At 43.8% G+C, this 113,094-nt stretch overlaps 1 protein-coding gene across 1 annotated transcript; it reads right to left on the reverse strand.

The window, feature by feature from the left end:
- Nucleotides 1–1,332: 1,332 nt before the first annotated feature.
- Nucleotides 1,333–70,825, reverse strand: LOC141152708 (N-acylethanolamine-hydrolyzing acid amidase-like). Its single transcript, XM_073637305.1, has 11 exons — nt 70,567–70,825; nt 67,626–67,793; nt 20,847–20,973; nt 16,780–16,870; nt 13,806–13,882; nt 12,432–12,604; nt 12,231–12,293; nt 8,579–8,645; nt 6,200–6,228; nt 5,719–5,794; nt 1,333–4,525 (listed from the first exon to the last, which is right to left on the reverse strand). The coding sequence occupies exons 1-10, from the start codon at nt 70,737–70,739 to the stop codon at nt 5,719–5,721; spliced, it is 1,044 nt and encodes a 347-aa protein (XP_073493406.1). The 5' UTR covers nt 70,740–70,825; the 3' UTR covers nt 1,333–4,525.
- Nucleotides 70,826–113,094: the final 42,269 nt, after the last annotated feature.

The following is a 113,094-nucleotide window of genomic DNA, read 5'->3' on the forward strand; positions in this document are numbered from 1 at the left end:
CTACACTCATCCCATTTCCGGGGGACAGATCAACGGTACTCCCACCAGATAGATGTGCAGGTACGACAGCGTCTGTCCCTGGCTGGAGTGGGAGGGGGGGAGGAACATCCCAGTAGTGTAGGGGCATATAGGGGAGGGGCTCTGGGCATAGAGGTAGGAGCCCATTGGGTGCTAGTCACCTGGGCTCACACATAGAGGGAGTATATATGGTGGGCACCATCTAGAGACAGAGTCAGTGAGTTCTGAGGGAGAGTTCAGCCAGAGAGGGCTGACAGGGAGCTGTGGCTCCAGCTGGGCCCAGCTCCAGGGCCAGGCCTGAAGCAGAGAGAAGGAGGAAGAAAGGCCCAGAGACGCAGGACAAGAGGGAACCCTGAGATCCCACAAGTGGACGGGTGAAGGGTTGGCAGAAAAGGGTACCGGATCCCAAACTGACGGAGGCAAAACATCCTTAACCAGGAACCGGAGGTCGTGGTCAAGTTTTGCCACGACCCTCACCACATTCACCAGGAAGGTACACCACGAGTAGGGTCAGGAAAGCCATAAAAGGTTTTACCATTGGGAGGCCCAAGGGAACCGGACAAAGGTGGATCCCTGGTGGGGACGGCCAGAGAGAGAGAGAGGGGAGCTCAGGACCACGCTCCGGAATTGCCTGGGGGTTAGCCGAGTCCCGCACCTGGTGGACGCAGCACGGCTCGGGTGGTCACTCCCGGCCGAAGTGACTGAAGTAACACCTGTGAGTAAAAACCCTGAAACTGCATTATACGTTTCTGACTCTCCTTGCTGCACCATCACTACCTCCATCATCCACATCTGCTGCCCTGAGGCCATACCCCTCCCGTTGGGGGTTATACCATCTACGCTGCACAATCATACCACCGGCCTCAGCGGTCTGCCCTGCAGCGGCAGCTCCTTCGCTGCATTCAACGGGTGGCGTAGTCGTACAACATCTACCGCTAATACATCGCCGCTCAGTTTGACTCCCTGGGCACGGACCGGGTCACCGCCACAAGGACTACTACCCCTATCCAGATCCGGCTCCGGGTATCCCCTGAACATGGCCCAGGGGGCGCGTCACATACAATTGCCCCTATGGCATTAACCGTTACTGCAATGCATAAAGATATATCGTAACCAAATGCTTTGCTACTCTTCACTTTGATTGTACGATTATAGTCACAATATCCTGGGTTGTTCAAAAATCCAATAAAAAGCAAAAAAAAAAACCCACAGTTTATTTTATATACTATATTCTCAGAACCTAAATGGACAAATCACAAAAAGTGTCTGTCTGCATGCCATGGTTATTGCGAGTAGTAAAAACATGACAAGTAATAAATTACAGCCTTTTATTTTTTTACACAAGTAAAATGTCTTAGCCACAATGTTATCATTGGCTTACCACCTTAAAGTAAAACATGTCACTGCATAGTCTTAACTAAGATTTTAGGCCACAACATCTTTAGGAAAGGCCCTTTTAGTGGTTGAAGACAAGTTCACTTGAAGAATAAAGAAATATTAGTGATTGTCATATACTGACTGTCTCTAATGGCTCGCTCACACAATCGTGTAACATGGCCCCCAGTGCTATCCAATGTTTTATTGCCGACCAGTGCTTTTTTTTCTTATGCTGATTTGGCATGAGAAAACAAACGCAGCATACTGTGAGTGCATCCGAGAATCGGAGTGTACACACCCATACAAGTCTATGTGTGCGTGTGAAACATCGGACTGCACTCGGATGACATCTGAGTACAGTCTGAAATCCGTGGACGGAGACAATGGAAAAGATGAAGAAATTAAGTTCTCCGTCTTCTCTGCACCTGTTGTACGATTCTCTCAAGCGAGAGAGTTGGATCACACTAAGGTGACACTCGGATCAAACTCTGACAGAGTATGCCTAATTTTCTCGCATATGAGAATCGACGGCCATGTGACCGCAGCCTTAATGTTACAAAAAGGTGTTAAAATATATTTTCATAAGCATATTTAAAAAATAAAATGTCATGTTGCATTAAATTAAAATTCACATATTATTCAGAACAAGCAGACAAAATACATAGTATCATTTATTTTTAAAGCACCATTAATTCCATGGTGCTGTACATGTGAAAAGGGTTACATACATGAAATAAATTAAACACACTAAGGCCACAGACACAATATATAATTTCTCAGAAAATAAAGAAAAAAGATCCCTCCATAACTGTACATATAAACCTATAGAGACTATGAAGGAGCATATGATCAACAGTCTTTCAATATAGAATAATTTTATTAAAAATACAAAATACCAAAATTGATAAAAGGACAATCAGTTGCCAGTTGTCAATAAAATCAAACACATTGTACAGACAGAATACAGAAAACAAAAGCAGTAACCCTGTAAACAATAAATATGTTGTGGCAGACAGAATTATATAGGTCATATGTATTAGCAATATTTAAACATATATGCACATACCTTTTGGCCAATACTAATCGAAGAACATGCCAAAACCATATGAACTGAAACATGCATGTCCTGTAGATAATAAGATTATCACTCTAGTACTTCCCAAATAAATTCATGAATGCGTGACCCCAATGTTGCCATATAGGTTAACATGCAATAAAGCTATAATAGATCAATATCTCAATGAATGACTATGACTTGTGGCCATATTGGAGGAGGATGGAGAGCTACTTCACACCTCGACGCACGTTTCACCGCCGCCTGCGGTTTCATCAGGAAGTTCATTATAGCTGGTATTATACACTGTGTTCCAAATTATTATGCAAATAATATTTTCTCAGATTTTCCCAAATTATCTAAGGTTGAAAACTCTGCTGTGCATAATAATTTGGAACATGCATTTTGAGTGCAGTTTGAGTTTTTTATTTTTTAAAAAATATACTGTTATCATAGGCAGTTTGTACAAAAACCTTTCAATTGTACTCTAATAGTTATTTGACTGGAAAATTACAATGACTGCAATTCATATTGGTAATTTTGGAAAATCTGAGAAAATATTATTTGCATAATAATTTGGAACACAGTGTATAGTGTGATCTATTAAAGTAATTGCTATACCTGTAATGCAGGCAACTGCAACTGATTGTCCTTTTATCAATTTTGGTATTTTGTATCTTTAATAAAATTATTCTATATTGAAATACTGTGGATCATATGCTCCTTCATAGTCTATAGGTTTATACACTAAGGCCTTGTTCACACGTTCAGTATTTGGTCAGTATTTTAGATCAGTGTTGTAAGCCAAAATCAGGAGTGGAACAATCAGAGGAAAAGTATAATAGAAACACGTCACCACTTCTGTATTTATCACCCACTCCTGGTTTTGGCTTACAAATACAGGGGTAAAAAAACTCAAATACTGAAAGTGTGAATGTTGCCTAAGGGCTCACTTACCTGAGCGTATAACACGGCCAAGTGGTATTCAATGTTTTATCGGATAGCACTCTGCTCAATGTTATACTATGGAGCAGTGCAGATCTGTGATTTCTTTCATTATGCCGATTCGGCATGTGAAAACAATCGCATCGAGCATCTGATAATCGGATCATGCACCTCCATGCATCAGAGTGCAGTCCGATTACCGCAGACACAGAGAATGGAGAAAGTGAAGAAATTAAGTTCTCCGTCTTCTCCGCACCTGTGCTCCAATAATCTCATGCAAGAGAATTGGATCACACTAAGGTGACACTAGGATCCAACTCTGACAGAGTTTCATCAGAGTGACATTAACATAATCGTCCCAATTCTTTCGCATGAGAGAATCAACAGCCGTGTGATCCCGGCCTTAATCATACTGCTTTCTTAATAAGTACTATTCACCTGGGATCTATGGTCTTAAAAAAATAAAAATAAGATCACTTGTGCATTTACATGTAGCTCCTAAGTCTAAAAATTTAAGATGAAAATTATTATTTTTTTTGTCACCAAATTAAAAACCAAAATTATTATTTATAATTGAAAAAATCTACATTAAAAACCTCGGTAAACTAACAGATGCCATCAATTACAATGGACTGTGGAGTGACTGACTGCAGCACTTACATTCTCCATGCTTTGGTTACCTGTAGCTGTAAGTAAAAGAAACTTACTTTGTACAGTTCTACTTTGTACTTAATAATGACAAGTGGTAAGATCTGTCTATGCAGTAAACCTAATGGCTAGAAAAATTACTTGAGAGTCTTCTGGCCATTTTAGTCAGCATTTAAGACCCTTGTGTTCTAAACGAAAAAAAAAAAGAAAACTTCTATTGACCCAGCCTATGAAAAGCTTTTGATATCTGCACCAAACTGGAAAATCAATGGACATTTTTTCAGTCTGTGTCACATACTTGAAAAAGCAAACAAGAAAACCTTCATTCAACAGGAAGCCCAACATAGTGTACAAAGCATATATTACTTGGACAAAACGCAAATAAATTCACATTAGCGCTGGCATACATGTTCAAACTTTCGAAAATGTGAAAGAAAAGTCAAGTGGCAAATTTCTTCAGAAGTATTAATTTCCAGCTCTTATCTGTAGAAAGATAAAAGGTATAGCAGACAACACATTAAGAATAATGTATGATAAAATACTTCAGTATGCTTGATAATTCAAGTACATGCTACAATAAGTGACTACATTAATTTACAGAAACAGCTTGGTTCCTTCCCCAAGTGAAAAGCATTACCATAATTACATCTTCTTACCAGATGTGCCAACATACAACATAAGACCTACATGAAGTGAGATTCTAAAATGTAAAATTGTTATTGTCAACACACCCTCTAGATAAATACTTCTCTATTCATGAACAGAAGCGTTGCTGCTAATATCACTTTCCCTGCTAACTTGACAGCATGGAGCCTGTCCGGTATCTGGAGTACAGGCTTCAATCACATCTAGTCTTTAAATCAGATCAAAAGTTGGAGCTTCAATTAAACAATACGGATATTTTCAAATATAACCAAGTCGTGCTTCATGTTCGAAGTGTTAGTAGCAAAATAACAGTTAGGCCATGTTCACACATTCAAAATTTGGTCAGTATTTTACATCAGTATTTGTAAGCCGAAACCAGGAGTGGAACAATCAGAGGAAAAGTATAATAGAAACACGTCACCACTTCTGTATTTATCACCCACTCCTGGTTTTGGCTTACAAATACTGATGGAAAATACCGACCAAATACTGAATGTGTGAACGTGGCCTTATGCCATCTTTTGTCATAAATGGCAAAGAACACTTCCCAATCAAGAGACAGGGTGATATATAAGGGTAAGCTCACACAGCGTCCTTTAGATGCTGGTGTACCTGCTGAGATTTTGAAGACGCTTCAGGAAAATGCAGGCAGTGTTTTAACTAAAGTGTCTTCTTTGGTGTTTATTTGGTCGTTTTTGTGGCAATTTCGCCACCAACGTTTTTTTTTTATAACAGTATATATCAGATAGTGAACTCTTTCCAAATGGAAGCTGCCCAAAAAAATGAACAGGTGTATTCTTTTAACTGCTTTAAAACTTTTGAAGTCTAAAGCAGTAGAGAGAAGCTGATAAAGACTGAACATATTGTTGTATTTACATTGCTAGGCATATGTTGATTCTTTTTGGCAATTTTTTCTTATTATCTTTCAGGCAGTAGATGTTCATGTGAAGTCTATGCTCCAGTTTATTAACACGTATAAACCCAACCTTCATGTAAGAGATATTAATAATTGCTAAATACCTAAAACTTACTTAAGCTTCATTTCGGATTCGAGTTGTGTATTTCTCTGGGGTTGCAGCACTCATTACTGTTGTATAGACTGTGTTTCTAAAAATCAAAAAGACACATGAAAAAAAACTTTCCGAAATATAGCAGTCTAAAACGTTTACATGTTCTGCACACTTATAATAGAGGTATTCCACCCTGAACAAGTTATCTCTTATCCACTGTCAAAACGATGGGGATCTCATGGATGAGATCCACTTGGATTAGCAGAACAGGATACTTGTCTCTCCCCCTCTAGCCATTGGCTCCCCCCAGATATAACAGCTGATAGCTGTGGGTAAGAGACGTCACCCCCAACAAGCTGTTAAATGGGCTGGTTACCTTTATTACAATGGAAAATGATGGTGCTATATCAAATGATACAACCAATTATGGTGATACATACAATGGTAATAATTATTTAAATTAAAAATGCTGTTTTTTTTTTTTAAATATTGAAATACATACGAATTCATCACTGGCTTCACAGACAGGACCTATGTTTTGTTGGAAATACAAAGAAATTGTTACAAATCACAGCTTTACTATCTAACTTTCCACACACATTATAAACATTTCAGATCAGGCTACAGATAACCCCAATATTTTGCTCCATTAATGTCTCATTCCCAGTATTCTATAAAGAGGAGACATAATGAGTTGTGAAGTTGGAACCATTACACTGTAGAGCTGTTTTACATCTATGCTCCGATGTACTTTATGTTTCTGCATAATACCTATATAGAGTCAAATAATCTAATTTTATAATTTGCTATAGTATAGGAGAAATAATAAAATGTCATAATAAATAGATTCCTAAATATCTTTATTAAGCAAGAGAAGCTTGTTCCTATCAGGCTAAGTAGCAGCGATCCGGAGTTTGTTGGTCAGCTGGGCAGGATTATAAAGGCATGGACTATGGCTGATAAGGAACAACGCAAAATCCTCGGCTGTTCCACAATCAGTTGCTGATGACGCAGATGTGGTCCTTGCCGCCAAAATCCTTACAGGATCACTGACAAGACTGTGAATGCTCAGGTTTTCTGTGGGCAGTAAAAATGTATATAATTATGTCCTTCCACCCTTCCCGGTTGGTCTCAAGTGGCACACAACCTGTCCTATTTAAATTTTCACAGAGCTCCAGGATGGCAGCAATTTTCATTCACAACAGTGATTACCTCCCTAGATAAAACCTTTTATTTAGCAACAGGAATTTATTCATGATTTCGCCTACTTAGGACAAAATCTGGATTGCATTTAAAGTGTTTTCGGCATGGCTGCTTTTTTTAGGGTCTTTTTAATGCACATCATTTAAAAAAAAAGAAAAACGACCATGCAATTCTGGATGCAGTATTTCAGGCAGTCAGAAGTGAACCCATCAAGAAGACTGAAGTGCATTTCCCATAAGCATTGGTCCTGATTCATCAAAGATATTAAAGGGGTTGTACTAGTCCAAATTGATAAGTCTGCAGTCACTCATACCCCCGGCCAGAGATTGATCAGTGGGCTGCGCCCTCTAGTCGGTCACACCCACTGGACAGCGCCCAAAGTACGGGCTCTGGCCAGGAGTATGTATAATACATACATACCCTCCAGTCCCGGCTCAGAAACCAGCGAATCCCCGCAGTGCACAGTACGTGCGCTGGGGAGATTCAGAAGTCTGCAGTCACACAGAGTGACAGCAGACTTATCGATTTGGACTGGACAACCCCTTTATGTCAGAATTCTGTTGTAAATCCCTTAGAAAACTTACTTTTTTTTTTTTTAATACACAACACAGGATTGTGCATAAAAAAGTGCTACTTTTAGCATTTCCATGCCAGTTTCAGCTAGCTCTGCCAAAATGGGCGGTACTGGGATGGGGTGGGATGGGGCATGCCGATGCCCACCAGCCTAACTCATGACAAGCTGTGGTGTGCCTCATGCCACAAATCTTACTTCAGTCCATCACTGGAGTAAAATTTGTGGCGGCGTGCGTGACACTTTTAAGACACTCCTGATACATTAAGAGGTGAGTACCTCTTAATGAATCAGGAGCATCTGACTCCAACACCCTTCTCATCGAAACCGCTGTGAACACCATTGATCTGGGTGAATCGGGAGCCACTGTGTGTGAAGCCACAACTATCCATTTGCCGCCAGCAACAGAGTATAAAAGTGAGGTTGATATAACTGGAGGCAGAAATGTCATGCAGTGAGAGAAAAAAATAGCCTTTGAATACTATTTTACTTTATTCCACAGCTCAAGTTTATCTAAAACATAGGATAATTTTTCAGTTCTCGGCTTTATCCACATTGTATGTCTTTTTAATTACATAATGTTTCGATTACATCACAATATCTTACCTTATACAGTCCAAATCATTACAGATCTTCAGGAGTGTCTAAAAATGTGTCTGCAAAGTCGTCAAACTTCAGGGTGCAAATGCAAACACTCACTGATCTCACAAATAAAAAAGGGTGTTGTCATGCAAAACCATCTAATGATGATTGGCACTACGATTTCAACTTCATTTTCAATATTGAATGATCTTACATTTTAAGAATCTTTCATAAACTAGACGTGTGCGGCCTTTCTCAATTCACCTGTATTGAGCGAGTCCGAGGACGTGTGACAGAATGTGACCGAGAGTATGCATTTCGCATAATTGCGGTCACATAACCGCTTGGTCTCGCCACCAGTACTGGAGCATCCTCACAGCACATGCTGCATGCAATGTGAGCTTTCAGTGACTGCAGACTTTTGTGATTGAGCTAGCTCAGACAACTCCTTTAAATCTGTTAGAAACAATTAGTTTTGCTTCAAAATATAAATAAAAATATATAAAAACACATGATTTATCCCACCTTGTATAAGGAGTCTGTATTGATGTTTGCCTGTCCAGTAGCATTCAAAGCTTCTATAGCTGGAGACCTGCAAAACACACAAGGAAGGGAACGATTGTTGCTAAGACGGGAGGCAGGATATAAAGTAGATTTGAAAATCTCATAACCTCTTCAGGACTAAGAATATTTGAGACTTCAGGACTAGCATTCTTTTCTGTTATCGCTGCTTTCCAGACCAACTTTTTTGATTCAGTATAGGGGAAAATTTGCTGAACGCTGGGGTCAGACCACTTGACCCTGAGTGATTTAGAGAACGAGACTCTGCAGGGCCCCATTTAAAATGGAGCGGAGTCTGAGCAATGTGTGTTTTTTTCTGCAGTCCGTAGTGTCCGACAGGATAGTAATGATTGTTAACATTTACACAGCGCATGCGCCAAACAAGCATGGGCAATGCAAACGAGAATGGGGAGCAGGTAGGCAGCTAGCAGGAACTGGAGGAGCTCTAAAATGTGTGTATGTACATAGAGTTATCTGGACTACATGGGATTTAGTGGTTGTTAATCCCTCCTCCTCATCTGCTGCTTTATTTTGCAGCATGATGGATTTGTAAATCTCGCTCGGCTCTGTATTCTCATAAGTCGCCAATGCTATCCAATCAGGTAACATTCTGTTTACACTCCTTTCTGTTGGTGGCGATGAGCTCAGTTCATCCCTTGCTATTGAGATGGTGCACACACAAGTGATGAAGTCAGCATTGCGGCATGATGCACACATGGCGCTAATCAAAAGAGAAGCGGTCACAGATTTCTAACGTGGCCAATTGACTGAAGTCCTGCTAATTGATTCCCCCACCTACACTCTCAATATGTATGCATCCAGTCTGTTGTACCTGCGGTAAAGCTGACCATACACCTTAAATTGTAACCATCATTTGAACTTTTATTTCATAAATCAATAGTATCTCAGTAATGGAAAAGTCTGTCTTCACTGAATATGGATTTTACCTCAAAATTGAGAATGAATGATCAGTCCAGGAGGAGAAAGAAGCAGATTTCTCTGATAAGATATATTACAAAGTTGCTTATTTTCATATGTACTATTGATTTCTGAAATAAAAATGAAAACAACAGTTACTCTTTAACCCCTTACCGACATGCTAGTATGTCATATGCCGGCTCCTTGACTTTGACGCAGGCTCACAAGCCAAGCCTGCATCTTTCCCAGCAGATGATGGCTGTGTTGTTCAGCCATCATCTGCCACTCAGCCTCCAGCGGCAGTTAGCCTGTTAAATGTCGTTGTCAATCTTGAAAGCGGCACCTAACACGCATTGTCAGGAGGGCAGGTGATTCCAAGCATCCATCGGCGCGCCTGTGACGTGATTGTGGGGCGCCGATGGTTTGTCATGACAGCCAGGGGTCGGCTGAAGACCCCTTTGCCTATCATAACGGTAGGAAAAAACAACAAGGAGTGATCCAGCATCCAGAAGTCTTCTTTTAAATCAATAATCCTTTATTGGAAAAGTATTTTAAAAATCATATGAAGAAAAGTCACAGCCCCCATGGGAGGAGGTAATCTCCCGGGGCACTGCCGGCTGTTCCGTCACCTGATGTCTGAGTAAGTTGAGCTGACTTTTTTCCTCTCTTGTCATAATGGTACTCCTGTGAAAACCACCCTGTAGCTGGTGGCATTGCTGTATAAAGAACAAGCGATCAGATGATCACAGGTCAAGTCCCTTAAGGGGACTAACAAATACAGTGAAAAAAAATGTTTTAAAAAATGTAAAAAAAAAGTTAAAATCACCACCATTTTCTGCCATTAAAAAGTAAGAAATTTCTGAATTTTGCTTCACCACTTAAATAAAATAAAAACGATACATGTTTGCGTAATCATACTGGTTTTGAGTAGGTCAGTTTTATCGTAAAATGAACACACACAAATAAAACTCCCCCCAAAAAACATTGCGGAATTGAGCTTTTTGCTGCACCTGTAATTTTTTTCCCGCTTTCCAATACATCACATGATAAAAGAAATGGTTTCGTTCAAAAGTACAACTCGATCCACAAAAAAACAAGCCTCTACATGGCTATGTCAACAAAAAAATAAAAAAAAGTTATGGCTCTTGGAATAAGGGGGGAGGGGACACGAAAGCACGAAAATAGAAAATCGCCCGGTTGGGAAGAGGTTAAGAATATCAGTAAGTAGACTATACTATGCTGCAGCATTAAGTAAGAGCAGCATAGTACATGGACAGGTTCGCTCTCTATTAGCCCAAATGGCACACAAAAAATATGGTGCACTTTGTGTAACAGATGACATTTAAAGAAAACAGTAGACTTATAGTTATGAGTCTGGTGCACTCATAAGGGGAATGCTTTTCTTGCCTCTTTCTGCTGTGACTGATGCTTCTGTGAGTCTGCACGTATAAGCGCAATGGTCTATTGGGCAAATAGGGGAGTCAATCTGTCCCCTAAAGGAATTTTCCCACGAACAAAGTACAAATATAAGTTCCACAAATGAATGTGTTTTAAAAAATGTTCCTGTGCTGAGATATTCTTATAAATGTTCCCCTCTTGTATACTGTGTAAGGGCTGTGTCTGACCGTATATAGACTGGACACCAAGGAATCGCAGCTGATTCTTTCTGTGAGGTAAAATATTTGTTGCTTGTATTTAAACATGTTTTACCTCACATAAAGCAGCAGCTGTGATCTCATGCTGTCCTGTCTGTATACTCTTTTGCTTCCTCCCCTGCCCAGGAGATGTGGTATGATCAGACCATGTTCCTGTACGATCAGACACAGCCATTACACAGTACACAGCAGGGGCACATTTATAAGATTATCTCAGCACAGAGACTTTTTTTATTAACACATCCAATTGTGGAACTGATTTTTATTCCAAGATCTACTGGTTAAAATGTACTTTGTTCAGGGGACAACCCCAGGTACAATCCTGTTCTTTTCACTTCCACAGTGAGAGGTGAGCAGAGCAGTTAAAGTCAACTATTGATACCTGTTGGTACTCTTGCATGATTGTCAGGTAACATAAGAATGGGACAAGATCATGAAAGCTGATAAGCCTGGAGAGCATTTATATTTTTTAATGGGCAGGTAGGAATAAGCACTCCAGCATGGCGTGGCTTAGGATGTCTGGTCTAGTTTAACTTTTTCATGTTGAGCTGGACACACAATGTACTAGTGGAAGCAGGCCAGAATAAAACATGTTTTTTTTTTTAATTTGTCTCTACGTTTCAGAGATATCAGAGATATTTTTTTAAGGCCTAGTGGGTGTTATTAGATAGTTGTCACTGGGGGTGCATATTACTTTTCCCTGTATGTGTTGCCCATTCATAAGCAGGCAGGAATACAGCAGAAAAAGAACACATTCCCACAATAGCTTAAATTTCTCAGTAAGTGAGATGAAAGGATACAGCTCTGATCCCCTGGTCTAACCTCCTGCATTATTAGAAAGTGCTGAGAGACTAAAACACAGATGATTCACACCTTTCAGATAAGTTCCCCTGTAGGGAGAGGGGCAGCAGAAGTGCATACAGATGACAATGCAAATGAAAAATCATCCATTTTTACTGGATGAAGATTGGATATTTTTTTATACGCTCGTATGAAAGTAGATCTTTCAAGATTTCCTGTTAATAGAAGAAAAATGAGTGAACCTTCGGTCATCAAAGGGAGGTGGAGTGGTCCAGTGGTCATAATTTGTCTCTACGCGGAACCATCTGCATAAATAAAAGAAAGAGATAATGAAGTGACTCAATATTTTTATCTCATCTCCTCACTGCACACAAGTATGAAAATGAAAAAAACATCTGATGACAAAATGCCAAGAGACAATAGACTTTACTAAAATCACTCACTGTCCATTTAAAGGATCCAAAGGCCAGAGATCAGCAGGCCCATCTCTGTTTCTGGTGATCACCAATCCTTCTTTCGGTTGTGTGCCACCCATGATATAATAGGTCTCAGCAATGATTGGTGTCTTGGAGAGTCGTAGAGCTGCAGCCTCAAAATTATTATCATCATTCAATGCCTTGCATTAAAATAGGAGCAAATAAAAACAGTTAGAAAGCAGTAACTAATATTCTTCAGTCATGAAGTCTCATCTGAGCAACCCCTGCTTATAATAATGCAGCAACGGCTAATCGACGCAATATATGCTTTTCTAAAATTCTGTGCAGCCATTAATTTCCTCTGCAACAATGGCAGCAGCTAGGCAAATAATTTTATGTGGTGTATTTGGAAATTAATAAGATACCATGTAATGAGAGATCATGTTGAGTCCCCCAGAGCAGAAGCTGTTCTTTGCTCTGAGTCACTGAGATGGGTCCAAAGCAGAGTCCACTGCTGTATGACAATCACAAGTCCCAATGTGTGCATTGATTGTTCAGATAGGCCAACTAAGGTTACCCACAGCTTAACCAGTCCATAACAGTAAAGCTGGAGCTACACAGTGACTTTGGCCACAGACACAGATCGAGAGCCCAAAGTTCACCGTCAGCCACTTTGATATTGCAGCACAATGCAGGTGAATGAGGTCACATGCTGACCTACAAGGCACCGTGACAATAAAGTCACAAATGCTACCTGATTCACCTGTATTGTGCTGAGATTTAGTAGTGCCAATGCGGCCTCTAGCCCCAGCCTTGGAGTGTAATCTGCTTAACTGAAAGCAATCACCAGGACTTCCTCATTCAGTAAAGTAGTTTTCCCATACATAAGAGAATAGTTTTTTTGAAGAAAACAAATATTAGAGACAGGGAAATAACCAGTAACCATGGGCCCAAAGCAAAACTAGCATTCCATCAAGACTACCTTCAGCAGCAAGTTTAGAACATGAAAATATTTGGTGCTCCCTAACACATAACTAATGCACATAGAATTGCATCAATATTGGGGAAATGCACACGGTGATGTTATAGTATAGGCATATCTGAGCACTTACACTACATTCTGCAATACCACAGTAGTTACTGAGTGCGATATCTAAATGGTTAAACAGTAGGAATCGGAGCGAGCTCTAGCTCCTTTCGCTGTTGTTGAAGGCAGGTGATGGCTGCATAACAGAGACGGCATCTGCCCAGTATGGAGCAGGATCAGCTCTTGACCCCACTCCAAATAAATGCACCCTGACCGTGACATACAGTTATGGCAGGATGCACGAAAGAGGTAAAGTGGCTATAAAGTAACTGACTGAATTTTAGTGCAGATCAGAAAACACATGGTGTACTTACATCTCTTACTAGCCAGCTGACAGGAGAACTTCTTTTGAAAAAGGCAGAAATTGCGTTTTTCCACCACTCACCTTGCTCTGAGGTAAAAGAATTGCTGACAATTAGCTTTACCGTTATAATAGAAACGTAATAAAATAACACTGTAATAGAGTGTACAGTTATATACATTGCTCAAAAAAATTAAGGGAACATTAAATCAAACATTAGACCTCAATGAGTCAAAGTTTCAAACTGCAATCTTTACTGATATTAATTCTGTGATTTAATGAGAATCTACCATATAATTGGCTTATCCCGACTGTCTGTCTGTCCAGGAAATCCCGCATCGCTGATTGGTCCGGCCGCGGCCAATCACCGACGCGGGATTTCAGAACAAGATGGCGGCCGTTACCGGCTCATCTGCCGCTCCTCGGTCAGCGCCGCTCCCCGGTCCTCCCTTCACACTTGCCGTCGGGAGATCAGCGGCCCTAGCCGCTGATCTCCCAACGGTAGCCGCATGGAGGTCAGCGGCGATGCAGCCGGGAGATGACCGGCGCTAGCGGAAGTACCCGCACAGGCAGTGATGCTCCCCGGTCCTCACTAACACTGTTCGCTGATTGGTCGCGGCCGCTGATTGGCGCGAAATTTAAAACACCGCTGTCCTGATTGGTCGCGGCCGGCATCCACCGCACGCACATACATTGACATAGCGCGCGGTGGATGCTGGGTGTGACACGATGGGGGATAACCCCGCCCACAGCCCGTCATTCACCGTGGTACGTGGAACAGGAGACCCCCGGCTGCAGCCGCAAATAGTCGTGATGTAAGCGGAAGCAAGAGCCGGCTGCAGCCGGGGGAATTACGTGCTGGCTGTGCGTGGTCAGCGATGTTGTCACAAGCAGTATTGACAACATGACGTAATTACAAAATTCATTAGGGGCCCCGGGGGGATACATTGGGGGGTTAATTTAAAGTAGAGCACAACCCATTTAAACACTGCTTCGCTGATTAGTCGCGCCCAGCCGGCCGCATACATATTCTAGAATACCCGATGCGGCCACCATCTAGTATATATATATATATATATATATATATATATATATATATATATATATATATATATATATATGTATATATATATATGTATATATATATATATCTACAGTACAGACCAAAAGTTTGGACACACCTTCTCATTTATAGATTTTAGATTTTTCTGTATTTTCATGACTAAGAAAATTGTACATTCACACTGAAGGCATCAAAACTATGAATTAACACATGTGGAATTATATACTTAACAAAAAAGTGTGAAACAACTGAAAATATGTCTTATATTCTAGGTTCTTCAAAGTAGCCACCTTTTGCTTTGATGACTGCTTTGCACACTCTTGGCATTCTCTTGATGAGCTTCAAGAGGTAGTCAGTGTGAACTTGCTCTCATCGGTGAAGAGAACAGGGCACCAATGGCACACCTGCCAATTCTGGTGTTCTTTGTGAAATGCCAATCAAGCTGCACAGTGCTGCGCTGTAAGTATAGGTCCAACTACAGGATGTCAGGCTACCCTTATAAAGTTTGTTTTTGACTGTTTGGTCAGAAATATGCACACTACTAACCCAAAGGCAGTCATTTTGTAGGGATCAGGCGGCGTTCCTCCTGCCCATACTCACAAAAAGTAACAGATCATCGCCTACTGCTGGATTAATGCCCTTCTCTTGTCCTGTTCACCTTTCTTCATGGAAAGGTCGGTGTCCTGGTATTTGCGCCATGCTCTTGACACTACGATGGGAGACATAGCAAACCTTCACGTGACGGCATGATGTGCCATCATGGAGAAGTAGGACTAACTTTGCAATCTAAATGAACTACAAGTACTGCCTCATGCTACCAGTGATGGCAAGGACACTAGCAAATTGCAAAACTAGAAAATAGTAAATCAGGAAGAATTAGGAAAGTGATTGTCTGTGGCACCCACCTTTAAAACCATTCCATTTTTAGGGCTTGTCTTGCTATTGCCTCTCCAGTGGCCTATTGTCTCTTTCATTTGAAACAAAGCAGGTGAAATTGGTTCATAATCGCTTATACTTCCTAACTGCACAGGTTGATATCCCTGAAGATTAATTGACTTGTAGTTTGTGATGTTTAAAGGGGTAGTCCGGGACTTTTATATTGATTTGGGGGAAGAGGGGTGTGACACCCCACACCCCCACTGATCAGCTGTTCCCAGTATCAACTGGAAATGCTCAGTGGAATAACCTACTGATTCGAAAAGGAGGAGGATGTCTACACCCGGCCATGGCCACAAACAATTGATGGAGCTGTGCAGCTACGCAAATAAGCACTCTGGCCAATACCAGGACAGCTGATCAGTGGGGGTGCCGGATTACGCACCCCCACTGATTATGCATTGATGGCTTTAAGGAGAGGCCATCAATACAAAAGCAATGGACAACCCCTTTAGGTGTTTCCCGGATTTTTTTTACTATTGTATTTATAATTAATTATCATGTTACAGTTTACCCAAAGACATAACATACGTTAAATATATACATTTGTAAATACAATACATCACTTCTCTTGAAATGACAATGAATTATAGTCTGAAGTAAAGTACATAGCTGCATTTACAATTGTGTATCCTCCATAGCTGAAATCTCCCAGGATTACCATAAAGCTACAAAGGGTATGTGACAATAGCAATCACCACCAAAGAAAGAAGTAGCTCTAGTAAAGATTTGTACATAAAGCTGTATCTATGATACAACCACCAAACCAAGCAACGCTGTAACTAGCAAAAATAAACTACACAATAAAATCACCTAAATAATGCACTTTTCAAAACTACTGTTAGTGAATGGAGAGTGATATTTCCCTGTTCACACACCTAGCAAACAATTAGCCATCTTTAACACAACATGTCCGGTATGAACCCGAAATAAAAGATGAAGCCTACAAATATATTTTACAATTCATAAACTTAACAACATACCGTACCTCTTGCATCGCCAGATACCGTAAACCCATAGGGCCTTTGACCAGTCCACAATCCAACATAGCCTAAAAAGGTTGTTCCTGTGTATGCAACCTACCAGAGAAGATATATATAATTTGTTATACTAAAAAAAAAAAACATTTGCAGATATTATTTTCCTTAAAGATGCAAAAATACATAAAACCTACTACAAATAAATTATTAACGTCGTGTTCAGTTTGTATGCAAATTGTCTCTTGAGAGAGGAAGAGGACTAGAACCCTAGTGCCACCTACTGGACATAGCAATCCTAAAAGTCAATATCGACCCTTTAAGGTGCCTTGCCACATGACTTGGGATAAAAGCCAAACCAGATACTCAGCTTGCAGACACGGTGTTTCAGGGTACTGTCCCTCGTTAGTGCAAAGTGTGAGATGTGGTTTGGCTGGGTGAGAGGCGTCTGACCAGTATCCATGGGGGTAAAGTTTCTCCTTGCAGAGAGTGACCAGTCAAACCTGACATGTCAACGCCTCTCACCCAGCCAAACCAGATCTCACACTTTGCACTGACGATGGGCAGTACCCCGAAACACAGTGTCTGCAAATTGAGTATCTGGTTTGGCTTTTATCCCAAATCATGTGGCAAGGCTCGTTAACCCCTTTCTGGCCCAGGGCGTACTAATACGTATCTGTGCCCTGGGCAGCTGACACCCGGTGCTATGTGCTGGGAGCGGTCCCGCACCGTTCCCTGTACATTAACCCCCGAAATGATGCGATCCAAATCAATCGCAGCATTCCGGTGGCAAGAGGAGGTAAGCGCGATACTTACCTTCTCTGCCGGCGTCCCACGGCATCATGACAACATCTGGGTCACCAGGAGGCAGGAAGGTGCTTTGGTCATGCACAGTGCGCGACCAAAGTAACTTCTCCCTGTGCAGCTCTGACAGGCTGCATAGCACAGGGATGGTGCTGCATTCCTGTGTTATACAGCCGATCAGGCTGCAAAAAGTGAAAGTCCCATAGTGGGACAAAGTGTAAAAGTAATAAAAATGTCAGAAAGTGGAAGAAAAAAAAAAAATTTAAAAAATATATATATATATAAAAAAATGAAAAAAATAATCAAAAAAATATATATATATTGTACCCATAAATAAATAATCTTATGAAAAAAAAATAAACCAATAAAAGTACACATATTTGGTATCGCTGCGTCTGGAACGACCTGACCTATAAAACTGTCCCGCTAGTTAACCCCTTTAGTGAACACTGTAAAAAAAATAAATAAAAAACGAAACATAAAACGATGCTTTATCATCATACCGCCAAACAAAAAATGGAATAAAAGGCGATCAAAAAAACGAATGTAAATAGAAATGGTACCACTGAAAACGTCATCTCGTCCCGCAAAAAAACAAGCTGCCATACAGCTCCAAAATAAAAAACTAAAATAAAAAAGTTATAGCTCTCAGAATAAAGAGATGCAAAAACAATTCTTTTTTTCTATAAAATAGTTTTTATTGTGCAAAAGCGCCAAAACATTAAAATAAAATATAAATGTGGTACCGCTGTAAACGTACTGACCCAAAGAATAAAGCTGCCTTATCAATTTTACCACACGCACAACGGCATAAAAAAAAACAACAAAAAAAAAACAACAATTCTTGAATTGTTGTTTTTATTTGTTTATTCTGCCTTCCAAAAATCGGAATAGAAAGCGATCAACAAATGTCATGTGCCCCAAAATGGTACCAATAAAAATGTCAACTTGCCTCTTAAAAAACAAGCCATCACATGACTGTCGACCGAAATATGGAAAAATTATAGCTCTCAAAATATGGCGATGCAAAAACTAGTCTTTGCAAGAAAAAGGGTTTTTTAGTGTGTGACAGCTGTCAATCATAAAAACCCGATATGAATCTGGCATTGCTGTAATTGCACCGACCCGAAGAATAAAGTCGTGTAATCACTCATAACACACGAGGAACGGCGTAAAAAATAATCTTTAGGGTTAGGGTTGGGCTAGGGTTAGGGTTGGGCTAGGGTTAGGGTTGAGCTAGGGTTGGGCTAGGGATAGGGTTGGGCTAGGGGTAGGGTTTGGCTAGGGTTAGGGTTGTGCTAGGGTTAGGGTTAGGGTTGGGCAAGGGATGGGCTAGGGTTAGGGTTGGGCTAAGGTTAGGTTTGGGGTTGTATTAGGGTTGGGATTTTTTCAGAAGTAAAGAAAAAAAAATGACAATGATATGGAGACTAATGCTGAGCGCAAGTGCTCGCTACTTGAGCTTGCATCAGGTGCTCGGGTATGCACTGAGTATAGCGACTGCTCGAGTCTCCGCCCCAAATGTTTTGCAGCTGTTATACAGGCAAAAAAACCTTGCAGGGATTTCCTGCCATGCACGAGCGATCCCCGCATGTTTTTTTTGGGTGTCTAATAACCGTAAAACATGCAGGGCAGGGACTCGAGCATGTTACTTGAGCACCCGCGATACTTGGTGCATACTCGAGTACCCGATGCAAACTCAAATAGCGAGCACTAGCACTCAAGACTAATGACAACTTATTCAATATGTGACCTAATGTTATCAAATTCTGTGTCGTACCTCTGGGTTCAAAATGTTCACTATACGCCTTGATAAAATCCTTGAGGGGTGTACTTTCCAAAATGGAGTCACTTGGGGGGGTTTCCATTATTTAGGCACATCAGGGGCTCCCCAAATGCAACATGGCGTCCGCTAATTATTCAAGCAAATTTTACATTCAAAAAGTCAAATGGCGCTCCTTCCCTTCCGAACCCTGCCGTGCGCCCAAACAGTGGTTTTTCCCCACATATGGGGTATCTGCTTACTCAGGTGAAATTGAACAACAAATTGCATGGTGCAATTTCTCCTGTTACCCTTATGAAAATTCAAAATTGGAAGCTGAAAAACATTTTTGTTGGAAAAATGAACATTTTATTTTTACGGCTCAATGTTATAAACGTCTGTGAAGCACCTGGGGGTTCAGGGTGCTCACCACACATCTAGATAAGTTCCCTGGGGGGTCTAGTTTCCAAAATGGGGTCACTTGTGGGGGGTTTCCACTGTTTAGGCACATCAGGGGCTCCCCAAACACAGCATGGCATCCGCTAATTATCCAAGCAAATTTTACATTCAAAAAGTCAAATGACGCTCCTTCCCTTCCGAACCCTGCCGTGCACCCAAACAGTGTTTTTTCCCCACATATGGGGTATCGGCTTACTCAGAAGAAATTGCACAATAAATTTTGGGGTCCATTTTTTCCTGTTACCCCTGCGAAAATAAAAAAAATGGGGTCTAAATTAACATTTTTGTGAAAAAAGTTAAATGTTATTTTTTTTCTTTCACATTACAAAAATTCCTGTGAAACACCTGAAGGGTTAATAAACTCCTTGAATGTGGTTTGAGCACCTTGAGGGGTGCAGTTTTTAGAATGGTGTCACTTTTGGGTATTTTCTGTCATAAAGGCTCCTCAAAGTCACGTCAAATGTGATGTGGTCTCTAAAAAAATGGTTTTGTAAATTTTGTTGGAAAAATGAGAAATCACTGGTCAACTTTTAACCCTTATAGCTCCCTAATAAAAAAAATTTTGGTTCCAAAATTGTGCTGATGTAAAGTAGACATGTGGGAAATGTTATTTATTAACTATTTTGCATAATACATCTTTCTGATTTAAGGGCATAAAAATTCAAATTTTGAAAATTGTGAAATGTTCAAAATTTTCACCAAATTTCCGACTTTTTCACAAATAAACGCAAGTGATATTGAAGAAATTTTGTCACTATCATGAAGGACAATATGTCACGAAAAAAACAATCTCAGAATGAGCGGGATCTGTTGAAGCGTTCCAGAGGTATTACCTCATAAATTGACAGTGGTCAGAATTGTAAAAATTGGCCCGGTCATTAACAAGCAAACCACCCTCGGGGGTAAAGGGGTTAAAGGATTGATATTGACTCTTCCTCTCTGAAGAGACAATTTGCATACAAACTGAAAACTCTCAGCAAGGAGAAACGTTACCTGTGTTCAGTTTGTCAATGATGACTAGTGGTTTACATGATAGCTATAAGACAATTACTATACCTTCTCATTTTGTATGAAATCCAAATCCATGGTTAGTTTTCTTAATATATCAGGGAAGTTATAATCCAAGTTTCTCCCATGGTAAACATTTCCTTTGTCATCTTGGGCAATAATACTTGTGCAAAACCTGCAAAAGAAGACGTGTATTTTTTAACTCATATTTCAAGACACCACACCAGCTACCCACATGTACGTAGCACCCTGTCTCACTTATTTTGGAGGCAGCCAATTTAATAATGACCATTTACCTTTCTTTTTTTACCTTTCTTTTTTATATTAATTAACTTTTTATAATACATTACATATATTATTCACAGGGCATATGACCCCTGAGCCACTCCCCTGGTAACTGTTTAGGGCAGCCCGGCCACCAGGTGCTTTAGTGACGTACCTTTAAACCGCCTATGGCCACATCATAATCTGTAACAGGAGTGGCACATTTTACAGATTGGTATGTGGTCACCGATGATTTAAACCAATGTACAGGGCTGGTAAGGCACTTGACAATTGGCTGTTTTAGTGGCACTGTAACTTTAAATTTCCCGCTGCATCGGAAGCTGTAATACGCACCCACAGAGCAGCATGCTTTAAGCGTCTTAAGACATGCCACTTACTACCAACCGGAGAAGAGCGCGGGACAGAGAGGAGTGATAGGTCTCTATCTAGAGGTGATGAAAAGCAATGTACAGCAGGAATAGGCTATATCCAGGGGGTCAAAAAGCAATATACTGTGAGGGGCTAAGAGGAGTAATGTTCTCCAGAAGGGGCCCTTATACAGGGAACTGAGGAGTAATGTACTGCAAAATGAGGCTGGGTATAAAGGGGACTGACGGGGAACAATGTTCTGCAGGATAGGGCTGTATACAAGTGACTGAGCAGTGATGAACTGCAGGATGTAATTTTATATGGGGGAGGAGGGGAGTGATTTACTGCAGGAAGAGATTGTATGTAGAGAGGCTTACAGGGAGTGATGTGCAGCATGATGGGGCTGAGGAGAGATGTACTGCTGGATTCTAAACAGGGATTGTGTATAGAAGGGACTGAGAGGAGTAATCTACTGCAGGATAGCTCAGTATATTCAGGGGCCGAGAGGAGTGATGTACTGCAGGAAGGTTCTGTTTACGCAGGGGCTGAGAGGAGAGATGTTCTGCATGAGGCGACTGTATGCAGGGGCTGTGAAGTGATGTATTCCAAGATGGGACTGTGTAACATTGCTAAAAGAGTGATGTTCTGCAGGAGTAGGCTGTAGACAAGGGAATGAGGATTGATGTACTGCAGGATGAATCTGTGTATAGAGGGCGTTGAGGGAAGTGATGTTCTCCTACAGGGTGCTTAGAGAAATGATATACTGCAGGAAGGGGCTGTAGACAGGCGGCTGAGGGAAGTGATGTACTGCAGGATGAGGCTGTGTATAGAAGGCATTGAGGGAAGTGATGTTCTCCTGCAGGGTGCTTAGAAAAATGATATACTGCAGGAAGAAGCTGTAGACAGGCGGCTAAGGGAAGTGATGTACTGCAGGAAGGAGCTGTGTATAGAAGGGTTGAGGTGAATTATGCTTTTAGGCACACACGATGAATTTACTCTTTTTTTAGGTCTGTCATGCGACCTATGTTAGTTTAGTTCTTCTGCTCCTAGGAGATATACAGAGCCTTATCTCTCATATGTGCAAAACTTAACGCCCACGCTGGGGTGACCGTGTGTGGAAGGGGCTCAGAAGCTGATGCGGTTGACGGCGGCTATATTAACCCCTTTATGACGTGTGTCGTAATAGAACGACACACGTCATATCCCCGTTTGGTGCGGTATCCGGCGCTGAGCGATCCACCCGAGGCTGTTAACTAGTTAAATGCCGCTGTTAATCTCTGACAGCGGCATTTAACTTGCGCTTCCGGGAAATGTGTCATTGGCTCCACCCATAGGTGACCCCATCACATGATCGCGGGTCGCCGATGGGTTGACATGACAACCTGGGGTCTGCAGGAGACCCCTGCGGTTGTCATTGCCAGATTGCTATGAGCGCCGCCCAGTGGTCGGTGCTCTTAGCAAGTGAGCATTTCTGCTACACACAGGCGATCTGATTATCGCCTGCGTGTAGCAGAGGGGATCATCAGACAACTGCAGCTTCTAGTCTCCCATAGAGACTATTGAATCCTGCAAAAAGTAAAAAAAAATGTTTTTAAAAATATAAAAAAATATAAAACTTTAAATCACCCCCTTTTGCCCCATTTAAAATAAAACAAAAAAATAAAATCACACATACACATACTGGGTATTGCCACGTTCAGAATCGCCTGATCCATCAATATAAAAAAATAATTAATCCGATCGGTAAACGGCATAACGAGAAAAAAATTCAAACCGTCAGAATTACGTTGTTTTGGTTGCCGCAACATTGCAATAAAATGCAATAACGAGCGAACAAAACATTGGATCTACCCCAAAATGGTATCAATAAAAAAGTCAGCTCGGCGTGCAAAAAATAAGCCCTCACCCAGCCCCAGATTCCGAAAAATTGGGACACTACGGGTCTCGGAAAATGGCGACATTTTCTTTTTTTTTAGCAAACTTTTTTTTCATCACTTAAATAAAAAAGAACCTATACATGTTTGGTATCTATGAACTCGTAATGACCTGGAGAATAATAATGGCAGGTCAGTTTTAGCATTCAGTGAACATGATAAAAAAAAAAAAGAACTGTGGAATTGCACTATTTTTGCAATTTCACCGCACTTGGAATTTTTTTCCGTTTTCCAGTACACGATATGGTAAAACCAGTGATGTCGTTCAAAAGTACAACTTGCCCCGCAATAAATAAGCCCTCAGATGGCTATATTGACAGAAAAATAAAGAAGTTATGGCTCTGGGAAGAAGGAGGAGCAAAAAACGAAAACGCAAAAAGGCCCGGTCATTAAGGGGTTAAATAGCCGGCATCTGTCTCTAACTGCTCTGGCCGTTGCTAAACATTTAAATGCCACAATCAATCTCTGACAGCGGCATTTAAATGATATCACAGCTGATAAGAGCGTGTGCCGGTTCCCATCAGTGCACAGTGACGTGATCACGAGGCGCCGATGGGTTTCTATGACAGCAGAGGAACTTTTGAAGGTCTCCGTTGTTGCCATCTTGGATCTTTGGGGTCATCTGAAGGCAATTGTCTATGCTGTGAAGATACGAGATGTGCAGCATCTGAAACCATGGATACTGGAAGCCTGTGCTCGCATGTCTTCTGCAGTGTTGCTATCAGTGTGTCAAGAGTGGGAGAAGAGGGTTGCATTGACAATCCAACACAATGGGCAGCACTTTGAACACATTTTATAAGTGGTCATAAACTTGTAAAAAACTCATGAAAGAATAAAGTTACGTGAAAACCAAGCACACCATTGTTTTTCTTATGAAATTCTCAATAAGTGTGATGTGTCACATGACCCTCTTCCCACTGAAAAAAACTGGCTGACTTCAAAATGGCCACCATGGTCACCACCCATCTGGAAAAGTTTTCCCCCTCCCATATACTAATGTGCCACAAACAGGAAGTTGATATCACCAACTATTCCCATTTAATTTAGGTGTATTCATATAAATGGCCCACCCTGTATTTACCTCCTGGCGCTGTTTCTGCCTACGAGTGGCGCTATTTGTGGCCGCTCACAGGCAGCACATGACCCCCGGCTGCAGCCAGTTCTGACATCCGCTGACGTCACGACCCCGCCCACAACCCAGCAGCCACAGCGGGGACCCCAGCGCTGAGTCACGCCTCACTTGTTGTGACGTCAGCGGGGGGGTCACGTGCTGCTTGTGAGCGGCCACCGATAGCGCCGCTCACAGGCAGAAACAGCACCAGGAGGTAATTAGAAAGAAGCTTCTATTTATCATTAAAACACATTGGCATATTTTTAAAACTACTGGACAACCCTTTAAGGGTATGTGCACACGATGCAGAAATGCTCAGGATTTTTTCCTGAGCATTTCTGCATCTCCCTGGCAGGAAAAAACGCATGCGGATTGTACATGCGGTTTCCGGCCAGGGACATGCGGAAATGAAGCGGTCTTCACTTTCATTTCCGCATGCGGGTTGACAAGCGCTTCCCAAGCGATTTTAGCATCACTCGGAAAGTGCTTGTCAACTTCACACTATATAAATCCATGCAAACAGCATGGATTTATATAGTGTGTGAATGTCAAAAAATAAATATATACTTTACCCTCTGATGGCCCCCGGTGTCCAGCTTCGCTCGGTCCCGGCTGCCGGCAGTGAAGACTGAAGGACCTGCCGACGTCAGCGTCACGTGACCCGTCACATGACTCTGACGTCAGCGAAGGTCCTTCTTCATTCAACCGCGAAGTGCCGGGAACCAAGCAGGAGAGCTGCGCGGGCCGTCAGAAGGTGAGTATATATATTTTTTTTATTTTATTCTTTTTTTTTTTAATGGTACCTGGGTCTGGATGAGTCTCCTCTCATCCACACCCGGGTACCATCCGCACATTAGACCGCATGGAATGCGCATCAACATATACAGTGATGCGGATTCCATGCGGTCTAATGCAAGTCAATGGCGCCAAAAAAGCAGCGTTTCCGCAAAATTAATTGACATGCTGCGGATTTTTGAGCGCAGCGTTTACGCTGCGGAAAAATCCGCATCATGGGCACAGCACATGCGGATTTCAATTGGGGAACATTGCTGCCCTTCTACCATGCGTTTTTAATGCGTTTCCGCGGCGTTTACGCAACTCAGCCTTAATGTTGAGGTGAGTCAGAGAGAAACATCAGCTGCAATTACTTCAGTAGGCCAGAGGGGCAGCATACATAGAGATTTCCATGCGATCTGCCCTGGGTAATTCACTTTTTGAATTGGCGAACGTCTCTGTAATCTTCTAAATTTTATTTTTGTTTTCCGCAATGCCATTTACTAATTTATTAATTATGACAACTTTGTGTAAAAAGGCTGAAAGTAAATAGACAAATGACAACTTTGTAGTTTAACATGTAAAAAGGTTGAAAGTAAATAGACATGGGTAATTTGAGTTAGTTTTTATTATGTAGAGCACACTTTTCTAGCTTCCGAAACTTATTTGTTTCAGAACTTGGGCTGCTAGTACAATATAAAAAGATCACAGCTCTGTATGCACCCCAAAACAATATTGAAGAAAATATCAGTTCGCCCTGCAAAGAAGAAGCCTTGATAGAGCTCCATTGATTGAAAATTAAACATATTACAGGTCTTGGAAAATGGCGACACAAAACCATTTTAAAAAAATAAAAATAAAAAAAAATGGAAGTTTAGTATTGCTGTAATTGTACTGACGTGAACAATCAGGTTTCCAGGCCACTTTTACTGAACAATAAATGCTGCAAAAACTAAACCCAAGAAATATTGTAGGAATTGCATGTTTTTCACAATTTCACTCCACTTGGAATTGTTTTGTCCGTTAGAGCTCATTAAGATGTCCAATTCTCGAATACAAGTGCTTTTCACAGATACAACTCTTACCTGTGACAGTAAATAGGGCCATTCCTATGTTCGTAATTTTTCGCAGACTGTGTGATCAGCGGAAAATCGCAAAGACATGTCCGGTTTTCATCCAAGGGTTGGATCAAAATTGAAAACATTTTCATGGACTGTCAGAATAGAGGAGGTGGAGAAACTTTTCATTTTTTTCAATTTCTCCACGCACAAGAAAAAGTGATGAAACTCGGACCACACTGTCCTTTTTTCTTGTATGTAGAAAAATTGGATATTTGAATGAGCCTTTACTCAGTACAATAATACAGTGAAGTGAATGGTGTCATTCAAAAATACAACATGGTTTGCAAAATACAAGCCCTTATATGGCTATGTTGACCGAAAAATAAAAAAAAGTTATGGCTTTTGTAAGAAGAGAATGAAAAATTGAAAGCACAAAACAGTGTCTGGTCCTGAAGGGGTTAACCCCTTCACCACCCCAAGGCTGTTTGCAGTAGGCCAAATTTTACAATTCTGACCACTGTCACTTTATGAGGTAATAACTCTGGAACGCTTCAATGGATCCCATCGATTCTGAGAATGTTTTTTCGTGACATATTGTACTTCATGTTAGTGGTAAAATTTCTTCAATATTACTTGCGTTTATTTGGGGGAAAAAAAACTGAAATTTGGCGAATTTTTTTTTGCAATTTTTAAACTTTGAATTCTTATGCCCTTCCTTTTTTCTTCTTCAGTTATAAACGGCTAAAAGTTGACGAGCGATTTCTCATTTTTCCAACAAAATTTACAAAACCATTTTTTTTTAGGGACCACATCCCATTTGAAGTGACTTTGACGAGTCTATAGAAAATACCCAATAGTAAGATAAGATATACTTTATTTTATCCCGGAGGAAATTGCGGTATCACAGCAGCAGAACACAGATCTCGAACATGACACATATAATAACAAAACATTTGGAATGCTTTAGACATTGCTTTTCAGACATTTGTTAAACACCCCCATAGCTGTTGGAACAAACGATCTCCTGTATTTTTCCTTTTTACACCTTAGTTGTATTAGGCGATTGCTGAATGTGCTCTTCTGTTTCGCAAACAGTTCATAAAGCGGGTGTGTGTTGTTGCCCATTATAGCTCTGCACTTCTTCTTAATCCTATCCTCTACCACCTCTTCAAAAGTCCCAAGCTGTAGGCCCACCGTCGCGCTAGCCTTCTTTATAAGTTTGTTGAGCTTGTTGGCGTCAGCAACACGCACACTGTTACCCCAGCAAATTATTGCCGCAAAGGTGGCACTAGCCACAATGGATTGGTAGAACACCTCAAGCATTTTGCCACACACATTAAAAGACCTTAACTTCCTTAGGAAGTACAATCTACTCATCCCCTTCTTGTAGACCTTCTCCATGTGGCACTTCCAGTCTAGCTTGCTATCCAGGTAAACCCCCAAATATTTGAAACTGTCCACCATCTCCACATCCTGACCGTCAATGGTAACAGGTAGGCATACCTTCTTGCACCTTCCATAGCTCATCACCAACTCCCTGGTTTTCTTAACATTTAGTTCTAGATGGTTAGCCTGGCACCATACTACAAAGTCCGCAACCACCCTTCTATATTCCTCTTCGTCCTGGTCCTTCCCAATACCGCCAACTATCACAGAGTCATCCGAGTACTTCTGGAGGTGACAACTGTCTGATTTATACTGAAAGTCAGCTGTGTACAATGTAAAGAGGAATGGCAACAGCACTGTTCCCTGCGGGGCTCCGACACTGCTCAGTACACTATCTGATGTAGCCGTCCCCCACCTAACAAACTGTGGCCTATCCGACAGGTAGTCAATTATCCAATTCACAAGTCCCTCATCCACCGCCATTTTAATCAACTTTCCTCGCAGTAAGAGTGGCTGTAATGTGTTGAACGCACTAGAGAAATCAAAGAACAAAGCACGCACTGTGGTTCCATCATTGTCCAAAAAGGAATGTACTGTTTGTAGCAGAGACGCTACAGCATCGTCCACACCCAGTCCCTGCCGGTACGCAAACTGAAGAGCATCAGTATGCGCCATCACCCTCGGACACAAGTGAGCAAGTACTATTCTCTCCAAGGACTTCATCGCATGCGATGTTAAGGCCACCGGTCTATAGTCCCCCGGGGAAGCCGGGAAGGTAGTCTTGGGAATCGGCACCAGGCAGGAAGTCTTCCATAGCACTGGTACTCTCTTTGATTGTAAGCTCTGGTTAAAGAGATGCTGGAAGACAGTACATAACTCATTTGCACACACTCTGAGGACACGTGGACTGAGACCGTCAGGCCCTGCTGCTTTGCCAATGGCCAGCTTACTAAACTGGTCCCTCACGTCATTTTTGGAGACCGAGAAATGATCTATTTCACCCCCTGTTAATTTAGCTAGTTGTTCCCCGGCCTCCTCCCCCTTCCCTGCTGCTACCGCACCTTTATTGCTGAATCTATTGAAGAACTGATTCATTTCATTAGCCATTGTAAGTCCCCCACCCCCCTGCTCCGACCTTGCCTTAAACCCAGTCACTAGCTTCATTCCAGCCCACACCTCTCTGGAGCTTTTTTGTGCAAATTGATTTTCTAATTTGACTCTGAATGCCTCACGGGCAATCTTAATTTTCCCCTTTAGGTCTCGCTGTATAATACACCATTCTAAAAACTGCACTCCTCAAGGTGCTCAAAACCTCATTGAAGAAGTTTATTAACCCTTCAGGTGCTTCATAGGAATTTTTGGAATGTGGAAAAAAAAATGAACATTTAACTTTTTTTCACAAAAACTTTACTTTAGACCAAATTTTATTTTTGCAAGGGTAACAGGAAAAATTGGACGCCAAAATTAATTTGTTGTGCAATTTCTACTGAGCATGCCGATGTAGGGAAAAAACATTGTTTGGGCGCATGGCAGAGCTTGGAAGGGAAGGAGCTCCATTTGACTTTTTGAATGTAAAATTTGATGGAATAATTAGCGGCCGCCATGTCGTGTTTGGAGAGCCCCTGATGTGCCTAAACAACAGAACCCCCCCCCCACAAGTGACCCAGTTTTGGAAACTAGACCCCTCAAAGAATGTATCTAGATGTGTGGTAAGCACCTTGAACCCCAAGGTGCTTCACAGAAGTTTAGAACATTGAGGTGTGAAAATAAAATAAATAATAATAAAAAAAATCACATTTTTCCCACAAAATTGTTCTTTTAGCCCCAAATGTTGCATTTTCACAAGGGTTACAGGAGAAATTGCACTATACAATTTGTTGTGCAATTCCTTCTGAGTATGTAGATACCCCATATGTGGGGAAAACTAGTGTTTGGGCACACGGCAGTGCTCACACAGGATGGAGTGACGTTTTGGAATGCAGACATTGATGGAATGGTCTGCGGGTGTTATGTTGCGTTTGGAGGGCCCTTTATGTGCATAAATAGTGGAAACCCCCGACCAGTGACCCCGTTTTGGAAACTAGACCCCTCAAGGAATTTATCTAGACATGTGGTGAGCACCTTGAACCCCAAGGTGCTTCACAGCATTTTACAACTTTGACATATGAAAATGAAAAATATATATATTTTTCACCACAAAAATTTTTTTTTAGTCCCAATTTTTTTCAATTTCACAAGGATAGTAGGAGACAATGGACCCCAAAATGTGTTGCGCAATTTCTCCTGAGTACACCGATACCCTATATGTGGTTGAAAACTACTTTTGTGGTACAGTGCAAAGCTCAGAAGGGAAGAAGCGCCATATTGGAGTTCAGATTTTGCTAGAATGGTTTGAGGGTGCTATGTCACATTGGCAGAGCCCCTGAGGTGCCAGAACAACAGAAACCCACCCATATGTGACCTAATTTTACAAACTACACTCCCCAATGAATTAATCTAGGGGTGCAGTGATCATATTGACTCTACGGGAGTGTCACAGAATTTTATACCATTGGGCGGTGAAGAAAAAATAATTAAATTTTTACCACCAAAATTTTGTTTTAGCCCCAGATTTTACATTTTTCACACTGGGAAATGTGTAAAAATGGCACCAAAATGTGTCCCCCAATTTCTGCTGAATGTAGAAATACCCCATGGGTGTCTGTACAGTACTGCTTAGCCACACAGCGAGATTCGGGAGGGACGGAACACTATTTTCCTCCTGGGGTGCAGATTTTTCTAGAATAGTTTGTAGACTCCATATACAAAGCACCTAAGTGCTAGAAGAGCAGAATCCCCCCTCAAGTGACCCCATTTTGGAAATTATACCCCTTTGGGAATTTATCTACAGTTGTAGTGACGAATTTGACTCCATGGGTGTTTTCCAGAAACAAGCAGCAGTGGATGTTGCCGAGTGAAAATTGTAAATTGCCGTTGTAGTGACCAGTACGTTATGACCAGCTCATGCTTCTGGAGACAGGCACCCATAAATTAGGTGGGCTCTCATCGCTACAGAATGCCAAACATATGGACGATAAATGTGGTTTAGGCACATGGAGGCTCAGAAGGGTGGGGGGCATTTGGATTTGGGAGCGCAGAATTCGCTGGATTTCTTTTGGGGGGCGAGGAGCCATTTCCAGAGCCTTTGTGCTACCAGTAACGTGGAAGCCCCTTATATTTTCGATAATGGACCTGAGTGGGGGCTTTTTTTCTGGATTGATTTGAATCTTTTGTTGGGAACATTTTACATAACATTTATCCTGCGCTATATGCTGAGCACTTACATCGGGGTTTCCATCTAAATCTCTGAGTGACATGATTCAGATGAAACTCCCGAGGGATCCATTCACTATGAGGCAACAGAGTTACTCTGGACTCCATCTGGCCTCTGTTCAGAGGTGTCCTTTTTTTCAGAGGTGCACAAAACTGTGGCTGACGGAACTTTTAAATACTCGATAATCAGTAGAAACTATGGCACTCAAAGTGATGAAATGCAAATAGTTTATTTGTAATGATAGAACAAGAATAAGTCAACAAGACCCAAAAAGGAATCAGATCTTTGGTAGGCAGAAAGAACACATCAACAGCAGGTGAAGAATTGGTTTTATTTATTTTTTACACCGTTCCTTGTGCGGTATAAGTGATTAGACGACTTTATTCTTCAGGTCAGTGCATTACAGTGATACCAGATTTATATTTTTTTTTTTGACAGCTGTTATACACAAAAAGACACCTTTTTTTTGCAAAAACTAGTTTTTGCATCACCAAATTTTGAGAGCTATAATTGTTCCATATTTCGACCGACAGAGTCATGTGAGGGCTTGTTTTTTGCAAGATGAGTTGACATTTTTAATGGTCTCATTTTTGGGTACATGACATTTTTTGATCATGTGCCCAGGAGCTGTGGTATGATCAGACTAAGTTCCTGCACGGCGAGACACAGCCATTACACAGTACATAGCAGGGGCACATTTATAAGATTATCTCAGCACAGGAACATTATTTTTAACCCCTTAAGCCCCGCGGGTGGTTTGCACGTTAATGACCGGGCCAATTTTTACAATTCTGACCACTGTCACTTTATGAGGTAATTACTCTCGAACGCTTCAACGGATCCCCCTGATTCTGAGATTGTTTTTTCGTGACATATTGTACTTCATGATTGTGGAAAAATTTCTTCGATATCACTTGCGTTTATTTGTGAAAAAAACGGAAATTTGGCAAAAATTTTGAAAATTTTGCAATTTTCAAAATTTGAATTTTTAAGCCCTGAAATCAGAGCGATATGTCACACAAAAGAGTTAATAAATAACATTTCCCACATGTCTACTTTACATCAGCACAATTTTGGAACCAAAATTTTTTTTTGTTAGGGAGCTATAAGGGTTAAAAGTTGACCAGCGATTTCTCATTTTTCCAACAAAATTTACAAAACCATTTTTTTAGGGACCACATCACATTTGAAGTCACTTTGAGAGGTCTTTATGACAGAAAATACCCAAAAGTGACACCATTCTAAAAACTGCACCCCTCAAGGTGCTCAAAACCACATTCAAGAACTTTATTAACCCTTCAGGTGCTTCACAGGAATTTTTTGAATGTGGAAGAAAAAAATGAACATTTAACTTTTTTCACAAAAATGTTAATTTAGACCCAATTTTTTTTATTTTCGCAGGGGTAACAAGAAAAAATGGACCCCAAAATTTGTTGTGCAATTTCCCCTGGGCACGCAGATACCCAATATTTGGGGAAAAAATACTGTTTGGGCGCACGGCAGGGCTCGGAAGGGAAGGAGCGCTATTTGACTTTTTGATTGTAAAATTTGCTTGAATAATTAGCGGACGCCATGTTGTGTTTGGAGAGCCCATGTGTGCCCAAACTTTGGAGCTCCCCCACAAGTGACCCCATTTTGGAAACTAGACCCCCCAAGGCACCTTTCTAGATGCATAGTGAGCACTTGGAACCCCCAGGTGCTTCACAAATTGATTCGTAACAATGAAAAAGTGAAAAAAAAAAACACTTTTTCATTTTTATGAATCAATTTGTGAAGCACCTGAGGGTTCCAAGTGCTCACAATGCATCTAGATAGGTGCCTTGGGGGGTCTAGTTTCCAAAATGGGGTCACTTGTGGGGGAACTCCAATGTTTGGGCACACAGCGGCTCTCCAAACGCAACATGGTGTCGCTAACAATTTGAGCCGATTTTCCGTTAAATTTGTTAGAGGACACCATGTTGCATTTAGAGAGTCCCTGTGTGCCCAAACATTGGAGCTCCCCCACAAGTGACCCCATTTTGGAAACTAGACCCCCCAAGGCACCTATCTAGATGCATAGTGAGCACTTGGAACCCCCAGGTGCTTCACAAATTGATTCGTAACAATGAAAAAGTGAAAAAAAAAACACTTTTTCATTTGTATGAATCAATTTGTGAAGCACCTGAGGGTTCCAAGTGCTCACTATGCATCTAGATAGGTGCCTTGGGTGGTCTAGTTTCCAAAATGGGGTCACTTGTGGGGGAGCTCCAATATTTGGGCACACAGCGGCTCTCTAAATGCAACATGGTGTCCGCTAACAAATTTAACGCAAAATTGGCTCAAATTGTTAGCGACACCATGTTGCGTTTGGAGAGCTGCTGTGTGCCAAAACATTGGAGCTCCCCCACAAGTGACCCCATTTTGGAAACTAGACCCCCCAAGGCACCTATCTAGATGCATAGTGAGCACTTGGAACCCCCAGGTGCTTCACAAATTGATTCGTAACAATGAAAAAGTGAAAAAAAAAACACTTTTTCATTTTTATGAATCAATTTGTGAAGCACCTGGGGGTTCCAAGTGCTCACAATGCATCTAGATAGGTGCCTTGGGGGGTCTAGTTTCCAAAATGGGGTCACTTGTGGGAGAGCTCCAATGTTTGGGCACACAGGGACTCTCTAAATGCAACATGGTATCCGCTAACAAATTGAATGGAAAATCGGCTCAAATTGTTAGCGGACACCACATTGCGTTTGGAGAGCTTCTCTGTGCCCAAACTTTGGAGCTCCCCCACAAGTGACCCCATTTTGGAAACTAGACCCCCCAAGGAACCTTTCTAGATGCATAGTGAGCACTTGGAACCCCCAGGTGCTTCACAAATTGATTCGTAATAATGAAAAAGTGAAAAAAAAAACACTTTTTCATTTTTACGAATCAATTTGTGAAGCACCTAGGGGTTCCAAGTGCTCACTATGCATCTAGATAGGTGCCTTGGGGGGTCTAGTTTCCAAAATGGGGTCACTTGTGGGGGAGCTCCAATGTTTGGGCACACAGGGACTCTCTAAATGCAACATGGTATCCGCTAACAAATTGAATGGAAAATCGGCTCAAATTGTTAGCGGACGCCACATTGCGTTTGGAGAGCCCCTCTGTGCCCAAACTTTGGAGCTCCCCCACAAGTGACCCCATTTTGGAAACTAGACCCCCCAAGGCACCTTTCTAGATGCATAGTGAGCACTTGGAACCCCCAGGTGCTTCACAAATTGATTCGTAATAATGAAAAAGTGAAAAAAAAAACACTTTTTCATTTTTACGAATTAATTTGTGAAGCACCTAGGGGTTCCAAGTGCTCACTATGCATCTAGATAGGTGCCTTGGGGGGTCTAGTTTCCAAAATGGGGTCACTTGTGGAGGAGCTCCAATGTTTGGGCACACAGGGACTCTCCATATGCAACATGATATCCGCTAACAATTTGAGCCGACAATTTGTTAGCGGATATCATGTTGCATTTGGAGAGTCCCTGTGTCCCCAAACATTGGAGCTCCCCCACAAGTGACCCCATTTTGGAAACTAGACCCCCCAAGGCACCTATCTAGATTCATAGTGAGCACTTGGAACCCCAGGTGCTTCACAAATTGATTCATAAAAATGAAAAAGTGTTTTTTTTTTCACTTTTTCATTTTTACGAATCAATTTGTGAAGCACCTGGGGGTTCCAAGTGCTCACTATGCATCTAGAAAGGTGCCTTGGGGGGTCTAGTTTCCAAAATGGGGTCACTTGTGGGGGAGCTCCAAAGTTTGGGCACAGAGGGGCTCTCCAAACGCAATGTGGTGTCCGCTAACAATTTGAGCCGATTTTCCATTCAATTTGTTAGCGGATACCATGTTGCATTTAGAGAGTCCCTGTGTGCCCAAACATTGGAGCTCCCCCACAAGTGACCCCATTTTGGAAACTAGACCCCCCAAGGCACCTATCTAGATTCATAGTGAGCACTTGGAACCCCAGGTGCTTCACAAATTGATTCATAAAAATGAAAAAGTGTTTTATTTTCACTTTTTCATTTTTACGAATCAATTTGTGAAGCACCTGGGGGTTCTAAGTGCTCACTATGCATCTAGATAGGTACCTTGGGGGGTCTAGTTTCCAAAATGGGGTCAGTTGTGGGGGAGCTCCAATGTTTGGACACACAGGGGCTCTCCAAACGCAACATGGCGTCCGCTAACAATTTGAGCCGATTTTCCATTCAATTTGTTAGCGGACACCATGTCGCGTTTGGAGAGCCCGTGATGTGCCTAAACAGTGGAGCTCCACCACAAGTGTCCCCATTTTGGAAACTATACCCCTCAAAGATTTTATTAAGGTGTATAGTGAACATTTTGAACCCAGAGGTACGGCACATTATTTGTTTACGTTAGGTCATCATATTGAATAAGTTTTCATTATTCTTGAGCGCAAGTGCTCGCTACTTGAGTTTGCATCGGGTACTCAGGTATGCACCATGTACAGCGTGTGCTCGAGTAACATGCTCGAGTCCCTGCTCCGCATGTTTCACGGTTATTAGACACCCAAAAAAAAACATGCGGGGATCGCTCGTGCATGGCAGGCAATCCCCGTAAAGTTTTTTGGCCGCGAAGCATATGGGGCAGAGACTCGAGCATGTCACTCAAATACCCACGATACTAAATGCATACCAGAGCACCCGATGCAAACTCAAGTAGCGAGCACTTGCTCTCAACACTAGTCGCCATATCGTCATCTTTTTTTCTTACTTTTGAAAAAAATCCCAACCCCAGCCCTAACCCTAGCACAACCCTAGCCCCAGCACAACCCTAGCCCCAGCACAACCCTAGCCCCAGCACAACCCTAGCCCCAAACCCAGCCCTAACCCTAGCCCAATCCTAACTCAAGAGTTTATTTTTGACGCCGTTCCTTGTGCGGTATAAGTGATTAGACGACTTTATTCTTCGGGTCGGTGTGATTACAGCAATGCCAGAATCATATGGGGTTTTTATGACTGACAGCTGTCACACACTAAAAGACGCATTTTTTGTAAAATCTAGTTTTTGCATCGCCATATTTTGAGAGCTATAATTTTTCCAGATTTTGGCAGACAGTCATGTGACGGCTCGTTTTTTGCGGGATGACTTGACGTTGTTATTGGTGCCATTTTCAGGCACGTGACATTTTTTGATCGCTTTCTATTCCGATTTTTGGGAGGCAGAATAAACAAAAACCAACAATTCAGGAATTGTTTTTTTTTTTTTTTTTTATTCTGTTCCGCGTGTGGTAAAATTGATGAGGCAGCTTTACTCTTCGGGTCAGTACGTTTACAGCGGTACCACATTTGTATCATTTTTCTATGTTTTGGCGCTTATACACAATAAAAGCTATTTTATAGAAAAAAATATTTTTTAGTATCGCTTTATTCTGAGAGCTATAACTTTTTTATTTTTCGGCTGATGGAGCTATATGGCGGCTTGTTTTTTGCGGGACGAGATGATGTTTTCAGCGGTATCATTTTTATTTATATGCGTCTTTTTGATCGCGTGTTATTCCATTTTTTGTTTGGCGGTATGGTGATAAAGCATTGTTTTTTGCTTGTTTTTTTTTTTGTTTTTTTTACCGTGTTCACTGAAGGGGTTAACTAGTGGGACAGTTTTATAGGTCAGGTTGTTCCGGACGCGGCGATACCAAATATGTGTACTTTTATTGGTTTTTTTTATTTTTTTTTATAATAATATTTATTGATGGGTACATTATATTTTTATTTTTGGTGTATTATTTTTTTTATTTTTTTATAATATTTTTGCACATTTTTTTTTTTTTTTTTCCACTTTCACACAGTATATACACTTTATTACTTTGTCCCACTCTGGGACTTTCACTTTTTTTTTCTGATCGCCTGCATGGCACAGGAATGGAGCACCATCCCTATGCCATGAAGGCTGTCAGAAGTGCACAGTGTGAAGATTGCTTGGAGATGCACTGCGCATGTCCAAGCAATCTTCCTGCTCTCTGGTGACCCGGATGTTGTCATGACGACATCGGGTCGTCATGGCAACACCCGGGAAGCCTTTGCAGACTGCGCTGGAAGCCGGAAGAGGAGGTGAGTATCGCCGATCTTCTCCCCTTGCCCCCGCAATGCCGCGATCGACTTCGATCGCAGCATCGCGGGGGTTAATGTGCTGGGAGCGGTGCGTGACCGCTCCCTGCACATAGTACCGGGTGTCAGCTGTGACAATCAGCTGACACCCGGCGGCGATCGCGCCCGCACAGCCTGTGTGCGCGCGCGATCGCGATGACGTACTAATACGGGTCTGGCTCTTAAGTCCCAGGGCACAGACGCGTATTAGTACGTCAGATGTTATTAAGGGGTTAAACACATTTGAAAGTGCATTCATTGAGCTGTAGGTTAGATTGCTGCTAAAGGGGAAAAGAAACCAAAACTCTTTAAATCTTCTTCCTTAGGGAGTGTGAACGAGCTGAGTGTGACCGGAGAGTAAGTGCAAACGGAAGTAAGTGTGTGACTTGTTTTTCAGTGACTTTGGATTCAGGGGGTTTGGAAGGGAGGAATTTGCAGTGAAATGCTGTCAGTATTTTATTAATTCTTTACATTTCTTTTTACTTCCCGGATGGGATACACCCGCGAGTACTGTAGGAATTAAGTAAGGTCATAGATAGACCATTATTTTTAATCTTTAAAGATTCCATAATAACAGGGTCTGTACCACAGGACTAGCGTAAAACAAATGTGGTGCCAATATTCAAAAAGGGGACAAAAACCGAACTTGGAAATTATAGGCCCGTAAGCTTAACCTCTACTGTGGGTAAAATCCTGGAGGGTTTCCTAAGAGATGCTGTACTAGAGTATCTGAAGAAAAATAACCTCATGACCCAATATCAACATGGGTTTACGAGGGACCGTTCCTGTCAAACTAATCTAATCAGCTTTTATGAAGAGGTAAGTTCCGGAATAGACCAAGGAAATGCAGTGGATGTTTTGTAAATGGACTTTTCAAAAGCTTTTGATACGGTTCCACACAAAAGGTTGATACATGAAATGAGAACAATGGGGATAGGGGAAAATATATGTATGTGGGATAAGAACTGGCTCAATGATAGGAAACAAAGGGTGGTTATTAATGGAATGCACTCAGACTGGCTCACTGTTAACAGGGGGGTACCACAGGGGTCAGTACTGGGCCCGCTTCTTTTTAACATATTTATTAATGACCTTGTAGGGGGCATACAAAGTAGTATTTCAATATTTGCAATGACACTAAATTCTGCAGGGTAATCAATACAGAGGAGGACAATTTTATATTATAGGAGGATCTATGTAAACTAGAAGCTTGGGCTGATAAATGGCAAATGAGCTTTAATAGGGATAAATGTAAGGTAATGCACTTGGGCAGAGGAAATAAAATGTATAATTATATGCTTAATTGTAAAACACTGGGCAAAACTGTCACTGAAAAAGACCTGGGTGTATTGGTGGATGACAAGCTCACATTTGGTGGCCAGTGTCAGGCAGCTGCTGCAAAGGCAAATAAAATAATGGGATGCATTAACAGATGCTCATGAGGAGAACATAATTTTACCTCTATACAAGTCACTAGTGCGACCACACTTAGAATACTGCGTACAGTTCTGGTCTCTGGTGTATAAGAAAGATATAGCTGAACTAGAGCGGGGGAGAGAAGAGCAACCAAGGTTATTAGAGGACTGGGGGGTCTGCAATACCAAGACAGGTTATTACACTTGGGGTTATTTAGTTTGGAAAAATGAAGGCTTAGGGGTGATCTTATTACTAGAGATGAGCGGTGTTCGACTAGAACTGTTCGCCAATCTCAAATTCGAGCTGTTTTGGGTGGTGTTCGAGTCGTTCGACGAACGCGAACGATTTGCAAAAAATTCGGCTGTTCGAGGTTATGATCGATAACTGTTCGTGCACCAAAAGCGTAACTGGATTTTTTCACATCATGCAGGGATTGTCTGCCATTCACTGTAATGCCACAGCCATGGTGGTTGTGGCATTACAGTGGTTGCCCAAATCGATGGGAACAGTGCTCACAGTGAAACATGAAAAGCCGGCAATTCAGCAGCGGCATACACCAGTACCCGACAATTTAGAACAGAAAGAATAGAGCATCACACATAGATTAGATAGATAGAAACATGTCAGTCACATATATAAGAAGTACAGTGACAGTGTTGGTTACTGTACTTGTCATTTAGTGTTAAAGGATTTAATAAAAAAAAATAATAGTGTTTTCATGCACCCGTCTCTTTAAAAAAGCCGGCCGGCAATTCAGCATCGGTACCCGACAATTTAGAACAGAAAGAATAGAGCATCACACATAGATTAGATAGAAACATGTCAGTCACATATATAATAAGTACAGTAATAGTGTTGATTACTGTACTTGTCATTTAGTGTTAAAATAAAGGATTTATTTAAAAAAAAATTGGAGTGGGGTTCCCCGTAATTTTAGTCTCTAGCGGAGGTTAATCAGACGGCTGGGGCAGATGTTTGAAGTCTGGGAAGGGGGTAATACACACGGAGCTTCCCAGGCTACTAATATCAGCCCCCAGCTGAATACCTAGCCTTTACTAGCTATTAAAATGGGGGACCCAAAAAATAATGACGTGGGGTCCCCCCTATTTTAATAGCTAGCAAAGGCTAGGCAGACAGCTGGGGGCTGATATTAGTAGCCCAGGAAGGGTGCCATGAATATTGGCCCCCTCCCAGGCTAGAAACACCAGCCGTCAGCCACCCCAGAAATGGCGCATCCATTTCTGGCACTTAGCCTCGCTCTTCCCACTGCCCTGTAGCGGTGGCAGTGGGGTAATAGGGCTGGGGTTGATGTCAGCTTATAATGCCAGCTGACATCAAGCCCAGGTTAGCAATGGAGAGGTGTCTATAAGACACTCCCATTACTAACCCCATAGTCAAAGTTAAAAAAAACACAACACTCAGAATAAAGTCCTTTAATTGAAATAAAGACACAATTCTTTAATGTTCTAAATTAAACCCTACTTACCGTCACGCCCATTCCAGCTGAAGCCAATGTCTTCAGCAATAAAAATAAAATAATAAACCAACTTCATCCTTACCTTTCCATGGTTCACAGGACAGCTTCAGCTCTGCTACATTGAGATGACAGGCTGTATCGCAGCAGACCGCTGCCGTCCAGCTTGCCATGCCGCAGACACTGAGAAGCTCCTCAGTGAAGCTCCTCAGTGTCTCGCTGTGACGGCATCCAGATGAGCCGAGTTCATGTCCAATGAACTCAGCTCACCTCATGCACGTTACTGACAGCGTGGGAGAATTCTCCTGCGCATGCGGTGAGCGTGAGAGAATTCTCCCACGCTGTCAGTGACATGCATGAACTCGGCTCATCTGGATGCCGTCACAGCGAGACACTGAGGAGCGCAAGCATGCCTGCGCTTCTCAGTGTCTGCGGCATGGCAAGCTGGATGGCAGCTTTCTGCTGCGGTCCAGCCTGTCATGTCAATGTAGCAGAGCTGAAGCCGTCCTGGGAACCATGGAAAGGTAAGGATGAGGTTGGTTTATTATTTTACTTTTATTGCAGAAGACATTGGCTTCAGCTGGAATGGGCAAGTATGATTTAATTTAGAACATTAAAGGAATGTGTCTTTATTTCAATTAAATGACTTTATTCTGGGTGTTTGTGTTTTTTTTTAACTTTGACTATGGGTTTAGTAATGGGGGTGTCTTAGAGACGCCTCTCCATTACTAACCTGGGCTTGATGTCAGCTGGCATTATAAGCTGACATCAACCCCAACCCTATTACCCCACTGCCACCGCTACAGGGCAGTGGGAAGAGCGAGGCTAAGTGCCAGAATTGGCGCATCCTATGGATGCGCCATTTCTGGGGCAGCTGGTGTTTCTAGCCTGGGAGGGGGCCAATATTCATGGCACCCTTCCTGGGCTACTAATATCAGCCCCCAGCTGTCGGCCTAGCCTTTGCTAGCTATTAAAATAGGGGGGACCCCATGTCATTTTTTTTTTTGGGTCCCCCATTTTAATAGCTAGTAAAGGCTAGGTATTCAGCTGGGGGCTGATATTAGTAGCCTGGGAAGCTCCGTGGGTATTACCCCCTTCCCAGGCTTCAAACATCTGCCCCAACCGTCTGCTTAACCTCCGCTAGAGACTAAAATTACGGGGAACCCCACGCCAATTTTTTTTTTAATAAATCTTTTATTTTAACACTAAATGACAAGTACAGTAATCAACGCTATCACTGTACTTATATATATGACTGACATGTTTCTCTCTATCTAATCTATGTGTGATGCTCTATTCTTTCTGTTCTAAATTGTCGGGTACCAATGCTGAATTGCCGGTCGGCTTTTTTAAAGAGACGGGTGCATGAAAACACTATTATTTTTTTTCAATAAATCCTTTAACACTAAATGACAAGTACAGTAACCAACACTGTCACTGTACTTCTTATATATGTGACTGACATGTTTCTATCTATCTAATCTATGTGTGATGCTCTATTCTTTCTGTTCTAAATTGTCGAGTACCGATGCTGAATTGCCGGCCGACTTTTTTAAAGAGAGTGTCTTCTGAGCAGTTTGTCAGCTTTTGGACACCTTTGAAGGTGTTTTCTATGTGTTTTTGTTTGCCTGCCATTGGTTTTAACCGTGTTCGATGGTGTTCTAAGGTGTTCGACGAACAGTTCCACGAACATCCCGGTGTTCGACGAACCGAACCGAACCCGAACACTACGGGGGTGGCTCAACACTACTTATTACTATGTACAAGTATATGAGGGAACAGTACAAAGACCTTCCTACTGATCTTTTTACTCTGAGGCCTGAGACGGGGACAAGGGGGCCATCTTCTACGTCTGGAGGAAAGAAGGTTTAATCATAATCACAGACGCGGATTCTTTACTGTAAGAGCAGTGAAACTATGGCACTCTCTGCCGCATGATGTTGTAATGAGTGATTCACTACTAACATTTAAGAAGGGCATGGATGCCTTTCTGGAAAAGTATAATATTACAGGTTATATATACTAGATTCCTCGATAGGGCGTTGATCCAGGGAACTAGTCTGATTGCCGTATGGAGTCAGGAAGGAATTTTTTCTCCAATGTGGAGCTTAGTGTTTGCCACATGTTTTTTTTTTGCCTTCCTCTGGATCAACATGTTAGGCTATGGGTTGAACTAGATGGACTTAGTCTTCCTTCAACCTTAAAAACTATGTTACTATGTTAATTGTGGAAATTATTATTATCCCAAGATCTATTGATTAAAATATACTTTTGTTCCTGGAAAAATCCCTTTAAATGAAAACTTCAAACACAAATTACACAAGAACCACAAAACTGATTTCTTCTCCGAAGGTATCATTTTAATAAGTGTAACAGCGTCAACATGACAATGCATGTAGTTTATGTTACACGCACGCCGCCCAAGTTCAGATAGGGGCGAGACCGGTTACATGAATTCGTTGGAATCCTGGGGGAACCATTACTCAGGGCGACCATAGGCTGCAGCTTCTCTCAGGCACACGATAGATTCAGTTGCTGACCAGACACATCTGACAAGAGTCTTCATAAACGGTAGAACAGTAACATTTAATGAGGCACGGCCAGTGCAATGCAAATGTCTCTTTGAGCAACAGGCTCCAGTAATAACAGTACAGTCTCCTTTGCAGCACAGCAGTACACAGTCTATTATCCAGTAGCACAGTTTTAATGTATATACAACCACAGGCTTTTCCTTCACAAGGACTCAATAGTACACAGCATTCTTTATCCTGCATGGAGATGGAGGGGGGGAAGGGTGTGATGAGGGAGATGATCTCTATGACAGGCTTCCTTCCAGTCCTTATCTTCCTGGCCGACAATACTCCACACTCTTAGCTCAGGGAGTCTAACTGACCTTTGTTTAGCTTCCCTCCTGACCTGAATTCTGTTCCCTTACCTTCTGTGAGATACAGGTCATAAGCCACCTTTCTCTTTGGCTCGGGCCAGACAGTAAACAACTTCCCCACAATCCCCCTGGGGATCTGCTAAAACTCTCCCCTTCTCCTGTGACTGTGTTAACCCCTCTAGTTTCTGGATGCTTCTGGAGCACAACACTTCCTGTCTCATGTGCTTGTGTTACTTCTAATAGTTGATGAATGCTTTTAAAGCAACAGCACTACTTCTGCATGTCACACTCTTCCCTCCTTTTTGAATGTCGTCCTCAACATTCATCTTAATTGGTCAATCTGACCAATTTGAGACAGTGGTGAAAGTTGGATAACTTTATATACAAATTGGCATTGTGAAATTGGTATAACGTTCATTAACATTGATAACAACCTAATCTTACAACCTTTTTCTTGTAGAATGCTGTAAGAAATAAACAACACAATTAAAACAATCAGCATCTCTTCAGCTGGAGCTTTTCGTACGTCTTCAACCAGCTCTCTGTCTTTATGGTTTAAAAGTTCTTTGTTTCTACAAAGTCTTTTAAGGAAAATCAAAGCATGAAAATAAGTCTTTCCAACAGGCAACATCTTCCATACTGCCTCTCGGTGGTGAATACCACTCAAGTGGGCTTACCTGGTCCTCAGGCAGAGATAGCTGTTTCCAGTAGACAGTCCTTGGCACTTGACTCGGTTCACCAAGTGTCTCATACGTCAGCATCACAGGCCTCCTCATTTCTCGATTCGTCATCCTCCTGTTGGGTTGTTCCTCAGAGACCACGGGTTCTTCGGTCACAGAAGTTTCTTCCGCCGCACTTGTTTCCCATGCTTCCTCAGATGCTCTTGGAGCTGCCTCTGTAAGTTTCTGTACTTCTCCTGAGTCGCAAGACCGACCTACGGAATACTCTGGGTAGTACCAACTGCCAGTTTTGTCCTCCTTTACGATACAGGTTACCGTCTTCACTGAGGTAGGGCTTCGTCCATTCTTTAATTAAAACAGATTGTAACATACCTGGCGGCGTTCTTGCATAGGGCACCATCTCCCACTATGCAAGATCGCAAACTTGATCATCAGTCCAGTCTGCTAGCCTGGCTTCTTTCCATGCTGTCTGCTTGCCTCTGTTCTGGCTGCTTAGGGCGGCGGCCCGGTCACTTCCTGTTTCTTGTAGCTGCTGTGGGCACACCCCTAATGCGTCCTCAGCCTATTGCTGTCAGTCATTGGATATTTAAACCAGCTCCACATACAAGCTGGGGCCTGAGCAACTCTATCATTCACTGTGCTCCTTGACTCAGAATGTGCCAGGTCCTGTTCTGTTTCTCCTGCCTGTCCGCCTTCCTGGAGGCTGTATTTCCAGGCCTGTCTGAACATGCTCCTAGCCTATTCGTTCCGCCTTCTAGGGGCCGCATACCTAGATCTGTTATCTGTGTTTTCTTGCCTGTCTGTCCGCCTTCCTGGAGGCTGTATTTCCAGGCCAGTCTGAACACGCTCCTAGCCTGTTCGTCCCGCCTTCTAGGGGCCACATACCTAGACCCGCTCCTGTATCTCGCTGCAGTGTCAGTTCCTGTCTGAACACTCTCCTAGTCTGTTACCTGTTTTTCTCTATGTCCGTACCTTCCCTTTTTCTGCAGAGTCTGAACCTGCACCTAACTCCTACTCGTTTTCGCTGTACTTCCATTTGTGAGTTTATAGTCCTCTCGCTACTTCATTGCAAGTATCTTGTGTGTATCTGGTTCTGCCTTTCCCTTCCAGTCTGTTCCGTGTGAACAGAGCCCTGTCCCCTCTGCTCTGTCTTTGCTCACCGCTCCGCTCCAACCTGCTAGTGCCTCCCTGTCAGCACTCCAGCTGTGCTTGCCAGTACTCCCAGCCTGCATACCAGTCATGCTTACCAGTGCCCGCCTGTCTGCATACCTGCCGTGCCTGCCTATACCCACCAGTCAGTGTGCCAGCCTAACCTGCCTGTTCCTGTATTCTCCGGTGTAGGTCAACAGCCGTGTCCGGGGTCTGACCTGGAGTAGCACCTGGTCCCTCTGCTCGGTTCCTCCCTGGTGCACAGGCGTCATTAGCAGTCGTGCGACCTTGGTCGGATCGGGTAGATACTTAGTTACGCCCCTCCAGGCACTCTCCGGTTCATGGTCCAGTGGGATCACTAAACACGCACACGCCAGTCAGTCCGGCCGTGTGCATAACACAGATACTGCTGGTGACTCATTGTCTCTCTCCCGTTTACTTGGAAACTGATTTTGGTCCACATAAAGTAGTATTCTACCAATTATCTGATCTTCCCATTGTGCTCTACGGATTTTCCCTTTTGGTAGTTGCTGAATAGACCGGGGGTGATCTTGTTCTCTCGCTTTTATGGTGGTTTCCACCGTCAACGGACACCACAATGGTGTGTCTTCCTCCTTATAAGGTTGTACTGCTTGGGTAGTGCTCTCAATTGCTTCCAGACTGACTTCCTCTGAGAATTCTTGCATGAACTCCTCAGGCTCTAGTGGCATTTTTGACAATCCGTCAGCATCTGCATTGCATTTTCCTGGCCTGTACTTGATATCTTTGCTGATTAATCCAGTTCCCAATGATCTCAAGAACTTCTTCTGGAGTAGTCCAGCATCAAACTTCTCTTCCACTTCTTCATCTCTGGATGCAAACAACAGTCTATCCTTCAGTTCAATTGCTCTGAACAAGAAACTTTGGGGTGATTTATTATCTTTCTGTGAGAAGTTAATGAGTCGGTGGAACAATTCTGAAGTACTCTCTTTTTTATAGTGCCCTTTTAAAATCATCTTCAGCTGTTGCAAGGTCAATTGACTCTTCATTTCTAGCATACCATGGAGGTTCAGTCCTGGGCTGATCGCTTTCACCATCCCCTCAACGAGCTCATCTGGCTGGTAGCCTTTCTGTAAGCCTGCATCGATCTGGTGCAACAAGTTCCTATAAGACAGTCTCTCTTTCTGTTCACACTCTCCAATCTGTCCCAGGATCTTGAATTCTTTCCTTATGGTGATTTGTGGAGTTAGAGAGGACTGTCTCCCTGATTTATCTAACCCGAGCAGGTTAAAGGTCCTGTCTGAGTATATCACCCGTTCAGAGGTTTTGGTCGATTTCTGCAGGGCTGTTGTTAGGGCTTTGAATTGTTCTTTCAATTCCTGTAGTTAAGTCTGTGGAAGGAAATTCCCGCTTTTGATAATTGGTGCCACCCCTCCATCCTCCAACTTCAACCTAGCTAGAAACTGTGTTAGTTCCTGGAGGAATGTCCCCATGATGTCTTCAGCTTCTTTCTCCCCCAGCTCATCCATTTTTGCATTAATGGCAGCTAACAGTTGCCTGCGGTTGTGTGCTTTGGAACTCTGTTCTACTGACATCTTTATATGTTCTGCTACTGTTCTCAATTCTTCACAGGTTAACTGAACAAGCAGCTCACTAATTCTGTCTATTTGTATTTCCACATCCATTGCTGCTAGTGAGTTTTTCTTTAGTGCTGCTCCCCTTTAACTAGTGTGGCAGAGTTGAGTTGAGGTGCTGTGCTGCTGTGTTTTTCCAGACACTTTTCCTCTTCTTCCTCTACACGCTAATTCCCGCTCAGGATTCCCCGTACGGGCCACCAATGTAACACGCACGCCGCCTAAGTTCAGATAGGGGCGAGACCGGTTACATGAATTCGTTGGAATCCTGGGGGAACTGTTACTCAGGGCAACCATAGGCTGCAGCTTCTCTCAGGCACACGATAGATTCAGTTGCTGACCAGACACATCTGACAAGAGTCTTCATAAACGGTAGAACAGTAACATTTAATGAGGCACGGCCAGTGCAATGCAAATGTCTCTTTGAGCAACAGGCTCCAGTAATAACAGTACAGTCTCCTTTGCAGCACAGCAGTACACAGTCTATTATCCAGTAGCACAGTAAAGCACAGTTTTAATGTATACACAACCACAGGCTTTTCCTTCACAAGGACTCAATAGTACACAGCATTCTTTATCCTGCATGGAGATGGAGGGGGGAAGGGTGTGATGAGGGAGATGATCTCTATGACAGGCTTCCTTCCAGTCCTTATCTTCCTGGCCGATAATACTCCACACTCTTAGCTCAGGGAGTCTAACTGACCTTTGTTTAGCTTCCCTCCTGACCTGACTTCTGTTCCCTTGCCTTCTGTGAGATACAGATCATAAGCCACCTTTCTCTTCGGCTCCGGCCAGACAGTAAACAACTTCCCCACAATGCCCTTGGGGCTCTGTTAAAACACTCGCCTTCTCCTGTGACTGTATTCACCCCTCTAGTTGCTGGATGCTTCTGGAGAACAACACTTCATGTCTCATGTGTTTGTGTTACTTCTAATAGATGCTGAATGCTTTTAAGCAACAGCACTACTTCTGCATGTGACATTTACTTAGCAAAATCCTGCTGACAGGTTCTCTTTAAAGAGGACCTGTCGCCAGGGAAAAAGTGGCCTGTTTTTACTCTTATTTTATTCCCACTGCTCCCCTGAGTATTCCATTTTTTATTTTGTTTTATTTTTTTAATTGGCCATACAGTCTCAAAAACATGGGCTATTTTTAATTTAGTGCTAATTTGTATGGTCTTTACCAAGGGGATGAGGCTCATAGAATTCTCTGGGGGGGGGGGGGGGTTTAAAGCCGCTTTGCCTTCTTACTGTCACGGGTGTGTCGCCACGAAGATCGTCACGATTACACAGCCTGACTTCTCGCAGCTGACTTTTTGGTGCTTTGTGTTTTTCGGCAGTGAGGGAGTTAATTCTCTCTCTCTCTGTGCTAGACGAGGTCCAGCCTCGCCCAGCTGCAATCAATGCTGCTGTAGTGAGACTCCTTCAAATGCCTGCTGGTCTGTTAGGGAAGTGTCGGTGAAAGCATTTCATGCAGACTAACAGAGTGGATCGTGGTATTTGGAGTTTCAGAGATAAGTGCATTTGGAGTGTTTTTTCCCTTCCTCGCTTTATCATTTATCTCCTTTCCCGTTGGTGTTCCCTCTGTTGTAGTTGTGTAGTTTTTGTATGCAAGGTGGTTTTGGTTTTTCCCTTGTACTGTCTCGTTCGTCTAAGTACTGTGTGTGGGCATATTATTACTTGTCCCCTTTTGTTGTGATCGGGGTCCTTCTCAGGACTAGATTACTTAGGTGCAGGGATCCTCAGGAGGTAGGGGTTACGCTGGCGGCCTGGACCTCTGTACCTTTAACAGTACCTCCAGGTTGAGGGATTAGTCAGGGCCCCAGCTTAGGGTCAGCTTAGGCCCCCTACCTCCAGTATACAGAGACAGCGTGACATTTTCACCGACCACTTAGTTTTTCTCCAGCTACCATGGATCCAGTAGCCGGTCTAGCTCGGCAGTTGCAGAGTTTGTCCATGGAGCTGGCGGACGTTAGGTCCAAGGTTTTGTATCCTCAGGAGCAAGCCGGACCAGAACCTAAAGTAGCTCTCCCTGACAGGTTCACTGGGGGGCGGGACAAGTTTTTTGTTTTCCGGGAGGCATGCAAGTTGTACTTTCGGCTGCGGCCTCAGTCATCGGGGAGTGAAGAACAAAGGGTGGGAATTGTCATCTCGCTCCTACAAGGGGACCCACAATCTTGGGCGTTCTCTCTTCCCCCGGGCTCCCCGGCTCTCCAGTCAGTGGATAGGTTTTTCGCTGCTCTGGGACTCGTATATGATGACGCAGATCGGATCTCCCTTGCTGAGTCTAAGTTACGTAGGATTCAGCAGGGAGATCGTCCGGCGGAGGAATTCTGTTCGGAGTTCCGTAGGTGGGCCACGGACACCCAGTGGAATGACCCGGCTCTTAGGAGCCAGTTTTGTCAAGGTTTATCCGACAAATTACAGGATGTGTTATCACAGTATGACTCTCCCGCGTCACTGGAAGCCGCTATGGCCCTTGCTATTCGCGTTGACAGACGGCTTCGGGAGAGGTGCGGGATAACTCTACCCCCTGTGATGACTCCACCTCCTACAAGGTCCCCTCATATGGTGGTTCCCCTGGTCAGTCCAGAGGAGCCTATGCAATTAGGAGGGACATCATTTCGGGGGAGGGGACCGGTGGTGCGCCATAAGACAGGAAGGTGTTTCTTCTGCGGGAGAAAGGGACATTTTATTGGGGGGTGTCCATCCCGTCCCTTGCAGAGTGAAGAGTCGTCGGAAAACTGTTGATCCCAGGTTGTGTGGTGGACGGCAATCTGGGAGTAGGTTTTTCGTCCCTAGGTTCGTCTCAGTTTCTCGTACCGGCGGAGGTGGTGGTGGGTACGAGAACTGAGAGGATATCTGTTCTTCTGGATAGTGGGGCCGGGGCTAATCTGGTTGATGCTCGGTTTGCCCGGGTTCAAGGTATGCGATTGAGTGAGTTGGCTAAACCCATCCCCATATTCTCGATCGATGCCAGGCCTCTCGGTCAGGGAAGTTTTTTGCAAGCTGTGCATGACGTAAAACTTCAAGTGGGGGCGATACATAAAGAACTGTTGTCTTGCTACGTGTTGGAGGGTCTTCCCACTCCTATAGTGTTGGGCCTTCCTTGGTTAACTAAGCATAACCCGGTTATTAATTGGCAAACCAGAGAGATAAGCCAATGGAGTAAATTCTGTAATAAAAACTGCATGAACACGGTCATCGGTGCGGTTACTCCTTGGGTCTTACCTCCATTTCTGGCGGACTTTGAGGATGTATTCTCGGAGAAAGGGTGTCAGGAACTACCTCCTCATCGCGAGTATGACTGTTCTGTAAAACTGCTCCCTGAGGCCAAGTTACCTAAAGCTAGGTTGTATAACCTTTCTGGTCCTGAGAGGCAGGTCATGAAGGATTATATTTCAGAAAGTCTGGCTAAGGGGCATATTAGACCTTCATCTTCACCGGTGGCTGCGGGGTTCTTCTTTGTTAAGAAGAAAGATGGAGGCCTACGCCCTTGCCTGGATTTCCGTGAACTTAATCGGATTACGGTCCGAGATCCGTATCCGCTTCCACTTATTCCCGATCTCTTTAATCAGATCGTGGGCGCCAAATGGTTCTCTAAGTTGGATCTCAGGGGGGCGTACAATCTGATTAGGATGAAGGAGGGGGATGAGTGGAAGACGGCGTTTAACACTCCGGAGGGGCATTATGAGAACCTTGTCATGCCATTCGGTCTGACTAATGCCCCGGCGGTGTTCCAACACTTTGTTAATGACATTTTTTGCCGCCTGGTGGGACAGTTTGTTGTCATATATCTGGATGATATCTTAATTTACTCGCCGGATCTGGTGTCTCATCAGGAGCACGTTAGGCAGGTGTTACAGATCTTGCGGGATAATAAACTGTATGCCAAATGGGAAAAGTGTGTGTTCGCCGTACAGGAACTCCAGTTTTTAGGCTTCCTGGTTTCAGCGTCCGGTTTTCGTATGGACCCTGGGAAAGTGCGGGCAGTTCTTGAGTGGGATTGGCCAGAGAATCTTAAGGCACTACAACGTTTCCTGGGGTTTGCTAATTATTACCGGAAGTTCATTCGTAATTTCTCGTCCATGGTTAAGCCTCTCACAGACATGACTAAAAAGGGGACGGATTTTTCTAGGTGGTCTGACAAGGCTTGTCAAGCATTCTCCTCCTTGAAAAAATGTTTTGCCTCGGCACCCATACTCATTCAACCTGATGCGTCACAGCCATTCATTGTAGAGGTAGACGCTTCCGAGGTAGGGGTGGGAGCAGTATTGTCACAAGGTTCGTCCCCTGGTAAGTGGCATCCGTGCGCCTTTTTCTCTAAAAAATTGTCGTCCGCTGAGAGGAATTACGATGTCAGCAATAGGGAACTCTTGGCCATTAAGTTAGCTTTTGAGGAGTGGCGCCATTTTTTGCAGGGGGCAGTCCATTCGGTCACCGTCATCACCGATCACAAGAACCTGCTATATCTGGAGTCCGCGAAACGTCTGAATCCCAGACAAGCTAGGTGGTCATTGTTTTTTACCAGGTTTAATTTTGTCATTACATATCGTCCTGGGACAAAAAATGTAAAGGCGGATGCCTTATCTCGTAGTTTCCCTGGGGCCGGGAATACGGACGACCCGATTCCTATCCTTCAGGAGGGGGTGGTGGTTTCGGCAGTATGCTCTGAGATGGAGGAGGAGGTATTGGAGGCTCAGGGGGACGCCCCTGTTGGACCTCCGGGGAGACTGTTTGTTCCAGATCAGTTGCGACAAAAGGTGATCGAGGCACACCATAACTCAGTTTTTGCAGGACACCCGGGGAGTAGAGCAACTGTGGATCTCCTCTCGCCTCGGTTTTGGTGGCCTAACTTACATAAGGAGGTGGTAACTTTTGTCGCGTCCTGTGGGGTTTGTGCGCGCTCTAAGACCTCACATACCCGTCCGTCTGGGGCCCTCTTACCTTTGAAGATCCCGGAGCGTCCTTGGACTCATCTGTCTATGGACTTTATTACGGACCTCCCTCCGTCTTCGGGTAAAACGGTCATACTCGTTGTAGTGGACAGGTTCAGCAAGATGGCACATTTTATCGCTCTTCCGGCTCTCCCTAATGCTAAAACTCTTGCGCAGGTGTTCATTGGGGAGATTGTGAGGCTTCACGGGGTACCCTCCGAGGTGGTGTCTGATCGGGGGTCTCAGTTTGTGTCCAAGTTCTGGAAGGCGTTTTGTGCACGGCGGGGGATGCATTTGTCGTTCTCATCGGCTTTTCATCCTCAGACCAATGGTCAGATGGAACGTATGAACCAGAGCTTGGAGACATATCTCCGGTGTTTTGTGTCAGAGAACCAGGAGGACTGGGCTTCTTTCTTACCTCTGGCAGAGTTTGCTCTTAATAATAGGCGGAGCGAGTCCACTGGTAAGTCCCCATTTTTTGGGGCATATGGTTTTCACCACCAGTTTTGTACTTTCAGTAGGGGGGGCTCTTCGGGGGTTCCTGAGGAGGAACGATTTTCCTCATCACTCGCTTCAGTATGGAGAGGGGTGCTGAAGAATCTGAATACTATGGGGAACCGATACAAACGTATGGCTGATAGGAGGAGAGTGTCTGGTCCGGACCTAAGTGTGAACGATCTGGTATGGTTGTCTACCAGGAATATAAAACTTAGGGTTCCCTCCTGGAAACTGGGTCCCAGGTTCATCGGGCCGTACAGAATCAGTTCTATTATTAATCCGGTGGCATTCTGTCTTGATCTCCCCCCTACGTTTAAAATTCACAACGTGTTCCACAGATCGTTGCTTAAGAGGTATGTGGCGCCGGTGGTACCGTCACCTTTACCTCCCCCTCCAGTGGTGGTCAAGGGTAACTTGGAGTTCCAGGTATCGAGGGTCATCGATTCACGCTTTAATCACCGGTCCCTTCAGTACCTGGTTCATTGGAAAGGGTATGGTCCTGAGGAGAGGATGTGGGTTCCTGCGTCGGATATTAACGCAGACCGATTAGTTCGGGCCTTCCACACGACTCACCCGGATAAACCTGGCCCTGAGGGTCCGGAGGCCCCTCGTAGAAGGGGGGGTACTGTCACGGGTGTGTCGCCACGAAGATCGTCACGATTACACAGCCTGACTTCTCGCAGCTGACTTTTTGGTGCTTTGTGTTTTTCGGCAGTGAGGGAGTTAATTCTCTCTCTCTCTGCTAGACGAGGTCCAGCCTCGCCCAGCTGCAATCAATGCTGCTGTAGTGAGACTCCTTCAAATGCCTGCTGGTCTGTTAGGGAAGTGTCGGTGAAAGCATTTCATGCAGACTAACAGAGCGGATCGTGGTATTTGGAGTTTCAGAGATAAGTGCATTTGGAGTGTTTTTTCCCTTCCTCGCTTTATCATTTATCTCCTTTCCCGTTGGTGTTCCCTCTGTTGTAGTTGTGTAGTTTTTGTATGCAAGGTGGTTTTGGTTTTTCCCTTGTACTGTCTCGTTCGTCTAAGTACTGTGTGTGGGCATATTATTACTTGTCCCCTTTTGTTGTGATCGGGGTCCTTCTCAGGACTAGATTACTTAGGTGCAGGGATCCTCAGGAGGTAGGGGTTACGCTGGCGGCCTGGACCTCTGTACCTTTAACAGTACCTCCAGGTTGAGGGATTAGTCAGGGCCCCAGCTTAGGGTCAGCTTAGGCCCCCTACCTCCAGTATACAGAGACAGCGTGACACTTACACTCTGAGTCCACCACCTTGTAAAGAACACAACAAAGAAAGGATAAAGTACAAAGGCCCATATCTCTGGAATCATATGACTAATTAAAAACTAAATAAATAAAATACTAGAGTGAGCAGCAGGAATAAGATAAATGCAAAATCTGGTCACTTATGTTCAATCTACTTTAGTAAGCATATTTTACAAATTAACACAAAATAATGAATCAGAAGCATTCCAAACTTAATATAATGATATAGGCAAGACATATTAGTCACATATGGCTTTTTTAGAATTCTTGAGATAGATGCAAATATGAAAACAATTATAAAATGAAGTAATTAACATTAACAACTTATGCTATGAAGAAAACACACCCAATAGGCTCCCTCACAATAGTATTTAAGGTTTTCAAAAAAGAATAAAGAATAAAAAGAAAGAAGGAAGAAACAAGATAGGGGACGGAAAGTGGGAGGCAGGAAAAATATAAGGGAATATAGCATAAGGGAGGAATGATAAATGCAAAAACTGGTCACTTTTAATCTGGTGGCAGGTCCTCTGCAAATTATGCCCTAAAGCCTCATTCAAACTTCTTGTTGAATCCGTTTCTTTTTTGAAGTTTCATTGTAGTCTATAGTGCTATTCACATGTCTGTGTTTTTTCAGGTTTCTTATGTCAGTGGAAATCTCACATAGGCATGTCTGTTTTTTCCAGTATCACGGGTGAAGATGGCCAATACAAGTCTATGGATCCGTGAAAAACATGTATAGCACACGGATGGCATTCGTGTGCTGTCTGTATTTAACATTGAAAAGGATAGGAGAAGCTTTGTAATCTATTTATTTATCCATCCGTGGAAAACACTGATGACACACTAATGGTAAAAATGGACACATGGACTGTAAACTAATGACACAGTGACAGTAAGCACTGCTGCAGCATGTTAATTACCTAGTTTATTTAGGGCAGGGCTGGGGAACCTTTTTTCCTGTCAAGGGCCATTTGGATATTTATAACATCCTTCGGGGGCCATACCAAATTATCAACTTGAAAATGATCCTGCTATATTTGGTCAAACATTTAATTAACTCACCCCTAATGTGATGGCTGGTACTGCTTCTCTTTGGTGCGGTCGTGATGTTATGTGGTTGGATGATGTAGCTACTTGTAACTGCTTTGCGATGATAAGTTTTGTAAAGACTTTGCAGCAGTAAGTCTTATCGAACACAAATGTATATTACACTGCAGGTCTCCTTACAGTGGGAATTTCATCACTGCTCACATTACATTTATAGAACTCAAGCAGTGGGAATTCTGCAGTATACATCATATAGGGGACCCAGAGACTGCTGTATATACAACACATAGGAGACACCGAGTCTACAGTATATACAACACATAGAAGACACCGAGACTGTTGTATATACAACACATAGGATACACCGGGGCCGGAGTGTATACATTACATAGGATACACCGGGGCTGGAGTATATACATGGGGCTGTGGCATAGATCACAGGAGATGCTGGGGCTGCGGCATAATCATCACAGGAGATGCTGGGGCTCCAGCTGCTGCTGTTGTCTTCCGTGGGACGGGAGCGCATCGCGTGCTAACTCTGCCCACAGAGTACGTCCAGACACTGGCATTGGCTAGTGTCCTGACGCAATCTTTCATTGTACACGCTGCAGCATTCAGTAGTGAATGCTGGGTGCGCATACTTGCAGAGCAAGAAGAAACTAAAGGGCCATTGGCAGGCAAAATGCAGCTATCAGCTTGAGCACTGCGGTCCCCGCAAATCAGGCAGGAGACCGGAGAGAAGGTCATCGTGAGCCCTAGATGGCCCGTGGGCCTGACGTTCCCCATCCCTGATTTAGGGTTTTTCAGATGGGTTTCACGGACAGCACTTGAACCAAAAATACGGTCGTGTAAACGAGCACTAAGAGTAAGTGAGCACAATCACAAACAATATATTGGACGGCCCTATGTTTAATGTGTTTTATTATTTTTGTATTCCGATATAGCTACCAATGAGAAGATAAATTATGGCTTATATATTTGTGTTGTATGCATCGAAAACCGTGTAATATTAAAAAAGAAAATCATTGTAAATCATGGCAGTTCCTCTTTCATTTCTAAACAATGTATACCAGTAATCTTGAAAAGTTATGCAACTTCCTTATATTAAGGGGGTTTCTGGTTTTGGAAAACCTCTGTCACCCAGCTGAAATTTGTTTTAAAGGGAACCTGACAGCAGATTTTAATTCTATTAACTAATTACAACATTGCATTTGTGACCTTTAGGGTACTGCGACAAAAAAAATTAAAAAAATCACTTGATGTTTGACTTCTTGTGGCAGTTCCATCTGGGTCGCGATGTAACCCCATTCACTTGTACTGCGCTATGATGTAGCAGTGACACCAAGCAAACATTATTTATGTGACAGTTGTCGTGGCGAAAGTCAAAATGAGAAGTTGTGGCAGTAACATCGGGCCTGCATAGTGATCTTCTGCCTATGTGCCACTGCCCCAGAGTAACAATGTGCATATCCGAAGTCTGACTGACTGAGTGCTTCCCTGTGCGAACTCGCAGAAGACACACTGCTCTAATATAGTGCTGACATGTACTTCAGGGGCATGTAAAGTGAACTTTTGCCTTCATGCCACTACCTTGCCGACTCAGGGCTATAATAGCAGTGCGGGGCTGGATTGTTCTGCACAAATGGTTCCAATTCATCAGTTGCAGGTTTTTTTTAAGAACGTTTCTTTTTCGTCTTGTGGTTTTTGCTGATTTTTTTTTGCGCCAAATTTATCAAAATGGCTCACACGATTCATGAATTTTGTGCACAGGCTAAAATTGTCTTATTGTCTTGTCCTATTTTGTGACTTTTTAGAGTGAAAAGTTGCATGTATTGCAAAATGTTGCAAAAATGCATTAAAACAAATTGCGTACATTAAATTACTTCAGGTGGGTGGGGACTAGAGTAGAGTTGGGCTAAATATTAAATAAAGTTACATTTCATGAATATGTCTAAAACATCTGGAAAAGCCACATCTATGTAAAAATCAGAAAACTAGACCACATAAGAAAAAATTTGATAAAAGGTGCAAATCATTGGATGAATTTGTTGCAAATCAAAAAATCACTAATTGAGAGGCATTGACATGAAAAAAAAACTAGCTGAAATGCAATGTCGGAAACTAAGTGCACAACTTTTGGACTAGATCACCTAATTATAATATGTGGCATCAACAATAATAAAAAGCGGATTTTACAATTATGTTTTCCTAAATTTTACGGTTGCTAGAAATAAGTGCTAAATAACAAATGCAACACTGTAATTATGGGTAAATACTGCTGTGAGGTTACCTATAAAATAACAAACTAATCTTTACTCACCCTCCCCTGGTCCAGCGCTGGGTCTCCCGATGCCGGTTATTATCTTCAGCATTGACATCACTCCTTTAATCAATGAGCTCATTTATTGGCTGAAGTGCTAGCGACATGATGTCAGTGCTGCAGATAGAAGCAGATAGCAGAAGCAGCGGCAGAGACTCAGCACTGGGCTCGGAAGGTGAATAAAGTTCAGTTTGTTTTAAAAACAAACGGCAGCCAGGGTACAGGCGCTTTCCAAACTAATGGCAGTACTGCTAAACATTGCATCTCTTTCTATTATCACTTTCTAACACCTAGGCCTCGATTCATCAAGACCAGTGATTTTCTCGCCGATCTTGCTGAGGGGGCGTGGTGGAGTCAGACGCTCCTGATTCATGAAGAGGTGCCCGCTGATCCCACGACACCCCCATCTTGCCCCAACGCTGCTCATTTGATGAAGCTGGGAGAAACTGGTGTGAAAATGCCAAAAGTTAAAAAATTTTGGCGCAACTCCAAGTTGAGCTAAAATTTTGCGACTTTTCAAAGCTTTTACGCCACTTTTTTTGGCATAAAAGCTTTGATGAATCTGAGCCCCAATGTGCAAAAGTTTTCAAGCACTTTCCCTTCAAAACATGTGCCGTCTTTAGAAACATTACCCATTTACAATGAGATGCTGAAAACCTGAGTTCTGCTTACACATAATACATTTATACCTTTTTAATGTATCAGAGTATCATGTATATAATACTACTGAAAAACACTACAGTCAATCTAACTTAAACCAATAGGTTGTAGTCATATCATTGTAGGGCCAAATAATTTATTATTTTTCAATAATGCAATTTTAGAAATTTGGGATTTGTTTTCTAGTATTTTAGATGTGTAAAAAATGCATTTGAGGCAAGAAATAAGTCAGGGAGTTAATGCCTCTGATGCTTACGGTAGTTTAAACAGAATTTTTTTTTTCTAAAAAAAGTAGTGACATTGGATTTTGCACTGTGCATTATCTTGATGGCATATCTGAATCACTGCGCCCTTTAAACTCTCTGACATTGCTTTCTTATTTTTTAAAGAAGCTGTCTTTATTGGTTACATAGGTTATTTATGTGAACATATTATGTAAGCTCTCAGACTCAAGTAAATGACTATGTACAGTATACACCATCCTCATCTTTCTACACATACAAACAAGTAGCATTTCAATGTGGAGACTTTTATACGGCTTTTATATTAACAGTACACAAAGTTGCATAATAAATGAGGCACACAATGTACAAACTGAGACTGGTGTGACTTGGTGGCTAATTTCTTGTCAACTATTTCTTATTACAACTAAGGCCTCATTCTAACATCCGTGTTTCTCGTATGTGCTCTATCCAGGATTTTCACAAATACAACACGTACCCATTATAGTCTATGGGCTGTCCACATGTCCATGTTGTTTGTGGACGGAGACAAATCCGATATTTACCGGCATGACGGATGAAAAGGAACCAACATACGTCTATGGGTCAGTGAAAATCAGGACTGTACACAGATGGCATCAGTCCATATGATGTCTTATTAACATTGCAAAAGATAGGAGAAATTTGTAATTTATTTATATATCCTTACTTGAAAAAAAACCTGATGGTAAAAGCTGACACACTGCCCAAACAATGATGAAATTCTAATCCAAAACACTGATGAGACTTTCCCATTTTCTTGCAAACGTGAACAAACAAGGACATCTGAATGAGGCCTAAGCAGGGGCCTAAAACTGGCTGCATAGTGAAATTTGGAATTGGTTTTCCCCAACACTCCAAAACATAGGTGTATAAAGAAAAAAAAAAGGGAAAATTTCAGCCAACCATGCATATGCTATAAGGGTCCACTGGTGCACGGAAATCCTTGGTAGCAAATCCAGGGATGAGAAGCAGTAAGAAGTAGATTAGAAAAACTCCAGCACCTTCTCCGTATCCATCACAAGAGATGTAAAGTTAAAACGTCCATTTTATTAGTTCCATTAAAAAAGCGCCATATGTAAGGCAGACCTTACGCGTTTCGAACCAAACAGGGGTTCTTAATCATAGTGATTAAGAAGGTGCTGGAGTTTTTCTACTTACTACTCCAAAACATAACTTACACACACAAAGATAGACAAATAAATTTACAGTCATACAGTACCCAGATAAATGGTGTAATAAGTTTAGATATTGTATGATAAAAGTATCATAAAACACCCAGATAAATTATTCATACGGTGCACAAATAGTGTTACATAGTGACCAGGCAGATATTGTCCCAAAACACCAGGGAAAGTTTTGTAACTCATCTTGCAGCTTGGATCATGCTCTTTTTATTTCATAATGCTTTTAAGTAGGTGCCCAGAAATATTTGAAAACATTTATGAATGTAAATGTTTATGGAAATGGTCAACTCCATGATTAAGTGGGCCTGATACCAACAATGCTACAGCTGGCTCTCTTCTAACCTACCCATACAAATTCTCCTGGTGTATATGCCAAGTATATGACACAGATATATGTCACTGTAGGCAGAGGTTGACCATTGGTGTAGGTTTAAGCATATTCAAGCATGATGACTTTGTTTAAAAAAAGCCTAGTTGTCTATGCTGCATTAAAAATGTATGCCGGTGCATAGCAGCCATACATAAGGTAAGAGGACAAACTCTTGACATAAATGGGGTCCACAGAATGAAGGACTGTTTCTCCAAAATGAAGTGCCATACAAAGTTAGCTACAGTGCCTTTAAAATTTCAGACCTGAAAAAGATCCTAGTTACTTATCGGTAACGGGATTTTACAGAGCCCATGACAGCACCACCTGAGAGAGGGTATCCGCCCACCAAGGACAGGAACCTACTGAATAAAAAGGCGGTACTTCTCTTCCGCATCAGTTTTAGTTTCAGAGCATGAGAGGGCCTCCGAAAAATATGTTAGTACACAACTGCTACCAAAACATTTCTTTGTAAAACACCCATAGTAGTGCACACCATAAGTGATAAAGGGGGGGGAATTAATAGGGTGCTGTCATGGGCTCTGTAAAATCCTGTTACCGGTAAGTAACTAGGATCTTTTCCGCTTCTCCCATGACAGCACCACCTGAGAAATTTACATAGATCAGACACCAGAGGGAGGGATCACCGCTTGCAACACCACTTGCGTCTGGAGGAAAGGAGGTTCCTGCACCAGCATAGAAAGGGATTCTTTACGGTCAGAGCCGTGAGACTCTGGAACTCTCTGGGAGAGGAAGTGGTGATGTCCAACTCACTTAAAGAGTTCAAGAGAGGCCTGGACGCCTTTCTTGAGAACAATAAAATTACATCTTATGCTTAGTGATAGTTAATTAATCCAGGGATTTAATCTGACTGCCAGATTGGTGTCGGGAAGTGAATTTTTCCTCAATGATGTAAATTGGCCTATACCGCATGGTTTTTTTGTTGCCTTTCCCTGGATCAACGCTGCGGAATAGCTGCAGTGCACAAGAAATAGGCTGAACTGGATGGACGCTTGTCTTTTTTCGGCCTTATAAACTATGTAACACCTTCCTCCCAAAGGACAGATCAGTAGAAGAGGAAAGCTCGAGACAGCAATGCTTGTAGAATGTAGAGGGAGATGACCAAGTTGCCACCTTACATATGATGTCAATGGGCACATCTGCCTTCTCAGTCCAGGAAGCAGCTACAGCCCTGGTGGAGTGGGCCTTCAGGTTCTCTGGAACTGGCAGATTGCTAGAGGAGTACGCTAAACCAATGGTGTCCCTGACCCATCTGGCTATGGTCTCCCTCGTAATCTTAAGCCCTTTCTTAGCCCCCTGGAATGAGATGAACTTTTCCTCCAGGCCTTCGTCACCTCCAAGTACTGGACTAATACCCTCTTAACATCTAGATTATGAAGTCTTTGTTCCTCCGAATTTCTAGGGTCAGGCTAGAAGGAAGGGAGAGTAATTACTTGTGTCCTGTGGAATTTGGAGGCTACTTTTGGAAGATAGGCCGGGTCTGGTCTTAAAGTTACTCTGTCTGTAGAGACCTGCGTGAACGGATGGTTTACTGATAGTGCGTGCAGATCACTAACCCTACGGGCTGACGTTAGTGCTACCAGCATGACTATCTTAAAGGTGAGAACTTTCTCTGAAACCTTCTCTAAGGGCTCAAAGGGAGGCTTGGTTAGCGCCTTCAGAACGAGATTAAGGTCCCATGGAGGCACCCTTGGAGTAGGAATGGGTCTAGATCTATTGCAAGCTTTAACGAATCTAGTGATCCATTTATTTGCTGCCAAGTCGCAATTATATAGTGCCCCCAGAGCTGACACTTGTACCTTAAGAGTACTGGTGGCTAACCCCATGATTAAGCTCTTCTGAAGGAACTCCAGGATGGCCCCAATAGGAACCCTACCTTTAGCGGACGGTCCTGAGGTTGATAGAAATTTAGCCCAAGTTCTCCCATAGATCCTAGTAGTTATCGGTTTTCTACTTGCCAGTAGAGTGGCGACTAGACCTGGGGAAAACCCCTTTTGTGTTAGTAGTGACCTTTCAAAATCAAGGCCGTCAAATGCAGGCCCGATCTCTGGGGATGGATGACTGGGTTCTGCCTGAGGAGATCTGGGGTGTCTGGAAGGACCCATGGTTCTGATTGGGACATCCTCCTCATCCAAGTGAACCATGGTCTCTTGGGCCAAAACGGGGCGATCAATATAACCCTAGCCTGATCTTCTCGGATCTTCCTCAGGATAGTAGGAATCAGCATTAGAGGGGGAAATGCATAGGCCAGGGTAAAGTTCCAGGGAATTTGCAGCGCGTCTACAGCAAATGGCTTCTCCTTTGGATTTAAGAAGCAAAAGACTTCAATTTTCCAATTGCTTTTGTTCGCAAACAGATCTATTTGAGGTTGCCCCCACTGGTAAACAATCTGCTGGAGTATCGCTGGATTCAATTCCCATTCCCCTTGTTTCAAAACGTGACGACTTAGAAAATAAGCTCTTACGTTTTCCTCTCCTCTTATATGCAGCGCCGAGAGCGTAAATAGATGATTCTCCACACAATGAAGGATCTGTTCTGTCACTAACATCAGAGGAAGGGATTTTGTTCCCCCCTGACGATTGATATAGGCGACTGTTGTTCGGTTGTCCGACATTAACCGGATGTGTTGACCCTGAAGATGAGAACTGAACTCTACTACTACGTTTCTGACTGCCAACAGCTCCCTCATGTTGGAGGAGAGACCCGTCTCGCTGTTCGACCAGAGTCCCTGTATTGAATGGTCTCTCAAGTGAGCTCCCCAGCCTTCTGCGCTTGCGTCTGTTGTAATCGTATCTGTTACCTGGAATGACCAAGGAACCCCCAGAGATAGATTTTCCGGATTCATCCACCAATCCAGCGAGCTGATTACCGAACTCGAAAGATATTCTTCCGTCCAGGTGACCTCTGAGCTGCTTGTCTGCTGTCAGGATCTCCTTCTGTAGATGTCTGGAATGAAACTGGGCCCTCTGTACTGCTGGGATACAGGATGTCATCGTATCCAGTAGACATTGCACTTCTCAGGGTCATGGATGGATTCCTGATTAAGTGTGAGACGAGGGAATTGATCTTCCATTTCTTGTCCTCTGGCAGAAGACAAGTCTGGTTTTCTAAGTCTAGAATGAGACCCAAAAAGGACTGAACCTTCCTCGGTTCTAGTTTCGATTTTCCTAAATTTAGGATCCATCCCAATCCATTTAGATTGGCTGTGACCTCCGTCAGAGTCACTGTGCAGTGTTCTTTTGATCTGCCCACCACCAAAAAGTCATCCAGGTAAGGGATGACTAGAATATCCTTCTCCCTTACATGTGCTGTGACTTCCAGGATAATCTTTGTGAAAACCCTCGGAGCCATGGAGATGCCAAAGAGAAGAGCTGTTAACATGAAAATGCTTTATATGCTTGTCGATATGTACAGCTACCCTCAGATACTGTTGATGTCCTGGATAGATTGGGACGTGGTAGTAGGCGTCCTTCAAATCGAGGACGCACATATAACACCCTGGGAACAACATCTTTATGGCCGATTTTATCGACTCCATCTTGAATGATCAGTAAGTTAAGTGGTCGTTTAGCTTCTTCAAGTTGACAATGGTTCTGAAGGAGCCATCCGGCTTCTTTATTAGGAAGAGAGTTGAATAAAACCCTCTCCCTTGCTCGGGTATTGGAGTTTCTATCAAAACCCTCTTCTCGACCAGAGTTAGTACTTCCTGCTGTAGGGCTATTTGCTCTCTCAGGTCTCTAGGGGCTGAAATCCTGACGGTGTCTCTGGGAATGGTTTTGAACTCCAATCTCTGCCCCCTCCCGATTATGCCCAAAATCCAGGTGCTGGATGAGATCTTCTCCCAGGCGGGAAGGAAGTGGGACAACCTTCCTCCTACCTGGGGAGGTCCGTCAATTAGGGGCTTTTTTACTCTCGGAGGATGGACCCCCAAACATGAAGCTTCTATTATTCGAATTCTTGTCTATCCAACTACCTTGGTCTCTGGAAAATTTACTCCGATTATATTTCCTTTTCTGAAAGGAGGTCTTATAACGGGGAACAGATATGGTTCACTAGGAAAACCATGTTTCTTGTCCACGGCCTTATCCAAGATGTCATCTAAGGCTTTCCCGAAAAGAAAGTCCCCTTCACATGGGATTGATCAGAGTTTTGATTTAGACTGCACATCCCCTGGCCAGCTCTTGAGCCATAATACCCTACGGGCTGCATTGGAAAGGTTAGCTGATGTGGCAGTCAGCCTAACTGAATCTGCCGATGCAGCCGCAAGAAACGCAGCTGCCCCCTGCATAAGACAAAGGCAGGACAGAATCTTTTCTCTAGGGACGTTCCCCTTAATCTGGTCCTCTAATTGCTGCAGCCAGATCATCATTGACCTGGCTGTGCAGGTGGCTGCCACTGCCGGTTTCAGAGCCCCCGCTGAAGACTCCCAGGTCTGTTTTAGGAAAAACTCCGCTTTTTTATTGAGCGGATCCTTGAGGGCCCCCAAATCTTGAAATGGTAGTGTGGATTTCTTTGATGATTTCGAGATGGCCACATCAATTTTGGGGGTTTTGTCCCACTTAGCCGCGTTCTCCTCTTCAAAAGGGTACCTCCGCTTAGAAGATGAAGGCAGCTGGCCCTTCCTTTCTGGCTTTTTCCATTCCCTATCTATAAGAGTTTTGATCCTCTCATTGACTGGGAATGTGCGTCTCTTCTGATTCAGTCCCCCGGACATGAAATCCTGAACCGTTCTGGTGGCCTTGGCATCGGTAATATCCATGGTCGTTCTAATAGCCTTGACTAGTCTCTCTGTATTGTCTACTGAAAAACATGGTCTACCCCCTCCATTATCATCCGAAGATTCTGATGAAGATGATGACGAGAGGTCAGAGGAGGAAAAGGATTCTTTTGCGATATGGGATTCTACCGATTCCTCTGAGTCAGAGGTAACCCGTCTCTGCTTTTTCTTCTTACGTGAAGTCAAGGTTTTTAAGGAATCCCTGACTTCCATATGGATTAAGGTTTTCAGTTCCATAGCAAAGCTAGGAGACTCATCCGCTATAGTCTTTGGATGCAACCTGAGCAAAGGTTTTTAGCGTAGAAGCTGGGAAGGTTAACTCTACAACGCACACTTTTTATTGTTGCTCTTAGAACTACTCTTTTTAGGTTCCTACCAAAGACAGAAAGAAACAAAAAAGAGAAAACAGAGAAGAGCACATTACTAAGGTGGACTTTCAAGAAGATCACTCACCAAACTGCCGTAGAGACTAGGGTACCGGAGACAGTGGTTGCCGTTCGCATGAACGATCCCGTCTGGCGGAGCCGTTTTCTTTTGACCGGTTCTGCCGGCGCTCGTACAGCTCCCATTACTGTGGCTCTGATGATGGGAAGACCCCCGACGTTGCTGGACAGGATGTTTTACATGCGGCTTGAACTGCTTACGTTGCTTAGGCGGCTGCTGCTGTTCCTCCTGCTGCTGCGGTGACAGCTGCTGCCCAGGTGACTGCAGCTCCTCACTCATAATGAAGGGGATGCAGACACCGCCATCTTGCTGGCTTCCCATCCATATAAAGTATATGGAGGCTCCACCCCCTTCGCGCCCCTCCCCTTCCGGGTGATACAGCAGCGTGCTCTTTCTCCTTTATTTTTTTTCCATACAGCCAGCTGGCGCGTTTCTCCACAAGGTTTCCAACTCCTGCGCGTGCGCAGACCCAGCGGCCCCTGGCGAGCTTGCATACGGGGATGCGTCAGGTTACTGAATCGCACCCCAAGCATGCGCTACATCACAGGGCGTGACGCAACCCTGTGCTTGCGCAGACCCATAAGGCCTGCCGGCGCACTCAGTCATGGACCTCCGTGCGTGCGCAGCCCCGGCCGCATGACCCGGCGCACACGGGAGAGGCCCCCCGGAAGGCGCCCCCCTACACGCAGACCCAGGCGCAAGCAGGATGGGCCCATCTGCTGCTTCTTCACGGCCTCCAGGCCGCACCGATCCCGGGATCCAGATTCCAGACCCCATGATCAGGTATGCGAGGCACCACCTAGAGAGGCTCCCATCAAGGACAGGAACCAAAACTGATGCGGAAGAGAGGTACCGCCTTTTTATTCAGTAGGTTCCTGTCCTTGGTGGGCGGATACCCTCTCTCAGGTGGTGCTGTCATGGGAGAAGGGGAAAATACCAACATATAAAATACAACCTTACTGCATTGATGATCTTTAGAACAGAAGGCATATAATCAAAAATCATAAGTCTTTGCCACATTTTGAGTATCTGTGTTTCATCCACTGATGTAGCTGTCAGTCCTGCTGGGACTAATAGTTCTTGCTCCAGGAAGAAGCAGAATAGAGAAACTCAGGATCAGGTAGAAGCGGACATGCCACGGGTTTTCAACTCATTTACATTTGTGAATATAATAAAAGACCCCAAAATTGTCCGCAGTGCTGCGTTTTGTCCAGTCGTTCTCTAAGGGAAGCGTGTGACTGTATTATTGGCGGTGATCGCTTGTGGAACTACTGGTCTCAGCAAAACTGTTAACAACATCATGAACACACTTATACTGGAACTGTGATGAAGGTGGAGGATTCCGGATGATGTGCATTATGCTCTAAAAATCATAGAAGCAGTAAAGTTGAATTTTATCTGTTTTTACCGAGAAGCATGTTGGACGGCTTCGTTGAACGTTGCCTTTCTCCGATCTTACTGGTGTCCTTGTGATGGAAAGAGTGACTGGTTAAAAAAATCATAGTGATATACAAAAATAATACCAGCCACTTACACATTACAGAGCACGTAAACAATGCCCATCCAAGAGGGAGTCAGCATGGTGGCTCAGTGGTTAGCACTGTAGCCTTTCAGTGCTGGGGTCCTGGGTTCAAATCCCAGGTCAAAACATCTGCAAGGAGTTTGTATGTTTTCCCTGTGTTTGTATGAGTTTCCTTTGGGTACTGGGTACTCCAGTTTCCTCCCACACTCCAAAGCCATACTGATAGGGAATGTAGGTTGGGAGCCCCAATGGGGACAGTGCCAATGATGTCTGTAAAGCACTGTGGAATGAATGGCAATATATACATGAGTAAAATAAATAAATAAATAAATTAGTTGTGTGCTCTAGCAAAAAACATGATACTCTAGCAAAAATAATTCCACTGTCAGTTCTAATTGGATGCCCAAAAGGATCAGCAAATCAAGCTTGGTGGATGTCAAAATTCTGAGAGCCTCTCCATCTGCCCAAATTTGCTGGATACCGACTGCAGTTTTACTTTTGGAAGTTCTCAGAGCAAGCAATATGTGGTAGATAGAAGTTATCATAGGGGCAGACAATTTTCTTAAAAATGAACCTGTTGATTCATGCTGACCAAACTATGGGCGGCATGAATCAGAGCCTAGCGGCACGATTGCAGCCAGGTATATTTTTCTCTGAAAAGCTCTGACGACGAGAAAATATAGTTTGGATCCCTTTATATTCACACAGGAGATACCTGCCAAGTCACCTAGAGCGGTGCAGGGAGAAGGTGGCCAGATGTGAGGCTGGACAAGTCTAGTCTATCTTTATGGCCTCTGGCCAGATCTTCAAACTATATTTTAAAGAGTAAATTTAATTATAAGAATTTTACTCCTAAATATATATACTATTCAACATTGAAATTGCAACACCAATAAGGAAAACTCATGCAAATATGGAAATTCACATGACTGATAGACATGTTAATGATTTGCAAATGATGAAAAAATGTAAATAAAATTTTCAAAATCTCTTGAGCGAGTAAATCAGTATTGAGTATATGCACCACGTTCAGACATACACCAATCAGGTTCAATCTTGGAACAACCTCCTTAAAAAAACAGGACTGAAAAAATAAATAAATAAGTACATTTACATGCCTCGGTGCTCCACCACCCTCACTGTGGTGATTGTACTGCCTCCACATGACAGCTGCAATCAGTCGCTGGCCTTGGCAGTCTTGTTGTGCTGTACATGCCAGCACCACTGCTGAAGTCAGTGATTGGCTGCTGTGGTCACATGCATTCAGAGAAGTGGGGGCAGATTTTTCATCAGGTATATGAAGTCAATGAGTGACACTGGTCTTCACAGACAGGGACATATTATAGTTTAAACTTAGCTGGAAATCTAGCACTGTAAGTTACATGTACAGGGGTGTTGCAAGCTTAGACATTTATAGCATCATGTGGAAGTTTAGTGTCCCTTTCATTACAAGGAATTAATATTGAAACCGACCCAACTATATAATATGGCATCCCTTTGTGGGGACATAGCTAAAACATCATAGAGAGAGCCAACTTCTGAGGGTATGTGCTCACGATCAGGCTATAGCAGCGCTTTGGACGCAGCATATTTTCGCTGCTTCCGATCACGCAGGTAAATCCACATGTGTTCATTGACTTACCGCATCCAATACATTCTATTGGGGGAATTTCTGTTGCGGAGACTATCGTCTTCGCAACAGAAATTTGCATGTTGTGGCTTGTAAAGCCACGCCGCCGGTGAGTTTATGAAAATAGAAGCACAGTGGGCATGGGATTTCTATAAATCCAATCCACTGTGCTTCTACTGTACAACGCAGCGTTTTGAACTCAGCGCAGGTGAGCTGCTTCCAAAATGCTGCTATTACGGATCGTGGGCACGCAGCCTAACAAGATGCCATCCACTTGACTGGCTTGGTAGTCAGGACACCGGCAGCCAATATAAATATAAAATGTAGGAATTGTATAGGAACTTACGCTGTGGCTTCATAGCAGAGGTTTAAGGCCACTATGTCACCAACATTAACTCCAAGTGTTCGGGCGATACCCTTTATCTCTCCAGCATATGGTTCATGAATGAGAAAAGCCAGTTCTACCTCTGCCAGGGGACGGATCATCGCATGTACCCATTTAGGTAATGTTGTACTGTAACATAAATAACCACATTATTGTGAACAACTAAACAATAGGTTTACAGAACAGAAATCGAAATTACATATGGTCATGAACATAAGGATGGCCACAGCTTGGGGATGTGGCAGACATAATGGCAATAGAGTTCTACACATAGTACAATACTAAATAACAAAGAAATGCCATAAATGTCAAATATAAAAAAAAATGGACAGTGCCCCGTGAGATTAAACAGAAAACGATCCATGTGCAAGCTGAACAATCAAACCATGAAAAGATGAGTATAGCACAGCAGAATGTTGCAAACAAATATCAATGTTTTATTAAACATAAAACACACAAAGATAAATGAAGTACAGACATAGAGGTAGTGCCAGATGGTATAATGCATCAAGGTAGGATGGACCAAATAGTATATTCACGATACTTCTGAGAAAAGACACAATTGCACAATGCCCAGAGGCCTAATTGTAAGTATTATAATGCCAAAAAGTCAAAAAAGAGGGCTGAAATCACAGAATGTGCCATAAATTCACCAGAGTATCAATATAGAAAAATACCCTCCCCAATAGCTACAGTACATAAAAGATGAACGTGAAGAGGGCATGATAGAAAGTAATAATAATCACAGCATATAGCTCATTCGAACCCATTCATCAAGTGGTATATAGCAAAAGGAGAGGTAACCTACCAAGAAAGCGCAGCGTGTCACACGGGGAGCATGGGGATGGTGAGAATGGTTGCAGAAACAGAAATCGAAATTACGTATGGTCATGAACATAAGGATGGCCACAGCTTGGGCATGTGGCAGACATAATGACAATAGAGTTCTACACACAGTACAATACTGTGCAAAAATTTTAGGTAGATGTGGAAAAAATACTATAAAGTGAGAATGCTTTTAAAAATATAAATGTTTATAGTTTATCCTTTATCAAAATGCAAAGTGAATGAACAAGAGAGAAATATATATCAAATCACTATTTGGTGTGACCTCTCTTTGCCCTCAAAACTGCATCAAAGCATCAATTCTTCTAGGTACGTTTGCACAAAGTTTTGAAGGAACTCGGCATGGAGGTTGTTACAAACATCTTGGAAAACTAACCACAGATCTTCTGTGGATAAAGGCTTGCACAAATTCTTCTGTCTTCTTAATGTAACCCCAGACAGGCTGAATGTTGAGATGTCAGGCTTTATTAGGGCCACAGCTTGACTTCATGGACTCTTTGGCCCCGATTCATCAACACCGGCATTGTTCATGCCGGTCTTGATGAGGGGGCACATTAGAGTCAGACGTGCCTGATTCATTAAGCACTTGCCTCTTAATGAATCAGAAATGTCTGACATGTGGCTGTGCCTCACAACAAATCTTACTCCAGTCAGGAACTAAATTAAGATTTTGAACGCAAAGAATGCCATTATCTTATTATGAGTTAGATGAGATGTGGTGTAACATCAATTTTCCACCCATTTTAGCAGAGCTCGGCAAAACTCATGTGAAAACGCCAAGTTGCAAAATATTTTGCTAACTATGCGATGTGCAAATATTTTGCGACTTTCTAATAGCTTTTACGCCATAGTGTTTACTGACTGATAAAAAATAAAAAGTAAAATACTTGTAGGGGGTTGTGTGAGCCATCATACTGTGTGTGGTGGATGTTATAAGTGTATGTACAGGAACTTGGGACATTATTACAGTATGTGGGTGACTCGGGGGCATTATTACTATATATAGTGGAATCTGGGCATTATTACTTTTGTTTAAGCATAGAGAGTGGATTAATAATTGCTAAGGGGACATTATTACTTTTTAGGGGGGCTCAGGGGACATTATTCAATAGTAATAGGGCACTTAAGATGCAATTTTACATTATAGGGCGACTCAGAGTATTGTAACTGTCAAAGAGGCACACAGAGGATATTTTCCTGTCTAAGGGGCAAAATGTGGGCAGTTACTTTGTAGTGCACTTGAGGGCATTAATATTTTGTAGGGGGCAATTTTACCATGAAGTGACACAAAGAAGAACATTTGAATATGTAAAGGGCCCAGAGGTGGGCATTATTATGTGGGGCACTAAGAGTTGTGATGTTACTATGCCACATAGCAGGTGCAATAATAACAGCAATGGCTCAGTATTAGGGTATCAGTAGGATGGAGAGTTTGTGGAGACTGGGACTACATGGTGACAGTAAATATGAAAAGTCAATGTGTCTTTGTTGTAAAATCTGCAGACGGGTCTTGGCTGGAAGCATTTGACACGTCTGGGCCAGATGGAAAAGACCAGGAAAGTGAATGATTTCATCAGATTGTGATTTACAGGTGATGTTCTATCTGTAACTACTGTGCATCCACAGAAGATCTGTGGTCAGTTCCCCAAGATGTTTGGAACAACCTAAATCCAGTTCCTTCATAACCTGTACAAGTGTTCCTAGAAGAACTGATGCTGTTTTGAAGACAAAATGTGTTCACACCAAATATTAATTTGATTTAGATTTACTTAAGATTGATTCACTCATTCCTACTTTGCAGCATGTATTACACTATTACACACCTGCCTATCCTTTGACATGCACATACATACATGCTACAACTTAGTTCAGCTCTGACAAAGCGTCTGTTCCTAGGACAGCGGGTGACAAGCATGATGGCTACTTCTACAGCTCCCACAGAGTTTGTCACCCAGCTTTCCCAGACTCCAGATGTGCAGTATGTTGGCGGAGAATGGGCAGGTTCCTATGTCACCCGCTGGTGCTGCACACATACAGTACACTAATGGTTACTCACTCCAACACATAGCGCATAGCTTCCTTCACTTCTGTGCTGTTGTAATGGCTCAGCACAGGCTGCCAGCGCTGCTCAGGCAGCAGGTCCAGGCTCAAGTTATACCGAGGAGGCTCATAGTCCTGGGCATGGGACAAACAGGGTGCTAGAAATACCAAGAAGCGCAGCCAAACCATGGCCGGCACCGACTGTCACAGCAGGAGAGGACTGAGCCTGTCAGAGGGAAGCTACACTGATGAACAGGGAAGAGATTAGAGGGCGGGGCCACAGGGGGCGGGGCCACCACTGTGTGAGGAGGAGAGAGCGCGACACTGACACTCGGAGAGTCTGACTGACTTGTAGGGGCAATGGCGGCCAGATGGGGGTTACTGCATTATATATCTGTTATAAGTCTGACTCCTTGTGTTCATCTTGCTGCTATGACATAGTAAGGAGTTTGCAATGTCTATGAGTAAGCTATAACTGGAAAAAAGGGATTAGTTGTGGTTCACAACGGTACTGGGAAACCAGAGTCCTCTCTATGGCTAGCATTGCTATAGAGAACGGACTCCAGGCGGCCGGTACAGTTACTATGAGGAAACTGAACATGGCTGCATGTGCTGGGTACTTTTTATGAAAGATTGCATGGAAAGTGGTTGTGGCTGGCAATGCTATGGGTACACAGACTGGCTGGCAATAGTATGGGGCACTGACAATGCTATAGGGTGCTGGCTACATCTTGCATATTGGGAAATGAACTTTGACTGAATGTTACAGAGGCAATAAACATGTCTCTCAACGTTACAATGTATTACTATTAGGCTTCGTGCCCACGATGCAGAAATGCTGCATATTTTTTCCGCTTCTCACTGGCAGGAAAAACACATGCGGTTTTTACATGCGTTTTTCCTGCCAGGTAGAAGCGTTTGTGAAGCGTTCTTCACTTGCATTTCTGCATGCGGGTTATCAAGCGCTTTCCAAGCGATTTTAGCATCACTTGGAAAAGTGCTTGACAACTTGGTCACACTATATAAATCCATGCAACTGGCATGGAATTATAGTAGTGTGACCAAGTTAGTTAAAGAATAAGAATGGTAAAAAATAACATTATACTTACCTTCCGATGTCCTCCCGGTGTTTTGTCCGCTGCGTCCGGTGTCTTGGGCGGCTCGAGGTGGTGTGAAGGACCTGCGGTGATGTCATTGAGGACCTGCGGTGATGTCATTGAGTCATGTGACAGGTCACATGACTCAGTGACGTCATGGCAGGTCCTTCACAACACCGCGACCCATACAGCAGACCAGACGGAGGGGACAAAACACCGGGAGGACATTGGACGGTAAGTATAATCTTTATTTTTTATTTTAAATTATTTTTTTAACAGGTTCTATGGTACCCAGGTCTGGATGAGAGTCTCCTCTTCTCCAGACCCGGGTACCAACGGCACATTGAACCGTGTGATATCCGCTTGTGCACATGTAGTGATGCAGATGTCACGCGGTCCAATGCAAGTCAGTGGCGGCGATTACGCTGCATATTTTTCCGCAGCGGAAATTTCCGCAGCATGTGTGCAGCACATGCGGATTATCATTGGGGACCATGGGGCATGTATTACGAAGCGTTTTTTAAGCATTTTCGCTGCGGAAATTCAGCGCCAAAATCGCTTGAAAAACGCATAGTGGGCACGCAGCCTTAGGGCAGGTGGAGACGGCCATTTTCTCATCCAAGAGAGTTGGGCCAATTATGCAAATGACACTTTGATCAGAGTGTCAGCATAGTGTGATCCGATTTAGTAGAAGTGCATTCAGCATGCTAAAATTACATATTCAGAAAAATGCATGAAAATACTACATGATTAATCATGCAGACTTATATAAAAATCCATCAGAATATCACCTGATAATATCCTTAAACCTTTGAAAATTAATCACTTAGACAAGAGTAAATAAAGGAGAGAAAAATAGAAAAGAGGTAGGAGAGGAAGGTGGGAGATGGGGAAAAAGGAAGAACTGCCCCAGCACCGATTACGGAGGCATCCACTTCCAGGAGAAACTTTGTTAGGGTTGGGATGCTGCAGCATCAGAGCTTTTGTGAAGGCCTCTTTCAAGTGCTGGAAGGCCAACACGGCTGACTCAGGCCAGATTCTGGCATTAGCCCCCTTCTTGGTTAAGGCGGAGATGAGTGCCATGAGGGATGAGAAGTGCAAAATAAATTGTAGAAGTTGTCGAAACCGCATGAATTGCTGGACACGAAGCATTTTTTATGCGTTTTCGCAGCATTTTTCCTGCCGCGGAAACACTGCGAAACCGCTTGTTAATAGGTCTGCCAGGTATAGATAGCAGTAGTAATCCTGATGTACTGTGCACCTGATGCAGAAATTTCCGCTCAGGATTACCATTGCTGTAAAAACCGCAGCATGACCATTGTGCGGTCGTTTCCACCGCAAATTCACGCCCATTGTCTTGAATATTATACCTGCGGTTTTGCTGCTTTTCAATTAAAGCCAATGGCCGAGAATTCGCAGCAGAAACGCACTGTGGGTGGTACCCAGGTCGGGAGAGGACGAGTACTACTCTCATCCGACCACCGCTCCCGCTGATAACATCGAGAGCGGGTCTGCTGGGGGAGCAGTAGTCTTCCCAGCCAAGCCGGAGTGCCGACTGTTAAAAAAAAATAAAATCGTTATACTCACCTGTCCGGCGCCCCCCGTTGTCCTCCTGGTCCCCAGCGATGCTCTCTGCCTGGTGGCTGGCGGTATACTGCTGGGAGCGAGCGCGCCCAGCAGTATACTGTGCTTCCAGGACCTGCGGTCACGTGAGCGATTAGCTGATCGCTCTTGTCACTTCACTGTGGGAGCATTCTGAAGAATGTTCCCAGGGTGATGGTGGTGAGAGCTCACCAGGGCTCTTCAGCTGATGAACCCCAGTGACCTCCCTCCTGCACAGCAATGTTTACTGATAGGAGTCATTTTACACTCCTGTCAGTATGCATTCTGTCTTCTACAGCAGTGACATCAGTGATTGCTGATGTCACTGCTATAGAAGTGACCCGGATCGCCTTGGGACAATCGTTGGCGGTACGTAAGGGATATGGTTGTTTGTTTTCTTGTTTGTTTGTTTTTTTCAGAAGATCGATGGCTTCATAGACTCAGTACAATAAAAGTTTTTTTAAAAATGGTGTGTTTTTTATTTCATTAAAATACTTTATTCTGGCCGTGTATTTAATGAAAAAGCGGCGACCATTTTACTACGCAGTTAGTAATGGGGGCATCTTATAGATGCTCTCCATTACTAACCTGGGCTTTACGTCAGCCGCCAATACAAGGCTGACATGAACTCCAACCACATTACCCCACTCGCCACTGCTACAGGGCAGTGGGAAGAGCGAGGCTAAGTGTCAGATTTGGCACATTTTATGGATGCGCCATTTCTGGGACTGCTGAGGGATGATATTAATAGCTGCGGAGGGGGCTAGTATTCATGGTCCCTTCTCTGGCTATTAATATCAGTCCGCAGCTGTCTAGTTTAGCCTTTTCTGGTTAAATTTTATAGGGGGACCCCACGTCAATTTTTTTTCTGGGTCCCCCTGTAATCTAACCAGTAAAGGCTAAACAAACAGCTGTGGGCTGATATTAATAGCCAGGGAACATTTTTTTCTAGTGCCCCCTTCCCCGGCTACTAATATCAGCCCCCAACGGTCGGCTTCCCTCTGCTGGTTATAAAAATGATGTGGGAGCCCACGCCATTTTTTTAAAAAATATTAGGCTCTGTGCTCACGATCCGGACGTAGCAGCGCTTTGGACGCATATTTTTCCTGCGTCCAAAACGTTGCATTCTATTGAACGCAGGTAAATCCACATGTGTTCACTGAACCATGCGAATTTACCGCATTCAATACATTCTAGTGGTCAAATTTCTGTTGCAGAGACGAGCGACTCCGCAAGAGAATTTGACATTCTGCGGTCCTGAAAGACGTGCCGCATGTCAGTGTCCACGGGTGATCCGCAACCTCAGATGCACGCATAGTGGACATGGGATTTCTAGAAATCCCATCCACTATACTGTAACATCTGGATGCTGCGGGTTTGACGTTGTATAAACACGCAGTGTCAAACCTACAGCGGCTCCTGATCGTGGCCATGTACCTAAACTCACAACATATCAATTTCTGTATTGGACACGCTAGTCTCCGCTGCAGATTTTGACTGATTGAAGTGTCATTATATGCGGTGGATTCACATTTACCGACAACAAAAGTGCGGCATTAGAACACCGCGTTTGGACGCAAAAAAAATGCATCCAAAGAGCTGCTGAGTGCTGATCGGTGGGAAGTAGCGGCTAACGAACCAGCTGTGAGCTGTTAATTATAGCCAGAGACCATGTTTGCAAAGGGCACCTTCCCAGGCTAAAAATAGCTCACAGCTGCCACATAAATTACATGAATAGAAATGCTAATGAAGATTGGGTGAATGGGATTAGCTGACACCTAGCTCTTTTGTTTGGTGATGACAAGGTGTCAATCAGACCTTTTCATGACCAAACCTAATTAAAGTAAAGAAAAGAGTTAAATAAACACACAGACAGGGAGCAAACACTTTATTTGAAATACAACAGACACATTCTTTAATCATTTAAATTAACCAATATACTCTCCCCAGTTCTGATGGTAATCCAAGGGTTTAAGCAATGTCCCATCAAATAACTTTATTTAGCTCCAAAAAGCATTCATTGATGTACAAAAACTTCAAAAAGCGCATCAAAAAACGTGCAGAATTTCCACAGCTTTTTTCCTGCCAAGGAGATGCAGAAACGCTCAGGAAATTTCTGCTTCAAATCCTGATCGTGCACACATAGCCTTAGGATCCATTTCAAGACCCTGGCTGGAAACAATGTAGCAGAGGAAAGGGAAAGAGGGTTTTTCGAATACAGATTTGAACAACTTGGCAAACAAATTATTCTCCTGTAGATGCTGCAGAACCTGACGGACATGCCTTCTACGGATGGGTAGATCAGGAGAGAAAATCAGGATGTCTTCCAAATATACGACCATGAAAACATAGAGAAGGTTCCGAAAGATGTTGTTAACGTATTCTTAAAACACAGCGGGCGCATTGCACAGATCAAAGTGCATGACGAGATACTCGTTGTGACCGTCACAGGTATTATCTTCCATTCTTTGCCCTTGCGGATCCTAATCAAGTTTTGAGCCCTTCGTAGATCCAATTTGGTGAGAATCTTTGCCCCGCGGATTCTGTCAAATACTTCAGAAATCAAAGGTAGACAACCATCCTTCTTTGTCACGAAGAAGAAACCTGCACCGGCAGGAGAAGAGGACTTATGGATGAATCCTTTGGCTAAGTTCTCTTGAATGTACTCGGACATGGCCTGAGTCTCTGATAGATATAGAGGATACACCCGGCCTCAGGGTGGAGAGGTGCCAGGCTGAAGATCTATGGAACAATCGTAATGTCTGTGGGGTGGCAAGGCCTCTGCTTTCTTCTCACAAAAGACATCTGTGAAGGCTCGATAATTGGTAAGCAGAGAAGAAAAGTTCGAAAGTACGGAAGGTGGAGACTTGGGCAAGACCTTGGCAAGACAATTGGTAGCACACAGCGGTCCGCACTGAAGCACCTGGCCTGTGGACCAGTCAATAACCAATGCGTGTAAACACAACCATGGAAGGCCCAGAAGAACAGAGTTTACAGATTTAGGTAGCATGTAGAACAAAATCCTTTCGGAAAGCAGAATTCAAATCTGCTAGTTGACTAGCAGGGTGATACCTCAGATGGGTTCCGCCAGGAGTTGTCCGTCAATGGAGCCAAGAGAGAGGGGATGATTGAGCTGTTGGGTAGGAAGTAGTGATGCGCTAATGTGCTTGGATAAAGGGTTATCTGGTGCTAACCAAGTATCTTCGGCATGCTTGAAAAATAGGTTAAAGTTGCCGCAGCTGTTTGTTAGGCAATCCCTGCATGTATTGCAGCTGTCAAACAGCCGTGAGACATGTAGCTACGGCGTCTCAAACCTATTTTTTGAGCACACCGAAGATACTCAGCACCAGAGCATGCTCGGATAGCCTCTTTTCCGAGCACGTTCGCTCATCACTAGTAAGAAGCTGGCAGCAGAATCGGAGTCTAAATGTACTGCTGTGGAGAGCGGCCTCTCTCCCCAGACCAGGATGATCTCAGTCAATAGTTTTGGAGAGCTATTTTTCTCACCTGGGGTAGTCTCTCCGGCCAACCCTAGGTGCTGGAGTTCCCTGGCCTCATTTGGCACTGACGAACATAACGCCCTTTGCCTCCACAGTGCATGTGTGGAGGTTTCACCAATTTAAGATACACTAGGTAACTTCTCTCCTCCAAATTAAAGATGTCCGAGTGCATGCAGAGAAGCTAATTAACCAAATCTGCTAATCTGGTTGAAACTTGGACTTCACTCAGAGACTGAACCACGCAAAATGGCATACTTTATTACCTAGCATGGGGTTATATAGTATTTCACTCCTAGGTGGGATTAGTAAAATGTATTGCTCTTTTCTGATAACTTGGCATTCTGCAATTTGCTCATCCATGTATCTTTTGGCCTTAGTAACGCCTTAGGAATTCTGATGGGAGGGGTGAGTTAATTTCTCAGCGCCATCTTTGCCAACTCGACATGAATCTCTCTGTTATCAGCCATGCACATGCATACGTCATTCTCAAGAAATCATTTAGTTGTTCGTGTCTACAATAAGAATAGAAACTGTTAGTTATATATTCATTAACTATTAACATAATCCATGTGCATATACACATTTGCATTCATACATACAAATAGATTATTCCATCATCTCTATATTAATTCACACTGATTAGGTAATCTATTAAAATAAACTAATTGATTTTCTATAATAAATATATTTTACCTTGACACATGCACCCATTATTTCGATACCTTCGCTGTTGCTCTTGTGCATTGAGTTTGGCCCTCTCAACCTGCGGCTCCACAGCAGGAGGTGTAGCTTGTGGCTCAAGAGGTACTGGAAGTTTGTAGCCAACCTGGGTGGTCTTCTGATGCGAGTAGGTACTTGAACTTGCTACAAAGCCCGCTCATAGAAACGGAGATCACTTCTAGGACTAAGGTGTATAAGTGCATCCAGGGAAGATGGTAGCTCTCTGCCAGCCAATTTACCCTTAATACAACTGGACAGTCACTGCCAGAATGTAGCTACCAGGGCTTCTTTATTCCCAGCCAGCTCGGCAGTCAGGGTATGGAAGTATAAAGCATACTGGGCCACTGTGTCCGCACCTTGTCTCAGAGTCCAAAGGGACAAGGTGGCTGAGGAGGTGCGGCCTGGTACCTCAAACACCGCTTGGAACATCTCCAGGAATTACCCTAAATCCACGTTCCCAAATGAGGTTTGCCCAAGCCATGGCTTGTATAGACAGCATTGAGACGACCATAATTCACACTGATTAGGTAATGAATTAAAAGAAATTAATTGATTTTCTGTAATATATATATTTTACCTTGACAGACCCCCCTAAAATCAATTATTTGCTTTTAATATCCATATGCTAAAAATCAGAGGGGGAGAAAGAACTGACCCTATGTTAAGGCTATTCTGGAACCCTACGATGTGACGGGCGCCCCATCCCTTTTAGACGGACCCACCGACGTTCCTAAATCTAACTCATACGAAGACCTACAGGAAAGGGATGGAGACCCTAAAAGATCTAGTGACTGGGTAATCGAGGGCCACCCCTAACGCATAAATATGGATATTAACTTTACAAACTCATTTACTTCCGGTAATCTCTCTGGTACAACACCTTTTTTCTAAGGGGAACTGTTTGTTCATATATTTTGAGAGCCTTAGTAACTTTCCCTGTGGGGCCGGTATTGTCTGGGATATAAGTACAACAATGCTCACCTATCATTTTGCATACCCCTCCTTTTTCTGCAAGTAACATATCCAGAGCTATTCTGTTTTGGAAGGCCATGGTAGATGTGGGTGCTAGTTGGTCAGCCATCCCTTGTAAGGCATCTTTGGTGTAATTGACAAATCTTTGTTGGTTATAATATATGTAATTTATCCAATCTACATTCTTGTTAACGGTTATTATGGGTATTATGGACTCAAACCCCGCCTTCACTTGGTCTCGGACCTTGAATTCGTCTGGCACCCCCCTAAGCACTCTGAGAACATCAATATATATATATGTGGGTCAAAACTGCCTTTGGGGTTAACTTCTCTCTTGGCCTTGTATGTACCAGAAAACTGAAATATCATTCTCTTTGTAACGGGTCTGGGAGGCGGAACCTCTGAGCAACTATACAAGGGGGCGGCCCTTGTAAGGAAGCGGGTGGCGCCCAGGGAAGACGGGCAGGTAGTCACAGCAAGTGACAGGGACAGTCTCTGGGTAAACGGGCAGGTGGTCACAGCAAGTGACCGGGACAGTCTCTGGGTAAACGGGTAGGTGGTCACGGCAAGTGACCGGGACAGTCTCTGGGTAAACGGGCAGGTGGTCACGGCAAATGACCGGGACAGTCTCTTGACAGGCGGGTGATCACGGCAAGTGACGGCAGAGCCTCCAGGTAGGCAAGCAGGCTGGTAGCAGGTGGACGCTCCCAGGTGAGCGGGCAAGAGTCTCTGGACAGGCAGGTGGTCACAGCACGTGACGGCAGGGCCTCCAGGTAGGCTAACAGGCAGGTAGCAGATGAGCGCTCCCAGGTGAGCGGGCAAGAGTCACTGGACAGGCAGGTGGTCACAGCACGTGACGGCGGAGCCTCCAGGTAGGCTAGCAGACAGGTAGCAGGTGAGCGCTCCCAGGTGAGCGGGCAAGAGTCTCTGGACAGGCTGGTGGTCACAGCACGTGACGGCGGAGCCTCCAGGTAGGCTAGCAGGCAGGCAGCAGATGTGCGCTCCCAGGTGAGCGGGCAGACGGATCCATACACAGACTGGCAGGGCTGGTAGGCAGACTGTCGGACCGCAGGAATAGAAGCAGGTTGACACGAGACAGGCAGGTATCAGACAGGAAACTGGCAGGAAACTGGCAGGTGACTGGCAGGTAACTGGAAACGGGACCTGAGGGCTGAAGCAGAGTGATGAACTGTGCTACAACATTGCTCGGGCACCTCCATTTTGGAGGAGGTGCCTTATATATGGTGAAGTCCTCCGGCCATTGGCCGGGGACTCCTTAGGACGGCGCGCGCGGCCCCTTTAAGAGAGGGGGAGCGCGCGCGCGCCCTAAGCACTGTGGCCGGGAAGGAGCGCGCGCTGCTAGCAGAGCGGGAGGAAGACGCCGGGCACGGAGCGGAGAGGTGAGGGGAACAGCGTCCCTGCCTAGCAGGAGGCAGGGACGCCGACTCTACACTCTTTAGAAATAATTACTTGGAATGCACGTGTTACCGTAACAAAGGCTTCCCCCCCAGCTACTGTCATCAGAAAAAGGAACATCAGGGTTGTGGGTATGAGACCGCCTTCTTGCAATGGGATGCGTGGACCCATGATGTTCGGCTTTCGACCTTCACAGCCGTAGGTGATGTAAGCAACACTTGGTAGGGCCCTTCAAATCTGGCATCCAGTGTGCCTCGCACGTGATTCTTTATCCAGACAAAATCTCCAGGCTGGATGCTGTGAGTACCTGGCTCAAGATCTGAGTCTGGAATAGAAGAGTACACTGTAGCATGTGTTAGTTTTAACTCTTTAGCAAGTCCGACAACAAAATTCACAAGCTGATCATTCCCTGAACTAAGCTGCTGTAGGTAATATTGACCCATTCTAGGTGGCCCCCAAACAAGATCTCATATGGTGTGAGCCCTGTGGGTTGTCTCGGGGTATTTCGGACTGAGTATAGGGCAATAGGTAGCACCTCCGGCCAATGGAAGCGACAATTCTTTACTGACTTTAAGAATTTTGTTTTCAAAGTGCCATTCATCCTTTCAATTTTGCCGCTACTTTGAGGATGATAAGGAGTATGTAGGCCCAAATCCGCCCCAATCATCTCCTAGATTGATTTGGTAACTTCTGCAGTGAAGCGGGGTCCTTGATCACTTTCAATCACTTCTTGAATCCCGAATCTGCAGATAAGTTCTGCCAGAAGCCTTTTCACTGTAGTTCTAGCGGTCATATTGGCTACTGGGTACGCTTCTGTCCAGCCGGAAAACATATCCACCAACACCAGAACATATTTATATCTTCCACTCTTGGGTAATTGCATATGATTAATTTGGATTCTCTGGAAAGGATACTGTGACTTTGCCAGTTTCTTCTTTGGCACATGTTCTGTTCTTCCGGGATTACAAGTGTTACAAATCTCACAGCTTCTTGTATAGTTTGTAGCAAGAGCTGAGATCTTGGGTGCAATATAGAGTTTATTAATAGCTGAAATCATCTGATTCTTCCCTCTATGTACCTTTCCATGAGCCCACTGAACCACTGCAGGATACAGTGCTCTTGGCAGACATATTCTTCTTCCCACTCTCCAGATTGCGTCATTACAAACCCCGTCCGATCCATCCTTGTTTTTCTTCTTCTGTTACTGCATTCTGCTGCTCCACTAAAGTCCTGTGTGCCGGATTCTCTTCCAGTCTTTGCTCCTTTTCATCTTCCTCCTCTTCTTCTTCCAACCCCAAATTTCTCATTCTCGTTTCTTCCTCATCCCCTCGTTATCTCTACTTCTGGTGAGCACAAACAGCTCCGTACCGCCCGACACCTCTGTTTCCTCTGGAAATATTGGTTCCATAGCTGCTGCTTTTGCTGTAATGTCAGCCAGATGATTCCCCTTGGCTTCCTCCGAATTCAGTTTCCCATGAGCCTTAATTTTGATCACAGCCACTTGCCTAGGTAACTTCAGAGCTTCTAGCAGACTTCTCACTGCCGCTGCATTCCGGATTGGAGCTCCACTGGCTGTCTTGTAGCCACTCAGGGCCCATATCAGGCCAAAGTCGTGGGCAAGCCCGAATCGATACCTCGAGTCCGTGTAGATATTGGCCACTTGACTCTCTGCGCACTTACAGGCTTCGCTCAGAGCATACAGTTCGGCCTCTTGAGCTGACATATAAGATTGCAGTGGTCCAGCAGAAAGAACCGTTGGTGGGGACACCACTGCATATCCGGTATGTACGTTCCATATTTATCGGCGTATCAAGACCCATCAGTATACAGTATCAGATCCGCTTCAGGCAGTGGCTGTTCAGAGACAGTAGGTAGGTGAGAGGTTTCTGCCTTCTTGACCTCAAGGCAATCATGGTCACTCAAATCAGGGTATACATGGTCTTCTGAGGTTCCCCCTAAGTCTTCAGAGCAGTCCCCCCTTGACAGAGGAAGCAAAGTGGAGGGGTTCAAGACAATACATCGCCGAAGAGCTATATTTTCTGGTAAAAGGAGCTCACATTAGATTCTGACACGACGTTGCATAGATAGATGGTTGTGCTGGGTTTGTGCAAGGATAACTTTCAAATCATGAGAGGCCAGTATAGTTGTAGGATGGCCAAGTACAACATCTGCTATTCTGTGGAGGAGTTCTGTAGCTGCCAGCATTGCTTTGAGACATGTTGGAACTGTTTACGCCACTAGATCCAATTTACTGGAATAACATCCGATGGGTCTCATGTGGCCTCCATGTTTTTGTGCCAGAACTCCTGATGCATGGCCACACGCTTCAGAGACAAATAGAAAGAATGAAAATTCATAGTTGGGAATCCCCAGTGCTGGGGCTGAAATGATGAGTTCTTTCAACTGGTCCATTGCATCTTCAGCTTCTTGGTCAAAATGCAGGTCAAGCTCAGAAGAGTGGACCCGATCATATAGAGGTTGCATGAGAGCCGACGCGTTTTGGATCCACTGCCTGCAGTATGTGACCATTCCCAGGAAAGCTTGGAGTTGTTTGACAGTTCTCGGGTACGGGATGTCACGGATGGCAGTTTTCCGCTCTTCAGTGTGATGCTTGGTACCTTGAGATATGCAATGACCCAAAAACACAACTTTGCTACAACACCATTGTAGCTTTCACAGAGTAACTTTGCATCCGATGGTGGCCAGAAATTGGAGCAAAGAATAGCTGAACCTGTGGCAATTTTGATCATCGGGACAACAGAGGAGTAGATCATCGACATATTGTATCAATTTGACTTCAGGGCTCTCACTCTTCCAGGGTTGGAGACAGGTAGTTAAGGCCAGTGTGAAGTGATGAGGAGAGTTCTGAGCTCCTTGAGGCATAACGATCCAGGTGTACTGTACTCCTCTGTGTGTAAAAGCAAAAAGATACTGACAGTCTGGATGCAAAGACATGTTGAAGAAGGTGTTTGCCAAGTCGATTACTGTAAAATGCGTTGCCTCAGGGGGAATTTCACTGAGTAATGTATGTGGATTCAGCACCACTGGGGTCTCCAGGATAGTAACTGCATTCACAGCTCTCAGATCTTGCACCATCCTAAATTTATCCGGTTCTCCTCTTGCAGTTTTCTTCTTCACTGGAAACAATGGAGTATTAGCAGGAGAAACACAGGGAATTAATGCTCCTTTCTTGAGTAATTCTTGGATCTGTGCAACTAACAACGCTTCTTGGGCTGCTTTCAGTGAGTACTGTGGGAGTATGGGAATCCGTGCACCTTCTTTCAGGAAAACTTGGACTGGCGGGACAGGCAGCCAGCCTACATCATCAGGACCTCGAGACCAGAGTTCAGGTGGTATGTTGTCAAGATAATGCTGTGGTATGGCGGTTGTTGCAAATTGGATGACACAATGGGAGGGCATGTACCTTCGTTTGTTCCTCTAATGATAACGGAGTAGTGTCTGAAACGAGCAATCTGGCCAGCTGCTTCTGTTCTTTCCCAACAGGCAATGGAAATGTTAGTTGGAATGAGTGTGGTTTTCCATCTACTCCCACACATGAAAGGAAATCATCAGAAATAAGTGATTCATAGGGTAAATCTCTTGACCGTATTACTGATCTGGCTGCACCCGTGTCTACTAGACAAGGTATAGTTCTGTCCCCTACATCTATTTTGACAGTAGAAATCAGCCCAGATTTAGTGGGGACGTTTTCAACTGAGGTCAAGGTGAGCATGGGTTTGCCACTGTCCTATGCGGGGTAATTCTGGTCTTCCCCCGCAAACCGGCGTGGTGGGTCCCTGTTGTTTTGGTACATCTGTTGCGGTGACAGGTCTCTGTAATTCTGCACAGGTTCTTTTGGCATTGTCTCATACTCTCTCTGTGGTGGCTGCCGTGATGGCTGTCTATACCCTTGGCGGGAGTACCGTGGATTTCCTTGGTAGCATGGAGAATCTCTTCTTTCAAATTGCGGATTGTAAGAGAGTGGCATCGAGCCACAGAAAGGATCCCCTCTATTCTCTGGACATTCTCTTCTGAAATGACCTGGTTGGTTACAACGGTAACAGATTGGTTCCCTTAGTCTTAAACTCGGTCCTATGTACATTTGTTAAGGACCCATCCATCGTGGGGGTGAGCAGTATAGTTGTTGTGGGTATCCTGGGGAATATGGCAACTGTTCTTGTTGATTATCTGCAGGTTGATAGACTACTAGAGCAGCTGGAGCAGGAACAGGAGTCGGTGTAGGTGCTGGAGAAGGCTCTGGAGCAGGCCTTGGAGCAGGCCTTGGTACAGCATTCAATTGTTTCTCTATAACTTTAGCAATGAGGAGTACCTTTCGCGGGGACATGTCCACATATTCTGGTGTTGAGTCTGTAACCTTTGCAGAAATTTCATCTCTGAGTCCCCTAACAAATGAAGTGACTAGCAGATTCTGTTGGACCTTCATCAAACCCTTGATCCTTGAACAGAGTATAGATTCTGATGTAAAATTTTTCGACATTCTCCCCTGATTCTTGAGTACAGTCCGATACACTGGTAGATGAGTCTGTGAGCCGCTCCTTGGCCCATTGCAGAAGTTGTTGACAAAAAGCTCCTCCTGATTGGTAAGTCTCTTTGTCTGTCACTTGGCTGTCATTCAGAGCTACTTGAATTATTGGCCAGAAGGCATCTCCCGCTCTAATGCTAGTGATTTCATGAATATTTTTCCAAGTGGCTGAATAAGTTTGTTGAGTTTGTCTGATTCTTCTGTAGAACGCCATAGGGTGTCTGTCTGGGTCAGGTAGTTTTCTAATCACTCAATAAACTTGCGAAGGTGTGAATGCCACATATCTATTATGGTGATCTGGCACTGGAGATTCTGACTGAAAAGATGTTGAGGGAGATACTGGCAATAGTGTTGAGCCACCCCCGTAGTGTTCGATTTCGGTTCGGTTCGTCGAACACCCGTGTGTTCGCCGAACTGTTCGTCGAACTGTTCGTCGAACACCTTCGAACACCGTTAAAACCAATGGCAGGCAAACAAAAACACATAGAAACACATAGAAAACACCTTCAAAGGTGTCCAAAAGCTGACAAACTGCTCAGAAGACATAACTAACACATGGAAAAGTGACAAGTACATATAGTCATGCGAAAATAAAAGAGGTGGAGGAGTAAAAGGAGGGGGAGACACAGATATAGGCATGTCATGCCCTTCTAAAATCCAAAAAGTGAGAAGCCGACACGGCCAGTCCGCTCCTGCCCGTGCCACCTCCGTGTCGCCGGGTTTGTGCCAGAGCCGCGGTGAACCCTGATGGCCAGCCCCCCTCTCCCAATACTGGTGCCTGTCCGCTGGTGGGTCGAGCGAGCCCCCCTGTGGTGGAGGCAGCTCTAAGCTTTTTAATTTAAATTGTCTCTCTAATTTGAATGAATACACTTTAAATCCATTTACAAGGATCTATTGGAGGGCAAGTCTCATGCCAGCAGCCGCGTAATTCCAGCTCCAGTAGCGTCCACTAAAGCTGCTGCAGTTAAAAAGCTTTTATAAGGATCGAGCTCGGCTGTCCACCGCAAGGCATCCTACTGCCAGTCCCAGCCCCTATGCCTTGGGGTGCCTCCTGATGCTCTTCACTGAGTATCCCATGGTCCCGAAGCATTTCCTTTGAAAAAATTAAGTGTCTAAACTACAGGTGGTGTAGCTTGCTTAACAGCCGGGATAATCCGCTGACTAGCAGACACTGCTACTAGGCACAAAGTATTTCCTGGGCTAGATGCAGTTAAAAATTTGTAATTAGATACTCTCGTTGGATGCTGAGAAAGCATTCCATAGAGTCTCCTGGCACGCCATATATGATTCTCTTAAAAAGCTTGGGGTAGGGGTCTAGGGGACCCTTTTATAGCCAAAATCACGGCCCTGTATCACAATACGTGACCTAGGCTGAAGATAAATGGAACTGTAGCACCCTGAGGGCTCGGTTGCTACAGAGGTATTGCACCTCACCCAGAGGTGTGATATCTCACTCTCAGGTAAGGATGGAGTGTGGATCAGGACCCGACACCTGCATGCATTACACCACATTGCCGTGGGGCAGGGCGACCAATATGCCTCTGAGATGGGCACGACAGTCCCTGTCCCTGGCTGGAGTGGGAGGAGGGAACACTGAGGAAGGGGAACCCTGTAGTGCAGGAGCAGGGAGGAAGCAGTTCCTGGGTGCATTGAGAAGGGAGTATAAAAGGTGGGCACCATCTTAGTTCAGTGCAGAGAAGTCTGAGCAGAAGTGGCAGGGAGCAGGGGCTCTGCATGAGCTCTGCTCCGGAGGCGGGCCTAGTAACAGAGGCCCAGGCCTGGAAGAGGGAGAAGGAAGGAAGAGGAGCGGAGAAGGCTCCAGGAACGAGGAATGAAGGGATCCCAGGGGTGCGGACAGGCGAGTCGCCACCGCACGCCCGAATCCACCTGCGTGGAGGGGTCAGGCCAAAGGGGGAGACCGGTCCCCGAAACTAGTGGAGGCAGGAAACGACCCTCAGCTAGAAACCGGAGGCTGTGACATTTTATGTGGCGCAGCCCCTCGCTACACCCGCTAGGAAGGCACCACATAGGGTCAGGGAAACTGGCGCCAAGTTTACCAAGAGGAGGCCCGAGGCAGCCGGACAGAAGGGTTGGTAAGAAAGGCCAGACAAAGGACACACAAAGGGGGTCCTGTGAAGCGCTCCAAAGTTATCTGGGAGTTGTCTGAGCCCCTCACCTGGTGAGCACAGTACGAAGTGGGCAGCCATTACCTGCAGACGTGGTCTGGATAATAAGAACTGTGAGTAAAGGCCCTGGACTGCATCACTGACTCCGTGTCGTTACTGCTGCTGCCCTGCACCATCACCCCCATCCTCCGCATACACTGCCCTGAGGCTATACTCCTCCCGTGGGGAGTTATGCTACGCTCTGCTGCACCCACAACACCAGCCTCAGCGGTCTGCCCTGCAGCGGCGGTTCACTCTGACCGCAATCCACGGGTGGCGTAGTCGGACATTTAAACATCAAAACCACATAAATAGTTCCGCCACTGGTTTGACCACCCTGAGCCACGGAACCGGGTCGCCGCCACGAAGACTACAACCACCAGCATCCACCAAAAAGGGTCCGGCTCCGGGTGTCCCAAGGCCCAGGGGGTGCATCAGAACATTTTCATCACCTTTCACAATCACCAATGGGACAAGGCAGGGATGTCCTCTGTCCCCTCTCTTATACATCCTAGTGACGGAGCACCTGCTCTCATCAATTCGCCATAACCCCAATATTAGGTGGATTGAGGTGGGAGGCACCGAGTACAAGTGCTCTCTATTTGCTGATGATGTCCTAGTATATATCACTCAATCACATATATCCATCCATGCTGTTATGGCTGAAATAGATCACTTTGTTACATGGTCAAATTTTAAAATCAATGCAGCGAAGTCTGAGGCCCTTGATGTCTCCCTCCCCAAATCCATATAGGATTCCATCCAGTCCAACTTTCCCTTTGCCTGGCCCTCACAGGGTATCAAATACTTAGGAATTCCTATTCATAGAGACCTCTCCCATCTATGTTATCTTAATTTTGGGCCCTTTATTGAACAACTCCATACAGACCACGGTTGGCAAGTTAGAACTGTAAGATTCACTACGTGAACCACTGGTGTTTTGTGGAAAAGCACATGTACACTGCGTTCCAAATTATTATGCAAAAAGTGTTTAGGAGTGATAAGGGAAGAATTTGTTTGTTTGTCAGTTAAACTCATTGATGGTGATGTGTGTCAGGGCTCTTTATATCACTGTAAGCAATTGCAGACACTTGTGCTAATTAGTTTGGCAGGTGTGTCCAATGAAAGGCAAGACTACTTAAGAAGGTTGTCTCACATTATTAAGCAGCCTACATTTTCTGCCAAAATGGGAAAGAAAAAGGATGTGTCGGCTGCTGAGAAGCAACAAATTGTGGAGTGTTTAGGTCAAGGCATGACTACAATCAACATTGTGCGATGATCAGGATGAAGTGTCTTGGCAATCAAGAAGTATGTAGCTGATTCACAGTACACACGTGTGCGTGCTGATAAGGGCAAATTGAGGACTCTTTCCTACAGGCAATTACGTCAGGTTGAAAGAGCAGCGGCAAAAAAGCCTTGTCATAGCAGCAGACAAGTTTTTGAAGCTGCTTGTGCCTCCAACGTCCCCCGAACAACAAGATGCAGGGTCCTTCAGAGGTTTGCAGCTGTGCATACGCCATCCTGTCGACCTCTATCCACTTCACACAAGCAGAAACGGCTCCAGTGGGCCAAACATTACATGAAGACTGATTTCAAAACTGTTTTGTTCACGGATGAGTGCCGTGCAGCGCTCGATGGTCCAGATGGATGGAGTGGAGGATGGCTGGTTGATGGACACCCCACGCAAACACGGCTACAGCGCCAACAAGGAGGAGGTGGAGTAATGTTTTGGGCTGGAATCATGGGGAGAGAGATTGTCGGCCCCTTTAGGATCCCTGAAGGCGCTAAAGATGAACTCCATAATGTATGTGGATTTTCTCAAACAGCACTTCCTGCCATGGTTCAAGAAGAAGAACCGTGTATTTCACAGCAAGATCATTTTTCTGCATGATAATGCACCATCTCATGCTGCACATAAAACATCTGCATCTCTGGCTGATATGGGCATAAAAGGGGACAAACTTATGGTGTGACCCCCATGCTCCCCTGACCTGTACCCCATTCAGAACCTTTGGAGCATCATTAAAAGGAGTGTCTATGATGGCGGGAGGCAGTTCACATCTAAGCAACAGCTCTGGGAGGGTATTCTGTCCTCATGCAAAACAATTGAAGCAGAAACCATCCAAAACCTGACAAATTCAATGGACGAGAGAGTTCAGAAGCTCCTTTCGAACAAGGGGTCCTATGTGAAAATGTAACATCACCTAGAATAAAGTTTTGAGTTGAAAACTGTTTGATTTCAGTTTCTAACAACCTGCTAATGCTTATAATTTCAAAAATGACCATTTTTTTGGTCTTTATTAAAATGAAAAGGTTGATCGAAAAGTTTGGGGGATCTAAGAGTGTGGCAACCCAGTAGTCATGATTACTTCGAATTCTGACAATATGAGGGTCATGCTGCAGGTAGTGCAGCAAGAAGGCACTTATGTGTCTTGCGCATCTCGGAGCCCCAAAATTATTTTCCGGGCTAGATGCAGCTAAAAATTATTATTAATTTTAAATCTGGTGAAGCTTTAGTATAGATGGCCTAATAGGATCAGTGCTGCACACTGCTACAAAGCCCAAATTATTTTCCAGTCAAGATACAGATAAACATGATTAGTAATTTTAAATCTGGTGGAGCTTATTATAGATGGCCTAATAGAATCAGTGCTGCACACTGCTACAAAGCCCAAATTATTTTCCAGCCAAGATACAGATAAACATGATTAGTAATTTGAAAGCTTAAAACGGTTGGTAGGGTGATTTTAACCAATCATCAAGCTTTTACTCTCCCCAGGATGACACAGGGGTAGAAAAGTCGTTTCGGATCCATGATTTGTTCATCTTTATGAACGTGAGTCTGTCTACATTATCAGTGGAGAGCCGCGTGCGCTTATCTGTCAGCACACCACCAGCAGCGCTGAACACACGTTCAGACAGAACGCTGGCTGCGGGGCATGACAAGATCTCCAAGGCGTAAGTGGCTAGCTCCGGCCATTTATCCAGATTGGAAGCCCAAAAAGAGCAAGGGTCCAGTGACACAGTCGTGGCTTCAATGTTTACTTGGAGATACTCCTGTACCATCGTCTCTAGGCGTTGACTATGTGTCAGACTTCTTGTCTCCTGTGGCCTTGCAAAGGATGGGCTAAAAAAGTGGTGAAATGATTCCGCAAAATTGATGTTACCAGCAGATACTGTGGTTCTGTTACGGTTTGAGTGCTGAACACTTGACGGTCCCACGGTTGGCAAGTTGGAACTGTGAGATTCACTACGTGCACCACTGGTATTTTGTGGAAAAGCACATGTAAGATTCTGCAACTGTCTCTGCTGATACTCCTGCATGCGTGCATCCCTTTCTATGGCAGGAATAATTTCTGCAAATTTACTTTTGTACCGGGGATCTAACAGTGTGGCAACCCAGTAGTCAGGATTATTTCTAATTCTCACAATTCGAGGGTCATGTTGCAGGTAGTGCAGCAAGAAGGCACTCATGTGTGTTGCGCATCCAGGAGCACCAAGTCCCTGTTGTGTTGGTGGCGAGGTAACAATCATGCTTCCTTCCTCTGTCCTCTCCCCCCAACCTCGCACAACAGAAATGTGATCAAGGTCTCCCTCATCTGATGAGTCTTCCATCAGTTTGTCCTCCACTTCTTCCTGGGCTCCTGCACCTTCCTCACTAGTTTGGCTGCTACCATGCGCCCTGGTAAAACCATCTCCCCCACCCTCACATGCCTGCCGCCTTGGTGCTGCCGACCGTCTGGACCTTGCAGATGTTAGCCCTTCCGCATACAACTCCTCCTCCTCTACTTCCTCCACCTCCTCTTGTGCCACCACCTGACTCCGAATTCTGTTTAACATGTGCTCCAGCATGTAAATCACCGGAATAGTCATGCTGATAATGGCATCGTCAGCACTAAACATCTTCGTCGCCATTTCAAAACTGTGCAGAAGGGTGCATAGGTCCCTGATCTGAGACCACTCCTCCAGCATGATTTGCCCCACCTCTGAATCTCGTTGGCCCAGGCTATACGTCAGAACGTATTGCACCAGGGCTTGTCGGTGCTGCCACAGTCGCTGCAACATGTGCAGAGTTGAATTCCACCGGGTAGGCCCATCGCATTTTAGCCGGTGAAGTGGCAGGCCCAACGACTTCTGTAGAGATGTAAGTCGCTGAGCTGCGGGATGCGAACGGCGGAAGTGAGCACACAGCGACCGTGCCCTCTGCAGAAGGCCATCTAGTCTGGGATAGTGGGCTAAAAATTGCTGGACAACCAGGTTCAACACGTGAGCCATACAAGGCACGTGTGTGACATTGCCCCGGCGAAGGGCCGCACCCAGGTTTGCAGCATTGTCGCACACGGCCTTCCCTGGTTTCAGGTCCAGTGGAGACAACCATTCATGAAATTGGTTCTCCAGAGCTGACCACAACTCCTCAGCTGTGTGACTCACATTTCCCAGACATTTCAATGTAAAAACCGCCTGATGACGTTGAGCCCTACTGCCAGCATAGTAAGGAGGTGTGCAGGATCCCTTCTGCGCAGTTAGAAAGCTTGTGGCATGACCAGACAGGCTTTGGGTGCAGGTGGAAGACCGAGAGGAGGTTGAGGAGGCAGAAGCAGTGGAGGAACTTTGACATAAAGAGGATTGACGCACAACTCGTGGGGATGGCAAGACTTGGACAGCAGCCCCTTGTCCTGCTGTCACCATAGTTACCCAGTGCCCAGTCAGCGACATGTAACGCCCCTGTCCATGCCTACTCGTCCAAGTGTCTGTGGTGAAATGCACCCTGTCACACACAGAGTTTCTCAAAGAAGCGGTGATGTTGTGTGTGACATGCTGGTGGAGCGCAGGCACACCTTTCTTTGAGAAGTAGTGCCGACTGGGCATCTGGTACTGGGGCACTGCGACGGACATAAGGTCTCGAAAATCCTCTGTGTCCACCAGGCGGAAAGGCAGCATTTCTGTAGCCAAGAGCTTGCAGATGGTGAAATTCAACCTCTTAGCTTTCTCATGGCTAGGAGGAAATGGTCTTTTACTTGTCCACATCTGAGGGACCGAGGGCTGGCTATTGTGCTTAGACGGGGTTGATAAGGGTGTCCCCGGCAAACTGCCGGTCTGTGAGGAAGATGCAGGCGGACATGTTAGGTTGCCTTGATGCAAAGGTGGTGCTATCGATGTCGGACAGCGCTCAACACCAGCTGGTGTTACCACCTCCAAAGAAAATGATGACCTGCCAATCACGCTGGCTGTTGCGGGTAAAGAGGTGGCAGGTCTGCGCCCCAAAACAGGTGTGACTGCTGTCCCCCCAGTCACAGAGGATGAAGAGGCCGCGGATGCACAAGATATGGCAGATGGTGGTTGGCCCGGCCGGCTAGGCCGCATTGTAGCACACTGAGCTTCCCACTGCAACTTATGCTTCATATCCATGTGCCGGTTCATGCATGAAGTACTCAAACTATGTATTTTTTGGCCTCTACTTAGCTTTTGCTGACAAATGTTACAGATAACACGAGTTGGGTCATCTTTATCGATCTGAAAAAATGCCCAGGCTATGCAAGGCTTAGCACCCATGCGACCTGAAGAGCCACCACGACTTGTGGTGAGAGGCAGAGTTGTGTTTGAGGATGCAGTTGTTGACGTGCTTCCAGTACTACGTCTCTGTCCAGGAAGGCGCAACCTGACCTCGTCGTCACTAGCATCTTCCTCCACCTCCTCTGCTGACCTCATCTCTTGGCTGACTGTGGGTTGACAGTAAGTGGGATCTCCAACCTCATCATCATCACCCTGTGCGTTATCACACCCGTCGTCCTCAGAGCCAACCTGTTCCTGCCCTGACAAAAAACTAAAGTTGTCGCTCCAATCAGGTATTTGAGTCTTATCATCTTCTTCCTCATTGTCTCCACCAACAGGAGTTACAGTTTGGGAATGAGGGTCTACATTATGGTCAGAACCTTCTGCGTCTGGTCCTGGATCCGACTCATAAAGATTCTGGGCATCAGTGCAGATCATTTCCTCGTCTGGATTCACAGAAGCGCTGGAGTCGACCTCTGATTCCCAGGCTATAGTATGAGTAAACAGCTCTGCAGACTCAACCATCTGTTCTACCTCATACTCAGACGGGCAGCTGGAGATTTGGGAGCTGTGAGGAAGCAAGTGCGATTGGGGTGACACCTTTGAGGACTGGAGTATTTGTGATGTTGAAGTTGATGTGGAGGAGAGCCCACTTAAAGGAGCACTTGATATCCGTTGAAGCACCTGCTGTTTTTGTGCCTCATCTGGAATTTGTAGCGATTGGCGTGGCCGTAAGAAAGGGATCTTATCACATTGTCCGCTAAAAGAAGTAGACATTTTAGTTTGGCTGGAAGATGGTCTTTCTTCTGCAGATGTTACTGTTGCTTTAACACCTACCCCACGGACACAACCTTTTTTCCCCTTCCCAACACGCCTATTCCCCTTTCCACCAGCAGCAGGCCTTTTTCCACTCATTTTGGTGGTTAACTAATTCACAACTCTGGAGTTGTTTGCACAAAAAAACAATGGATGGGAACCGAGCAGAGCTGAGTGGCCAAACTGTGGTATTAGGCCAAAACTATTGGCTGGGTTAGATGCAGAAAAAAATTATATTCAATTTGCAACCTGATGGAGGTCTGTATAGATGGATTAATAGAACAAGTCCCACACACAGCTAGAAGCCCAATATTTTTTCAGAGGTAGATGCAGAAAAAAATATATTCAGTTTGCAACCTGATGGAGGTCAGTATAGATGGACTAATACAACAAGTCCCACACACAGCTAGAAGCCCAATATTTTTTCAGAGGTAGATGCAGAAAAAAAATATATTCAGTTTGCAACCTGATGGAGGTCTGTATAGATGGATTAATAGAACAAGTCCCACACACAGCTAGAAGCCCAATATTTTTTTCAGAGCTAGATGCAGAAAAAAATATATTCAGTTTGCAACCTGATGGAGGTCTGTATAGATGGATTAATAGAACAAGTCCCACACACAGCTAGAAGCCCAATATTTTTTCAGAGGTAGATGCAGAAAAAAATATATTCAGTTTGCAACCTGATGGAGGTCTGTATAGATGGATTAATAGAACAAGTCCCACACACAGCTAGAAGCCCAATATTTTTTCAGAGGTAGATGCAGAAAAAAATATATTCAGTTTGCAACCTGATGGAGGTCTGTATAGATGGATTAATAGAACAAGTCCCACACACAGCTAGAAGCCCAATATTTTTTCTGAGGTAGATGCAGAAAAAAATCTATTCAGTTTGCAACCTGATGGAGGTCTGTATAGATGGATTAATAGAACAAGTCCCACACACAGCTAGAAGCCCAATATTTTTTCAGAGGTAGATGCAGAAAAAAATATATTCAGTTTGCAACCTGATGGAGGTCTGTATAGATGGATTAATAGAACAAGTCCCACACACAGCTAGAAGCCCAATATTTTTTCAGAGGTAGATGCAGAAAAAAATATATTCAGTTTGCAACCTGATGGAGGTCTGTATAGATGGATTAATAGAACAAGTCCCACACACAGCTAGAAGCCCAATATTTTTTCAGAGGTAGATGCAGAAAAAAATATATTCAGTTTGCAACCTGATGGAGGTCTGTATAGATGGATTAATAGAACAAGTCCCACACACAGCTAGAAGCCCAATATTTTTTCAGAGGTAGATGCAGAAAAAAATATATTCAGTTTGCAACCTGATGGAGGTCAGTATAGATGGACTAATACAACAAGTCCCACACACAGCTAGAAGGCCAATATTTTTTCAGAGGTAGATGCAGAAAAAAAATATATTCAGTTTGCAACCTGATGGAGGTCTGTATAGATGGATTAATAGAACAAGTCCCACACACAGCTAGAAGCCCAATATTTTTTCAGAGCTAGATGCAGAAAAAAATATATTCAGTTTGCAACCTGATGGAGGTCTGTATAGATGGATTAATAGAACAAGTCCCACACACAGCTAGAAGCCCAATATTTTTTCAGAGGTAGATGCAGAAAAAAATATATTCAGTTTGCAACCTGATGGAGGTCTGTATAGATGGATTAATAGAACAAGTCCCACACACAGCTAGAAGCCCAATATTTTTTTCTGAGGTAGATGCAGAAAAAAATCTATTCAGTTTGCAACCTGATGGAGGTCTGTATAGATGGATTAATAGAACAAGTCCCACACACAGCTAGAAGCCCAATATTTTTTCAGAGGTAGATGCAGAAAAAAATATATTCAGTTTGCAACCTGATGGAGGTCTGTATAGATGGATTAATAGAACAAGTCCCACACACAGCTAGAAGCCCAATATTTTTTCAGAGGTAGATGCAGAAAAAAATATATTCAGTTTGCAACCTGATGGAGGTCTGTATAGATGGATTAATAGAACAAGTCCCACACACAGCTAGAAGCCCAATATTTTTTCAGAGGTAGATGCAGAAAAAAATATATTCAGTTTGCAACCTGATGGAGGTCTGTATAGATGGATTAATAGAACAAGTCCCACACACAGCTAGAAGCCCAATATTTTTTCAGAGGTAGATGCAGAAAAAAATATATTCAGTTTGCAACCTGATGGAGGTCAGTATAGATGGACTATTACAACAAGTCCCACACACAGCTAGAAGGCCAATATTTTTTCAGAGGTAGATGCAGAAAAAAAATATATTCAGTTTGCAACCTGATGGAGGTCTGTATAGATGGATTAATAGAACAAGTCCCACACACAGCTAGAAGCCCAATATTTTTTCAGAGCTAGATGCAGAAAAAAATATATTCAGTTTGCAACCTGATGGAGGTCTGTATAGATGGATTAATAGAACAAGTCCCACACACAGCTAGAAGCCCAATATTTTTTCAGAGGTAGATGCAGAAAAAAATATATTCAGTTTGCAACCTGATGGAGGTCTGTATAGATGGATTAATAGAACAAGTCCCACACACAGCTAGAAGCCCAATATTTTTTCAGAGCTAGATGCAGAAAAAAATATATTCAGTTTGCAACCTGATGGAGGTCTGTATAGATGGATTAATAGAACAAGTCCCACACACAGCTAGAAGCCCAATATTTTTTCAGAGGTAGATGCAGAAAAAAATATATTCAGTTTGCAACCTGATGGAGGTCAGTATAGATGGATTAATAGAACAAGACCCACACACAGCTAGAAGCCCAAATATTTTTTCAGAGGTAGATGCAGAAAAAAATATATTCAGTTTGCAACCTGATGGAGGTCAGTATAGATGGACTAATACAACAAGTCCCACACACAGCTAGAAGCCCAAATATTTTTTCAGAGGTACTGTAGATGCAGATAAAAATTAGTTTTAATTTGCAACCTGATGGAGGTCAGTATAGATGGACTAATAGAATGATGCTATGCCCAAAAGATTTTACTTCACTAGGTGCAGTAAAAAAATTGGTATTCTATACACAGGTTGTATATCTTGCAGCACAGATAGGCTACTCCACTGACTAACACACTCTGCAATAGGCCAAAAAGGATTAGCTTTGCTAGATTCAGCCAAATGCTGTGAAAAAAACTTGCACAGCACTGGCACAGACCTGCCTGGCAAAAACTGATAGGAACTGATGTAACCTAGCCCTGAAAAGGACTCCAATTACAATTAGTCTTTACTCCCAACCTATCTATTTAAGAGCACAGACCTGCCTGATAAAAGTCGTAGGAATTGCTGTAACCTAGTCCTTAAAAGGACTGCAATCACAACTATTCCCTACTCCCAAGCTATCTGTAGATTTGTGCGAAAATTGGCTTGAAATTAACAAGGTATAGCGCACACAGCAACAGCGGTGCCGTCTAACACGCAGCTGCAGCAGTGAGAAAATGGTGGCGACGGGGAAAATGGCTTGGTCTTATAGGGCAAGGACATGTGACATACACTGCCCTTGCTTGTGTGAAAAAAAGCACTTCGCTCCGTGTGTGCGCTGCTGATAGGCTGACAGATTGCACCTCCCCACTGCAAATGCGGGAAAGAGAAAAAAAAATGGAGATCTTCATTGTTCCTGCAGAGATCCATCCCCTGCCCCTCCCCCCACCCCGCTGTACACTCAAACTGCGTATTAACATTAATTTTCATCATTACTGAGAAAAAATCCAGTTATGATTTTGGTGCACGAACAGTTATCGAACATAACCTCGAACAGCCGAATTTTTCTCAAATTGTTCGTGTTCGCCGAACGGCTCGAACACCGCCCAAAACAGCTCGAATTTGAGATTGGCGAACAGTTCGAGTAGTACAACGCTCATCTCTAACTGGCAACATAGCAACAGGATATGGGCTTGTTTGTCTAGGAAATAGTTCATTTCGGTTATCTTCTGAGGTCATCTGGCAGCTGAGTGGGTCTGATCTAACTGTGGCACTTTCCACAGCTCGGGTGAGAATTTGAGATTTATGATAGTCATTGCTGATTAGTCTTATCTATTCCAACGTAGTTAGTCCTCTATACTCCCGTATAGCCTGGACTATCGCTTGGGCACAGGCTTGCATAGGAAATCGATACATTCCAGAACTTATAGCAGGAAGAGCAATAGCAGTAAGGTTCCTTGTTCCAGCATAGTTCAGAATATTGTTGATTGTAGCTCTAAGTTGTGACACACACTGATCATGATGATCTTCATCATACACTGGACCTACTGCATGAATGATAAGCCTACGTGGTAATCTCCATGGTCTGGTGGCTACCAGGCCTGTTGCCTCGACCAGTCCTGAAGAATGTACAATGCTGTTACAGTCTTCCTGAATAGCATTACCTCCGGCTTGCACAATAGTCTTAGCCACCCCTCCCCTATGTTGTAATCTAGGGTTTGCTTCATTAACTATAGTATCCACCCGCTGTGTTACCATATCCCCCAGACCTGCTGTTAGTACCATTGTTGACTTCCAAATCATTCTTTCTTTCTGTCCATGGTTCACCTGAAAGTGTGGCACGGGAATCCTCCCGATTCCGGAGAGAATTCGGATATTGGTGTACGAAATGTTACACGAGCCGGTTTACCTTCTGGATCGCTTATTGGTGTGGACGCTGATGGTGGTGGAGGTGGTGCTGCCGCCTCTTCATCCCACGGCTCCTCCGGTTCAATAGTATTTCTCCTTCGGTTAAGGGCCTACCGGAACTCCGGACTATTAAATAGAGTTTCGGTACTAGGCAAATGAGGATAGAGAGGAACATAGTCTTTTGGGACATAGTGACAAGCGGACACACTGGTATAGGAGTAAATGTTGTGGTTGATGTATTCCGGGTGTAGTGTGTATTGCGGCCTGTATTCCGGGTGTGCCAAGATGGCCGCCACTGGAAGGAAGCACACTACAGGAAGGGTGCGCCAAGATGGCCGCCACTGGAAGGAAGCACACTACAGGGAGGGTGCGTGCCACTGGGAAGGAGCACACCCACTGACATCTGGTCAAAGGCCGGAGGTGATGCAATGTGTGTAGTAACATGGCCGCTGCAGGATAAGGATGGGGCACTAGGAGTGGCTTGGGTAGTAGCGAGGGGTGGGCCTCCTGGGCGCGTGACATGCAACACAATAATCTGCTGACAATGGATTCTGCTGGCCACAATTAGAACACACCCAACAATTCATTGCGCTGCCATTATAGGGCCGTGGCGGAGGCATGGTGGGGAGGGGAGGAGGTCTGGGACGTGGTGCCCCGCATGCAAGACAAGTATCTCTATTATCAGGATTCTGCTGTCTGCAATTTGTACAGGTCCATCCCCCCGTCCGTCATTATCAGGCGGTGGCTGGAGAGCAGTATCTTTGTAATACACATAACATGGCGTCTTTCCCTTATTGTCTGTGTTATCTTCCTCCACCCACCCTTCTTTTGACAAATTCTTTGCTGTTCTATACCAAGCCAAAGCTGTTTGTAACAATCCTTTATCTTCTAGCTTGCCCTTTTTCTTCTTCATAATTTCTTGCCATTCTAGCGGCTGTAACCAACCCTTATCTGGTAGCTCGCATATATTAGTTAACTGTTTAAGTTTCTGCACATACTTTTTCCCTTCTTTCAATAAACTCAGTGCAACCTTTTTCCACATGTATGCATTTTGCAAAAACCCATTATCTTCCAGTTTTCTCCTGTTCTCACAAATTGCTGCATTCAACATCTCGTACTGTAATCTACCCCCCCGGTTACAACCCACACAATGACATTACATTTTTGGTTTTCTCTACATATTTCCTTCCTTCTCTTCTAGCAACTATATCTTTGGGGTCCTGTCGCTCCTAATCGAGCGACCCCTGCGACACAAACAATGTCTTTAGTTTCCTCATGATTTTGGCTCCAGGCGTCCCGTCCTCTTAGACTTATAATCAGACCAGACAGCTGATACACAAGTAGAATTGTAACAGGTCCCTACACTCCCTACCAAGCACTGAATTGATTCTTTTACGACTTAATGAAGCACTGAACACCACGTGTACCCGCGTCCTAGCAGTTGGCTTCCCGCGTATCCCACATCTTAATAGAGGATTGGTTAACCCCGAGTGCCCACGTCCAAATAACGTCTTAATACACGACTTATCAGTAACTTCACTCCCCGCGTGTCCCACGACTTAATACACAACTTATCAGAGGATTGGTTGGCCCCGCATGCCCGTGCCCTAATGGCGTCTTAATAAACGACTTATCAGCAACAACGTCACTCCCCGTGTGCCCGCGTTATAAACAAAGAAATTTTCCTAAATTCCCAAGTGTATACTTGTACGCCTCTGCGTACAAAGATCTTTCTAATGGGACGGAACACCTCAGATACCACAGAGCAGCAGTTAGCCAGGAGCGACTACACACCAGAGTTCTTGGAATCACATAGCGGGGACCCGCCCAGTCACACGGGGCTGTCCCTAAGGGACAATCTAGATACCACAAGCTCACCAGAGACCGCTCAAAATATGAATAAGCACTGCAGATTCATTAAATCTGCAGACTTACCGTATTCAGTGATGAGAGTTGATCAGGCTCTCGCTTTGAGCAGTCCCGGCTCGTCCGTATGTGGTCCGGTGATCGGCACCCCGAGACTTAGAGTCCCCTCGAGTGTGATCCGAGTCACGGCACCATTTGTGGAGGTTTCACCAATTTAAGATACACTAGGTAACTGCTCTCCTCCAAATTAAAGATGTCCGAGTGCATGCAGAGAAGCTAATTAACCAAATCTGTTAATCTGGTTGAAACTTGGACTTCACTCAGAGACTGAACCATGCAAAATGGCATACTTTATTACGTAGACATGGGGTTATATAGTATTCCACTCCATGGTGGGATTAGTAAAATGTATTGCTCTTTTCTGATAACTTGGCATGTTGCAATTTGCTCATCCATGTATCTTTTGGCCTCAGTAACGCCTTAGGAATTCTGATGGAAGGGGTGAGTTAGTTTCTCAGCGCCATCTTTGCCAACTTGACATGAATCTCTCTGTTATCAGCCATGCATATGCATACATCATTCTCAGGAAATCATTTAGTTGTTCGTGTCTACAATAAAAATAGAAACTGTTAGTTATATATTCATTAACTATTAACATAATCCATGTGCATATACACATTTGCATACATACATACACATAGATTATTCCATCATCTCTATATTATTTCACACTAATTAGGTAATCTATTAAAAGAAACTAATTGATTTTCTTTAATATATATATTTTACTTTGACACATGCACCCATTATTTCGATACCTTCGCTGTTGCTCTTGTGCATTGAGTTTGGCCCTCTCAACCTGCAGCTCCACAGCAGGAGGTGTAGCTTGTGGCTGAAGAGGTTGTAGCCAACCTGGGTGGTCTTCTGACACGAGTGGGTACTTGAACTTGTTCCAAAGCCCACTCATGGAAACGGAGATCAATTCTAGGACCAAGGTGTATAAGTGCATCCAGGGAAGATGGTAGCTCTCTGCCAGCCAATTCACCCTTAATATGACTGGACAGACCCTGCCAGAATGTAGCTACCAGGGCTTCTTTATTCCCAGCCAGCTCTGCAGCCAAGGTATGGAAGTGTAAAGCATGCTGAGCCACTGTGTCCGCACCTTGTCTCAGAGTCAAAAGGGTCAAGGTGGCTGAGGAGGTGCGGCCTGGTACCTCAAACACCGCTTGGAACATCTCCAGGAATTACCCTAAATCCACGTTCCCAAATGAGGCTTGCCCAAGTCTGGCCTTGTATAGACAGCATTTACGACCATAAATACAATCTTGGGCCAAAGGAAAAAGATGGGCATGGAGTATGAAGTGGAATTGGCACTGCTCTCCTTGGGGTCCCCATCGTAGCGGGACGGGAGTGGAAGCTGGTGCTTAGCTGCTTCACCTAAAAACTGGAGACTCTGCAAAAATAAGCCAACAAGGTTGTTTTTCAAAAATTTTTCTGACATATGAATAATATAAAAAAATACAACATATAAACTCACACCACACTTTGTGCTGCACTTAAATACAAATGTCCCAAACAAAACAAACTAAAGCTGTACATAGTCCCACTGTGAGGGGAAAGTGGACCCACTTCCACTCAACTGCTTACCCTGGCCCACTTTCGAGGTTGCTGGTGTTATGGGTGTTTGTGTGGTTCGGGGTTGGGGATTTTTTTGTGGAGGAGGAGGGCCACTGTAACCAAGGTAAGATGTTCCTTGCTGGTCAAAATAACTTTGTTGGTGGGGATATTCCCAATATTGCCAATAATTATAGGTGTGAAGCATTGGAGGAGGTGGATGTTATTGATATGGGTGGACATAAGCAAGGCCTGTGCCATAATGGCTGGATGGCGCCGCATACTGAAGCCCGACCTGACTGACTTGCTCAGTGGCCTGTAATATGTGCAGAGGGTCATTTGGTGGAATGCTTTTCTCCATCAATATGGACAGCTGGTGTTATCTGCCGCAAATATGATGTCAAGCTTCTGAGGAATCGTTCAGTATCATCTTCAGGCAGTGTAATATGGTAAATGGCTAGCACTCAACACTTTTTATTCCGGTGCTCGTGAATGGATCAAAGGATCCACTTATATGTCAGAAGTAGTAATCACTGCACACGGTACTGAATAATTTTTGCTTCAAGTGAAATTTTATTCCAATGTAGTAGCGTGAAATCAATAACAAAGTAAAAGCTGACGTTTCGGCCACTATGTGGCCTTGATCACAGTGTCTCTAAAGATAAATGAAAACAAATAAAATAAATACAAAAAATTAATTTGTTATTTACAAGGTAAGTACATATTTTGTGAACTTATGTCAAATGATCATTTATGATAGAGAGATCTAAAATTATATGTTCATCAGGTCAACTATCTCTCAATAATCAGAGAACAGTCAAAAGGTAGAAAGAAACTGTATGCAGGTTGTTGTGTGAAAGATTTCATTTGGAGTAGGTGTTTGTACCTGTTAGGTCTTGCATCACAGTAGTCATAAGAATCTCCCTATGGTTGCAAGTTGTTATTGGGGACTCAAAGAGGAAAGATCAGGTCCCAGTTGTAAATTATGGTTCCTTCTGGCAGAGTGGGTTCCTATTCAATTGTAACAATGTAAATACAAAGGTCCACTTGACCTAATCTACTATTATATAAGAAAATTGAGCCATACCACTATGTCAAATGACTTCTGCATATACTGGACTGTTCCTCATCCCAGGTATGTAATATATGGTGTATGAACACCTATGTGATAGGGAATTTAAAGAAATATGTCTTATTTCCTATGTATGTGCCATCACCAGCAATGTCTGCATATAGAGAAAAATCCCATTTTACCTTAGGGTAGTCTTAATGAAAGTAAAAATGATTTCCAGGTACTGGTCCCTACTATGTTATAAAGAATATTGAAAAGTTCTAAAAAGAGAGCATGGATCTGTTGATAAAGTAGAAGAAATCCAATTTAGAAGTACATGAAAATGGTGATAAAGTTAACTTACCTTAGATCTCCATAAGTATAGGTGGCTTACTGCTGTGTCTGCAGCCGGCACGGTCCGTGCCCTGGCGGTGTGTGGTACATTCTGTGGAGCAGCGCTCCATGATGAAGGACCTGCCGGTCATGTGACCGACGTCGCGGTGCCGTGTCTCTAATGCGGCAATGCCCCTATGTGTGAAGTGGCCATGGAGATGCTGTGACGCTTCTCACTGCGCATGCGTGCTACATACAATGTGCAACTAAGTATTGGCCAGAGACTACGGGGTTATATTTAACTATCATAGAGATCCCAGAGCCCCTGAAGGAATGTTGTAGAGAGGAAGAGGGGAAAATACATTGGGTGAAATGGAATCATCTGTAACAAAGACAGTAAGCCAAAAAGGCTATTCCGTGTGTCAATCTTGTTCTATATTCTGTGACGGTATATCTTTATGTTCATCAGTCATGGGTGTGGAAACTTCCTCTTATAGATTTTGTTATTCTCTTTGTCCTGATAATCCCGTTGATATTTAGATGTTTTGGTAGTCTTAATCTGTTTTTCCCATAAGGTAAAACATTCTTCCATATCATTATAGAATTTATCCCAATCATCTTTTAAGATGATTCCACGGTGACACGCACTCTGACACCGCCTTCTCCGGATGCCCTGCGCTCTATTGAGTCGTAGGTCACCGCGGGGTGGCGGCGGTTGGCTTATTCGGCATGGCGCCATGCTTAAACACATGAGACCCATCAGGTATTTATTATGCACATTTTTGATTGGCCCAATTCCTGTTAAATATCTCCTGTCTATGCTCTGACATCATATCCTCGTCAAAGCTTCTGGCAAAACGCGCGTTGGATCTGGTCACTTGGGGATCAGTATTGGCTATCTTACTTCCTTCATACATGCATTTACATTATACCACCTTTCCAATGACAATGTAACTATGTTCTTGTCTCTATAGACTTTACATTTAGCACTATGCACTTTATTTTGTAATTTATTTAGGGACCCTGTTACACATTTATGTCTTGTTCTGGTATATGATTTGTTGATTTCCTTTTCATTTTTGTATGAATATAATGCAATAGCTATTACCCCTTTGTGACTTTTTTGTTGTGTTACTTTTCCCATACACATATATATATATATATATTTTTTATTGTCTTTATTTATCAATAAATGTTATATTTTATAATGCCCCAGTTCCTGTGTCATATACTGTATGTAGGTTATTATTTGTGCTTTTGAGGCCAGAGAACCACTTTCGGTGGAATACTTTGAGTACTCTTTGCACTAGAAGGTGAAGATATTGTACAGTCCTGCTCATAGTTATTGGCACCCATGAAGTTTAAGTACATAATGTGCAATATCTCCTGAAAAAAATGAATCAAGTGAAACAGTTTTTTTGGATAGAGCATTCGTGTTAAATACAAAAGAGCAAATGATAAACAATAATTTAAAACAAAAAACAATGGGGGGGGGGATGGAAAAACCTAAAGCTTGATGTGTCAATGATATTGGCACTGTACAAGGTCCCGGGGTTCCAATTTTCATTTGGAAATCAAGGTCCCAGAGTCTGGAGGAAGAGTGGAGAGGCCACAATCCAAGCTGCTTGAGGTCTAGTGTGAAGTTTCCACAATCCGTGATGGTTTGGGGAGCCATGTCATCTGCTGGTGTAGGTCCACTGTGTTTTATCAAGACCAAAGTCAGCGCAGCCGTCTACCAGGAAATTTTAGAGAACTTCATGCTTCCCTCTGCCGACAAGCTTTTTGGAGATGGAAATTTCATTCTCCAGCAGGACTTGGCACCTGTCCACACTGCCAAAAGTACCAATACCTGGTTTAAAAACAACAGTATCACTGTGCTTGATTGGCCAGCAAACTCGCCTGACCTTGTATTGTCAAGAAGAAGATGAGAGACACCAGACCCAACAATGCAGACGAGCTGTAGGCTGCTGTCAAAGCAACCTGGGCTTCCATAAAACCTCAGCAATGCCACAGGCTGATCGCCTCCATGCCACGCTGCATTGATACAGTAATTGATGCAAAAGGAGCCCCGACCAAGTATTGAGTGCATTTACTGAACATACATTTCAGTAGGCCAACATTTTGGATTTTAAAATCATTTTTCAAGCTGTTGGTATAAAGTATTCTAATTTACTGAGATAATGACTTCTGTGTTTTCATTGGCTGTAAGCCATTATCATCAACATTAACAGAAATAAACACTTGAAATAGATCACTCTGTTTGTAATAATATATGAGTTTCACTTTTTGTATTGAAGAACTGAAATAAATTAACTTTTTGATGATATTCCAATTTTGTGAGATGCACCTGTATGTTCAATTCCCTGCATCTGCATGATTTGCGGCTGTTAGGCTAAGTGCCCACGATGCAGAAATGCTGCATATTTTTTCCGCATCTCCCTGGCAGGAAAAACGCATGTGGATTTTACATGCGTTTTTCCTGCCAGGTAGAAGCGTTTGTCAAGCGTTTTTGCATGCATTTCTGCATGCGGGTTATCAAGCGCTTTTCCAAGCGATTTTAGCATCACTTGGAAAAGTGCTTGACAACTTGGTCACACTATATAAATCCATGCAACCGGCATGGATTTATATAGTGTGACCAAGCTAATAGTTGAAAAAAATAATAAAAATGGTAAAAGAAAAAAAAACAAAACATTATACTCACCTTCTGATGGCCCCCGGTCTTTTCTCTGCTGCGTCCAGTCTCTTGTATGGCTCGCGGTGGTGTGAAAGGACCTTTCATGACGTCATTTAGTCATGTGACAGGTCACGCGACCGCAGATGTCAGCGGTCGCGTGACCTGTCAGATGACTAAATGACGTCATAGAAGGTCCTTTCACACCACCACGAGCCGTACAAGAGACCGGATGCAGCGGAGAAAATACCGGGGGACATTGGAAGGTGAGTATAATGTTTATTTTTTATTTTAAATTCTTTTTTTTAACAGGTACTATGGTACCCGGGTATGGAGGAGAGTCTGCGGATATTAAGCGATTCAATGCAAGTCAATGGCGGCAATTACTCTGCGTGTCCCCAAAATTAATGGACATGCTGCGTATTTTTCCACAATGATAATCCACAATGGATATTTCCGCAGCATGTGCATAGCACATGCGGATTATCATTGGGGACCATGGGGCACATATTACCAAGCGTTTTTTAAGCGTTTTCGCTGCGGAAATTTCGGGGTCATGGTTTCAACAAGTACCATATGCCGCACACTAAACCAAGCAGAGCTTTATGGGCGAAGGCCAAGGGAGAAACCATTACTGAAGAAAAGACATAAAAAGGAATGACTGATATTTGCCAAAGAGTACCATGACAAACGACAATCCTTCTGGGAAAATGTTCTGTGGACAGATGAAACAAAAATAGAGCTTTTTGGCAATGCAAAGCAACAGTTTGTTTACAGATGAAGCTTATAAGGAAAAGAACACCTTACCAACAGTTAAGCATGGTGGAGGATCCATAATGCCGTGGGGTTGCTTTGCTGCGTCTGGTACTGGAGGCCTTGACTGTATAACAGGAATCATGAAATCAGAGAATTATCAAGAGATTGTAGAGCGAAATGTCCTACCCAGTCCAAGAAAACTTGATTTGAGTCGAAGATTATGGGTCCTCCAGCAAGACAATCAGGCCAGGCGTCAGCACCCGGCGCACCCGGGGAAGTGCCGGGGCCCTGAGCAGGCGGGGGTGCCCACTCATCGTCGGGCACCCCTGCGCGCTATGGGACCCATGAGCGGTGCAGTTCCAGTGTCAGCGCCCGCTCCCCCCGCTTGCTCAGGGCCCTGGTACAATACTTACCTCTCCCCGTGCCTCCGCAGCAGCTCCGGTCTCTTCTGCAGCTGCTGCACTGTGATGTCTCAGGTCAGAGGGCGCGGTGATGTCTCTACACCACGCTCTCTCCTGAGCCGTCACAGGCAGTGCAGAGCAGGTGAGAAGTGAGGTGAGTATTTGATTTTTTTTTAGGTGTATGGAGGCATGGGGCATTATATGGGGGGGGGCAAGTGACATCCTGCATGGGGCATTATATGAGGGGGGAACAAGTGACATCCTGCACGGGGCATTATATGGGGGGGAACAAGTGACATCCTGCATGGGGCATTATATGGGGTGGGGACAAGTCATCTACTGCATGAGGCATTATATGGGGGGGACAAGTCATCTACTGCATGGGGCATTATATGGGGGGGCAAGTGACATTCTGCATAGGGCATTATATGGGGGGAGAGGTGACATCCTGCATGGGGCATTATATGGGGGGGAGAGGTGACATCCTGCATGGGGCATTATATTGGGGGGAGAGGTGACATCCTGCTTGGGGCATTATATGGGGGGGGGTTGACATCCTGCATGGTGCATTATATGGGGGAGAGAGGTGACATCCTGCATGTGGAATTATATGGGGGGGAGAGGTGACATCCTGCATCGGGCATTATATGGGGGGGAGAGGTGACATCCTACATGGGGCATTATATGGGGGGAAAGTGACCTCCTGCATGGGGCATTATGTGGGGGCCAGTATTCTGTATGGAGGGTTATAAGGGGGCCAGTATCCTCTATGGAGCATTATATGGGGGCCAGTATCCTGTATGGAGCGTTATTTGGGGACCAGTATCCTGTATGGAACGTTATATGGGGACCAGTATCCTGTATGGAGCGTTATATGAGGACCAGTATCCTGTATGGAGCGTTATATGGGGACTAGTATTCTGCATGGAGCAATATATGGGGCCCATAATACTGTATGGAGGACCATACTGTCCGGTCTGCATTGTGCTTTGCGAGAATTTGCCGGTTTCTGAGCTGTTGTAGAATTTACAATAGATATCGCTCATGTAATGTAAGAAGTGAAATCTTTGGCATTGTACTATATATATATATTTCTCTGCGGTATCTGTGCATCATGAATCGTGGTATGTGTTAAAGGGGCCCACTGAGACTCTTTCGCCCAGGGCCCACAAAAACCTGGAGCCGGCCCTGAAGACAATGACCCAAAGCACACATCCAAAAGTACATAGAAATGGATGAAAAAGAAAAAATGGACTGTTTTAAAATGGTCAGCAATGAATCCTGACCTCAATCCCATTGGAAATCTTTGGGGTGAGCTGAAATCTGAAATTGAGAAAAAGACCCCTGCAAATATTCAAGAGTTTGAATAAACTACAAAGGAAGAGTGGGAGAAAATTGCAGCTGAGAAGTGCAAGAAGCTTATAGATGGCTATGAGAAACATTTGGAAGCTGTCTGCAATGCCAAAGGGTGTGCAACCAAGTATTAATCAGGGGTGATTTATTTCTGCACATCTTGTCTATTCTGTTTCTTCTTTGAAATTGCAACATGGAAGTTGAAAACAATATTTTATTGTATTACTTTGGACCACTAATTAAAAAATCTTGAGGCTATAATTTTGGTACATTTCCATTTATTTATGATATTTCTGAAGATATTGTACAGTCTATGAAAAAAATGAAGGGGTGCCAATAATGGTGAGCAGCACTGTATGTATTTACTTTCAATTATATGTAAAGGCATATCTTTAGAGCAATTACATAGTCCAAAGGATAAAGCATCAGCCCTGTGTTTTCTCTAGGCAGGACGGTAGGTGAGGATGAAGTCCAACTGTGAGAAGAGACCATCAAACTTTGTCCTAGTAGGTGTAATTAAATAGTTTTCACAAAAGAAATTTGTTCAACCCATTGAAGAAGCCTTGGCCAAACGCAAGTGGGGTGTTTTAAGGTAATATCTTTTGGCACACATGTGGGTCAAAGTTCAGAACACCAGAGGGGATTAAAAAAAAAATTATATATATATATTGTAGGGTTTGGTACTCACTCAGCCTCATCAGATGTAGACACAGGATACTGTTTCTTTAAAACGTCCAAGGCAGATTTATTATGCCTGCTTAAACCGCACTTTTAGAAGTAAACAAAAGACAGCCTTTTCCGGCACAGTGTACCAAAACAGAAAATAAACAGTCTATACAATATGGCGGGTTCGCCCGCACACGGTCAGTGTCCTTTAGCACAAACACTCTGGAGGTCTCCACACCTCCAGCCACACTGAATGAGACACTCGGTCTCCATTTTATACACATGCCCTGGGGTGGGGGTGGGGATATGTGAGCAGCCAATCTCACCTGTCTCTTATGACTGTTCGTAAAAACCGTCCCTGATACGCCCAATTAACCTCAGCACTATGTGTGCTGGAGCATGCTTTCCCAATTTTACATCACTAAATCTACCAACCTGAGCGATACATATCTTCCCTCAAGGACATGTCCGGCAGCCATCTTACAATATATATATATTTACACACACAGCAGTGATCAAAATAATAGCAGTCCTATATGACTAACCAGATTAATCACTGTTTTTGGTATAAATTATATTACCACATGTCAAACAATTTACCAGTTGGTGCAGTAGATTCTAAGAAAACCAACAGACTCAGCATTCATGATCTACATGTTTTGGAGTCTGCATTTGAATAATTAAAAGAAAGGGGTGTGTTCAAAATAATAGCAGTGTGGAGTTCAATTAGTGAGGTCAATCATTCTGTGAAGAAACAGGTGTGAATCAGGTGGCCCTTATTTAAAGGAGTTTTACCACAAACAAAAGTTCATTTTAATCAATAGATGATGGAATAATAATAAGTTCCACAATTGGATGTGTTTAAATAAAATGTTCCTGTGCTGAGATAATCTTATAATTGTACCCCTGCTTTGTAATGGCTGTGTCTGACCGTGCAGGAACATGGTCTGATCATACCACAGCTCCTGGGCAGGGGAGGACGCAAAAAAGTGTAAAGACATTACAGCACGGGAATCCCAAATGATTCTTTAATTTGAAGTAAAACATTGTTTAAAAACAGGAAGAGAAAGGGAGAAAAAGCGCGCTATGTGAAGGACCTGATAGGTAGATGTGACGGAAATAGCCAAAAGGCCACTCACCTATTGGAGTTGTGCACCCCTGCACAACTCCGGTGTTAGTGTGGTTAGTGTGAGGATGGAAGGAGCAGGCACGTCTCACCGCAAGGTACAGGTAGCTTGGCACACCACGTGCCGTGTGCTGCAGACCGCCGCTCGTGCTCACCGCTTCCAGGTTCCAAAATTGCAGGCCACGTGTCCGCCCACAGATCACGTGACTCAGGATCAGATGTGCATCACCACAGGTCCTGAAAGCTAGGAGAGTGCAGCTCCCAACCGCAGGTCCTGAGTTGAGCAGCCAAAGGGGAATTTTATAGTGGGGGGATTTAAGAATGATTAACTAGAAGCTGCTCCTGCCACTAACCCCCAAAGGGGGACTGAAAGTGGTCCAAATTAAATAAAATAAAAAAGCGGTCTATAGGGCGCTAAAAGAATGAACACTACAGTCATGGCCAAAAGTATTGAGAATGAGACAGATAGTAATTTTTCCAAAGTTTACTGCTTCATTTTTTGTAATGGCAATTTGCATATACTCCTGAATGTCAAAGAGTGATCAGCTTAACAACAATTACTGTACTTGCAAAGTCAATATTTGCCCAGAAAATGAACTTTAACCCCCAAAACACATTTCAACATCATTGCAGTCCTGCCTAAAAAAGGAGCAGCTAACATCGTTTTAGTGATTGATCCATTAACACAGGTGTGGGTGTTGATGAGGACAGGGCTGGCGATCAATCAGTCATGATTAAGTAAGAATGACATCACTGGACACTTTAAAAGGAGGCTGGTTCTTGGTATCATTGTTTCTCTTCAGTTAACCATGGTTATCTCTAAAGAAACACGTGCAGCCATCATTGCACTGCACAAAAATGGCCTAACAGGGAAGAGTATCGCAGTTACAAAGATTGCACCTCAGTCAACAATCTATCGCATCATCAAGAACTTCAAGGAGAGAGCTTCCATTGTTGTCAAAAAGGCTCCAGGGCGCCCAAGAAAGACCAGCAAGCGCCAGGACCGTATCTTAAAACTGTTTCAGCTGCGGGATCGGACTACCAGCAGTGCCGAGCTTGCTCAGGAATGGCAGCAGGCTGGTGTGAGTGCTTCTGCACGCACTGTGAGGCGGAGACTCTTTGAGCAAGGGCTGGTTTCAAGAAGGGCAGCAAAGAAGCCACTTCTCTCCAGAAAAAACATCAGGGACCGACTGATATTCTGCAAAAGGTACAAGGAGTGGACTGCTGAGGACTGGGGCAAAGTCATTTTCTCTGATGAATCCCCTTTTCGATTGTTTGGGACATCTGGAAAACAGCTTATTCGGAGAAGAAGAGGTGAGCGCTACCACCAGTCTTGTCTCATGCCAACTGTAAAGCATCCTGAAACCATTCATGTGTGGGGTTGCTTCTCAGCCAAGGGAATCGGCTCACTCACAGTCTTGCCTAAAAACACAGCCATGAATAAAGAATGGTACCAGAATGTCCTCCAAGAGCAACTTCTCCCAACCGTCCAAGAGTAGTTTGGTGCCCAACAATGCCTTTTCCAGCATGATGGAGCACCTTGCCATAAAGCAAAGGTGATAACTAAATGGCTCATGGAACAAAACATAGAGATTTTGGGTCCATGGCCTGGAAACTCCCCAGATCTTAATCCCATTGAGAACTTGTGGTCAATCATCAAGAGACGGGTGGACAAACAAAAACCAACAAATTCTGGCAAAATGCAAGCATTGATTATGCAAGAATGGACTGCTATCAGTCAGGATTTGGTCCAAAAGTTGATAGAGAGCATGCCAGGGAGAATTACAGAGGTCTTGAAGAAGAAGGGGCAACACTGCAAATATTGACTTGCTGCATTAACTCATTCTAACTGTCAATATAACCTATTGGTACTCATAATATGATTGCAATTATATTTCTAGATGTGATATTAACATCAGACAAACACTAATAAAAACAGAGGCCAGCAGATCATGTGAAAATATAATTTTGGTGTCATTCTCAAAACTTTTGGCCATGACTGTAGAGGTGAAAAAAAAAATTTTAGGGCTAAAAAAAAAAAATGAAAAAATTTTTAATGAGCCCTTTCCACAATGCGTTTCGTTAGTAAACTATCTTCCTCAGGTGGTACACCTAAAAATTTTTTTTTCACCTCTAGTGTTCATTCTTTTAGCGCCCTATAAACTGCTTTTTTATTTTATTTAATTTGGACCATTGCTTAAAAACAGGCAGGGAAATGTTTTACGCCACAAAAAGAATCAGCTGCAATCTCCTGCAGTAATGTCTGTACAGTCTTTTGCTTCCTCCCCTGCCCAGGAGATATGGTATGATCAGACCATGTTCCTGCATGGTCAGATACGGCCATTACACAATACACAGCAGGGCCACGTTTATAGGATCATCTCAGCACAGGAACATTTTATTTAAACACATCCATTTGTGGAACTTATTATTATTGCAAGATCTATTAATTAAAATGAACTTTTGTTCGTGGGAAAACCCCTTTAAGGCCATGGCCCCACCATCAATATTCGGTCAGTATTTTTTCTCAGGAGTGGGAGAGAAAACCAGGTGAAGAACAATCAGAGAAAAGGTATAATAGAAACACGTGCACCAATTCTGCATTTATCGCCCACTTCTGGTTTTGGCTCCCACTCGTGAGAAAAAATACTGACCGAATACTGGCCAAATACTGATAATGGGGCCATGGCCTAAGGGTAAAGTCAGCACATGTTGTACATGAGTTTCTCCTTGAAAGCCTGAGAAATATGGGCTCTTTGAGACATTTTTCAGAAGAACAGCGTACTTTCATTAAAAAGTTGATTGGAGAGGGTAAAACTTATAAAGAAGTGCAGACAATGATAGACTTTTCAGCTAAAATGATCTCCAATGCTTTAAAATAGAAAGCAAAACCAGAGAGACGTGGAAGAAAACGGAAGACTACCATTCAAATGGATCGAATAATAGCCAGAATGGCAAAGGCTTAGCCAATGATCAGCTCCAGGATGATCAAAGACAGTCTCAAGTTACCTGTGAGTACTGTGACAGTTAGGCCACGGCCCCACTATCAGTATTTGGTCAGTATTTTTTCTCAGGAGTGGGAGCCAAAATCAGGTGAGTAACAATCAGAGAAAAGATATAATAGAAACAAGTGCACCAGTTCTGAATTTATCACCCACTCCTGGTTTTGGCTTTCACTCCTGAGAAAAAATACTGACCGAATACTGACCAAATACTGATAGTGGGGCTGTGGCCTAAGGAGATGCCTGTGTGAAGCTAATCTCTTAGCAAGAAGTCCCTGCAAAGTACCACCGTACTGGAGCGGATACAGTTTGCAAAAGAACACATCAACTGGCCTAAAGAGAAATGGAGAAACATTTTGTGGACTGATGAAAGTAAAATTGTTCTTTTTGTGTCCAAGGGTCGCAGACAGTTCGTCAGACGACCCCAAACTCTGCATTAAAGCCACAGTACACTCTGAAGGCAATGAAGCATGGTGGTGCAAGCATCATGATATGGGCATGTTTCTCTTACTATGGTGCTGGACCTATTTACCGCATACCAGGGATCATGGACCAGTTTACATATATTAAAATACTTGAAGAGGTCATGTTGCCTTACACTGAAGAGAATATGCCCTTGAAATGGGTGTTACTGTAGAACGAGCTAAAAAGCTTGTAAAAGAACTTCAACATGACGTTT

The sequence above is a fragment of the Phyllobates terribilis genome, unplaced genomic scaffold (genome assembly GCF_046119375.1).
Source record: "Phyllobates terribilis strain yellow unplaced genomic scaffold, ASM4611937v1 Scaffold_1__5_contigs__length_1240528914, whole genome shotgun sequence".
NCBI classification, from domain to species: Eukaryota; Metazoa; Chordata; class Amphibia; order Anura; family Dendrobatidae; genus Phyllobates; species Phyllobates terribilis.

Bases quoted from the DNA above. Each gene is read 5' to 3' on its own strand.
- LOC141152708 (XM_073637305.1), bottom strand. From the start codon at position 70,739: ATGGTTTGGCTGCGCTTCTTGGTATTTCTAGCACCCTGTTTGTCCCAT. The intron at 20,974-67,625 runs GTAAGTTCCTAT...CTTCTTTTGCAG, and splicing joins CTCTGCTATGAAGCCACAGC to GTTTTGCACAAGTATTATTG. The intron at 8,646-12,230 runs GTTCACTCATTT...TGTGTTTTGCAG, and splicing joins CCTCCCTTTGATGACCGAAG to GTCTCCAGCTATAGAAGCTT.